We start from the raw sequence: 144,179 nt of genomic DNA, 5'->3' as shown, positions 1-144,179 counted from the left end.
TGCAATAAAGGGACCGTTTTAAAAAAGTGTTTATTATGTTCTTCCACTTCTAGATAACATTATTTACTTCAAGCACTTTTGCAAACTGGGATCAGAAGTCCATCTATGTGGTTTCATATCCCAACTGTGCTCAGCTGGAATGAGCTCCTCTGAATGTGGCAATATGAGCAGTGGCCATGAAGGAATGGACATAATCAGCAACATTGCTCAGCTAGGTTGGGGCCTATGTTTTAAAAGATGCTTTGTCATTACTAAGGTTCAAAGTTTGCCAATTAAACATCCCTCACATCATTACACTGAATTCTGACCCTGCCAATCAAATTTTGCAACAGAAATTGAGACTCATCAGACCAGGGAAAGTTATCCAAATCTTCTTATCCAATATTGTGAAGCTAACATTAATTTTATCCTCAATTTCCTGTTGACACGAGCGGCAGCTGGCGTGGTCATCTGCTGCTACAGCCCATCTGCTTCAAGGTTCAGTCTCTTGAGCATTCAGAGTTGCTATTCTGCACACCTTGGTTGTAACAAGTGTTATTACAGTCTTTGTTGCCTTCCTATTAACTCAAAGAAGTCCTTCCAGTCTTTTCTGACATTTGAAATCAACAAGTCATTTTCTCCAAGACTGCCGCTTACTCGATATCTTCTCTGTAATCTTAAAAAAAGTTTGTGTAGGTTTCTGAAATACTTAACCCAGCCCATCTGATACCAACAACTATGCCACATTCACTTACATCACTTTTCTTCCCCATTTTGATGGGCAAAATACATTGAGTTTCTGCAATGTGACTGTGTGACTACATATTTCCATTAACAAATACTTGTACAGGTGTTTCTAATAAAGTGGCACAGGAGTGTATATGCACGTATATATAACTGCTTAAAGCTTGATGACCCAGCTGCTGTCAAAATGCTACTAGGATGTTTTCTTTTAAACTGTTAATGTAAAACAGCTGTTTCACTGCAGTGGTCCATTTCAGCTTTTACAAAGTCTGTTAGAATTCTCACACTTTTGAATTCTCAGCTTTTTGTTCTCATACTCAGCACGCAGGGAGCAGGAGATCGGAGAGAGACGAAGACATTAATACATTCCATTCAAATAGATATTTACGTAAAATTGACATATTACACAACAGTTCAAATGACTCAGATGTGAAAAATCTTTTAAAGCTCTTACATTGTCTTGTAATTTGACCTGACTGCGCTCCAGGCTCATCCAGATAATTGAGTAAAAAAAAAAAAAAAAAAAGTGTAAATGTGAATCTTTATAAAATACTGACTGGATAGAATTATTGCACTTCTAAATGCCTTCTGCCTGATAAAATGTGTCACAAGGCCAATAATCTGCACAAAATGATCACAATGGGATTTCTGCTAGTCTTCATAGCCACATATGAACATATTGGCAACATTTATTTTGTGAATGTGACACTAGCACGCGGTTGATCCATTTAACTTCAGGCTGCACAAATTTTGTCAACGTTATATTTTGTATGTAGAATACAGAATTGCTGTGCCATGGTGCAAGAATAATGAAACACTGACTCACGTATGTTCATCGTCTAGTCTAAATATGTGAAGAAAAAGGAATACGGTGCCTGAAATAAAATCTCAACTATGACAAATCAGTTTTGTCAGTGTTGATCAAACAGCTTTATAATTATGGCAGTTCTTTCAAGCATTAAGGAACTCCGAACAAGAGGTAAAATCGCTCTAACACATGATCTTATTAAGATAATTACGGAGTGAAAAGCTTGAAAGAATTCAAATGGTTTAACAAAAACTGCCGGATAGAAGAAATGTTCCAGAACAAAAAAAACAAGGTTATAATGCCTTCAATGCCAATTCAAGTGAGGTTCAAGAACAGTGTGTGTGTGGTGGCTGAGTCAGGGGTAAATTAATATGCAGTTTAACTTATTTACATGAAAAGACATTTACAAGCAAAACTATTTAACTGACCTGAATGCCAAAATGAACACTGAGCTTTTAATTGATTCTGCTTCAAACCATTTTTAATGGTTAATGTAATGTTAATGTATTTATATTTTAAATTGCTTTAAAGCGTATAAATTCTATAAACAGTGTGAATGCCTCTGTCATAAATTATTTGGATTTTTGCTACATTTCTGGGGGCTTAAATGTGAAGGTTTTAGCTATGAGCTAGTCGGGGTTCCTCAATCTTCCCACAGTTAGATTTAGCTACTATCCAGCCTGGCATGGCGAGTGGGGTAAATATTAAAAACAAAATGTTCTTTGTCTGATTATTTATTTATTTATTCATTGCCTATTTATGTTTCATCACTAACATTTTTTATATATATAATTTTTTAATATTTAAAACAGGACTTGAATTCATTATAAACTACTTTCCAGGCTGTGTTTACATCAGCAAACTTGATCATATTTGAAATATATAACAAAAACTCCTGACATGAAAACACATACAATTTGGATTGAACGAGGAAATGTTGCTGGAGAAATAGGAGTAACTGTCACCCTGTTTCTAAATGGGCAAAAATCTGAGTAATCTGATGGTGAATCACAAATTAAGCTAGTAAAATAAAAATGAATGTATGATTCCTATGAGGAATCCTCATTGTGCAAATCTGTAGCTGTGGTTGCTACTTTTATATTTCTCTCTGGAAGTTTTGTTTATAAAAAAAAACTTTTCGGGATCATGAACTGTTCTCTTAAATCTTAGCAAATGTACAGAAAATATAAACTGGGTGTGGGTTGCCAGTCTAATCTTTTTGACCAGAACATTGTCAGCAATGAATTTCACTGTTAGAAACTTGCAATCATTGCATGAGCACAGGCAGTCCTGCAAACTGCCTTAAGTCAAATGTAGTTAGTTTGAAGTGTAGAAGGGAGAGATTTCGTCACCTTACTTACATGAGCGAATGTCTTAAGGCATAAAAAGTGTGAAGTGCTGTTTCTAACCATTCAGTGCTTCGGCTAACAGTCAGAATATGCTACCATTAGCCTCACTAGCCACTACTCCACTGGACATTTGAGATATCACAATAACAGCAAGAACGTGGGGTGTACTACATTGGACAATAGTGTGTTTTACTGCTTAACATTAAACTTTTAAATGTGTACGATGGGCGATTGAATGATTGAATGTTGGCAGACTTGCTAAATAAAATCCTATATCGACTGAACTTTTCTTCTTTGCGGAGAGGCTGTGATCAGCTGACCATTGCACCTGGCTCTGAGGTTGAGGTTTACTGGTCTTTGTTGATTTGGCCAACCCTTAGATGAAATAAAGCTAGAATAAAGGTGGAATTTCTATCATCAGTTTAAAATGAAATTGGTGATTGCTACTCTTTGACGTAGCCTATGGTAACCAGTCCACAATACTGCAAACTAAGACCTCACCTATTCTCATCACACTGGAAAAATCTCGAGTTATCATTCAGTTCATTTTAAAAGACAACATGAAATAACAATTTAATGCAGAATGCAGAATCACAATACAACCGTAAATTTTAAAAAAATGAGCGCTGGTCATACCTGTAAACAAACCTTCAAATTAAATACATGCTATCTATTTCTTGTTGAATGTGGAGAAAAATCACACAGCTTGTTGGGGATACCCTGATGGGTGGAATTCCACAGAATTTCCAAATTAAAGGTGAATCAGATGTTCCAAGTCAACAGTTTGAACACGTATTTCATTTGGTGAAAAGCATTTGTTTCCATATGTAACTATCTACCTAGCAGCATATTGCAGCATTAGGTCAGGCACAGTGCTTTTCTGTCTGCTGCAGCCCCCTCAGCAGCCACAGCGCACTGGATAAGCTGAGTCTGATTCCAGTCGCTGTGAATGAGTAGATAGGGAGGTGAGTCTCATATCTCCATCCTGACAGGCACAACCCACCCCCGCCACCCGGGACTCCACACCAATCATCCCTGATAGCGCGCGACTCACATCTCCCCTCATGCACCCGGATACACACTCGCACGCATGCGAGCGCTCGGTGAGACCCGGCACTCGCCTTTTATTTAAATGTGATAAATATTTAATTTGTGAACGTGTTGTGAAAGATCACACGAGCACGCACAAAGGACCCTCAGCTGAATATGCAACGCTCTGATAAATATTTCAGTACTCCATTTCCCCAGTCCCTGGTTGACTCACCAGGAACCTGGAGCTGATCCTGGTGAGAATTAAACATGTTTTCCTTGCAATATTTATTCTGTAAAAACAGCCAAAGCCTTGCTGATTTCAAGAGGTTACTGTGACTGGGCTTGATCTTTTGTGCATTTAAAGATGCCCACTTTAATGACATAATAAATCTTCCCAGTTCGCTCTCTTATAGGTTAGTAGCACAAGACTAATAACACCAATAATCCTCCCACTAGCATAATGTCCCCCCACTGCCTCTCTGCTCCTATAAATAGTATCACACTGTAAACTGTGGCTCTTTCTTTCTTTCTTTCTTTCTGACATAGGCTCCAACACCTACACCACAACGGCACTGAGCCCTGTAATTAATTTGTGCTTCCCACAGAGCCATGTCTGAGGTTGCTTTGATACCAAACAATCTTAAGCCTCTAATGCTAATTCCAAAAAGCTGCCTTTGTTTAATGGTACAGTTTCACATTTATTTCTCCACAGGGGATGGTAATGAAACAATGCAGACCTTGCAAACACCATAAAGCATAATTTCACCTCTCCATCTGAGGATACATTTCATTTTCTTATAGCAGAAAAAAAAAGGTGCAGTAAATAAAAAAGAAGAAGAATGCCAGTAAAAACATTTTCAAGGGCAATCCTCACCTACCCAAATCCCCTCTCCCTCCCTTCACTTATCAGATTTAAATGGGAGGGGGGGAAAGAGCCAGCCATATTCATTTTGGTGTGGTGAAAAGTCTCACGCCAGCCTGGTGCGGTGCTCTTCCTTGTATGAGACAAATTCATCAATAAAGCAATTGTTTAAGCTCCCTCTAGGTTCCAGCGCGGGCTGTAAAATTTATGAGCAGCAGTACAAACAGACAGTGGATGGATCGAAAAGGGTCCCGGAGGCAGCCGGAAGAGAGTCCTTAGCAATAACAACACAATCAATCACATCTAGCACACGTCACATCCAACCCCAGGCTCCCCGGCAGCACATTCAAAACATATTCCCACATTCACATGATCGTAGCCCTGTCATCATATCTTTCTGCGGGAGTGGCTGGTGTTATATGTGCAAGGGTATGCAGGCGTGCAATCCTCATATGCTAATATCTCTCTATCTGCAGTGTCTAGGTGAGCTGTCTGGAGATTATTCAAGAGAAGGCTGTTATGTAATTACACTTATTGTGACAGCCTGGCAGAGCTGTTTGATGATTTTACTGTTCAAATTAGACTCAAACATAGTTGTTCAAGTCCAATAAGCTTGGTAAATACCTAACACAAGCAAATACTGGGTCATTTCAGAAGGAGAAGTCTTGTTTCAGTTCAGTTATGTACTATGCACAAATGCAATTCAATTCAATTCAATTTTATTTATATAGCGCCAAATCACAACATAAGTCGCCTCAAGGCGAATGCAGGAGACAGGTTGTCTTTTCTAGGGTGTCAAATGCTGCCGTTTTGTCAAAGCAGCTGCCATCTGTAAATACGCACAGTTATGATATTGGACGTAGTCTTTGTGAATGTAGGACAAGTAAAAGCTTGTTTTAAAGAGGGAGAAGGTCTACATGCAAAAGCACGAGGCATGGTGGTGGTGTAAATCACACTATAGTAGTTACTGTTACTTTTACTCCTACTTCAACCACTTGTGTTTGTTAAAGGAAGGATCGCATGAATGGTGGACACTTAAGGTTTGAAAACAGTCAAGAGTGTGCTGTTACCTTCTCACCTGTGCATCTGATCTGCTGTGTTCACTGGATAACACACACATTTGTACGTTATATACAATCATGCTTGGATAAATGGGCTTGTACTTATATGCAGATTTCTACACAACATTCAAACATTCAAAGCACTCTCACTGAAAGCCTCATTCACATACATTCATAGAGCCCCTTATCTATGCATAACCACACTCTAACCTTTCCGCACACACTCACACAAATGCATCAGGGTCAACTCGGGGTTCTGTATCTTGCCAAAGGATATTTCGACATGTAAACTTGAGGAATCAAGGTTTGATCCGCAACCTTTTTGGCTGGTAACCAACCTACTCTACTGCCTGAGCCACAGCGTTTCTTGATGGGTCTCTCTGCTAAACCTGAAGACTGCATTGTTTGGCATACAAAAGCTGGACTGAAATATGATTCAAGCACATGAATGAGTGAGTCATAATTAAGTAGGGTATTTAAGTTATACTCAGTATGTCATGTCACGGAGTGTTAAATAAAAACTTTTCAAAAAGCGAAATTGCAATTTTTCTGTATTTGCACAAGATTTGTTTTCTTTTTAAAAGATGTACAGAACTCTTGCTTCAACATGTGGTGCATTATTGGCATGAACTCCATGCTTGTGTGCCTACACATCCCTGATATGAAAGGGACTATATCTTCAAAACCATGTGTCACTATGATAATAATAATTCAGGTCAGCTCTGTCCAAGGCCACTCTATTCTCTTAAACCAACATAGTGTAGGCTGACTAAATGCTAATCAGGGCTGTAACAATATCAGATTTTCTCAGTATGAATCTGGTGGTGGGTGATGCAGTGGTTGGCACAGCTGCCTCACAGCACAGAGGTCCTGGGTTTAAATCCAGTGGCCAGCTCCATCCCGTCAGTGTCAAGGTTGTGTGGGTTCTCTGTGGGAACTCCAGCTTGAGGTTGAGTTAACTGATGAGTCTAAATTTGCTGTAGGTGTGAATGTTTGTCCGCCTCTCACTGTTAGCCAATCGCTGCCTCTTGTTCTGTGGTAGCAGGGATTGGCTCGAGCCTGAGCTGAAGAAGAAAATGGACGAATTACTGTGTCCAAAAGAATCAACTTAAAATTTTAAAAGTCAAAATGTGCTTTCTCTATTTTCTAAAAAAATACATTGAAAATACCAGTGAAGGAAGATAAAGGGAAAGTCTTTATCCATAACAGTCCATAACAATGATAATAATATAGTGAACCCTCTAATGGTAACACTGGTCAACTATGTTTATCTCAGATGACTTTTTAAAACTTTTGACAGTTTCTCAGCACATCCTCGCTGAGATGTACAGTACTGTGCAGAAGTTTTGAGCCAGCCCTGATTTGCTCAGAAGCCTGACTTTCTTTAAACTTATTAAGTGATCTTGAACAACAGTTCTCCAAGTTGTCTAGAGGTCTTTTAAAGTGTTTTTCGTTTTTTCACTAATTTTCTATCAGGTTCTTTTACCTGATACTTTTCAAAAGAGGGTGTTTTTGGTTTTTATGCCACTGAACACTAACCAATGAATCAAGCATAAAAAGGGACCCAACTCAAGCAATAAACCAGTGATGTGTCTACACAAAACAGACAAAAGCACAAACCATTTAAAGTGTATCTGCAGGAACTTATGAGAAGTAGTCGGTTGCAAAAACACGCAATTTGCTTCCATTTCTTCAGCTGAATCTCTGAAAAATGCAAAAAATAACACAGTTTGACAGACATCAAATGTATTCTTCCACCAACAAGGTTCCCAAACAAAAACTTGAGATATATCAGCGAGGTGAGGAAAGTGGACTGGTTGAGGACAAAAGTGGTGAGCCTAAAAACCTATCTGTAGATGCACAGTATCTGAGAGCCACGTCCTAAAGAAAAACGAGAAACAAAGGCACCTGACAGAGGACTCTCACAAAAGATGCATCTGGCCCTCCAGTTGATCCATCTACTGTTAACCGAATTAGCTGATTCAGTTAACAGTAGATGGATCAACTGGAGGGCAGCTCTTAAGAAGCCATTTACTCCCAGAGAAACAGGGAGAAAAGGCTGAGGTAAACCAGATTGCACCAAAGCTGTACTAAAATCAGTGGCAGCAGATCTTATGGAGCAATGAATGCAAATTTGAAATTCTTGGTTCAAATTGTTATCAATATGTAAGTAACTTGTCAGGCGAAGCGGTACAACAGCGAGGGTCAACGGTCATCTGTAAAACCAGTGGAGGCTCTATCGTGGTTTAGGACTGCATTTCAGTCATGATGTTGGGGATCTTGTTGAAACTGATGGAAATATGAATGCAGAAAATGATTATCAGATACCTGCACAGAAAAAACACACATTGGAGCACTATAATGGTGGATTGGCCTAATCAGAGCCTGGACCAACATGTAAACATTATTGAAGCGGTGCGTGATTATCTCGACAGAGAAGAAGAGCTTTGCATGTCCTTCAGGAAGCCTGGAGAACTGTTCCTAAAGACTGCTTGCCTGACAGGGAGTTTATGCTGTGTTAAAGAATAAAGGTGGTCATATCAAATACTGACTTGCACGCTCAGTAGAATTGTACAAACTCTGTTTTGGGATTAAATGTTGCATTCCCATTTATGTTTGTACACATTTTAATAATTTCTGTATCTATTTCTTTTTTTTCTAGAAAAATATGAATAAATGAGGGATGGCTTACACAGTACTGTAACACATAATTTAATTTAATGATATCGGGCACTTAAATGAGGTGCCTGGTACTCCTGCACCGTCCTCTTCCATTTAGCAATGCGACTTCTCCCGACAGGCAGTCCGCCGCTGCTCATTAGGAGACAAAACTTTTGCAATATGGCTCCCACAAGTGTTGTATGAGTTAGTGCCCACTCTTTACATAAATGCTTCACAACTCTTGTATACTTTCTTTAATGCATTAGCGATATCAGCTGCATACTTGGATTCCTACACAATTTAAAACCCATCTTCAAACCTGCATTTATAGTGTGATAAGCAGACAGCATATGTGTCATGGACACAGGGTTTTGTGCCTGAGTTTCGCTATTCTTGTGTTTGTTTTTATTTTATATTTCTTGTAACAGATATTTCCTGGTTGGTTTCTTTATGTTCTACTCTCTGCTCGCAGTCCAGTTACTGCTGATGATTATAGTTTTATCCTGCCTGCCCAGTGCTTCTCATTAAGTCTCCATCTTTTTGTCCAGTGTTCTCGTGTTCCTGTTTTATTTTGGTAGTTTCATCTCTGATTTGTTCCCAGCTCCTTCCTAATATTTCACCTGGTATTCCCGGTGCTCCAGTAGTCATCTGTTGTTTTCAGTTTGATATCGTTACCTATGTACTTGACAGTCTAAATAAATAGCTCACTTTTTATTTGTACTCCACCTCTGCCTCTCTCTGGGTCCTCACTGCACCACACATCCATAATATTCAACGTAACACTGAATACAGCAGTATTTGCTTCCCCGTCAAAGAGTGTAGTGTAGGTTGCATCTCAGTTAAACAGTGTATAGTCTACTGAAGCCATTGTTCTTGCTGTAAAGAAACATTTCTCAAGAACTGTATTTAATCATATTCCCTTGTGTCCGTGTTCCCTCGGTGCGCTTGGTAAACTTTTGGAGTCTCCCTGTTTGCTGTGTTTATGCTTGGAGAGACACATGGAGGACATATTTGCCTCTGGCACGCCCACAGCATCAGCCAAGACTCTGCTCATTATTCCTCCAATACAACAAGGAGCCTGGCCGGGGATGAGCTCGGCAGGCCCGGACAACAATCTTAACCCGCAGAGCTGGGCCCAGATATGCTTCTGATCTTTGCACATGAATTGGCAGTGAAAGCTGAAATAGAGGAAGAGGCTTTCCAATTTAAGCTGGATGGCAGGGAATTAAGTGTAAGGTAGCATAAAGTGGTTTTATTTTCTGTTTATTGTACATTTGTTTTCAAGCTTTCCCCAGAAAATGCGAGGAGATGTACAGAATAAGCAGTAGGGAGAGTAGATATGGATCATTATAAGCACTGAAAGCACCTACCATGCCTAGAACACTTTGTCATTTGTCATATCTTTTTTGAAAGATTTGCGTGGTACAATTCTTTTGTATCTCTCACAGCCACAAAGGAGTATGCTGGATGAATCAGCAGCAGAGATATGAGTTTTATTATCAAGCACAGCTCATGTAAAAATGCAGTCTGCAGGTCTGATACAAAAACCAAACAAACAAACAAAAAACACGTGAATCTCGATATGTTCACGATGGTTGCATGCTGCTTACATACTGTGCGATGATGATCAAGTTTGCATTTGAATATCATCGCCTCTGAAGGGATATGTATTTGAATAAAAATGCGTCCTTGGAAGGAATCGCAAGCCCAACACTAACTCGCTTTCTTTAGTGGGATTTTCAAATATCACACCCACACGAGACTCCAAATACACATTTCCGAGCCTCCACACTTCTGATCAAATGTTGGTACAGTGCAGCATCGTCGGTGTTGTCGCCGCTTTCATCGCAAGATGTTTCTGTGTTATAAATCACAGGCTGCTATAGTGCTGTTGCCATTTGCAAGTGATACAAATCATAGCCCACACAAAGTGGCATTCACAGTCACAGTACAAATTAAAGACTCGTTTTGCTGCAACAACTTGACAGAAACAGATGGTTAAAGTGCAACTTGTAAGTTGAATTCTTTCTTTTGATGTGGAAAAAAAAATTATGCTTTCAAAAATTGTTTCCCTGCTTCTTTTTTTGTTTACTTTGTGTCGGCTCACATAAGGAAGCCAGTTTTTAAAAAGTGTCTTGGAGGTTGTAGTTAGTCTGGGTGGTTGTTACAGAGTATAACAGTTTTTATTATATATATTAAGTGAGAAGATGGAACTTCAGTACTCCATCTTTAACTTGGGCATCTGCACTATTGAGCATCCCTCGAGTAGACCATAATCTAAGCATTATGTCTGTCTTTTTCCCTTATATATAAAGATAATTACTCCCACTTATTCAACCCTATGTTTTTGGAAGTTTGTTTCATTAAAAGTCAGATCATTCTGATTGCTGGTTATAGAGTGAAGTCTATAAGCAGCTAAACTTTATAACTATTGAGCTTTTACTCTATAACTGTTGCGGAGGCAGTCAGTGCACTAGTTTAAGGTAAGTTAAAGGTTCTTGGTGCAGCATGGAAAACAAGTTGGTGGTTACTTCAAGCAAAGACAAGTTTTTTTCTTTGCCAAAAATCTAGCCACACACAGCATTCAGGATGTAACACTCAGCCTATGGTCTTCCACTTTCATCTTGTTCCTGTGTAAATGCCATTTGATTCTTGTGCAGTGCTTAAATGTCGTGCTTCAATCATTTGAAAAATTGTTGCCTAGGAACATACCCAAGGCAGTAATCACACTTATCACCACAAAGGAATAAAAAAAAATAGTAGCAGTTTCCACAGTTTGAGGACAGATAGTCTTTTGTTATTGTCTTTGAATGACAACAACTGGTGATTCTATAGTTCAGCTTACCTTTAACATGCCTTGTTGACATGTCAGTACACTGAGCAGGACACTGAGCAGGTAAGCAGGTAATTTTGCAGCGTAGCCTTGTAAATAATCATCATACAGTTTTGCTCTCTCTTGCTTTCCTAGCTTCATTTAGAAGAAAAACCTCACCTGTGATAACACAAAAAAATTATAATGCTTCAAGGTGGATATGGAAGCATGCATTTAAACATCACCATTAAGCTCAGTGGGTGAGCAGGTGGCCACATGCTGCATGGTAAGAAAGCAGCGGCGGCCAGGGTTCATGTGCCCATTTGTTGCGTGTCTTCTTCACTGTTTAATAAAAGCAAAAAAGCCATACCACCATAATGAAGGGTGGACAAAATTGTCAGCTGATCTTGAGTATGAGAAACAAGATTTCGTTTTATTTTAAAAAATCTAATCTAAATCTGAATCTAATCTTCATCTTTAATCTTTAATTCCAGATGGTTTGTAAAAGTGAACTTAGCATCCAGGCAGAGGCTAAAGTATCTATAATAATCAGCTGTGCCAATTCAACAACCATGAAGGATTTGAATATGGACTGTGGGCTGGATACTTTTAGGTGAATATAAATGTGAATATTTAAATATAAATATGTAAATATCATGCACTTAGTTGTATCACAGTTTAAAATAATTTTATGTGTGGTCAGAGAATTTTAATATATATATTAAGGGAGGAGACAGCAGCATATATAATTGTATCATCTGCATAAAAAAGTGCAAAAATTAAAAATGTTTTGGGTGGCAGAAACAATTTTGTGTATCTACAGAGTGGGTAAAAGAGGTCCAAGAATGACAGGGATCCAATACTTTTTTATGTCCACTTGTCCTAAAAAAAGGATTCAAGGGATTGTTCATCTAAACCAACTATTAAATGCTTTTGATAGATACACGTAAATTGCAACACAAAATTAATTACGAGGAGTTTCAATAATATTATTGAGTACACATACTGCAACTGTTGTTGTGCTATAACATGAACGAAACCAGCGGTTGACAATCCTGGGCACTTGTAGGTTGCCGCGGGTTAACTGATGGCACGACACACAGTAAATTAATCTGAGAAGGTGCATTAAAAAAAAAAATCTACGACCACCGGTGCACATCGCAAATTAGCTCACATAGAAGCATTAGTTGCGCTGCTTCTTAATGACGGTATCTTAGCTAACAACCCCAACTACTGGATTCTACTTGTAACTGGATAATAATTACTTAGTCTACCGGTGAGAGGGACGTTGATAGTTGGCAGTTTTTTCAAGCAATGTTGAAACTTCTACATTCCGACACTTCAAATGCCTCAGGGAGCTGACCGCTCAGCGCAGCATCAGCACCACGGAAAACACGAATACATCCATAGACTCAAGACAGAGTTCACAATGCCTTTTTGGGACTTTCAGGTGTATAGACCAATGTTTTCTTTTCTGATCAAACCAGAAAGCTTTAATGAGCAGCTGGATTTGTCTCTCTTTAACTAGCTGAACACAGAGGACAAAGTTTGCAGAACTACAAACGCAGCTGGATCCAGAGCTGTGCGTGTTCGTGGAGCTTGCACTTTCACCTGCTGGACATCACTACCTGACAAGTTTGACTGTCTTCAGAACATTGCATAGACCTGTGTCTCTGAGTGGGAGACCAGGGATCACATTAAAATGTGTATACCTGTATTAACAAACAATGCAAATGCTATTTATGGTCTCCTCACAACAATGATAAGAAAAAATAAACTGGGCCAATATGGCATGTCTGTTGTATAGTGGTTTTTGTTTGTTTTTGTTTTTTTCAAAATAACTGATCTGTACTTTGCCAACATCTGCAAACAAATATAGTTCTATAAAGTTGTTCTATATAGTGTGTAACTGTTGACATAGAGTGTTATTAAATTTATTGTTAATGCAATGGTTGATATGGCACATTGACTTCTGAGGAAATTTTAGATGGCACTCTCCAAAAGTTGATTCTGTTGATCTGGACGTAGCGTTTTGTGGGAGAAACGTTTCGTCACTCATCCAAGTGACTTCTTCAGTCTCAGCTGACTGCAGGTTAACCTGCTTTTGGAGATTTATTTTCCTGGATGATTGAGAATGCATCAAGACGTTTAGATGGCACTCAGAGAGTTTGCCGACCCCTGGTCTTAACTGTCCTACACACACACACACACACACACACACACACACATATATATATATATATATATATATATATATTACTCTTACACACTGAAACATGGTGACATTTTAACAACACAGATTGTTTATTTGAAATAAACATGTTATGCTACTCGTTACATCAAAAAATCTAAGTATCCGGTAACCTGAGTAAGGTTATTTAGCATCTAAATTTACTTTGCAACCCATTACAACCAACACTGCTCTCCTCACAGAGAAATATTTAATAAAGCTGGTCTCTACCAAGTACCACTTCAATGTTCCACTGCTTCTTCCCACACCTTAAATCAAGTTCTCTCTGATGGCTCTTGTTTCTCATCATTCTTGCTCTCCCTGGATCCTTGGAGGCTTAGAGAGACACTTCTGCTAATTTCACAACACATTAATGAACCTAAAATGACTGAAAGCAATAAGCAATCGTGCCATGTCTTTTCCGTCAAAAGGAGCCAATGTGTGTATCAGATCAGATCAATAAAAAACATTACACGGTGTATTGCACACGCTTTCACAGCTTAGTTTTCTAAACTTGAAGATTATTTGATTTTGTACTTTTGAGTCAGAGCTGGCTCCACGTACAAAGCATCTGTCTCCTAACCTCACAAAGGCCACAAGGCTTTCAGCGTTGGGAGTAGGACTCAATGAAAACCAAGAGTTTTTTTGCTAACATGACTGACGCCTTGGAGACAAGCACAAAGCGCTGCATGGCTTATCATTGCTGTTAGACAGACCAACACCTTCAGGCTGCAGGTGGCGACCTTGGCTGATTTCTACACAATGATGACTTTGGAGGCACTCTGTTTCAGCATGACACTAAGGCTTTGTTCTGTCTGTTGCATGAGCAAAAGAATTGAAAACAAAAACTTGGAATCTTCAAAAGATGGACACGGAGGGCAAACTTACCTCACTGCATGTTGGGGGACAGTGGAACTTTAGCTGTAAGTTCCAATGAAATACATATTGATTTGTGAGGCAGGAAAGAGCTTAACATTCACAGCTAACACTTATCTTCTTATATTTGCTCTGCAAGTAGTCAGCAAATGTTCTTCTTTTGAATTAGAAAAACAAAAGCAACCAGCAGGAAAGCTTTTTGTCCTTTTTTGCTTTTATAAACAATCATCAACAGCCTCCAACTAAAAGCTTCTATGAAAAATTGATTACCTGCTGAGAATAACAACGCTTTAAACAGTAAAATAAATAAATATATAAATAAATAAAAGGTGAAAAATAGCCAATATGTTCAATCTGGCTTATAAATAGACCGTTCACCTTACCAGAGCACAGATGGAAAATTACACCTGAATGCAAACTCCCACTGTTCCCTTTTTTACTATATCATCGAATAGTGCCGTTCAGGGAGCGATAACCTGCCATTACACAGGATATATTGCGGAAGTTACGTCTTACAGAAGAAGGGCAAAACATTGACGATACATTTCATTCTTTTCTCTTTTTTTAAGCTCTGAGTAATGATATAGCTGAAATAAATAATGAGAGGTGGGAATTGGAGCTCTCTTTTGCAATTAGTCATTTCAGTTCTAAATATAATTTGGCTTAGTTGAAATGCCAAGGCTGTGATTTCACAGTGTCTGTCTCCAAAGGTCAATCTAAAGGTTTTTCTGTTCTTTTTCTTTTCTTCAGTTCTTTCTTTTCACAGATTTTCACTATTTCAACCACCTCTCCTCGAGAAACGCTGCAATATTTCCAGTGGATTCTAGCGCTTTATCTGCAACAGTGCTGCTGCTGCATCTTTGAAAACAGCCCACACATCAACAAAATTGTTTTGGCTGAGTAGAAAATGCATACAACAAGGGTACAGTATAGTGACAGCGCCAGGGAGCTGACAGGTAATACTGTCATGATAATTGCCGGGGGGGGGGTGTCTCATGCGACCTGAGTTGTATGATGCAAAAAGAAAAAAACAAAATCACTAGTTTTTTTTATACATTTTCAAGGTAGTATAGCAACAGCAAAAGCTGCCAGTTAAATGTCCCTTCTTCAACAAATGCATCCTTTGGGACTGAAAGGAAGTGCAACTTTTCAAAATGCACCTCATCTTTGTGAAAGTTCACTGTGACTTAAGTATCTGCGGTTCCTATCCACACCTAAACAATTCTGAAAGGCATTTCTTTTCAGCAACAAGCTCACAATGAGACCCAGAGAGTTTCTAGCAGTCTCCTGCTATTGTAGCACCATTAGAGCAGCACTGGGGATTACATGGTTTTGCAGTCTCAAATGGTTGCTCTGAGAAACAATTATCTGATTGCGACTTGAGGCAAAGGGATAAAAGGGTGTTCAGACTCCACAGGGGCCTGTGGTAAAGCAATACTGGGAGCAGGCTCTCTGCCACCGAAGCAATGTACAAACCAGCCTCATTGTTGCAGAATATTTGAGATGAACACTGTGAAAATGATCAGATTTTAAACAGTTGTTTGATTTTGACGAGGTTAGTCCTTTCTCCAGGATATTCATAAAAAATCATTTTCCTTTTGTTTCCATTGTTTGGAGATTGTTTCTCCATCCAAATACAAAACAGTGGTTGAACAGCTGAAGATTAGTGACAAAATTCTTTCAAAGGTCTTTGGGAATTTCTATAGTGTAATGCTATTCAGCAATGATGTAATGAAGTTCCTTGCATAGACAAAGTTTGTTTATGAAACAGAAATAAAAATGAACGAGAGGAATGATGTTTTTATGCTTTTTTGCCAGCGAGTCAGTGTGCTTTGTCTTGTTTTCCTCTACAAAAGCTTTTTATGAATGATGGTTTTCCACATTCATTAAATATGTTTAGAAATAACATGCCAACAATATTATCATCTATGTGTTCACTAAATAAAGATTTTCTATTAAACATTCACATCACAGGTCAAAAAACATGACTAAATCCTTAAAGCTATTAACTTCCTGCAAACAAAAGCCTTTAGATTAGATCCGCCTAACACTGAACAATAGTAATATGTTCATTAAAGTTATCAGATGACACTGATCTTCGGTTTTTATTGTGTCACCCTAACATTACCTTTGGTACAATACTGTAGGTACGATATGTTAGGATCCTCTCTTGCATGTTGTGATGGTTTGTGGAGAACTGAAAGATCTGAAACTCTTCTGCCAGTTCAGCTGGAGACTGAGAATCAAGAACAGATGCATAAAGCAGCTCCAAGCCTTTCACTGTTTGCATGTGCCTTTGGAATTACCCCCACACAGTTCTAATAAAGTAGTTTACGGTGTTTTTAAGTGTTCGACTCTTGACACAGTAAATATAACCCGACATATCCCCCCTTACCTTTAACTTACTGTTGCTTACTTAGGCTTAAATATTTAATGTTACTGAGAAAAGCCAAACTTTAAAACCAAGTTTTCAGTGGATTTGAGATCTATATTGAGGGCATTTTTGGAGGGTTTTCTGCTTAAAGTAACGGCGTTATTATACTCATCTGTTGCACCTGCTCCCTGCCTGAGCTTCACCCACAGTTCGAGCCACTACACATTATTGTATTTCTCGATTCAGCAACTGACAAGATCCTGGCGAGTAGAAACCCAGCTGCAGACTTTAAACATTCCCTCGTGCGCTCATTTTTTCCTGCTTCACATTGATGGTTCATTGGTGTATGGACTAAACAACTGCAAAAATGTCAGAATACAATAGGTTACTGCATTCTAATAAAGCTGATTTATGGTTCACTGGTTCATTCCTATGTTTCTCTTTGCATGATTTTCCAGTGTTACTGGAGGTTATTCTATTAAAATGTAATCAACATTCACTTTTTTGTTGGAAGTGTGGCCACAGGTTCCCATGCGATAGGCACTTTGGCAGGGAACTGATGCAAATGTGCAAAAATTGAGTTCTCAGTGTGCCAATAGACTGAGGCTGGATGCAAAGGGATATGAAGACAGAGCCAGACGTATTGACTTCACAGTGTTGTAGTCCACAGCCCTCTGTCCAAAAAACAGATAAAGTCTCACTCATTGCTGTAACACATGACAGATGATGAGATACTTACGATAATTTACTGGCGTTTTGTTATCAGATCATTCTCCCACTCAGTGTATTACTAATCTCAGTGATGGACGACAACATGCTGCAAAAATGCCTAAAAAACAACAGAGAAAAGATAGAATAGCGCAGGCTGTTTCACAAAAGGTAGGATTATATCTGGTCTTTCATTGTACTTGAAATCGCCTATGTAAGTGTGCATGTAAGTGCTCCATGTTGGACAACAGTGTGTAGGAGGTGCTGTGATCTTGTCTTGAGTCATCACATTTTTGGGACACAATTCAACATTTGCCCACTACCTGCTATTCTTCAATTATTTCTGCAGTCTCTTATATTCATATGCTGGTTGGAGAAGGAACAATTAATTATTATAAAATAAATGCAACAGTCAAGGATGTAACTTAAAACCCCTCTGACAAAAGGCATGAGAGGGAACAAATGGCAATTATCAGGCCCAATGATTTGAACATTTTCAGAACTGAAAAGGAGAGATCAGGCAATATTACAACTCCGAGGTGAAGCAACACTGAAATAATCCCCTCCCCTGTCAGCACAAAGTTTAATTACATCCAAAATTAACATATTTATGTTGTCCTGCTGCTGTCAGTATAAGTCATGTTAAGATGGGTTGAGAGCAACCGAGCAAACCTCATGCTATAAACCACTATAACCTTATCTTATCATCAATGAATGACTATCCTATAATTAATTAATCTAAATTTGAATTCATTGGACTCCCTCCCATTGTATAGTCCTATTAATCATTGCACTCAGTGTACCAATCACTCTCCTGGCCGTGTTAATTGTTGAACAGTAATGAAGCTACAGTAGTCTTATGAGAATAACAGTGAGATGTGATTGATTAACAGTTGAAGGATCATTGATTTACTGGTCTCCGGGTGCTGAATAAGCACCATCGATAAGCACTGTGAGACAGCATTTCCTGTCTCCAGCTCTGAGGCCTTGAACACAGCGGCGCTATAGAATTTAGCCTCCTCCTGGAATTTAAATATATATTTATAGACGTAGAATCCGGCTTCCATGCACTGGCTTTCTAATCTGTGTCTGCGTTTACAGTGTAAGTATGCTATATATTCTATGTACAGTACGTGTGTGTGTGTACATGTGTCTAAATACTGAAAGCTTGAATTCTAATATGCAACAGAAATCTAATCCAATAAACATTTTCCATGGTCAGAAGGAGTTAATCTCATACTAGACAGTTTTTAATAGCTTTAATGGAAGGAGACATTTGCACCCTTACATTTATTTCATTCATTTAGAATCTTCTTTTTGCCAAATCTAAGTGCAATATTAACTCTTATTCAATACAGTGTTTCTTTACATAATAGTCACAGTCACTTAAATGCCCTTTCAACATTACTAACTCGTTATTAATGTTTCCTTTTTTTTCTTTCCCATTACCTGTTTGAATCCATCTCTTACATTATTGCCAACTTTATGCCAAATTTAGCCAGCTGCTTTTGTAACACAACACCGGATTTTTGTTAATTATTTCTGTTAATTAAATTGTATTTTTTGTTATTATATTAATATATTATAATATCCTTTTTAAAATTAAGTTGTAGGCCTTTGTTTGTAACCTCAAAACCTTTTTACTTTGACACATGGACAGGAGAACAAATTCTACCACACACTCTAGCACCTGAGCTACAGCCGGGTTAGTAGTGAGGTGTTTTCATAGTGTGTTGTTCGAAAAACTGGCAATCAGCAACAAAGGAGCGCAGAAAGGCCAAGATGTCCGTGCAGAGTGACGCACATATAAGAGAATAAAAGCACAAAATCACAAAACGGTATGATTTAATAAGGTTCAGTTAATCTTGTTACTTTTTTCTTCTTTTTTGAGTCTCTGCTTGCCTTTCTGTGAAAGTGCCCACACACTGTTATAAATGAATTTGAATGACACCTTCTGTGGCTTGTGTTAAATCATCTTAATTTTTAAATCCAGATGTCTCAGCACTTGACAAATTAATTATTTAGTCACTGGGATTGATCCGCAATCCTGCAGAGTCAACACTGAAAGGAACAGTGCAGGCGATGGAGCAGTCTAAATGCATTATTCCAGCCTCGTGGCGAAAAGATCAAATGAATGCTTCGAGAATACAACAGCTGCTATATTGTCTTTGGCATTTTATGGTGTTTAACTATAAATATGCCACATATTGCCAAAAACAAACGAAATGTTAAAAGGTGACACAGCATGGATTGCTGGATTTAACTGTACTCCCAGAATCGAATCTTCTGGGCTCAACTCCAAGCTTTCACTGGCTGCATGCTGGGAGAGACCCATGCATCACGCAACACTGTAGTGGAAAATGGACTGGAGAGTATACTGGATGTTACACTTGCATTGCTAATAGCAAATTTGTCTCCAAATATGTGAATCGACCAACTGAGGAGGTCATTGACGAGAAAATATGATACAGTGCCGCAGCTCAATAGCTCCATCTGATGCATTTATATAAGCGCTCAGATACACCGCCTTTTCAGAGATGTAAATGGATGTTTGGGTTCAGTTTTGCAAAGCAGTTTATTTTAGAGTTGCTGCAGGTTTGCGTTTGTCGAATTTGTTGTCTCGATGGGTTGCTGTTCTTTTGACAGAAGAAGCCCTCAACTATTCAGCCCTATGGCATACTGTCAGGTGAACACAACCACAGTATCAATCAATATCATATTTCACTTTGAGACATAAAGTGTTTTGTTGTACACTGTCACGCAATGCTTCTGTGGAACTTTTTGTATAATACATTAGCCTTGCCTGACAGCAGAAACCGAGTGCAAAACCAGCAAAATAAATATTTTACCTGTTATATGACAGTGTGCAATGCAACAAATTCTCCTATGCACCCAAAGGATAATAAGTCAGGAGAGAATTCTTAACAAGCGATGGGGTGGAGGAAGCAAGAGGGGGCTGGGAGTGCTGGGTAATGTTCATCTGGCATCACAGTCAGTGGCCACATGAGTTGGGGCACTAGCCAAATCTCCAAGCACAAACGTGGGATGTCTGGAACATTAAGCTCTCTGCATGTGCAAACCTAATTGATGAGCATAATAGGCTTTTCTCACAGCAGACATTTTGACTTGTCAAAGGAAAAGCACAGGTAATGTTATAAAATATTACCCACCTCCTTTAAGTGTCCCAGTAAGCCAAAGTAGCCAGAATGAACGACACAGTGCATCTGAAGTCAGGTCCCTTGTTCACTGATTTCTAGTCTATGAATGCTCCACACAGGTTGTACATAAAAGATGGGCATAGCCTGTTGGTTAGTGAAGACTCTCCATATCTTGGTGTTTTGAAATTGGATGTCACAAGTGAGTGGGGACACTACGAAGGAACCGAGAGACTCGGCTTGCTGTCAATCCCAAGCTTGGACCTCGTTTTACTCACTTTTTTATTCTAATGGATGTTATACTCAAAAGGACTTGGAAGATACGATTAAGACCATAAAGTCATCAAACAAGTGCTAAGTGAACAAGTGGATCAAAAAAGATGGTGCTGTTTTTCGAAGACTTACTTCGATACTTTTGTGCAGTTAGATGAATTGCAGCCTGATGGCCCTTACAATTTATGTACATTTCAGGTTCCTCCCGTCTCATTGCTATGTGGGATTGCTAGAAGAAAGTAGTGTCCATGCCACTGACATGGACCTTTTATAGCTCCACTGTGACATCTGTGAATACTAAATGTGGTTAGTTTGCACAGATGCAGTATTTATCTACCCTTCCCTCCACCCTTGTCAACAAACAAATAAAAGGAAAAAATTCCAGTTGATCAAAACTCACTTACCTTTCAAAATAATCCGCAATCTTCCTCTTCTGTTCTCCCTTTCTTAAATCTGAATTTTATCACAATCTTTTTTGAACCTGCAAAAAGTAAGCTGGTGTAACTTTGTGTCAAAAACTGTACAAAACCTGCTCGTTGAGATCTTTGAAATGTTACATTCAGAATGACTTTTTATTATTACATAACACTGTTCACAGATTTAAAACACGGACAAATCTGACACTTAAAAATTGTACATTTTCCTGTATTGTACCTTTTCGCACTGTACTTTTAAAAAATATCATCTGCCTAAAATTTAGCAGACCGTTAAAAAAAATAACTAGTATTAGCTATTTAAGTTTCTTAGCTAGTTCCAGCTTAATGAAATGATTAGGTTTTAATTCTGAGAACATTTAAAATTAGAAGTCTGCAAAATAAATTATTGTGCACTCGATTGCTGCTTCCATCCATCCACACTTCGTACTTACCCAGGTCAGGGTTGCAGGGGGCTTGAGCCTTTCCCAGCTACCACAGGGTGAAAGGCTGATGACTACTTCTGCGATATTTCCCACCCAGCTACTGAAAGAAAGCAGCTGTCACATTCTTTCCAGACAAGCAAGGCAAGCAGTGTTTGACCAGTGAAATCTAAAAGTAGATATCAGTTAAACGGAAACAGCATTTGTCACAAAACTTGTAAACCATCTGCATCCATACTTTACATTATTGCCATCTTGTTGTCACAGTTAGCCACAGGAACCAGGCTGCCCAAAGTTTAACCTGCTGCTTTGCTAATATGTCATTTTTTATTCATATTTTTTAATCCCCCTGTAGATCAATACAGTTCAAAGCTTTAATTTCAGGTGTAATTTATTTATTTATTATTATTATTATTATCATTAAAAATGTAATTATTAAATGATCAATTAGTTGGTGCTGACAGGACAGCCACAGTACAAACACATGATTTGACAGAATATGATGCATTACCGAGGACTGAGCGAATATAAAGTAAAAGAGATCAAGCTTAACCATTATACAGTAATGACATTTCTATTTTTTCAGCAGAATAAGTACTTTTACTTTTGTTACTTTGCATGCAATTTTCCAGTTGTATATGCAGTGAGGTGTTTTCATAGTTTTTATTGTTTGAAAATGTTTTGAAAATGACTCCACCACCCCTCAATTTCAGGAAGAAAATGGAAGGATGGCATTATAGTAAATATTTATTTAACTACTGAAGTAATAATATGTTACAATTTTTCAGGAAGGAAGGAGCGCAGAATGGTGAAGGCATCCAGAAAGTCTGCTGCAAGCTGCAGGGGGCTGTCAGCATATATAAAAGGAATGAAAGACAGGCAGCGTAAAATAGTATGTTTTTGATCTGATCCAATTTATCTTGGTAAACAGTGGACAAAGTGGAGGTGTGGGACTGGGGAGTGTCATCATCTGCTTGTCTTTCTGTGAACATCACCACACACCACAGCAGCAGTATACTACTAGCTAGCAGTGTTATTTTAAAAAAGCTGTATGTACACTGTTAGTTAATAATGCTCCCTTTAGCAAATCAGTCTGTCACTCTTGTAGGCTTGGCGTTAATTGGGGAGTGTAGTATTTTGAGCATACATTAGAGTTGATAAATACACTGTTTAATCAATTTCTTACCTTGATTCTTGCATATGTTAAAAAAAATGAATTATATAACCTGAAATAAACCTGTGTTATGAATGTTATGAAGGTTTTTAATTAAAACTGGGACTGATGTTAACCTTACTGATAAAGGGCGAGTTGAAACTCCAACAGAACTGCCTTTAAAATGCAAATGTAAATTTTTGTTTTGTGTCTTTGCTCCTTCTATCACACATATTTCACAAGTCCTGAGGCCCAGAGTCTATGTATAAATGGTATCATTTATCACAGTCTGTAATTGTGTGTGTATGTGTGTGCAGGTTGGGAGGGTGGGGGTTAATTAAGGAGAACTCCGTGTGTTGCAATCTGTGCATTGAGATGACCTGCTGCTCATTTTCACATCACACCCTGAATCAAGCTGTCACTAATCTTGATTTAGCCTCCAGGCACAGGTGCAGTTCCACGTAACATAATACACGTTGCTGTAAGAGCTGGGAGCGTGTGGTTATTAACGCACAAAATCTCGCACAGTCTCACCTTATAAAAGTTGTGAAGTTCATGCATACTCATTTATTTATTCACACCCAGTTGCCCAGATGGTTTGCCTCAGATTTCAATTGCATCAAAGTTAAAGGATTGTTACTAACAACAACAAAAAAAACCTTAATCATGACTTAATGGTGTTCTCTGATGAAGGAATGAGGCGCTCTCAAAATATTACACTTCACCTTCTGCACAGCTTATTGAGCAGAAGGTTATTTATGAATCATATTTGCACATACACATTTGTCAGAGAATGTGGGGGTGGTTTCAAAAACACAAGATCAAAATGGCGTGCAAACAAAAATATATTTTATTGAGAAAGGAAGTTTCATATATTTCAATCAAAACTGCAAACTTGGGTTGGGGGGCTTAACAACTGCAGCCATGTTTTAGACAGTAAGGCCAGCTTTGCACAGTAAGTTTACCAGTTTTTCAAATTTTACTGCAGAAACAAACCTTATGTTAGCAAACTAATTACCTTATTAACTAATCTTGTTATAACTGACAAGTTTGCCTAGTAAAATACACTGCTCAAAAAAAAAATCAGAAACACTTTTTAATCAGAGAATAAATCAAAGTCAAATTAAACTTCTAAAATATTTGATCAGTTAACTAGCTGAAGGGGTTTTTAATCAGTTTTAGCTGCTTTTGGTGTTAATGACATCAACAATAGGTCTACTAGCAACAGTGTTGGGAAGGTTACTTTTAAAATGTATTCCATTACAGAATACAGAATACATGCCCCAAAATGTATTCTGTATCGTATTCCGTTACGTTACTCAATGACAGTAACGTATTCTGAATACTTTGGATTACTTAATATATTATCATGCTTTTTACAACAACGTGAATGTACTATTGCTGTGTGATTTATTACTATTACTGAAGGTCCGCAACTCCGAACTGTAGTAAAGGGACCTCTGACTAATACGTCGGGGTCCCTGTCGGCTTGTAGCCGAAAAATAGCTTTACTTTGTTGTGTGGGTCAACTTTTCTTGACAGAGAGAGGCGTTGAAAGACTGCTCCAACGGAACTTATTGTTTTCGGAGGAAAACACGAACACGGTGTACAGTCGAGTCTTAATAGCTTACTTACAACTGGGCTCGTCAGGCACTCTTCTTGGCTGCAGTGGTTATTATTATATTTACATGCTTCCAGCTCCCGTTTTTCCTCGATGACAACTCGTACCTTTCCACTCCCCTTTTTCTCCCTCCTCGCGCTCACAGACCCATAACGTGTATGGCAGTCCATTCTCCCTGCAACACGGACTACACTGCCCATGATGCTACATTCTTTAGAGCTATGCTTGTAGCATTCTGCCTGTTAGCTTAGCACAACAACAACAACAACAACGAAAAGGCGCTCTCTCACCCAGGAAACACACGGTCGCAGAGAGAGAGAGAGAGAGAGCGTGTCGCCCTGTAACCATGGCAACCATAACGCTGCCGCCTGGAACAACAGAACGTAGCTGTCAAACAAAACCCAAACAGTCCTGACCCGCGACAATATGAAACAGGAAAGTACCGCAGTGTAATCCATTTATTTCAACAAAGTAACTGTATTCTGAATACCACCTTTTTAAACGGTAACTGTAACGGAATACAGTTACTCATATTTTGTATTTTAAATACGTAACGGCGGTACATGTATTCCGTTACTCCCCAACACTGACTAGCAACCATAGCAACAATGAGACAACCCCCAAAACGGGAACAGGTAGACATTTTTTTTCCTTCTCATCTTTTCTGACTTATTTGGCTGGAGTCAGTGTCACTACTGGTACTCTGAGGTGATACCTGGACCCTACAGAGGTTTCACAAGTATTCTTTTTCTGTCTCCCAGCAAAGTCTCGAGAGCATGTAAGAGAGGAGACAAACAGCTGTTCTATGACAGCTGGACCAGGATGTAGAATATCCTTAACCTATCAGCAGGACCGGTATCTGCTCCTTTGTGTAAGGAGGAACAGGATGAGCACTGCCAGAGTTACAAAATGACCTCCAGCATGCAACTAGTCTGAATGTCTCTGACCAAGCAATCAGAAACAGACTTCATGAGGGCCTGATTGGCATTTGGCATAGAATACTAGAACTGGCTCCCTGTGCTTTTCACAGATTAAAGCAGGTTCACCCTGAGCAAAAACAACAGATATGAGAGAGTCTAGAGAAGCCGTGGAGAACATGATGCTACCTGTATCATTCAGCATGATTGGTTTGGTTGTGAGCCAGTAATGGTCTATGTAAGTAAATCCATAGAGGGATGCCCAGACCTCTAAAGGCAACGGCACCTTGATTGTTGTTGGGTATCAGGATGAAACTCTTGGATCTACTGTTTGATAATCAACCCAAAGCAAATGACTTTGGGTTGATTATCATTTGTCCATAATGGAGAAAAACACTATTAGAAATATGTTCAGGACCAAAAACAAGAACTTCAGTTTTATGTATTAAGGTCATGAAGTTATCCATTACCTCTTTGAGTGACAGGTAGGCAATTAGCTGAGTATTTAGCACTTACCCGTCTTGGCTGATTACTATGATTCCTGGCTGCAGATAGCACCAATTCTGAGGCCATTAAGCTAAAATAAAGGCCTCAGAATGGGACTTCACAAACAACACATTTGCTACCTATATTTTGAATATACAGACTATGCTACACACCTGTAACAACATTATAGTGTTGATAAAATCTCCCTAAAGACATCCGGGCTGACAGCCAGACAGTTGTTCCTGCTATGGTAGGTGAGTCCCTCCAGGACCCCATTTTGTCATTAAGACATGTGCACACACTCACAAGGTGAAAACAATATATGTGTCTGCTTTAATCATTGCAGTATTTTCACTGTTTCTTTGCTAGGAGCTGAGACTTCCTTCTGGAACAAACATTATTGATGCACTTGCTCGCACAAGCCACACAGCATGCTCGCAGTCTGCATCTACACACAGCCTGACACTAACCAACGCCACCCACCTGATGCTTCACCATGACAAGTCATTCTCAAGAAGGTTTCATGACTCCTGTAGAGGTGTTTTTTGTTGATACAGTAGGACTTTAATTAACACACCCTTCTGTGTTATTTACTGCTTGAACAATGAAGATGTTGGTTTAAAATACATGTGATATAGATCATACATTATGCAGTAGTAACTAGATCCCTACAGCTGTTTGACTTCACCCTGGACACTGACACTGTCACCAAATTAATATGAAATCTTCCCTCCATTATGAATGAGGGCCAGGTGTGCCTCATTAAATCTGGGCCCTCTGTTGCCAACACACACACACCGAGCATGTTGGACACAGTGTGAAGTGTGTTCTGCCCTTGACTGGTTGGTGACAGGTACTGAGAGAGCAGCAGAGAGAGGACTCGATGGAATTCCTAACATCAGGACTGTCACTCTACTCTCTCACTATTAAAACGTCAAGATGAAGTTTCATTTAAGGACATTAATTATTGCTGTTCTCTAACTGCACACTTTAAGAGGCCAGTTTGGTCCCGGCGAGGCTGCAGTGAGGAAACATTGTCAAATAAATTATGCTGTTCAGCTGACACCTTACAGTAAAGTAATTACAGTGCATTAGATGCCAAGAAAGTTAAGGGACAACGCTCACCACACCACACCACACTCCTCCTGCATCATTTTATGGCAGGCTCCAGTCTGTCACGTGGAGTGCAATGGGACATATTGTGCATTGTCTGTCGCTCCATCTGGAAGAGCAAGTTTTGATTTCACTGGTGGGACCGGCAGCGACAGAAGCCAGATGATTTGGGATGAATCAAAGCCCAGTTGGTTGATTCCACTGGAGCGACTGACTGAGTCGGGGGAACACGGCTGCCGCCTGCATAGCCCTCCATCTGCCGTCCTGGAGGGACCACTTCAGAGAGCTGGCTTAGGCCCAGTGCCCTGCCCGGTCCGTCCCTCGCGCCCCAGGGCCTCATCTGAAGTTGTAAGGCCGACCTCTCCGTGGCATGACGCCAGCCCTGCTTCTGGGATCAGAGCTGAAAATAGCCCACCAATTCATCACAGTTGCTTGCCAGCAGTGCTTTTGCTGCATAGGCACTTCTCTTAATTTTGAAATCTGTTTCAGAGTGACCCAAAGAGACCACTGACAGCTTCAGTAATGCCGTTATTCGAGGCCACGCTTAAAAGCAGCAGCATCAGTAGATGCTGGTGGTTGTAATTAACAGATAAATCACTGCAGCCTCGGTGATGGGTTGTACCTGAGCGGGGTCAGAGCTTAAGTTCAAGGTCTGGCTCTAAGAATTGCTCAGCCAGAAACAAAACAGCCCAACTTTTCAGACCTCTCAGACTGCAGCTTGACCCCAGTCTGCAGCTGTTGCTCCTTCTGCTCCACTTAGTCTGAGACTGCCTGCATCATCAGTAACTCATCAGGATTTTTTGGTACTCTGATTAGGGCCCTTCCGAGACCTCACTTCACAAAGCTCCCATTGTAGCACAGAGGTAATCAGGCTCACAGAGACGGTGCCTGTTGTTCTGTTTCTTTTTTCACCCTGAGAATAAATAAGTCAGGAGTTGTGACAAACAACAGTAATACAGAAAAAAGACAGAAATAACTTTTTTTTATGTCATTCAAGTTGATGATTCACATAGCCTAAAACGATGTTTGTCATACAGCCAGCTGTTGCGAATAAAAAAAGTAGTTCTAAGGAAGCTCTGGAGAAACAGGTCAATAATTTCAAATTTTCAAGAAATAAAGTTCTGATTAAAGCGATTTAATGAGAGACAAACTCATGGATGTAATCTTTTAGCGCTCAATCACTCTACTCAGAACAGATTGGAACGGGGGGCGGGGTGGTTGACCTCTGCTTTTTCACCCATTTCCCAATCCTTTCCCAATACGGTCACAACACTGGCACATCTTGTCCAGTAATCTTATTGGTAGCAAAGTGCTTGTTAATCCTTTTTCCCTGGAAATAACTAAAGCAATTGAGTCATTTAAGAGATAATTTTGTAAAGATAAACATGTCAAATCTAGTAACTGACATGTAATGGTATAGCTGCTTCTTTTATTTATGCATGTACTTGTCATGGATTTCTATACATATTTAAGTATATGTTATTAATTGACTACTCTATTACACATGATTAACACTGAGTAAGATATTGTATTTTTCTTGCAATAGATATGGATTATTTTTTTAGTACCATTCATTTTTCAGTACATGGGTTTGTATATATTCAAGTGAACTGTTTTTCCCCCTCAGCCATAAAAGCCTGATGGGCTATTGTTGGTGATCCGTCAAGCTGCTGAGCGGGCAGTGTAGACACCCAGGATTGTGTATATGATAACTCGCCAATGAGGCGACGTAGTTTTCAAATTTATACCATAGGTGCATCTACTAGGACGCTCAGGGGTAGCACTGGCATCCATCAGTATTTTTGATTCTGATATGATATTTCACTGGTGCTGATTACCAGTGAAAGTCATACCTAACCTGATTAATTAATGATTGCCATCATTACATCCACATTTACATTAGAATAATGCTGAGGGAAGCCTCAGGCAGCAACATGTTCTTTCTGCCGCAGTGTAATATTTGATACGTAAGGATTATATACATAACTTTCAGTACTGACAGTCTCTGTTACACCTTCTCGCGGGCAGGACAGGGTAACACAACAACTCCAGGCAGCCTGCAGACACGTAACAGTCGCCTTAATACATTTTGGAGTTTCCAGTGTGTCTATACCCATTAGATCGTTGAAGCCTTTTTGAGTGAAGCATGACTGCTATTTTGTTTAAATGGCAAATAGAAAACAGAGAAATATCAGAGACAAATGACCCCTGATGTTGCAGCTGAATGTAGCACAATTTGTAACGGTTACGTTTCATTAATATGTGCTTATTTGTATAAACACATATTCAATTATGTATTTAAGAAGCTGTTGCAGTTAAACATTTTCCAGAGCTTCCACAAAACCCAAGTTAGCCATTATCACAGTTCTGTCAAGTGCATTCAGTTTTAATAAAGGTCGAGTACAAAGCAAGCATGGACAGTTTGTTGGAATTTGATGGTTACTGAAAAATTACTACTTGCAAAAAACAGCAAAAGGTTCATAGCCTTCATAAAGTTCATATGTACACACACACATTTTTTTTTTTTTCAAAAATAGCGGGTTTGATTTTGTTTGACGAGACACTCTTACGACTCATCGAGTAATGCCATTCACCAGCCAAACGTGTGTGCAGTCTGATAACGTCACATTTTAGTACTTGCTCGGGTTGCTTGGAACCCCAGCCAAGCAGGTACTATGGCACCAGGTACTATGACCTAATGGAAAACTCTGAAAACCATGGTGAACCGTGGCAAACCATGGCGACTCGATCCAAGCAGGTACTAATGGAAAAGGGGCTTTAGGTCCAGTGAAAGTAGTTCTTAATGCTACTGCATACCAAGAGAGTTTGGACAATTTTTTTCTGTTAACTTTGTGAGAACAGTTTGCAGATGACCTCTTCCAGTTTCTGCATGACTTTACCAGTGCACAACGCAAGATGTGTAAAGATGTGTATGAGCGAGTTTGGTGTGGAAGAAGCTGACTGGCCTGCACAGAGTCCTGGATTCCACCTGAGAGACCACCTGTCTAGCCTCACAAATGCACTTTTGGAAGAATGATCAAAATTCCCGTAAACACTCTCCTAAACCTTGTGGAAAGTCTTCCCAGCTGTTATAGCTGCAAAGGGTGGGCCGACATAGTAAACCCTAGGGATTAAGAATGGGATGCCAATCAAGTTCATATCCGTGTGAATATTTTTTGTAATATAGTGTATGTTGACTGATATTTGTTGTGTCACATTAATTCTGTGCTGGCTATAAATATGCAAAGATAGTCTGATGAAAAGCTGAAAGACTTCAAAACAAGTCAGTTATTTTTAATGAAGGTCTGTTATTTTTATTTATTTGTTTGTTTCAGTGGAATAGAAGAAGTCCTGCAACCTGTCCTGGGTCTTACCCTGTTTTTCACCGTAGGACAGCTGTGATAGGCTACAGCCACACACATCCCTGAATAGTGATTAAGGAAACGGATCGACAAATGGATCAATCGATGGTTGTGTTGATAGGTTGATCGTCAGAGGGATCAAGGGGTATTAAATAACGAAAACTTAATAAAGACATTGAAAAAAGTTTCAGCTATCAACCCTTTTTTTAAAGACATAAGCACTCACCAAGAATTCTGCAATCAGTACATTTTTACTCTATACATTGCATTTCCTGATACTAGCACTACTACAGTACCTTTTATTTGAGACAGGTGTTGTGCTGTTATCCTCCCTCAGTCCTGTGAACAGACAGGATCCTGCCCCGACACTTCACTCATCTTGATGAGCTGTCTCTCTTGAAACAGCAGCTGTTCTACTGAGGTAACCTGTATCTGCAAAGGGGAAGCAGATGATAGAGAACAGCTCCTTGCTCTCTCAGTCCGGTGCTGTATTCCTGTGTTCGTGCACTTGTGTTGAGGCAGCTTTAAAACTGCACTATTCATAATATTCATAAGTGACAATCCTAGCAAATGATACACAGAAAAATGTTCCCAAATTCAGTGAAAAGCCTGAGACTGATGCACAGAGTGTCTTCATTATTTGTACTGCAGTTTGATGTTACATGACTTTTAAAATCTTTATTTTAAATTAGATCCTTATGCTTAATTAGATCAATTTAGATTGTGATTAAAGGCAACATGCTCATAAATTCTTACTTAAAAGATGAGCATGATGGAAAATTAAGGCGTGGGAATAAAAAGAAATCCTGCATTATGTGAATCATATGATAAAAATCAGTGTGTGCCCATCCTTTCATTTTACTTGTGCATGCAGGCAAAATGATTATTTAAAACAATAAAAATTCTGGTAGCCAGCATTTCTGCTTCATTATACAGCTGACATTGTACTAAGACACTGAGTTAAACGCAGTAAAAGATAAGAATAGTAGTTGCAGTCACAAAGAAAATCCATTCATTTAATGAGAACAAAGCATAATTCTCCACTTTCTGTTTGCAAAATAAAATAATCACAATTATTGTTCTTGTTTTCTGATAAGAATTAGTTAGAATGTATATTTTTGATTTGTTTTAACTTAACAAGCCACATTGCTACAATCGACCTTGCAGTTCTCATAAATCCCATTTGCCCCGTGTTTTGCCTGCTCGTACACATAACTACTGCTAATTACATAATATTAGCAAATCAGTGCAATGCATGCACAAGTGTTATGGTCATCGTTTTTTTATATGTGCTGTTGCCATTAAATGTAGAATAAGGAGTGCAGTAACTCTCAAAGAAATTATGCTTGTTCCTGTTTGATAAATACATCGGGTCTTAGGTATTGGAGAGTATTTTATATGCATGTGTCTAAGGAAATCTGGCCCAGAGTGCATTAATGATGCATAGAATGGCCTAAAGCTTTTGGTTATGACTGAATGTTGTTTGATGTGTTAATACATCCTACACATTTTAATTAAGCAGTGCATGACTATTTCACTACACATTAATGTTGCCTGCACTTGCTAATTGGTTAAAACTATTATTTGCATTTTATTAATGTGCACTAGGAGTTACTGATTCAAAGATGTTACAATACCACTGGCCACTAACTTTGGTTGCACCATTAACAGAGCTGTGCCCTCATCCTCTCGTCCTCTGTGAATGGAAATTGTAAACGAGTGGGGAGTAAACAGCTGACAGCCGAGCAAACTAGCACTGTTGTGCAGCACTTCTACATTTAAACAAGACAGATAGAGAATGAGAGCAGCTGAATCTTGACTTTGTCAGAAAAGGCTGGATTATAATGGAGCAACCAAAGCTAGCTGTAGTGTTCCGCACTAGCGTGTGGATGCTAGCATGGAAACAATGCTACTGCTGCTGTCACTGCTAAGGTTAGCCAAATTCTGCTAAACTAAGCTAATCCCACATTGTTTGTGTTTGCAATGTTTTATGCAGTCTAAATTTCACTGACATTTAAAATGTCAAAGTGAGGACATGTGTTCTACACGTTTCACACCTAATGCTCCGGGTTTAATATCGGCCGTATGGCAAATAAGCGCTTCGCTCACCCATTTAAACAGGACAGGCACAACAGTATGCTGAACATTTTTAGTTTAGAGATTTTAAGGCTGCTTCTATTTCAATGGCAAAAGAGTCACCAACAGATGTCCGATTTTAATTGCAACACAAGGCCATGCAGTGTTGATTGTCCAACATATCCACAGACTAAATTGAAATATGGAGCCAGTCAGGGGCAATTCTAGGATCAGAGCTTTGGGGGTGCTGAGCACCCAGAGAGCTGCCCAGCCAGGCAAGATAAACTTTACTCGTCACGATGAGACTTCTTCCCTGTCTCTGTCAATCCAGGCATCCTTAAATGTCTCCAGTTGTCCTGAGTGCTCTCTGACTGTCTCCTTGGTGCATTTAAACCCCTGTTCCTCTCTGTCCTCGTCTTCTGTTGTCTTCATCTCCGTTATCAGTCATCATAATTTTACCATCTCTGTGCAAGTCTGTAAATTTCTTTATTAAATCATAAGATTCTTAAATTCATCAAGTCTCTCTGTGCCTGGGTCCTCGTCACAAAACATGACATCACTGTTTTCTACATTTTAACACAATTGAATCCCCACATTTGTAAAAGAAAAGCAAAACGTTTTTTTAAAGTCTTTAACAAAACCATCAAATCAGATTAAGGTTATTTAAATGCTGAAAATGAAGAATGGATTGGAATAAAAAAAAAAAATACATACCCTAACCTTAATTACTGGGGGAAAATGATGCTTGTAGTAAATGAGAAGTAAACTGAATGCATTTTTTGGACAGAGGTTGTTCACTTTTAATGTGTATGTATAATACAATACAGATATATAAAAATACACTCCAAAAATAGAGTCCTTGAAATGTACAAATGTACAAAATATTGATAAAAAAATTATAAAAATGGAGGCAACTTTGCCTATGGTACAATGTATACAATGTATGAAAAGATCTTTACTGCAGATACTACTATGGCTCTGCAGATTTTTTTCTTTTATTTTAACTTATGTGGCCTCACCTTGAGGTTGGCAAATCTGTCTATCACTTTTGGTGGTCAACTCTCTCAAGCAGTTTAACAGTTTCTGTTTTGCCTGTCACTGTTCCCTGTCTGTTTTCTTACCTGGTTCTTCCGGACCTTGTACTTTCTCCTCACGTTCCCCTCTTTCCTCTCTCGCCCTCTTTGGACTGACAATCATACACAAATAGATTGTATTCAATTAGATAAAAAAAATTACATTACTATAAAAAAAATATATTATTAAGATCACTAATAAAAAAAATGTCCTCTCTCAGTGTACTTTCAACCAAAAGGCAAATAACCAAACCACATGTACATCTAATAAAATATATAAATACTGAAACACTGATCCAACATTATTCTTGATTGACGGATCATTTGTTCTTACACTTTTACCTGAATGTGGCTCCGGGGTTTAATATCGGCACATATGACAAAATAAGCAGCTTCTCTCATTCCATTTCAAACAGGACAGGCAACAACAGTAGGCTAAAACAATTTTAAGTTTTAGATTTTAAATAGGCTGTATAAATTTCAATGGGAGCAACAGGCCGGTCAGATGTCGCTGATTTTACTACAGAGCAGGATGGATTGTAGGGTAGCAAAGATCATCGGAAAACACATGCTTAACACTGCAGGTTACCTGGTGTAATGCTTTTCAGTTAAATAGAAACATGGTCTGACTCCTACCTAACTATATAAAGAGTAACTGAAGGTTAAATGCAGCTAATATGTCCTGTTTTAAGCAGAGCACTTACACCTCCACTCGGCTGAGCCACCATCGCTCTGGCAGCAAGAGCGCTAGAGCCAGAGTAGGGGAGAGCCGAGCTGGAACAAACCATTTTGGGAGGGGGGGATATCTATACTTTTGTTGTTACAATGTTACGTCTCAACCAAGTACTGTGTGCTTTTTATATTTTTAGTAGTGTGTCACACAAACAGCAAATATTGTCAGAAAAGTTAGAAATCTTTGGGGGTGCTTTGATTCATTTTGGGGGTGCTGAAGCAAAATGAATCAAAACGCCCCTGGAGCCAGTGTAGTCAACTGAGAACTCCAAGAAAGTTTTTTTCAGAGAAGACAGTTAGCTCTGCTAATCAGGAAGCTCTGTGAAAGATGATATTTCCTTGTTACCCTGTAGCAAACATTTTTATACACATAACTGAAAATTTGAGTTATGGATAGCTCACCTTTGCCTCACCTTTGCTCCTCCAACATAACTGTGTTTAGTGTAACCAAGAAACAAAATGTTTGTCTCGTCTGACATGCGCATTTTTTGAAGAGGTCAACTGCCAATTTTAGTCAAGCTCAAAGACTTCTTAGCAAACTTATCTTTCTCATGTTGGCCACCTTTTGAGAGTAGTCAGTGACACCAATGTTACAGCAGCTTCCATTCATAGCAGGTCTGTGTCTGGGTGGTTTCTTTGTTGTTTTTGGCCATCTGAACATCATCTGTCTTTCATCTGCTGGTGACAGCTTGGGTATTTTTGAAAAGGCGACTTCACTCTGCAATAACTTACACAGTTGTTTGAGCTGATTATATTGAAATATGCATTTCTCTAGAAATACTCCGAGATTGAGTCTTGTGTAAATCTGTGATCTCATTCTCAAATCTCTCCTGAGCCCTCTGGACACTTTTCATTTTACTGTGTGCTGGTCATGTTGGCTCAGAGAAGCTATCAGCTGTAGTCATTCATGATCACTAAATGAAGGTGAAGAGGTCCTACAGTACCTTAAATGTGAAATTCCAACATTCAGCTGCACCAGATTATTAATCTATTAGTCTACATTAATATTAATTTATATAGTCAGGGGTAAAAACACAGTACACCCTGTTTGAGTTTTAAAGTTTTACATATGAGGACATCATAAAAATTCACCAGCTTTAAAATGACTTAAATAGAATCACAAATGAGTGTGCAAAAGAAGATGTTTCAAAGGTTCGTAAAACCACGTTTAGCAGCAATAACTTAAAGTAATTGTTTTTTGTATGACTCAGGAAAAATCTGGTCTACTCTTCTTTACAACATTGCTTCAATTCATTGAGGTTTGCAGCCATACATTTATTCACAGACCTCTTTAAGGTCCTGCCACAGCATTTCAATCAGGTTGAGGTCCGGACTTTGATTGAGCTATTTCAGATTTGCTGCTGTACTTTGGATCAGTAGCTTGTTGCATGATGGTAGAGCTTCAGCTGTCTGACAGATGGCCTCACAATTTACTCTAGAATACCTTAGTATACAAAGGATTTCATGGTCAAGTCAACAACAGCAAGATGCCTAAATCCTATGGCTGAGAGACAAGTTCCACACAGTGCTTGGTGATTTTTATGAGGTGTTTGGCTCCACCTTTGACAAAAACCAAAGACACCATATCATCAAGATATGTCCACTTTGGTCTCATCTATCCAAAGGATATTATTACAGAAATCTCGTATGTTGTTCAGCTCCAACTTTGCAAACTAAAGTCAGGCTACCATGTTCTTCTTCAAGAGAAGATACTTTCTTCCTGGGAATCATTCCAAACAAGCTATTTATTATTCAGTTTTTCTTTTCTAATAACATGAACTTTAATATTTAACATGCTAACAAAGGCCTGTAGAGTCATGTTTACACTTTCTCTGAGCATTGCACGGTCGGACTTTGAGGTGAATTTGTCATGCTCCTGGGCCATGTTGGCCCAGCATTCTTAGTTTTCTTGTATTTTTGTATTTTGTTCCTTATTTATGCCGTGGTTCCTAGGTTCTGTTAGGGATGTTCCTTATTTGGTTACCCTCTGTGTGCCCCTCTGTATCTGTGAACCCTCGTCTCCCCTCCTTGTGTTTTATTCCATCTTTCCCCAGCCCGCTATGCCTGTGCTCTCCCCGTGCTCTCCCCGTGCTCTCCCCGTGCTCTCCTGTCTCTCTCTCTCCTCCTGTCTGCACCTCTGTACTTCCTGTTTTACTTTGACAGTCTCCCGTCAGTGTCGTGCTTTCTCCTGCCGTGTCTCGTTACAATTATCTGTGTCAGCTGTGTTCCCCGTGTGCTCCCACTTCCCTCGTTAACCCTCTGTGTATTTATGTGCATGTCTCCCTCAGTTCAGTGTCACGTCGTCAATGTCTCCTCCCCGAACCTGTGTGCCTTTCTGTGTTCCCGCGGTCTTCTGTTAGCATTCCCAGTTTAGTTCTGTTTCGTTGTAAGGCCTGCAATAAAGCAGTGATTTTGAGTTCAGTTCCTGTCTGCGTGAGTTTTGCGTTTGGGTCCTCATCTGCCTCCACACAGCCAGTTCATGACAGAATTTGTTTCCACTTCTGGCTACCGTCTTCAGTGTTTTCCACTTACGAATAGTCATTCTCACTGCAGAATGAAGGACTTCAGAATGTTTAAAAATTGCTTTAAAATGCTCCCCACATTGATGATTAGCAGCAGTTGTGCTACTTTTAGGAATTTCTTTCAGCTACTAACTTATTTACAAGAGCCACTTCACCATAGAACCACTTTTTAGTTATTTAATAAAATAAATATTGTGCATTCAGTCCATGAAAAAAGACTGACTGTATGTAAACTTTTAACCGAACTATTTTTTTTCAAGCAAAGATTTCTGGAATTGAAACTTTGGAGAAATGCTTAGTCTGGAAAAAAATAATCAACTACAATCTCCACAAACACTTTCAAATATAATAATTATTGCCATTTATGCATGTTTGGCGTGACTGGTGTTGATCCTGCAGATGCTATACTGGTAGGGGAGCGAATCATTTTAAACCTGACCAGTTTGGTTAATTGCCTGGCCTTTGTTCATCTGAAAAAGGCGAGACAGTGATGCTGTTGTTCACTTGTACATAAAAACGGGAAATTAATAAATCGTTTTAGAAATGATAAGCAGGGATGTTTTGTTACTGCGCTTTGTCAGACAACAATAATATCGGGCTGTATATTGCCTGATTGCGCTGGACCTTTCAACATGAATTTTCATGACAAAAGAAATAAAGTAACAGCTCCAATAATAAAAGCAAGAATAGTTTTTGTCCTTTTAATTACGGTGGATAATATACAAACAACAAATGAGGCAGTGGTACGAATTCAACAATTCCATCACTGAAACTTTAACATTAACCTCACGCCAGTCTGAATCTGAACTTGATTTTACAAATGTTTAATCATGTGTGAATGTAACTAAATGGTAGTTATCCATTACAATTAGATCTTCTACATCATATGGCTTTTCTTTGCATTCAAAACTTGGGTTTTTAGTGATTCAAAAGGTGAATATTTACCATGTTACTTTATTAAGTCTATTTGTCATGATGTAAAAAAAAAAAAAAGAAAGAAAATAAGAAAAAACAGCAGAACAGATTCAAAACAGTATGCACTGAGTGTTAAATAGCTTTTGCTTTTCATGATTTGTATAAAGATGTGGCACATTCACTGTCTGGTTGTTTTGCATTGACTTCTAGCTGCTGTGTTGACCTCAGAAAGTACTGATTGTAACTTTTATTTGAGAAAAAAATTGACAATGTCACAGCAAAGAACATTTGCTTTAAAAATTAGACATCAAAAATGTAAAGCAAATGTCAAGCCATTTGTTGACTAATAAAGAGACATTTAAAATGTAAATTTGCTCCAAGGTCCATTAAGTGTATGGCCAGAAGAGTTCAAAATTAAGTGTAAAAGCTTGTAGCTTTTTTTTCTTTCCAAGGTTAAGAATGAGCTTTCAACTTTACTCCAGTGATAAAAGCACACAGAAGAAAACGAATTCTGTTATGAAATTACTAACAAAAACAAATATTTTAGACTAAACTAAATGTTCCAAGTCTTTAAATTAACAGTTTTAAAATTTTGGTTTCTACTTGCACATTTCAGCAGCAGCATTTCGCTTTTTGAAATAGACATAACAGCAAAACACTGCTCATCCTTTTTCCCTCTAATTGGGACCCTTATTTTTTTTAAATGATCATGAAAGGTTAGATTAGTTAAGACTTGAAACCAATAATAAGATTAAAAAAATGTCAGGGAATTTTTTCTGTGGTCCTAGATCAGGTAAGCTAAAGGGTTGTTTCATCATGGACTTCTATGCACTCAGGGTGTCTCTCTACAACGAGAAAATTGTCCACCAATAGGCATTAGACTGGTTGCAGGAAGTTGTTGATTGTTGCTGAGTAATATTGGAATTAGTGAAAGTTTGCCTTCTAAATAAGTTGTGTTGATGGTGAATAGTGTTTGTTTCTGGTTTGCATCAAACTCTTTCATGATCACTCAGTTGCCAAGTGTTTGCAGACAAGTCTCTAGTTTCCATAGAAGATTATGGGCAACCATCACAATCTGCTAGGAAGCAAACATTTAAAACAAGGTTTTTGGTGCAGCAATCTGTTTGTGACCGATTTTACCTAGTGACACTCACCAACACATTTTTGCCTAGCAACCAGTGGTTACCATGGAGTCGCTGACTGCTCTCAAGGCCTTCAAGACTGGGTATTAGGACTGGATTTCACCTCCACTGGATCCACTCACAACTGGTTGGGGTATACCCATTTTCCTAATGGGGCTTCACTCTTGAGATCTACAAATACAAAGTGTATGAATAAACCACATCCATATTTTAACAGAAGCTTCACATTTAAACACAGACAGACATATGCACCTAACCAGATTACAGAAAGCTCCCTTTGATCTTGGGCGTGGCAGATACTAATCATAGAAGGAATTGTAATTTTATATATCTATTCGTTCTGTATGCCTATGTCAAAACAGTCCAATTGTTTTCCTGCCTAATTAGAGACAGAAACACCTTGCACATTATGACATAGGCACTGGACCAAAGCATTGTGTGGTCAGGTGTGTGGAGCCCAGATGATACATTCTGCACTGCCAGGGAAAGGTCATCCAGCCTTTATTAAGATGTCATCCAGACTTTATCAGGATAGAGAGCACTGAAGGCAGGCACATAGAAAAGATTGAGTTCATTGGTGGGGAGGCCATCAGTGGGCAAGCTGAGTGAAAAATTGCACAATAGATTCATCTTGTGAAAAGAATAGGTCTAGGGAAGCCTGTTCTAAGGACCTTCCATTTGATGTTGGTAATAAAAATGAGACAATAATCAGGGCTAGATTATGACATAACATTCATTTATGGAACATTTGCCTGACTTCACAGCATACATGGTAGCCTTACATAGGACATTTAATGCATCTCAGTATCCTTGGAGCCTCGATCTAGGACAGACACTGTCTCAAGATGCGGAGCTGAAATAGTTCTGCTGAAAAGGATGGCAGCTGTTATTATTCTCTGTAAACGTGACACATTACAAGAGTTAATAGGTAGCAGAGATTTTATCATCTATAATATGAAGCCTTGATTTGAGAATAAATAGGGAGAAAGTGACAGAACTGTTTGTTCTGGCAGTAAAACAAACAAAAGCAAAACTTAACAACCTCTCATGAGCTTTGCCAGAAACTTACGTATTTCATTACATCATAGTAAGTCAGCATGAGAGCCTAATTACAGTAGCTTTAGTTGTGGAGCCAACAGGATTCATATCAGTGCACTATGACTGTGGATGCCTCTTTGTTGTTCCTTAGGAATGGCTCAAGCCCCTACGGTGACCACAGATTTATTAATCTTCTAGGACACTTTGTAATGCAATGTTTAAAACTCTGTAGATGTAAACACAGAATATGCCTTTTGTGATAACAGAAGACACAGCAGTGACACTCCCTTTTAATCCCTGTCATTTTCTTCTAAAAGATATTGTCATAAAACCTCAAAAAAAAAAAGAAGAAGAAGGAAATCTTTTCAGATCAGGATCTTTCCCCTAATCATGAAAAAGAGAGTACAGTACTTTCATGTTATTGTATTCTCATTGCTAAGACAAAAGTATTTCATCATCAAAGAAATATGTCGTGTTTAAAAATCACAACTTTTGATGGCTTTCTCTTGATAACAGCACGTTGTTGTCAAAGCAAGAAAGTTAAATATATGTTTTATGCATAAAGGTGACAGTAAAGTTGTCATTTGAAATATAAACTCTGGGTTTAAACTTTGGTGTAGGTTGTAGAAATGTTTAAATATCAATTTTTCAACCATTTCTGATATGTGTAAAAATGATATTTAATACTTTTTTGAGTACTTTTGCTCTTTAAACCACCAACCTGCATGTCAGATAGATAGATAGATAGATAGATAGATAGATAGATAGGTAGATAGACGAAAATAAAAAGAATAGTTAAAAAGAACTAAATTAATGGCCTAATGACAAATAAAGTTGCCAGTTTTAATAAAATGTATATTGTTATTGTTTTTAATGTTTTTTGATTTAAAAAAAAGATAATTTTTGTCATAATAAATGGATATTCCACTGCTGTAGTCTACAATGTGATCACAGGGCTCAAACAGGAGAAACCTTTTTATATCACATATGTAACACATGCTCTCTGGAGCTTTCACGCTTTAAAATCAAGCATGTGCTCAGACATGAGGGAAATATAGCAATCAGACATGTTCCTTTTTATTTAAAAAGTGCACTACTTACTCGTAATGGAGCCTAGTACACATTCTTAATGATAGAAAACAGGGTCTGAGCTTTTATTCTGTGCATTAAAGTTGTAATATTTAGCGTGAATCACATTAAATCTGTAAGCTCTTAGCCCAAATCTTGAAGCAGCTGTGGCTGCGGCACCAGAACACCGAGGATACATGATAGATAATGTCTTTTGCAACCTTTACATGATTACAGTATGCATTACCCATAACAGCCTGTTAACCCTCATAAACCACAGTTTCTACAAACGCTGGTTTTATAAATGCCATTTACTGATAGTGTGTAGGCTGTACGCTGAAACGCTATGTATTCAAGCTTAGTTAGGGAGGCACTAAGCTACCAAGCACAAAGCTCTAAAAGAGAAATGATGTGACCTTATGGCTCGGCATTGATCTGCGGTAAAAGGATTTTTATGGTGATCTCAAATTTGACTGAGTCAGGCATCAGCGCTGTCAGGATCATATTTTCAAAATGACATTGCTGTGCTTCGTGTTAATACATATTCTGTTGCTGGTTTATTTCATTATTTCAACACTATATTGACTGGCTGATATTTAAAGCTTGTGAGTAGCTGAGCCATCGGCATATCCCAAGAAAGGACTCAATCACAGATTTCAGGGGAATATCAGGTTTGTCTCCAGTCGTTTTCCTTCTCGTCTATAATGTCATCAGACTGTCTGTGTCAAAATGTCCCCTTTTACTTGTTTTCAGTTTGAACAATGGCAGAAGGTTGCAATAATTCACTGAATCGACTAAAAAAAGGATAAGACAAGTATTTTTTTTTCACTGCTGGATTTTCTCATATCAAGCCAGAAATTCATTGCACCACAAAGTAAACATGTGACATGTTGATGCTCTCTGTATCACACTCAGGCAGGTCTTGGGAGTATTTTATAACCATGCTAAAGGAATGTAGCTTTACCATAAATCAAATGTGCTGGCCCGTAATTATTGCCTCTGCTCTCTCTCAGGGATCGAGGGATTTCACTTGTGCACTTCCTTTCATTGCACATTGGAGCACTAGCCCTTGTGTGTTGTGAAAGACAAGTGAGCAGAAAAGCGAATGTCAGTATAATTGGTGCGTTTGCAGCTCCCGCCGCACACCCCTCACCAGCTGCAAATTACTTCCATGTTGCAACTCAAGGACAAAGGGCTTGACACATAGATATGTGCATACAACCATGATAAGTTGCTGTGTGAGCAAAGTCTGAGGAACGTTGAGCGCTGCTGTTAAAGGGAATCGCTGGCTGATGATATTCTGTTGGGATAATACACTTCTAATGATCCTGAGGTGCATGTGTTTTCCATTTCAGTGTGACTTTGCTATATGTGCATTGTTCATTATAGCTCTCCTTTTACCCTGTGGGTTTGTAACATAGGAGGCTAATAATTCTGTTTACATCAAAAGGAAATTAGGAGACCCACGCCAAGGGCACGGTGAGATGCTTATATTGCTCCAGAGCAACATCTCTGCAGTAAGTCTCATACCTCAGTCTCTTTGTTCATGCCAGTGCCATGATGTAGGTGCACTTTCACACTCAAAACTTTCCTTCTACAGAAATGGCTGAAAAACTTGGTTCAAACATCAATGGGCAGCATCAAGTCTCCAGGAACCCTCCTATCTTTGCCTATTCTCTTTGTTTTTCCTGGACCGGTGAAACACAGGAAGGGGCTGCCGGACAAGGACAGACTGTGAAACCAAGAGCACACTTCCACTAGACTTCTAAAAGAAATCCTCTTTCACCAAATGTGTCAGGATCCATTGTGATTCTGCAGACACAAATCTTTCTTCTTCTTCTTTTTTTAACTTCTTTTCTCATTAATTTATGGTTATTCCTATTACAAGTGCATATATATTCTTTAACTGCTGTACCAGCATAAAGTAGGAACACACCAGAGGTTCAAGTGTTGTGGCTTTCAAGAATATGTGAGACGTGCCAGAATATCAGCTAACATGGCAACGAGAAGGACTGCAGCGAGTACCTAAGGTTTCAACGAGGGTCAGTTTCCTGATGTACAGTAAATGTTTTTTCCAACACTGGATGGGAAGTCCTCTCTCTCACATGACTTTAAATCCCTCACATGCTCAGTGTGTATGGTTTTCATATGTTAAAATACAACTGGTGTGTTAATTTGATTTGTCTAGGAACTTGAACCTGAAAGCTAGATGCCCTTATCATATCAGTCATATCATATATCCTAACATGTTTTCTATTAAATTAGCACAAAGAAATGTGGTAAATCTAATAGAAGATGGTAATCTAGCTTTGATACAGCCCATGTCACAATTTCCTGTACCTCTGACTTTCAGTGTACAGTATTAGCCAAAACATGCTTCACAGGTAAGTGGGGCACCTCCACACGCTAAATCAAATTTTCTAACCCTTAAACATGCTTCACAATAAATAAATATTTATATATATTACAGACTTCCACATGGCCACCAAGGTAGTCATCACTGGGCTCGGGTTGTTTGTTTTGTTTTTATTATTATTATTATGAACAAAACAAGACAGCAGCTGAATGAGATATATTCAGGTCAAGGACATGGAAGACTTAAATAACAATGCAGACAGGAAAACAGTCATTAGAATAGGGGGATAGTAGGGATATAAGAATTAATGTAGTGAGCATAATGTGCAAAGAACTGCCACATAAGTAGTTTCAAGCATATTCCCTCAATGATCCAATAAAGGATGGGACAAAATAAATGCTAATAGTAACGATAGTCAATAAACTTGATGCAATAATTCTGAGTAAAATGCAGTTGAAATGTACAACTTCAAACTAGTGCTGTCAGCGTTAATCTCGTTAAAATTAGGTTAGCGCCATAACCACATTAACGCAGCAAATCTCCGTTAGCAAGGTAACGCAGATCGGCCCGTGCGAGGGCTGCACGGTTAAACGCGGTTATCTCGTTAACGTGTTAACGCCATCCAGCCCCACACACAGGGCAATCCGCGTTAACTTGCTATTGGAGATTAATGTGGTTATGGCGCTAACCTAATTTTAACGAGATTAACGCTGACAGCACTACTTCAAACATTTTATTTAAACAAGTAATCATAAAGGTAATTTGATTAGTATAAATTTAATGTATAGTAACCAAGTAAAATTAATTTGAACAGGTTTCATTAAATGTAACATTTCAAATTGTTCTATGTAACAAAGGTACACTGAAGTTTACATTGTGGGCAGATTTATTTTGAGTGCATGTATTCAGGTTTCTTTTGATATAGTCTGCTTTACTTTTGTTGTTTGGAATCGGTGATTCCCCAGAGTCTGTCCAGTCGCACCCAGGGAAACGTTGCTCTGTTTTCTCTGGATATCAGAAATGAAGTCTGGACTAATATGCATTTTATGGCAATGCTGATGAATCACATGTTGTGGAATCAAAAGTAGTTCTCATAGATTACCTCACATTACTGACATAAGTTTTAATCAAGTGTTTGAAATTTTGTCTCAGTGCCAACTGAAGAGTAAATTACTGAAAGTCACAGTCAATACTTAAAGACGTGGAAGTGGAACCGAAAGGCTAAACAGTATAGACGTTCATAAAACTTTACCATAGTACATTTACTTATATTCCACGTCTTAAAGCCTGCAGAAAGCTCCTACTTTGATTTAAATGACAGTGAAATGACAATATCACTTCAGATATATTTAATCCATTGCTTTATGCTGTCAAAGAGGCCACTTTCAGGAGTAAATTGCAGAGTGGGACTAATACGTTTTCAAAGACAGACAGTTCATATGTAGCAAACATTTACTATCCATTTGATTTCAATAAAAGCAAAAGTTGCTGCAAATTTAGACGATGAATTTCTGTTGGCTTTTATTTTTTAGTAGAAGCGACTGCTTTCACATTACATAGCCATTTCATCCATTTTAAATGAAAAGAAATATTGATTAGCACCGCTTTACAGATATTTATATGTTCTGACAAATTTAGCTGTCCGCAGCTCTAATACATTAGCACAAAGACCCATAACTCAAAGTCTATTACATGAACCACTTAGCCGAAAACACACCACACATCGCCCCCTTCCTATTTCCATCTTCATTCATGGGGAACTTGATCCATATAAATATGCCTTTTTACTGTTTCTTGAATATCTTTTTTATTTCATAAGCCTGGTTTACATGGCGTTATGGACAACACAACGACAGCATTCATCAAGTAAGCCGCGGAGCCTCTGCGAGGTTTATAGTCATGTTTATGCTGTGCTATACTTCATCTGGAGTTTTGTGAACACCACTACATCACTGCCTGTGGAGCTGCGAGGAGGCCGTGGAAAGCAGTTTGCAGTAACTGCCACGCTGCCTGCGCCTGTTGCCCTGTGCTGATAATTGCACTTTGCATTGCATTTACTTTGGCCCCAGTTCCCATCGGCAAGTGACACGAGCTGTTTTTCAGGCTGCTTCTCGGGACCGAGCAGGGCTGTAAATAGTGCAATGTTTCTTTCTCCAGGGACTGCTGAAGCATTGTAGTATTCACTCTTACAATCTGGGAGCATCACAACACTATTTGTCACATGTAGTATTAAAAAAAAAGGAAAAAGAAAATCCTGGTTTTTGTTGCTTCACAGTGCTTTTATCCTGCAACAGGTTATTCACTGGCGATGTGTCTTCTCTCAGGTAGAGCTGCATTCATTTGTTTTCCTGCAGTTAAACTGAGGATATTAGGAAGGCATGGCTGATTCCAACCCATTTTATTGCGATAAATAAGTACCCAGGTGCTGCTTTCACCACCCCGTCTGCTCCTCTGGATATGCCCTACTCCCATCGCAGCCGTTCGGGGACAGCCGAAATGTTATTGCTCTGTCAGTTTTATTTGACATTACCTGAGTTGCAGGATGTCACCAGTGGTGCAGATTCTCAACCCAGTTCAGGGACACTGGAACCAGGCCAGAGTGTTACAGAACAGATGCTAACTGCTCCTTTGTTCAGACACATTCACTTCTTTCTTTTTTTCTTTTCGTTTGTTTCAGTCTGCATTGCAGAACGAATAAATACTTGCGGGATCTGCACTATGCAGTGGAAAAGACACGCTTTGACGAATATAAAAAAGTGTTCTTCGAGCCAAAGACAGAGGGGTGTTTGAGCAATAAAAAAAAAAGAGGTTAGGATGTGAAAATTTTATATGGACACAAATGCTAATGCATGTGAATCTGTGCCAAAGAGCGTTTTAAGACTAACATCAGAAATTAGACACCACTACAGAGCGAGTTCTCGATGGCCGGACCATGAGCTCCAGCCTGCAGGCTGTGGGAGGATAATTAATGTCAAAACAGTGCAGTGGTACAAACATACTCTCGGCCTGACATGGCTACAACGCACCAGCAGGCTTCAGAGCCCTTCCAGTGTTTTGGTGGAAGCACATTCCAGCAGACTGCACTGCAACACGCCGCCTCTGACTAGTCCTCTAATGAGGTTGGGGACTGTCAACAGCCTTCCTTGGTGCTTCTTCAGCCTGCCGGGGTGCTTGCTCCCAACCCACGGCCCTGCTCCCTGTGGGTCTGCCACACACTTTACACTTGCTGCACCGATTAATCTAATAAGACCTTCTGCTGCTCACTTTTGCATTTTTTTTTTTAAAGATTGCGGCCCTTGAGAAGTGCGCTTGACACAGTAATAATTGGGAACTCTGCCGACTTTATTAGCAAGGCTAAACTAGGATGGTGATTGTGTTTCCGCGCTGTAATTAAATATTTGCAGCAGCAGCAGTGCTCGTGCACGCTTTTTAATGATTTATTGAACTATCTGCAGCATCTATGAGTGCTCCACGCTGCCTTTTTTAAGTTTTTTTTTTTTATTGGATTTTAATGTTTGCTCCAATATGAAGAGAGCACCCAAAAACAACTTCTACTTTAGGCATGCTGAGTAAATAGATTTGAATAGATTCCTACAAAGCAGTCCTTTGACTTAAAATGATCCCTAAAGACTAAAATAAGTTCGTATTTAGTCGACTTCTCTGGGAGGATGCATTAAATCGCTTCCATGTGTGCCTAAAGCACTAAGCGAGTAACAAACTGTTCAGTTTTTCAAATAATTTCGAGAATGCGGTTACAGCAGAAGCAGCGTTTTAGCTGCCAATCACCACAGATTTTACAAGTAACCTTCCAGCCAAACAACCTGTTTTCAATTAGTCCAAACAAGCAGATGCTCTATTTCACACACCGCCTGGGCAGCAAGTTAAGTCACTCTTGTAAAGATTAAATATCACAGGCCTGCATTTTTTTCTTTTTTTTTTCTTTGGTCCACAAATAATGACTGATTTCACACAATTATGCTTCAGTCTAGTTCATTAAAAAAGTTCTCCATGTGCCTTTTCTAACACCTGGAGTGTTTGTGGTTTTCTTTGCAGTTTATTTGTAACTGGCACCGTGGAAAAAACACAAATTAAAAAAGGAAGACATTACAGCACAAACTGCATTTCCATCCTTTATTATCAAATGAGCGATAATTGCTCTGTACCTGCAGGATGGGTTTTTTAAAGACGATGATAATATGTCACCTCTGGAGCTCTTTCTACGTAATCCACAACCTAATCTCTTTCCTTCAGAAAGGATTAAAATAAATGTCCTTGTTTGTAGATATATCTTCAAGTATTCACTAGCCATTCAATCCCAGAAACTGTGAGCTAGTTTACTGGAAAAACCATTATATTATCAATATTATTATTATTTGGAGCCTGTTCCATTTCATTTCTAGCCAATTCAGCTTTTATAATACTTTGAAGACAGGATCATTTTTTAAACATTATATTTTGGCAGTGGTATATGTTTTACTGAGCATTCCTCTGACAGCCAATAGCCGTAGCCATTATCTGTCTAGCATGTTGTTTCGTTTGCTGTTTTTGTATATCAATAAAACATCCTGCATGATGTCTGAGCCCCAAGAATTAAAGAAAGCTTCAAATTTAATTTCTGCACATATTGTACATTTTTTATGTTATACTGTGTATATGGTGATTACTGCTGGCCTTTCTTTTAGCGTCGATGTGGAGCGGTACTCCAATTACATTGTGCTTTTGTACAAATTAGGACTGTGCAGTGGCAATAAAAAGTTAATGAGTTAAAAGCCATCATATTTATTATTCAAAACAAACAAACAAAAACAAAGTTGTAGGATCAAGCTTCTGGCTGCAATGATCCAAAGAAAGGCAGCACGGCCAAGCAAACTGGACATCACAGTCATCTGCACTCCAGAGATATTTACGCCCAAAATGCTGACTTTGAGTCATTTGATTACATGTTCATTTTTCAGGTCATTTTGTTACATGAGCACAGTTTAAAATATTCAATTTAATTGAATCTGGTCAAATAAAACTTTCCTCGTGCTCACTCGTTGCATATATAAGACAAACCTAGCCACTACGACTACATGAATCGTTCTGTGGACTCTAGATTTGGAGCCTTTTGGAATTGAGCATGTTGAGCATTGAGATGTGACAAGGAAGGGGTGCATCTGACCAACAAGGACTATACAACTCATGCGATATGAAATTGTCAGTTACAAATTAATCACTCCCTAAATCGCACCCTGCTTTATTGTCTTCTTCTTCATCTTTTGGCTGCTCTTTTAAAGAGTGTCCATAGAAGATCAGCCCATCCTTAGTAACCACGTCTATCACACCAGCGCTCAGCATGTTCTTCATAAAAAAATCTGAGGTCTTCCTTTCTCTCTTTTTTCTGTCTCCAAACATGCCTTTCCCTCTCCTCCTGTTCCGTCTTAAGCCAACATTAGCACAGTTTCCACAAGAGCCCTGCTAGTCAACAGTGCCAGTGGCAGTCAATCTAATATGGAAATCTTCTTGATGATCCGCAAAAGTTTTACGATGCCCTTCCTCACATTGCAACCCAAAGAGTCGCCCCCTGGTGGTCTCTGAATAGAATGCAGATTCACTTCCATGTTGGCTTGACTTTTTAGGCCCGGGGGCTCTAAGAACTCAGATCATTAAAGCAGCAGCTCATAGGGCATTGTATGGCTTCTTTTTTATTTGGAGGCCATACTTTCAAAAATATATCAGGCTGACAGTTGGACTGGGTTTAAAAAACTAGAAAATACCAGCGAGGCAAAGTATAACATTCACACTAAAAGCGCAGTACCAATGACTATTCAAGCAAGTGTTAGATAGTTCACAAACACAGTGCGAGAGCGAGGACAGCATGGTCTGGTAGACTGTTCAAAGCACTTTTGCAACAAGGGGTGTAAAGAGTGACACAGTCTGTGGAGCTGATAGTGAAGCCAGTGTGATTCTTCATTTTGAGGAGGCACAAAGAGGGGGGAGAAAAAAAAAGGAGCAAAGAAATCTGCAAAAAGCTGCTTAAAAAGGCAAGCACTACAAGCATTACAACCGCCATCCTACACAGTCAAAATGGACACACACGGGGTTTTATGAAATGTTTATCAGTGGAGCGCCAGTTTTGAGTTCGACTGGAAGCAGAGCTGTCTGTGTCTTGGTTGAAAAGCTCCGTGCTCCAGCCAGCATCTGTAAAAGTGGTCAATATGTGCAGAGGCGTGAATTGCATGTTCGCCCTCTCCCCGCTGAGCAGCGGATGCCAAATTGGGGGGCTGGCGGCAGATGGTGTGGGGTGTGAGATTAGACTAGGCATTGACACATGGCAGGAGGTTGCGCTGGTGTGAAGCTGCTGTGGGTGAGAGTGGAAGTCAGAGATCTTCTCCGTGGGAATTGGCTCTGGTGTTGAGGAGGAGTAGATTTACATACGTGTGTGCATCTCCAGCTCGGCTTCAGACGGAGAGTTCCTCCAGCACCTCGGGGGAAGAATCTTAAATGCAACATTTTTTTTCCCTCTTAAAATAATCCAAACAGTCAGCAGAGAGCTGTGTGTGCTTTTTATGCTCCGTTTTTTCCCTCTGGACTATGTGCCAGAAGTTTATATATAACAGGATGAATTACTAAGTAATCACTGACCAGCCCTACTTTGCATATGGCTGTGCTGGGAAAAATAGACTTCTTTATGTTATTGCTACCATAAAGTGGGATGTTAATGCTGCTGGAGTTCATTAATAACAATTCAAGCCCATAACTCTTTAATAATATGATGCATTTTACACATACTGGAGCACATTGGAACAAGTGTATTTTTGTAATTAAGGACAAGAACCTTGCTCAAGGGCATAAATACAAGTGGCTCTTTGGATTCATCGCCGCGGTGTTAAATCACCAGGCTATTGACCCTGTGTAATACCCACTGCTGACACAGTAGAAAAAAGGGCTTTAATTATATATTCAAGAGAAAATGGTGGGCGAAATAATGGGATACCCCAGTGGCAAGGGGAGCTCAAAGTCAAGAGGAGCTTGAAAAGAATATTGAATTATAGAAAATAAAAAAATCACATCTCTTTGATGGGTCCCCTGATTTCCCTCTGCGGCAGGTGTTAATAAATCATGATGCTTGATCATTTTCAGCCGTTTGACCACGCCGACACAAGGAAGCACCATGTCGCTCCAGGAGGTCTGTGTGTTAAAGGAGTACTGTAACAAAAAAAAGTCTGTTCAACACTGTAACACTGTGAGCACATGTGAAATAAAATGTGCCAAAACACACTTAAAGGTCGCTGCATATAGAGGGGGGGCAGAAGTGAAGTGTGCAGGAGCAAACACAGCCAGAAGAGGGCGACAGAGACAACAAGCGTTTATGCAAAACTAGTACTTTTCTTCTCCCAACAGAGGGAGCCAGAGGACTGTTTTTAAAAGCAGGCTTATGGACTTGGGGGAGAAATGAGAATGCATTCTGAGTATTAATTTGGTCATTAACGATATAAGAAGACATCCCTCAAACCATCAGTATCTTTTAAGGATTAAGATGCTGCCACCTAACAATATTCCCATACTACTTATCAATGTCATAAGGTGTGACACAAATATTAACTTCTGGCAAATGTGAATGCACTGACTAAGACAGCTAAGCAGTCCTTCAACCTACAAAGTAAAGGCTGTAAGATGATCAAAGTGTCTTTTCAGTGACACCTGCAAAGGAAGCCGGAAGTTTATTTTGAAGAAAATAAGTGTGTGTGTCAATGAGTTGTCTAAAATGTATTAAATAATAAGTAGTCACAAGAATTCTGCACCTGCCCTTTTGTTTGATTTACTGTTAGTGCTTAATTTTTTTTAATTACTTCCCCACCTCACCCACTGTCTGTTGAGCATGTCCAGAGTTTTATAATGTAACGCTTCATAACAGTAATTCTAAAGCTTCCCCCATTAAGACATATGACGACCTCCCCTCTACTCATTAATGATGAGTTTTGACACCTAGTATTATGTCAATAAAGATGTGGTTTGATAGCCGTTAGTTTCTTGGTTTTTCCAAGAGTCGATGCAGAGACCACCCCCAGAAAGTCCTGATGCACATCCAGTCATTTTGTTCTATAAGCAGGCCTGAAATATGAGGGACAGTTACTTGGGTTACCTAGTAGACTTTCAAGAGGTGACAATGACTACAGATCACCTCACCAACCCTTAAAGTTTTGTTTTGTTTTTCTTTATCAGTATGAAAACATTTTTTTGTATCCTGAAGTCCCAACTTTAAGGAAAAAAAGAAAAAAAGGGAAGAAAAAAAAGAAAGCGCTGAGTGTAAATGTCTGCTATGCCGAGAAGAATACGTGTCTGTTAATAATTGGCTGTTAGCATCAACAAACACACGGTGGATTTTATGAAAGCTGTGGGCAGTTATGAAATCAATATATAAACATCAGATTTAAGGTCAGGCAGCTTGCACTGATACTGCACATGAATGGCTGTTTAATGACTGAATGTTTGACAAGCTCTGTGTTTACAAGTGCTTTGAGTTTCAGTGTGGGGCTCAGTCTTCTATCTGACAGCGCTTATGGTAGCTGCTAATATTACACTCGCTCACCTGACATTTTGGACTGTTTCCATTTAAAAGGATGAACATAACTGACACTCAGGGGCTGATGGGGTGTAAGGTGGAGGCAGCACAAACACACAACTTTGAAGTGGGTAACTATGTAAATGCTTAATACTTTGGTTTAGACTCAAACTCTGGTTAGCTTATGCAACTGCTTAGCTAATGCTAGGAAACAGCATGATTAGGGGTTTTACTACATTACAGAAACACTTCCATGTATCAGTCTAGGTTTACTGCACACACTCTACTTACAATTTACTTACAGGTTACAGAAAAATTTACCTGGACATTTTCTGAGGAAGGACTGTCTCTTCCTTTAGCACACTGCTAAGCTAAATATCCCAGTGTGCACCACAGACATCGAGCTCAGGGTTAGCATAATAAAACTATGTAGAAATATCTCAAATTTTAAATTTAGCTGACCAAGATGTGGACAGCTCTATAATAGCTTATAATTTATAATGTGTTTGTCTTTACTGATAGAAAAAATTATATTCAGTAAAGACTTGGAAAGCTTTTTGAATTATCAAAAAGCTTTCCATTATTATCAAACTCTCACTAAAACGTCTCTGCCACAGCTGTAACAGAGCCATCCTTGAAGGCTGATGTTAGATCAAATTATAAATTGTTACACTGGGGGACATTAAAGAATAGATTTATTTTCTGTAAATCTCAAAATAAATTTGTGACAGCCCATCAGTACATTAAATGTTCACCGATCAAATATTGAAACAATTAAATGGTCATAAACTGTGGCAAAAAAAGTTGTTGTTTTTTTTTATTTGAGGACAGAGCTCTCTCTTGATATCTTGGTAAACAATCAATATGACAGCTCCATCAGTGAACTGCGTCTTGTCTGCTTCTGCATATTTTTATCTCTAGATTCTGTCACTTACATGTTGGTGCTGTCAGGTTACAGCTGAATGATTAGATGTATCAAATCAAATGTAAAATTAGGGTTCCAGCTTCATCTAATGAAAGTTCAGGTTGGGTACATGATAACGCCCATTAATTAAAACAACCCTTTTCTCTTAACCAGCTAGGTCCCAAAGGGCTTTCTGAGCTTCCTGCTCGAAAATGACATGTCCAAAATAAATGGAGTATTTCTCTGCAATTACAAACTCTGTGTAAACAATCTTGGTATCAAAATAAAGCAAACACCTGTGAGATTTCATCAGAGGTGTAAATATTGCAGCAGATGTTACTGTGACTAAGTTACTGAGGCTGGGACACAGAAAAAGTAAGTAGATTTCTTCCTCGCCTAATTTTTTTATTTTTTAGCATATAACCCTTTTAAAAATATGCTTTAGTTCACCTTTTAATCCAGAAATTCAGTAATCAACATATAAACATAATCGATGCTGAGATTTATGCTTCTAAAGTAAAACAGTGAGAAAATACAGCACTTTTAATAAATAAATATTCAGGCGTTTCTAGCTTTGTCCAGTTTTGGCACACATTGAACACCATATGTAAGTTGAATTTTTAGGTATTAAACAGCAGAAATGATTTAAGGACATGGTGGCCCTGGGGCTTAACTGGGTACCTGCTTTTGACGATAAACATCATGGTCCTAGATCCACTGGATTAAAAGGAAGGTTCTGCTCTTTATTTGCATGTTTCCATGGTGAATCCTGGTATCAGAGCTCCATTAATGATGGCTTTCTTTCTCCAGGTGAACATATTTAGAGTTTTTGGAGCAAACTTGGATCAGCTGTTCTGGAAAGCTCAGAGTGGCCGATCTCAGACTTCAGCAAAGAGTTTATTGTTAATGTTTGTTGAACATGCTGGGGCTGACTGGCTTTACCAGCTGTGGGATCTGAATGCTCATGAGGGAGGAGATGATGTGCTGATATAAAGAGGCCATGCACTGAAACCAACAGTGAATGAAATAAGTATATTCTCAATTCATTTCAAAAAATAAAAAACAATCATGCTATTAGAGTGAAAACCGTTCCGCTGACTGCTAAGTTTGGGGATAAATATTCATTATGTCTAGTGAAGAGGGAAATAAGTAGACTCAAACATGGTTAGGGGAGGCGGTATTCTATAAGGGGAAGGGGACGGGGTTTTGCGGAGGGGTGACTTCATCAAAGCTTCATCTGAACACAAAGAGGCGAGACAGAAACTCGATTACTAGGAAATGGAAGTCTGCTGTCGTGTGACTGTGACAGTACAGTGGGGGTGGTGGGTGTTGCGGGGCGGGGTTACGACTCAGACACGATACCATCAAAGTCCTCCTTTATTTTGCTTGATGAGGAAGAGATGCCACATCCCCAGAGCTGCCTGAGGGCACGCTGATGTCATCTGCCTGTCACACACGATGACAGGAAGCCTGCTGCTGCCGGTGCACGTAAATGAGTGAGTGAGTGAATGAATGAATAGAGTCTACTAGCAGATTCATCAGGTCCTGGAATGAAGCTGGTCAAGCCAGTGATAATGGACAGAGACTGCATTAGCATTTTTTCCCGGATGCTAGTGATCTGATATGTGCTACATATGATCCTGCTGATGATGAGCTGTCTTTAATGAATTCTGCTTTTTATTCGTGCTGCGTGATGATTCTTGGGATTCACTGCAACCGGGAGCTGCTCGGTACATCCATGGGAAGGTGGTGCTGTTTGCCGCTCGCGCTCCGCCTTTGATCCTCAGAGGCACAATTGAGCTGCAAAACACAGAAAAGCAAGATATTTCTTCAGAGTATTTTTAGAGGCTCATGCAAATCATTGCAGGCTAACTGCGCTACTATGTGTGTGTGCGTGTGCGTCTTTTAGGACTTGCACAGGCGGATTTATCAGCAGGGCCTCTTCTGTGACCGTCCCCAGCCTCTTACACCTTTGCCTCCAGCACAGGGAGCTTAGACAAACACATGTTGTCTTTCCAGATTATACCTCATTCAAGACCTACAATGGACCGCATTAGAGCATTTAAATGGAGCCCTGACTCTTCAACCGTCACAGCGGTGACAGGCCACATATGCACGGATTGTTACTGACCACTGGCTGTCGAGGCAGGAGGGGGGATAAGACACCCATGAATGTTTATAAGACTAAACGTCCCAGATAAAACATAAATCCTCAACCACTCGCTGCTGCCAGAACCCATTTAATGAGATGCAGCCAGATTGCTAATTGACTTCCTGAATTCCACGTAGCCCCTTTCTCCATGGCAACTAAACCAGTCACCTCCTTCCACGTTGGTAGTAAAAAGAACAAAGTTTTTTAAAGCCTCCATTCACTTCTGTTCTGTTGTCTTTTATGAATAATACATCGGTGATTACATTTCAACTCTGCTCTCAAACTGTTAACTGCTAATGTTATTAAAGGAATAATGAGGTCTAATCAAGGGCAACACATGATTACACAGATTATATCTGTTAGGAGGAGCATAAATATTAATGAGTCAGATGTACTAGGCAGGATTGGGGAGGAAAGGCAGTGTGAGGAGAGGCCATTAAAAGAGACACTGTAGTGGGGGGGGGAAGGAGGAGGGGCTGGGCTTGTCGGAGTGTCTGACTCCCCACTGACACCAACATGGCCCTCACTGTTCTCTGTCAAAGTGACATAAACCAGTCCTGAATCACTACCACCGGCCTCCTCTGTGAATCCGTTTCCCTTCCTGACACACTGACCCCTCCCGCACATAGATCAGATCGTGTGTCCAAAATCAGACGGGTAACGAGATCCAGAATGTCTCATCCTGCTGCAGGGACACAGGAAGTGAGCCACACAGAAACATGCAGCAAATTGTGCAAGAACGTGCAACGGACACCGGCTCCTCCAAACAAACTCTTGATTTTGTTTGGATCTCTCTAAGCTCGGTAGTGTAGATGTGCACCTTATTTCCTCTGCTCACGTCCGTGTTGTCGACATCAACATAATTATATTTCATACAGAGTTTCGGTTCCTAAGCCCGACCTCACTCAGAGTGGACGAGGAAGCAGCTGGACTTGTTGCAGATCCATATGTTAATCGTTTTTATATTAACCAGACCCACTGGCAGTTTACTGCTTTACTCTGATGTTGTTGTGACAGATAAAATCAAGAACACATGACATTAAAGAAGGAGTCAAGTCCTGTCTTAACTCCAACTGGTCACAGCAGATGCTGCTCCTCTCTGAGCCTGGTTCTGCTGGAGGTTTCTCCCTGTTAAAAGGGAGTTTTTCCTTCCCACTGTCGCCAAGTGCTGTTGTAATTTGGTGCTATATAAGTAAAATTGAATTGAAATATATTTAAATTCAGTCTTCTTTTTTCCTTTCCTGTGAATTTTTAACTTGAAGATGTCAAACTACAGTATGTTTGTACATTTGGTTAAAAACCTCACCAGGTTTATAAGAAACAGCTAACTGCTGCATTTTCCCTTCACAGCGGAGAGGTTTGCCAGACTAGAATTTGGGGCAAAATGGAGCATTATTTGCAGCACCAGCACCAGTAAACTCTATTTATTTAACATAGTTTTGAGAGATATTGCAGACAGTGATGTTAAGATAGCAAACATTAGAAACTTGGAAATTCAGATTGCTGATTTCATCATTTGTTGACACAGCTTGAATTCCCGGTCTGTTGCCTTTAGCTGCTTTTTTATGTGCTGCACAGTTGGCCAATTAATACGATTAAGTGTCAACAACAAATAATTAGAAAATATAAAAAGATCACGATAGAAAAATATTATTATTAAAAGTTGTATTTAGCAGTCTCTACTGTTAGAGAATGCCACATTATATGCCCATGTTGGAAAAGAACATGACTCAGAATTATATTACTTAACATTAGATAACAGTGACAACAGTGATATAAAAGCTGGAACATAGGCATGTGTGATTCTGCCAATAAAGAACCATCCTAATGAGAACTATGAATGAAGAGCTTACTTAGATGACTATCTGCTAATATGATTACAGTGATAGTGGAAATGAGAAGAAAACAAATATGGCTGACAGCTACATAAATAGATGTATGGTAAGGGTAAAAGTCTAAGGTGTCACTACGATATATGTAAGCAAAAAGGAAAATGACTATTTCATAATACTCAGCTGACATGGAACTGTAATGCACAAATGATAAAGAACAGCACTTGCAACCACACTAGCTGTACACATACTCAAAGCACTGAGGCTTGTCGTGAAAGTGATACGTGCATATATTAGACTCAAATGTAGCAGTTCGAAACTAAACTGAAATGTCTCTAAAACTAATAGTTATGTGACTAAAATGATGAAAGAGCAAAACAAAAACATAATAAAGTGACAAAATGAACAGCCGGGGGCCTCTCCTGAGAGCGCAGGCGATCATTAAGCAGGTTCACCATCACCATTTAAATAAAAAAGAAAGTACTGGCACGCTGTGCTCTTTGTTTTTTTGCTGTTTTGTTTTTTACAAACCTGAGAAAGCCTAATAGCGTGTCATCTAACTGCTAAATTCAGCTGCTGAAAATGTCACGTTAAAATGTAATTGCAACACAGGGAACGCTATGTTGTGAATGTCTCATACATGCAGCTGCTTCTGACTAAAATTAAAAATACTTTAGCAGACATTAAGTGTATCATTATATACTTTTTCAAACTTTTTTGTTATTACATTAACAGATAATAGGAGAGCGCATGATTGTTTATCTGGTGATGTGCTTTGGATATTAAGGGAAAAGTGTGAAGATCGATTTCCATTGTTTCTTCTTAATTAGCCCCAGGGCTTAAGACTTGATTAGATGAGGTTCTGGATCTAAAGTTATTGATTTTTTTTTCTTTTCTTTCTTTCTCTTTTTTTTTTGCTAGATTCCTTTAAAGCCTCTCTGCTGGTTATTACCAATTCCTCCTGCTCCCATGTGTATAGGCTTTGCCCTGCTACCAAACATGTAGTTGCCCCCTTGGATGGCTCCCCGAGACATTTAATTGAAACAGACAAAATAACACCCCTGTTATCCCAGAGGCCCAATTCTATTAGCTTCTTAGGCACCTCCCCTGAGGGAGTTGTGCGGCCACAAAGCGAATGTACAACCGGCACATCATCCACACCTTCAAATCTCATCCCAGAACGATCACGCTGCCTGCAGAGCTGGTCAGGAGCCCGAGATGTTTACCAAATAAAGCTGCTGTATGACATCTTCCTTATCAGAGTGCAGACGATGTTTATCCACAGCATCCATTCATGCAATAATGAATTAATATACAAACATCAAATGTGAAAATGTGAGCTCCCGCTTTCCTGGAGATCAGATATGGCCGTGCCTGTTGATCCGTCTGCCTGAGTACAAGAGGAAAGGCAATTATTTGCATGGTCACACAGGCATTGTGTTGCATCCAACCACAGTGAAATTTAATTATCTAATGATAAATACTTTCACAGGAGAAGAGTAGCGATTGGGCCCGTCTTTGCTGGCTGTAGCGATTCACCTTTCTTCACTGCACAGCATAGTCTCGTGAATAATCACTTCCACACACGCAACTTGGGCTGAAAAATCACCTTTTAAGTTAATATGTGCTAAGTGTGCTGACTTGCCTTTTGATTGATTTTTTTTTTAAAGATAATCCATTTGATTAAAAAAAAAATCCAGTTTGGATCCTTGACTATAGTGGAATCAATTGCATCACCTAAGTGGCCACTAAATTGCTGAGCTGCAAAACACCGCCACAGTCATGCATGCTCTTAAAAAACCCCACACGTGCTCACATCTAATGATAACACTCCATCTTTATCTGGGGACCCATCAGTTATATTACTGTAGGGAGAGAGGGGAAACTCATTCCCCATTTCCTCCTTTGTTAAATGATTGACGGCTGTTTGGCACCAGCCTCCCATTTTAGTTCAGATTTCATAGGAGCAATATTTGGATTGCTATGGTAACAGCTTTTATACTGCGAGCACAACACCTCACCCTCCCCTCCCGTTTTCATCCAGACACCACGGTATCTCCCAGCCGTTATTGGGGTGAGAGGATGCTCCTTGTCGCTCTCATAAAGAGCAAAAGATTCCACGAAGGCAGATGAAGCAGGTCTACTAGCAGAGCAACGCGTAGTCTCTGGGGAAAGCGCCTATGTGCAAAGCAATCTGCCACAGGAAAACACCCTCTCCCAACATGCTGCTGATATTAATTACGAACCGCAAGCTACGACTGTGCCTCCAGCGCTTCCTGTGCAGAGATGGGAGGGGCTACGAGGAGCCGTGGGGGGAAACTACAGATGTTATTCATGCATTCTTATAGTAAAAACTGGGAGAGGCTCCTGCTTTATTCACATCTCTTTGCTGCAGGTGCTTTGGTAAGAGCCGGGTGTCTGAGCAGGAGCAGAAAATTCTCACAGAATAGCAGCTGCCCTTGATGGTAATACAGCATGTGCTCAGCCAGAGATACTTGTGTGCTGACTCCCTTGATGTATCCCTCCAATATTGCCTGTAGCATATAGTAAACAATAATTTTTTCCTTTTTTTTCCCTTTTTTACTAGAAACCTTGTCGATTGCCTGTCCAGTTCTTGTAGGAAGCTCTTTATATTTGCAACAGCACTATTTTATGCAACAGTCAAATTCATACAAGGTTGGAAATGATACACTCATACATTCATAAATAAAACACTATGTTTGCAAGATTATTCGCCAAGTCTCTGCAGTCTGTATTCTGAAACAGCTCCTGTGCTCTGAGCCACACGAAGACAGAAATGAACATCTTGGAAAATGTCGACATAAGTTTTACGGCATTCGCACTTAGCCTATCTTAGCATAAAGAGAGAAAGACTTTACAATCTTTAACAGCTCAGCAACCTTTTTTAAAAGTGAGCAATTAACGAAATTACACATGAAACATCAGCTTGTGGTCTGGTCCAGATTATTCCAGCATGGTTTTGCCAGAGGCAGTCATGGATATGATGCAGAACCTGCTAACCTCACTGTGACTGTGAAGCCACCGCACACAGCAGTGTGGGATATAAACACATTTCCAGGCATGACTGTCATGAAGTCATTTTTTTTTGTTTTGTTTTATGCAACTCAATTTATTTTTTTTATTAAAAATCTACTATAGAGAAATGGTTCTTCAGAGATATTCCACTAATAAATAGCAGGTCTGTGGCAATACAGATAGCCTTCTAACAGGCTTTGGTTTTGTGTAAATGACTGTAAACAAGAATGTAACATGTTATGTAACACGTAACATGAAAAACTGCAGTTGACAGAATGGCCCCTTGAAGCTTAAGGTTCCAAATGTAAGCCAGTGCCAAACACTTCCAGGTTAAACACCCACGAAACATGTTTATCTTTAACTGCTGTAGCAAAAAGCTGTCTGCTCCATCTCATCCCTGTCAATATGAGACTAAACTGGACCGCTCTGCCATGTTTGTGCTGTTGTCCCTTTGGAGGAAGTGTGATACAAAAGTTTGTATTTCACGTGTGGTGAGTAAAATTCTAGAATTCTGCTTCTCTCCACAATTTTGTTGTTTTGTTGGACAATTACAGTAAAGGACTATTCTATTCTATTCTATTCTATTCTATTCTATTTGAATCTGTTCTATTCTATTCCTTACCACTAATAAGGAGGTATGTGTGTCTTTGTATTTAAAAGTTTGCAGAAGCAGTTTGCTGATCAAGCTAGTTAGCATTAACTGATATCTTACTGTAGCGCTCCACCTACTCATCCAGATGTGGTTTGACACTGACTCCAAAAATCCAGCAGACAGGTGGCCAAAACACTGATGTTGAGGCTTCAAAATGCTGAGTTCAGAACCAACCAAACTATGGTTATTATAGTTCATTAAAACTAAAGAGAAATATTTAAAATAAAATGGCCTGTATTTATATAGCGCTTTTCTAGTCCCTATGGACCCCAAAGCGCTTTACACAACCAGTCATCCACCCATTCACACACTGGTGATGGCAGCTACATTGTAGCCACAGCCGCCCTGGGGCGCACTGACAGAGGCGAGGCTGCCGGACACTGGCGCCACCGGGCCCTCTGACCACCACCAGTAGGCAACGGGTGAAGTGTCTTGCCCAAGGACACAACGACCGAGACTGTCCAAGCCGGGGCTCGAACTCCCAACTCTTGAGCCACGATCGCCCGAAAATAAAAATATAAGTAAAGTAAATATCTGGTTTTAATAGTTTTCTATTTAACAGGTAATGTCATCACAATTAATACTTTGACATGTATGTTTATTGAGACTGTGAGTATGTCTAGAAAAATTGTGAGACAAAATCAAATAAATATAACAAATAATTACCCCCCCCCCCCCAAAAAAAAAAAAAAAAAAAAATTTAAAAATTCATAATAACTCTGCCAATAGCTGCATGGATGCTATCCATGTCCATCTTTTATATACAGTCTATGGGTGTGATACCATTTTCGCTAGTGTGACAATGGGAAGCATAAACTTGGTGTTTAGACATGGTAAGATGTCTTATTATTAGGAAAAGTGACAGCTGTCATCCACTATAACACACTATACGAGATAAAATCACTCACTGCTGAAGTGATGCCTTACAGCATCCAATTTGTAGCATATTCAGACTTACAGATATTATATAATTTAATATTTTTACATTTAAACACATTGAGGATAGTTCTGACTTTAGTTCGTAAGAGTAAAATGAATATTCTCATCCGTACAAAAGAGTCACAGCAGACATTTTGACTGAGAAATGACTACTGCTAATAACATTAACAATAGCTCTATTATATTCAAGTCCTTGACAGTGTGACAGAGTGACAGTGAGTCAGCATGCATGAGGATCCTTAAACAGAAGCAGCTAGATGGTATTCAGCATGGATTATTCAGGTTTTGTATTTGAAACACAAAAGCCTAGGCATGAGGCACCTTTTCCTTCCTAAAAATAACAAATTTCCATCCAATGAAGTAAAAGAAAGCAAAAAGACCAACCTGAATGAATCTCTGTAAACCTGACAGAGGCTGAGCAAAATCACATCTTCTAATTAACCTTTTTGAAAACCTTAATCTTTGTGTGGTTTGCTTGTGGATTGAAGAGTTGAATTTGCTGCAGTGATAGGTTAGTATTTGTGGAAGCAGCGGCTGAGGCTGAACAACTTGCAGCTCCCAGAACATGCATTTGATAACACGCTCGTTCAAAAGGAGATTTTCTCTCTGGTCGCTTCGCAGCTGACACTTTAATCCATCCCGACAACAAACTGTTTGTCAACATATTCAGTGTGTGAGTTTTACCCTGGACCATATTGTTCCGTTTTTCATTTTTATGGAAGAAGCAAAGAATTTATTGCATGTTTAAGTGAGATGAACTCACAGAGCGTCTTAACTCTTGATGATATTCATGAGTATTCCAAGTCTGGACTCTTGAGTTACATTTACTGCATATTTACCCGGCATGCCCTACAATATAAGAAGAAACTGTAGATCTAACTGACTTGAAACATGAGGGAGGGAGAAGGAGGGAGTGAGGGAGAGGGAGGAGCAGCTAAAGGGGTTGGGGGACCACCATTGCTACACAATGTTCAGTCCCCTTCTTCCCCCACTGTGGTAAAACACACATGTTAACTATTTATTTATCTAAGTGTGAAATGAAATTTAGCATTTTGAAACACCGCCATCATATTCACTTAAAATAAATGTCCTCAAAAAGGATAAAGCATGCAAAGAAAATATCCCAAATTGGATTGAAGGACCGTGTTAAATCCTGTAAAATGGCCTTTGAATTCCACGTTAGATAAATAAAACACTGCACAGCATTGTTATGGGTTTTTGGCAACACAATCCATCTTCATTTTTGATGAAAGCCTATGGGCTGTCTGGTATAGAGCAGCAAAGCAGCACACAGCCTGCATATTTACTTCCAGCTCATTTATTCTCATTATGCAGTCCTGCAGACGTCAATGAGGGGATTTCTGCCCCACAGTGATGCTCTGTGATACAGAAGCAGAGAGAGAGAGAGAGAGAGAGAGATGGGGGGACACATCAGGAAAAACAAGGCGGAAGCAAGGCGATGGGGGGGTGCATTCATTCCCGCTCTGAACTTTGACACCTTTGACAGAGGTACCCTCTGTTTTCAGAGCCTACGTTGACGGCACCAGCTCATTCTTTTGGCCTCGCTCAGTCTCCATTGGAAATTTCACATTCGCTGTCACATAATGAGGCCCAGCCCTGTCTAGCTGGGGAGGAGCTATAATTTTATATCTTGGGTTTGCTTCCCTTTAGTAATTATGGTTAATAATGCCAGCCAAATGCCACTTGAGAAATGGTGCAGTCTCAACACATTATTTCTGAGTGTAGGAGCATATTCTGAGTGATAATCATTACCGTGGTTACAACGATCAGATCTTTGTCTGGGTTGAAAAAATAATTGATGTTTTGATTAAATTATTTTGCTTTTCTGAGAATTTCTTTTCACATTTTTAATTGTCCTTAATGTTTAAATCCTGACTAATTTGTAGCTAGAGTGGGTACTTTTGTCAAAAGATTATTAATTCCATCTGCAGCAATTTACATGTCTGCATGGCTCTATGTGAGACCTCCCCGTTCTTCCATATGCATACATGAACAAGAGCAAGCCCCTCTTAAAGAGCGCAATGACAACAGAGGTTGATTGATACTGATAATACAGCATCGAGAAGGAGCTGGGAGGTGGGTTCCAAAGGCGCTTGGATGTATGCAAAACATGTGGCAGGCTGAAACAGCCTAAATAGTGTGCCCCAGATGTGATATGTGAAAGGCATCAGCTGACCCACCCACTAATGTTGGTTAGCATGAAGATTGCCGGATCTGCTAGGATTATAGCTAGCTACTAGGTAGCTGCCACAAGGCACTAACACCATGAAATGTAGTTGAATGTAGTAGTATGAAATTAATATTACAGTAAACGCTCTTAACAGCTACATTACATGACCAAAAGCACTGAGCCACCACACCTACAGAATATGCTTGACCACAGTGTGAAGCTCCCTGCACACAGTTTTTATGCTGATGTTAATATCAGAACAGGTTTTTGGTGGCATCCTATTACAGCACCACACATGATTTCAGTGAGCTCTTTCAAACAACCCATTCTTTCACAGATGTTTCTATGGTGCTATATTTTATTCACTTGTGGCAATGGGACTGAAAACACCTGAATTTAAAGACTAAGGCTACGGTCACACTGCAGGTCTTAATACTAAATTCGGATTTTTTGATTAAATCCGATTTTTTTTGTCTAGTTGTTCACACTAAAAATAAAATGTGACAGCAAACACGCTTTAGTGTGAACAGTTCACAGCCCTCAAAGCGGCCCGCATGCACAAAAGAAGACGTCACACAAAACGCGCTCTGTTTACGGAATTAAAAATGCCGGCTACAGAGCTAGTAGGTGTTGCTGCAGCAGTCTATCAATTTCTCCCCATATGCTAATCAAGTCCAAAACCTCAGTTTCTGTCCACTGACTCGCTCCGTCTCCATATTCCGTCGCCATCCTTTCTTGTTTGTCTTCTCCGGCGCTGATAATGGCATCTGTCTTGTGTCAGTGACATAAAAGATTTCATTTAATGACCATTCAAACAGTAGTCCCTTTCTAAAACATCAGATATGTATCGGATTCAGTACCACATACGAAAGTGACCTAGATCGGATTTGAAAATATGGGATTTGTGCTGTTCACACTGTCATAGCATGATCGGATATGGGTCGCAGAGGGTCAAAAAAGTCAGATTTGATGCGCTTTCGCCTGCAGTGTGAACATAGCCTAAGAGATGTTGACCAATATATTTGTCTATATACTCTTCTTTATGAATGACTGGTGCATCTTGTTACAGTGTCAGATAAAGTCAATTAAGAACTCTTTAAGAAGTTCAGTCTTTTGACTCTAACTTTTAACATGTCCTTTTCCACATAGACATGTTCATTTTTACTCTAGCGTGAGTTAAACAATCCCCTAACAAAATACTGGTAAAATGCATTTAAGATAAATACCTACAGTCACTGCTAACCGCTGTGAGAAATACCTTGTGTTTCCTGTGACTGCTTCAGAAAAAAATCCACTCTTTGTTTCCAGATGAATGGTTTTAATATGAAACAGTTGACCATAGGTTGTTTTAGCTATATTACACTTCTAGACTGGGTGTAGAGACTTAATGCTAAACAGTGAGACCAAATAACACCAGACTGCCTGCATTCCTGGCTTCCTGTTAATCTCACATGTGATGGAAGCAATTTAAAACCACTGCGGGAATGGCAGACTGCACAGTTTATACTGGTCCTTATTATATACAGAGTTAATTGCAGGATGTAAATATATTTTAATGTTATTGGTGAAAATGTCAAACATAAATAGTGTGTGTTCTAAAGTGCTTTTTCTGTTTTCTGTCATATATCTTCATGCTGTTACAGTGATGCATGTTCATTCTAAACATGGCCAAAGTTTCAAATAATGAGGTCAGGCTGTGTACAAATAATTGCTGTGAGCCAAAAACTCAGGCTTCAGACTGCTGTAAACATCAGTGAGTGTGGATATCTTCCTTAATATGGTCATCAAAGCGACATTGCTCAACCTTTGAGGCAACCAATCAGGAAAAAAGGGAGGGGAAGGAGGCTAAAACTTGTTTCAGGCAGAAAACTGAAAGGTAGGCAACAAGGGACAGCAAAACTTAAACAGAGGATAAATAGACATTAATAGAAGTATAGAGATGAAAAAAGCACAATAGGTCCACGTATAACTTCATAGTTTTTCACTGTATTTGATCAAACAACACAAACAAATGTAAATTTAGGTGAGCATCTGTTTATAGGAGCTCGTGAAGTCAGTGTTTGGAGTCCAGTTACAGACAGAAATCACTCATGTGACAGAACTAAAACCACATGGTTCATAATGAGAAGGTGAAAATAGATGTTTTAGGGAGAAAAAAGTAGGATCTGAAAACATAGAAGCACATTCATAACATAATACAGCACAATTCCAGCTTTTAAACTGGACCTCCTATAGGTCAGGTGAGAACTAGGCCTCTACTACTGTAAGAGATTTACCACTTATAGATGTCTCGGCAACTCTTGCTGAAAAATAGGAAGCAGATGTTCCCACCAAATCTAATTTGATTTAATAAGAGCACTCACTGTAACACGGAGCACCTCACAAAAGGTATCTTGTTACATTTATTGCTCAGTCAAGCCATTGTGTAATCCATTCACTGCGATTGTGATACCCTAAATCAGGTTATTTGGATTCAAGTCAATCTGTTCATTTCCCTCCTTTGTGTAACAGAGAGGTCTCAGTCCTGCTTCTTTAGTGCCAGTTGGATGAAGATGAATGCATTGTGAAAAAGGATATTGAGATGACCTGGCTTGGATGACTGCAATCACCTGTAGCCCTATTGTGACCATTCCCTGTTCAAGTGTTGCCATATGTGAAGTAGTTTTCCACAGAAAAGTCCCTGCTCCAGTGTTCACTTTCACTTTATACCCTGTAATAACTCCATGGAAAACCGGTCCACATTTTAATGCTTTTCAGCATACTTTTATTCACTACGGTTGCTGTTACACACTCAACTCGGCTAAAGCTCTGCAGCTCACTGCTGGACACATACCACCACCACCAACAACACAGACAAATCTCTCTATTTTGTCTCCTTGTCTCCTTTTCTGTCTTCAGCTATTCATTTGTACTATTTGTATTTATATGTTCTATTTCTATTGTATATATTAATCGGCATCTGTGGGTGGACAGCAAAGAAAGAATTTCATTGCACAAAGAAATGCCTTTTCTCTTGTGACACGTGACAATAAACACATGCTGGTGAGGCGTGATTGCCGATGCCGTGCAGGTGCGTCCACCTCCCCTGCAGCGGCACCGCAGACCACGCCCCGCTACATAACCCGAGAGTCCAGCGTCACTGCAGAAGTCTTTAGTGCAGGGGTGTCAAACATAAGGGCTGGGGTTCAAAACCATCCTGGGAAAGACTCAAAACTGGCCCAATGGACATCTTTGAAAAATACAAAAGAGAGCATAAATGTTGGGCTATTAACTGTATTTTTTACACATTTTACAGTTTGTCCTGTTTATAAAGATCTTCCACATACCCATTCATACTACAGTAGTGAAGTAATAGATAAACAATTAAATGACAGCACAGTTCCTGTTTTTTCACTATTTCACCCCTATAAAAATGTCAAGTTTTTAAGGTAAATGTGGAATATATGCGGCTATGATGTAAAATAACTTTCCTGCTTTAAAGTATCCTGAAAATGCTTTTTTGGATTTCAATGTGATCAGAATAATTGTGACAACTTTACTGAAATAGAGCTTGAGTATCGATGTGGACCTGCCAAAAGTCCCAGTGACAGAAAAGAGTAAAACAGACCATAATAGCCAAATAAACCTGCCAGCCATATGGCCCGTAACCTACATCTGTTGTTTGCTTCTACCATGTGAAACAAGTATTTTCACACAAAATGACATGTAGTGACTGTTTATTCCCAGGAGGTTGAAGGTGCCACATGCACATACAGCTTTTAGAGACTGGACTTCAGCTTTCACATTGGGCCACTTCTAAGTTCTGTTTTCACTTACTGTTTTTCGTTTTCACTGGCAGTTAAGCATTTAAGGAAGAAAACAGCTTGATGCTTATGGTAGGAAAAGGTTACAGTTTAAGGGCTCCATTTTTTAAGAGTTTCACTCCAAACGATGGTGATGAAACCAGCTCAAATTTGACATGCACATTTTCACACAGCCACCAGGTGTTGCTTAACTTTAAATTGTAATTATAGGTTTTTATACCAGCTTGTGCAAACACCAACATGCGGGTGCTTGCTATGAGACAAGTCCCACAAACCACAGCGTACTCTGGAGACTCTGAACAGCAGGAAAAATCTGGACAGGGTTTGTATGTTTGCTATATACAACAATTCATCACAGAGCACGTGACAGGCTGACATTCATAGGAGTGCAGAAGATGGATGTGAAGAAGGAGAAAGGAGACACTCCCTAGAGGTCAATGAAACAATATAGGCTGGTTCTATTTGAGTCCCACTTCCTTGTTTCTGTCATTAAAAGGGGGGGGGGAAAAATCCTTTTTTCTTTTTTTTAAACAACTCATACCATCTGGAAACGAACTGGTCTACATTACTGACCAACCCAGATGGTCAGATGTGACCAAAAGTGAGCTCCGACATATTACCAGCAATGGAATGAGGCTCCTCCCACTTTGTCATTTACAGGTTAGGAATCTGCTCCATTTCTGTCTGCGGGTCTGAGGTTATTGGATAAATTGATTTCTAGCTGACCTTTGCTAGCTGCTCCGCTGATGCAAAGAGTTCTTAATGATCTTGTGCTGTCAAAGGTGCTGAAATCCCAGATCCCTGCAGACACCATTAGTCTCCAGTACACGGGCTGACATTATGATGAAAGCAGTGAAGGCAGTTGATATGCACCAGGTTGACACAACAATATGAACACCTGTTACTGCAATGCAATCCGATACAAAAGCCATGCTCTGAATACTCCATTTGTGAAGCATGAAATGAGACTTCACAGGAGTGCTGATTCAACCTTGTGCTAGCTTTTGATATTTTTGTAATTATTTAGATTTTTTTGGACTGTAATTTTTGGAATTGCTTTTGTGTGTGTGTGTGCGTGTGTGTGTGTGTGTGTGTGTATTTGTGTGTGTTTGTGTGAAGTTTTGAATTCTGATAAACCTTTGCAGGGGTGTAGAGTGGGGTCATGTTAATGATCCATAAACATTTGCCTTACATCCACAAAGGTCTTCAAGGTCGACTTAATGATTTATTGATTGAAAATTGACAAAAAGCCTTATAACATAAAAACTATGATCCTTACAAGTGTGGTATGTATCGTCAACATACAGAAAATACCATAGGATTTAAAATATCATGTAGCATTTGACCTCTAACCTCTTCTTTAAGGTTAATAAATTGATCTGAAAGTCAAAGTGATATTAATTGTCAGGGCTCTGTGCGCGGGCAGGCGGAGAGGAGGATCCAAACGCAGGACTCAGACACAAACGTGAAACTCAAAACCTCAGCTTTATTGCTGGTACGAAAACAAAACCTGAAGTGAACACGGAATATGGAGAACAGGAACACACAGGCATAATCTGAGGGTACGACACGACACCGAGCATGGGAAAACACAGGGCTTATATACACAGGGTAGTAACGGGGGAAATCGGCAACAGGAGGGAGACACAGCTGGGAGAGATCAGGGCTAACAAGACATGGGGAACAAAGCTGCACACACTAACATAAGACAAAGACTTTCACAATAAAACAGGAAACATGAATCACAACTCAGAGACATGGACTCAACACAGAGACAGAAAATGACACATGGAACTGAACTATACATGAAACCACAATTCCTAAAACATGGATAATAGAAACATGAAACTATGATAATAATAATAATCCCCACAACCACAAGAGAACAAGAAAACAATCCATGATGCAAAATAAAACCAAAACATAATAAACTCAAAATACTGGGTCCAACGGACCCAGAACCATGACAGTAATGCTACATAGAGCTATTTGAAATAACAGAAGGTTTTCAGACTGACGAGTACATGTTGCCATGTACATGCTGGACACATTTTGAGTATAGTTGATTTCTTTTATTGTGACTTTTTCATGCACATTACAGTAACACACTATAACTATTTAAATAAATAACAAATTCTATACATGCACAATGTTACTGAAGAAGGTTTTTCTTTTGGAAAACAAGATAAACTTGTGATCAAAAACTTTTTAAACTTACTAAACATTTAAACTGTTTTTCTAAATAATTGAATGAATGTTACACATGTACTACATATACATAAACAATAAATAAATGATACTCAATTATACTCAAGTATATAAAAATGGGCTTTAATAAGGTAAATAACTAAAGCCTGCACTTGTTTTTACTGCCCTGCAAACTTCTGAAAGTATGTTTAAAAAGAACAAAGATACCAAAATCACTAAAATAGAAAATGCAATACTAAGTAAGCTTTCTTGTTTGGGGGTTTGCAACCGCAGTGTTTCGTGAGCCTACGTTGAAACAGCAGCACCCTGAAATATCAGATATTTTTACACTAAAAACAACAAAAAAAGATTCTTCACCCTCAATAAACATGAAGCCATAACTTTGAGTAAAATGCAACTGAATATATAACACTGAAGGTTTATTTATTGACAAATAAACCTTCAGTGGGGCGATCGTGGCTCAAGAGTTGGGAGTTCGCCTTGTAATCGGAAGGTTGCCGGTTCGAGCAAACAGTGTCGGTCGTTGTGTCCTTGGGCAAGACACTTCACCTACCGCCTACTGGTGTTGGCCAGAAGGGCCGATGGTGCGATATGGCAGCCTCGCTTCTCTCAGTCTGCCCCAGGGCAGCTGTGGCTACAACTGTAGCTTGCCTCCACCAGTGTGTGTATGGGTGGATGACTGGGTGTGTAAAGCGCTTTGGGGTCCCTAGGGGGGACTAGTAAAAAGCGCTATACAAATACAGGCCATTTACCATTTCAATTAAGTACATTTCATTTGACCAGATTCCCTTAGATGGAGTTAAAATATTTTACATTATATTTATGTAATAAAATTACATTTTGGGAAAATCTACATGTTAAAATAAGTTAAACTCCATAATATGAGTAGAATTGTCATTATTAAAATATTTTTTTCTGTTTTTGTCACACTTGATTTGATTCTTCTGTTGCATTTGTTTTGTTTTTATTGATATTAACACCACTAGGATAGGATAAAAATATACTTTAAGTGCAAAAACACAAAAAAATTAAACTGAAATAAACAAACTGACAAAATTTACATCTCAGGGATTCTTTAACTATTCGGATACTGTTGACAGCCTCGGTACTCAAGTATTCTTCAGACTATAATTGAATCGATGCATAGACCCAGACCCCTGCCTGGATGGCTCAATGAAGTCACGAATAATACACAACAGGGCTCTAGCCAAGACTGAACCTGGCTGGGGAGAATTTGTGGGAAATAAGAATGAATGAGAAATGAGAACTATACCCCCTGTTATTGCTGTATTATTTAGGTGCCCTTGAGTGAGGCGGTGAACATCTAACTGGAAACAGAAAATGGTTGAATGGCTAAAGGGCTGCTTCAAGAAGCCAGCGGCCATACTCGTGCATTTCTTTTTCTAATTAGTGAAGCGTAAAAAACAGCAGGTAATGAAACTGGAATAACCATGACACTGAATGTTCCTCTCACTCAAACAGAGAGAGAGAAGGGCCGACATTGTGTTTCTCACAGTGTGGGTAATTAGAATGGATACACATTCACTGTAATTTCTCTCTGCGTGTTACTGTTATAGTATTGTAAGTGTGTACTGTTCTGCTGATGCAGGGTTATGTTATGCTAATTATTCAGGCTGCTAGTTAAATGGAGTAACTGCATCATAGCTAACAGTATCGTCTGCTGTTAGAATTTTACCTGCATGTTTACATTTTATAGGCCTTATTCATTTAAGGTATGTTGATGAGTAAAGAAATGAAAGTTATCAATAAACATAGTGGAAAAAATGCATTACGCCTTAATTTAAATAAGATGGCTTGACATTCTCCACATGTGCTTTATTTTTAAAGCTGAGCAAAAAAACACTCCTCTTTTACTTATCTGTGCTAACATGGAAATAACCAGCTATGCTGTTTCACTAATCTGACATGAAGCTACATAAAACACAATATGAGAAAACTGTAAACACAGTAGAACAAATATAACTCAGATCTTCTGCACGTCACTGTGAGCTGTTCCAACAAATATAAACTTTGGGGCTGCAAACCCAGAACTTCTTTGACATGCCCCCTTGGAGTCATGCAAGACAATATGAATCATGTACACTGCTCAAGAAAATGAAAGGAACACTTGTTAATCAGAGTATTGCATCAAGTCAGTGAAACAGCTCAGGTATTGATTTGGTCAGTTAAGTAGCAAAGGGGGGGTTGTTAATCAGTTTCAGCTGCTTTGGTGTTAATAAAATGAACAACAACCTTTAATTAATTTTGTTCTTTTGTAAGGTGACCTTGGGTTTTTGAAAAGGCACCCTCAAAGAAAATTTATTATTATTATTATTATTATTATTATTATTAACAGGTGCATTACAAGGGCAACCCCCAAAACCTCTGACATTTTCCCTGATTGACATCTTTTCTGATTGTGTTTTCACTGGATTTGAATTTGGCTAGGATCAGTGTCAGTACTAACACGAGGTGATGTCTGGACCCCACAGTGGTTGTGGAGGTACTCCAGCTCCTCCCGGATGGCACATCAATACATGTCATAGCCAGAAGGTTTGCTGTGTCTCCCGGCACAGTTTCAAGGGCGTGGGGGAGATTTCAGAAGGCAGGCAGTTACTCTAGGAGAGCTGGCCGTAGAAGGTCCTTAACCCATCAACAGGACCAGTATCTGCTCCTTTGTGCAAGGAGGAACAGGATGAGCACTGCCAGAGCTACAAAAAGACCTCCAGCAGGAGACTGGTGTGAATGTCTCTGACCAAACAATTAGAAACAGGCTTCATGAGAATGAGCCCATCGTCCATTAGTGGGCACTGTGCTCACTGCCTAGCACTGTGGAGACTGAGGTCCATCACTGGCACCCTTTGCTTTTTACAAATGAGAGCAGGTTCACCCTGAGCACATGTAACAGATGTGAAAAGGTCTGGAGAAGCCATGGAGATCCTTGGAGGGACACACAGACCTCCATGTATAGGCAATGGCACCATGACTGCCATTATTTATTAGGAGGAAATCCTTGGACCCATTGTCAGACCCTTCTCTGGTGCAGTGGGTCCTGGGTTCTTCCTGGTGCATGGTAATGCCTGGCCTCATGTGATGAGAGTATGCTGGCAGTTCCTGGAGGATGAAGGAATTGAAACCATTGACTGAACCCCATGCACACCTCACAAAGTCCAATAGGATGTACATACAAGCATATGGAGGCCATACAAACTACTCTGTTGCTGCAATAAAATTTTGACAAAATAAATCGCATCATTGTTCCACTTTTTCTTTCAATTCCACCCTGATAGTTTTTATTTTCATCAAACAGTGTGGTATCCTTTTGTTCCTAACACATTAGCCTGTCCTTATCAGTATATGTATATCAGTATATCTGTCTCTCCTGTGCTGGGTCTGGAAGACAGGTTTTTGATAGATAGTGGTGGGGATGGGCTCTAGTCTCAGTAGTATTAGGATGACCAGGTGTCCCACTATATATGGGACTACAGAGCATTTCAATTCCTCATTTCTTCTTCCACATACTGAGGAAATGTAATCAATTTTTTAATTTTTTTTACCTGTGGCTATGCAGGTTAACTGATCACCACTTTGTGCTGTCCCAAATATTGCAAGGCACCACAAAATCATAAAGTATGCAGATTTTAGCAGAACTGCACAGATGCGACTACGAGGAAAATGAAACCAAGCTACAACAAAGATGACTTATGACCGGGCGAAGTCAGTGGAAGATGATTTTCAGACCTTTTCCCTTTTTACCCAGAGTTATTTTTCAATTTCACACAGGCACAGTATAACAGAGCACAGCTGAGTCTCACATATTACGTTATAGGTATTAAAATTTCAGACTTCCTCTTAGCATAGGTGATGTATCATATAGTCAGAACTCAGTTTGATGGTATTTTTTCCAGGGAAAAAATTTCTATTTTTATAGTAATTACTATTATTTTCAGTATTTGATATCATAAAAATGATAATGTTATTAAACGCGATGTACTTTTTTCAAATAAATTAAAATAAAAACAATTCAAATCAATGCAATTTTGTAAATCTCGTGTGTTTAGACCATTCAGGCTCAGCAAGACAAACAGAATTCCTGTGAAATTACAAAAATACATTTTCAAATAAATAACACCTGCAAGGAACTCCATAAACAGGACAGGCACAAACAGGGATTTACATCCAATGAAGGACAATTTAAATGTTTCCCTCTCATTCATATTTGAACAGCATCCCCACCAGAAGAGTTCAGTGTCCCTCTCTCCTCCTCCTCCTTCTCCCATTATAAAACCTGCTCACTCCGAGTCTTGGGAATAATGTCTGTCACCGTTTGGGGGGCTGGGGAGAGCTTTAACCCGGTCACAACGTGGGGAAGTTGCGCACGGGTTCTTCTGCGTTGCCATGGGTTTTTTGTGAAACCTATTGACTACGATAGGGTCCCTTCTTTTCTTTGAGTCTGTCATTGTGGAGGTGGAGGAGAAGGAGGAGGAAACCGCTATTACTTTCCCCCCCTTTTTACAGAGGCGCAGAGAGGAGGAGGAGGAAGAAGAGGAGAGGGGAGCAATAGTAGCATCCAAGGGAGGAGGACGAGGAAGAGGAGAAGAGGAGGAGGAGGGGTGGTACTCCGCTACACACCAACTGCGAGGCACGGCGGCAGCGTTACGTTGACAGTTAACACTCCCTCTGCCTTCTTCCTCCAGCGGTGGACACAATTCAACTTTGTGAGCGGCTGTCTGGACATGAGTAGCACCTGAAGGTGAGTTCTTTTTAAAATTTTATTTTCTTCTTTTTTCACTTTGCTTCGAAAAGCAAGTCGCGCTTTTCCCCTCCTTTGACTTTTTAGTTGTGACACTTGTTAGAAATGTTTGCTAGCTTGCGCACGCGGAGCTCCCCGGTTGTTATAGTGATATACAGCAGATACCTGCACGGGCTCTATATGGCAGGTGCTTGGAAATGCCAGTTTAAAGAAGAAGAAGAAGTAGAGGAAGGAAATAAAGAAAGAAGGCAAATGTAGGAAAAGATGGATTTGGGATGGAATTGGGAAGTGTTGTCACGACTGCTTTGGGAGAATGTTTCATGAGTGGAATAATAACTACAGGTGCAGTTTAGAGTAATAGAAATGATGTTGCTAGCTACCTTTGCTTCAGCCCCTTTTTAAATCACGTCCGTTGTATGCCGAGAGAGAGAGTTACTGCTTGTGAATTAATGCCTTTCTTATTTGTATGACAGCCTGAGGTAAAAAAAAAAAATACTCACTGGAGATCACACACACACACACACACCATCCTTCTTATTTACCACTACACTGGCCATAACACAGGGCTGATCTGAGCCTGCATATCACTGGCTTGCATGCTGAGTGCTGAACTGCAGAAGGGAATCACACCTTGTCACCCAGCATGGTGAATCTCATTCTTAGAGGGCAAAAAAGTGCTTTTGCATGTGATATGAGAGTCATTTGCCAGGTATGTGGAGTAGGAATAAAGGTGCGTGTGTTCTGAAGTGTAGACTTGAATGCAGAGGACCTGTACAGAAGGTTAACTGGTGTCACATTGGACATTCGAACTCTGTAAAAGGCTGTAGAAAACGAAATAAAATAAAAAACCCTAGGTTTCTCTAATCTCGTTCTGCTCTTACGGGAAGTGGCTCCTCATTACGTGCGTTAGATATGTGATGCGTGATTGGCATAACTGATTAGACTTTAATCTGTGCGATTAAAATCACATTACAGTCACATTTTAAACCAAGGGCAGTCGTTGCTTGTGTGCCTCATTGTGTTTGCTGCACGTATGAACCGACTGTGTCTCACGTGGCGGGTATGAGGATTCCCTCAGTGTGAATATTTACGAGGTATGCAAATGTACTAAACTCCTGTGTGGAAGTGCAGCGATTTCAAATGTAGTGTTGTTTTCTGGGTCCCCCCCACCCTTGTAGATGGTGCCTTTGAGGGAATCCCAGGAAACAGAACTGTTCCGTAGCTTACCCATAATTTGATATTTTTAATTCCTTTTGATCGTTGTCTTGTATTGTTCTCAGAACAGTCGATGCAACCCATATTGTCTGCACATTTGTAATGAAAAAGGGAAAAAAACAACAACCATGCACACACTAAACACTGCCACTTTTGTTTGTTTTCGGGGTGCTGCTACTTCTTATCCTGGTCCCGTTGCTTAGTGTTCAACGCAAAGACCTTGTGAAGGTCAAACTGCCATTAGTGAGTTTAATCAAATCCAGCTGCAGATCCTATTCATGCTGCCCACCCCCCTTCATCCCAGCACATAGCTTCTCCGGTGTTCTCACACATCAGGTAAGTTGTCTAAATTTCATTTCTAGGCCAAAGACAAGAGGCTCTAATGGCACTTGTCATCACACGTGGTTTCCCCCCTCAGCTTCTCTGTATTCAGGGCAGTGGTGCTTTGTGTCCAGAAGTAGGTCGAATGCTTCTCACCAAACAATTTGAACGATCGCCAGTAATTGGACAAGCAAAGTGTCGACCATCTCCCAGCCGGTCCATGTCAGCCAGCGCCCCCCACCAGCCCCCGCCATCCTGTCTCCGCACCACTTAATATTCAGCTCCAACCTGGCACATTTCATGGAGCTTTTTCATCCTTTTAATCATTTTGATTGCTAAATGCAGCAAACAGAACATCCTTTGTGGCCGCAGACGGGCTCATTCTTAAAACGGCCTTGCAAGCTCAGCTGACTGAGTGTTTACAATGCAGTTTCCGCAAAACTGTTTAAATAAAACTTCCACCTGCACATCAGTGCTTGGTATTGCACAGGAACACCTGAGCTTCCAACTTTGTTGTGTTTGTCATCGGATTTTGCTCAAACTGGCAGTGCCATTAAAGGCAGGAAGTGCATTGAAAACATGAAAGACAAGAGACAAGCTATGATTTTTGTCTTTACCTGTTCATACAGGTGTGTGTTTGCCTTGGAGCTGAAATGTTTGCACTGATGGCATGTGTGTGTCTGTGTGTATGCATGTTGTATCGTCCTGTGTACAGCGGGAGGGAAATGAGGGGGCTGAGAGTTAAAAGGGGAAAGAAACAGAGAGCCCTTTCTTTTGTACCCAGGCTGTATTCACCTGGCCTTTATAGAGCAGACTGAAACAAGCCGAGATGCTGTGTGTGACTGAGGCGAATCAGCCTTTATTTCAAATATTTGATCCAAAAAGAGTTTTGACTCTGACACATTCTTTCACATAATCTTTGCTTTTTAAGCACTCTGAAGTGTTTACCTGTGTCTCATCCATGCAGTCTGCAGTAGATTCATTTCACCAGCTGTAATTTTGGGCTGTAATTCAGTCCTGTCGGATGGAATCTGGAGTATGAGATGGCTGTAAGAGATTAGCGAAAGCAGCCTGACAGCAGCGAGCAGGAGTGAATAGCTGTATCAGACTAATTGTCCATTTTAGCTGCCCTTTTATCACCCTATCTAGAATGTGTTGCTAGTCGAGATGCAAAAAAAAAAAAGTGCCTGTTGGAACAAGTACGATGCAAAGGGAAAACCCAAAGTCTGATAACAACAAGCATTACAGTGATATACCTGGCGGCGTTAAGCTGTTCAAATATGTTTTCCCGGAAGAGGCTGGCAGACGTGTAGAGAAGGTGTGGAGCCTAGCAAGTACCCAGGCCCTAATTGAGGTTCAGCTCAGGCTCCACCACTACAAGCAATTACACTGACGACTTGTGCTCCCTGTGCTTCAGGCAGAGTTGAGAGTGCTGCGGCATAGCCGTACCTGAGCCCTGCTCTTTCATGTTTGTCACCGATGACAGCCAGAAAGGCACATTCCAGCCAGTAAGTTCTGGAAATGTGTCTGGTTACATGAAATATTCATTTCCTTTTCCTGCTCTCCAGCAATGTGCGTATTTATTTACCAGATTTTCTTTTTCTATGATTCCCATGATTGGCTCAGAGAGGAGATGTAGGGAGGAGGAGGGTTTGAATTCTTATTATTTTTCCCCCTCCATGCAGCCTCCGATGGGGGATGAAGGTGTAAAGATAAGAGGTGCTGATCATCAGAATCAAGGTTTATTTCTTATTTAACAGGCCACTGCATCATCAGGACCAGTGGGCGAACATGATCAATGGCTTCTCGCACTGCACGGACAATTAATCAGGAAACACTGAAGGACAAACCTGTAGAGAGGTCAATGTTATCTTGAATGTTCAGTTCTACTTTTTTCTTTTTTTTGCAAAAGAAGCGAATAAGAGGGCGGGAGCAGGCGATGTGCTTCAGGCTCATCCCTGTCTGGAGGTTCAGTTTGGCCCGTCATTGCTCCTTTTTTCTGTGCTGCCGAGGCTGTTTTCTCACAAATGGAACATTTTACCCAGACATTGTTATTTGCTGCCAGCCCCAGAGCTTGCAGTGCTTTCATATCTTTCATAGTGTTTTCTGTTTACATGCCATAATTCAGAAAAAATGTCCCATCATTGTTATGTACAAGCGTTTACACGCATCTTTCGTTTGTATTGTTATTATCCTCACCTCCAGGCTGTTTGTCAGTGTGCTTTTCATGGGAATTTCTTTTCCTTCTCTGCTGGAATCAGAGCAAAGACAGCGTCATGTAGTGTTCTTCTGTGTCGTCTGGCTTCACAATTGTAATTTTTATGTTGAATTAATCAACTTAGATTAGGCTCACATGAAAACCATGGCCAGTAATGAGAACCAGTAAAGAGGATGTTTTACGAGAGGAATTCTAATCCTAATTTGCATTGCTGTCAGCTCTAAACTAATTTTTCCAATCTCATTGTCCTTTTTTTTTTTGCATGCCTGCTCAGAATTTTAGTGTCGCCTCTGGATCACGGGGTACATATCCATCCAAATTCAATGTTTATGTTAAAAACCTTGGCGAAAAGGGCAACACAACCATAAGATTCTCCAAGGAACAACGAACATGACAGATATGCCTCAAATAGCAAGAAGTTATTGCCCTTAAGTCAGTGAGAGTCAGGGATGATTTCCATTTCAATTGCAGTCTCAATTTGGGATAAGTCATGCATACAGAGGTAAGACGAACAAAGAGCTTAGGAATAAAAGTGACAAATGAAGAGAATGGAACAGAAGAGCCTGGTATCATTGGCTTTGTGTCCCATGAAGGGTATTGTGTGGATAAGGTTACAAGGGGACCCTTGGGACATGAAAGTGAAGGGCACCAACGATGAGGAAGGACACGTTTGACAAGCAGGGGACACAGAGGGCATACTGGGCTCGATATGAAACACACCTCAGACTATGATTCTGTGACTCGTGTCAGTAAATTTGTTGGGGTTATCTCTCAAAATGGCTTGTGTTGTCTAAAGAAAAGTCCCCAGAACTTTATTCGGTTTATAGTCATATAAAACAAAGCAACAGATCCTCACGTTTTGATACGCTGACAGTAAAAATCCATAATAAATCTATGATGAAGGATTATGAAAACAAAAACCCTACAGTATTATATGAATCATGCAATTAAGACGAATATTACTTTCATATTTTTCTCCATCGCAATACTGAAGCATCCTCCCCATGTAATCCTTCGATAACACCTATGTTCTATTTAGTGAGATTTCGATTTTTTCTACTTCCTTTGTGTTGTATCCAATGTTTTGTCTACTGTTGCAGCTTTTCTCTATTCGCCTGTGTTTTCTTCAGTACATTTGACCTTTCAAGGTCACCATATGCTAATACATCTGGGGTTAGGGTAGGTTGAGGATTTGGCTAATGCCCACACATTTTTATGGAATTTTCACCTATTTGGAAAATATTTTAGAGAAAAATATGAATGGCAATCAAAGTCATTCAGCACAGCCTAGTTTGCTTTGTTTAATTAAGCTGTATCTTTAAACAAATAGAGGGTCAGTTTCTTTTGCAGTGCCCCAAATTCTGTCTGCATATTCAGGAAAAAAAACAATATTTCATGTAGTACTGTAGAAATTGTAAAGGAGGTCTCTCTAAAAGTATGTGTTTGTTTGACAGGGTGTACTGTGAGGGCAGCAGTGCTGTATTTCCAGATGCTTCCCCTGGGACCTCATTACATTGTGTGGGGCTCTGTTGGGTACTGTAAGTGGACTGTTGGGAGTCCCAAGCCGGTGCAGCCCCATGTATGATGATTTGGTGTGAACATACAACTCAGTGTCTGCTCTGCATATTAAGAGCCTATTTACTGGCCCATTGGGGCCTGGAGTCAAGCACAGTAGTATCATCCAAATGGAAGATTAGAGAGCAGATCAGGCACGATTAGAATCATGGAATAAAGAGGCAGGGCTGCGTGGTCAATTTTCTAAGTGGGCTAACACACGAGCAAAGACTTTAATCCTTTTCTGTTTTCTGTTGCACCATTTAATTTGGTCTATTTTTCCAAATTGCCATTTGGGTCGGTTCAAAGGTGGGGAATGTCCCAGCTGTTTCATACTGACATGGATACAATATTTCATATATATTTTCACATGTTTTAAAAATCTGATGAGGCATATGCTGAGGTGGTTCTTTTTGTGTTGACTTCTTAATACTAATTCATGTTTTCTGCAGTTTTTGAAGGTTGTGATATTTCTAAAAGTCTTTGCAGTTGCCCTTCAGGGTGTTCCACAGAGAGCCAAAACTCAGCATGTCTATTTCTTAATGCACTCTCCCCACAGATAGAGCAAATGATGAGTGAAAGAATCTTGCCAAGCTGGTACGGGTCCAAATTAATTCATCAGCTTGGGGGAGCTCCGAACTCCATTTTTACAAGTGTGACCCACAGACCTCAAGCTACGAACTGCAGACCTCCTTGACCTCATTATTTTTAAAGCTCCAGATTGTTGAGGGTAGAAACCAAATGTGCTTCTTACAGAGCACATTTTTATGGCCGCGTATTGGATTGCAAACGATCTCACTTTATAACGTTTTCTGTAGCTTACAGTGGAGTTCTAATGAGTATCAAGGGGAGGTTTTTTGCTGATAAAGTAAGACCAGTCACTGGGACTCATTCTGTTTAGGTGTAGCTATTAGAATGTTTAGACATAAAGAAAATAGCTTGGTGCTAAATTACTAAACATTTTAGTCACAAATTGACTCATTTGGAGACATAAGAGGGCAGTGGTAGGGGTAAGTACAGTTTAATTGCATTAGCTAATCAGTGTTATGCAGACTTTCCTAAACACAGCTACAAGAGTGTAGCGCTCATTATGAAATGCCAACCAGATTAGCAGCCACTATAATTGGAAGTGTTTTCTTTTTAGAAAATGGTATGCAAACACTTTAATGTTGAAGTTGGGATCTCTTTGTAGACAGTAGAGGAGGTAGATAAGACTATTGGGTAACTTTAGGATCAGAGTTAATTTTTAGGGAATGTTGGACATTGTTTATTTGAACCTTTATTTCTTATTTGCGCCATAGTTGAAAATATTCACAAATATTACATTTTCCACAGTTAGTTGTATCCAAAACGCTCCATACAAGGCTTTTAGGTCTTCTTCTTCAAATAGCATCCATGGTTCATAGAAATGCAGCTGCAGGATCTTTCTATTGGCCATGATCCCATAAGGGAGAAAATATTTTACTTGTGTGCACTGGCTGTTGTGCGAACTGCACTTTTTCAAACACAGAAAGGCAAACATAAAATATCGGTATGGAACTTTTACATTAAAAGCAAAATGCACAATAGAAGAAGGAAAATTCGAATTACATCCTTCTGTCACAGAGGAAATACATGATTAACAGCCACATGGTAATTCACAGTGATGAACTGCAGATGTATTTGAAAAGGAAGCAGATGTTTGCCTCTGATTAATGCTGATGTTGAGAGGAACAAATACTTTACAGATAAAAACGTTGCCCTGCAGTCTAGTAATTAGCTCTTATTGCTTGCCTGCCTACATTCATCAATGCAGAATCCCTTATCTAGGGTTGCACTTGTATCACTCTACCTACCAAATAGTTATAGGTAGACTTTAATCCTAACCTTGATTAGAAGAGATTGAAAAGAGGTGACAAAAATGTCAGTGCAACACCAGCAATCTGGGCAAAATCTGCTTAGTTTTTATTGCCTTCTGTCAGGTTTTTCAGCTCTATCAAAATTCTGTGTATGAGCAAACCGCATGTCTTTTCACTGTGAGTGCTTTGCCAATTTGAAATGGCTTAAAGGCTTGAAAGATTGGCTTAGAGAAACAAAAACAGATCAATAGAGGTGATCCTCGAGAAACCTTGCTTTGATATCCTTGGCTTCAGCCTGGAAATGCTCCCATCAGTCTTCATGCGACATGCAACACAGGTTTTTCTTTTTTTGTCTTTCCTCCGGCTTTCAGCTGACCCTTTTGCTTTGTAGCCGCAGGCAGCATGTCAGCTGTGCCGGTGAGAACATCTGGGTGGTCTTCAGTTGTAAGATTCACCACCACCACCACAACTCCTTAAGGCACACTACTGCTGGCACTTTGTTGTCTTAAACATTGACATTTGCATTTAAATTGACTTCATGCCGCCGTGATTTATTTCCTTGAGAGAGTGACAGAGTTTTGTCGACGGCTTTGCCTCTAATTCTCTCGCATCTGCCAAAAGCATGATAACCGAGGTGGGATTATTATTGAAAGGAATTGCGGTCATAACTTTGTTTCGTAGTGTAGCATAGCCACACACCAGCCACAGACCACTTGCATCTCACAAATTCTTTTAAAACTGCAGATTAAATTCTAGCCAGCCATGCTTGACGGTTTTTCTCATGAATTAATTGTAGTGAAGAAAAAAACATTTCTTCACATTGCTGTGAAAATTGAACTTGGAACGTTCCTATGAATTTGTTAGATCTCTAAAAGTAATGTAAAACTCTGTTGGATAGAGCTTTGCAACTATACAGGTCTTGCTTGGCTCAACTTAGCAGAGTGACTGGATGTTCGTGCCGATATTTTGCATGCGTGTCTGTGCTAAAATGTTTTTTTTATCCCCTGTTATTACCGCTGTCACTAAAGGGGAATAACACCTGTTTAGCACGTCCCACCTTTAAAAATACATTTTATGACTCTCAAGCTCTTTCAAAGCATGTTGTCACCTCTATGATTTATCCACCTTGTAAAAATACTCCAACAAAAAATTGCCAGCTCTGCAGGGGTCATGATAATTCACAGGCCCACGTTGCTCACAGAGTGACAGCTTGACACAAGAAAGCGAGTATAATTGACACTATTAGCCTTGAGGTCTGTCAGTTTTTTGACAGTTGATGAGTCCACGTGCGTCTTTCCTTCCACTATCCAGAGCAAATTAATAGCTCCTGTTCTTAAACCATTTTACACCTCAGTAATCCCTTTCTAAAAGCTGCTTTGCCCAGCTGAGCCACAGTTTGTGCCCCGTGTCACGGATTTGCGATTATCCTTTTCCAAAGTGTGAATCATAGGTGCAAACACACCCTTGTGAAAGAGGATCCACGAGTCAGATTCTCCCAAGGTGCGTGTTCATGTCTTCTTGTTGAACCAGTGCTATATAAGCCCCCTGGGTTCTCCTGCGTGGTGTTACTCACCTGCCGTTGGAACATTTGGATCATGTCCCTGGGCAATGAGCAGCCCTCAGTTTCCCATTTGCAGCCAAACCAAAGTTACAGATGGCTGCGCTGCTTCCTGTGGTTCGCCAGTGGCTGAGGTGTGGAGAATTTGAAGGTTGCAGTCAGGTCTTTCTCTGCTGTTCAAATGTCATTACTGACACACTGAGGTCTCTTTAAAACTTGAGCCACTCTTTTCCTCCACCACCTGCAGTGAGATGGGGTTTTAGCAGGGGTCCAAAGTGTGCCAGAAGCACTGCTATTAACCCTGTGTATTGTGTCTTTCTATGAAGGGCAGTCTACTGGCAGACTCTTCCCCTCATCATAATAGAACAGACTTCACTCCTTCTGGTGAGGACGGACATAGTTTGCTGGCTTTCAAAGAACCTTCAGGCAGATTTTCGAACAGTGGACGCTCTTTTCTTCCCATTTGCACGATATTTGTTTTTGGACAATGTTTAGGCTGACGCTGCTCCTCCTTGAGATTGGTTCAGCTATCTCCATCATGAAGTAAACAAGCTCTCTCCCCTCATTCACTAGACAACCAGACTGTAAAGAGCTATTCAAGAAAAGAGAGAAAAAAAAACAATGAGTCTTCCCCAGTGTGTGTGGGAGTGTGTCTTAACATCACAAAGAAAGAGTGAGTCTCTAACTTCAGAGGCGTGTTAACATAAAAGCGAAGAGAAGAGGATTTTTTAGTAATCACAGTGGTGCTGTTTTGTTCCTAGAGATGTGAAGTAGCAGTATGGTGAATCTGATGATGATATCAACATGTTTTGAGGAATTCACCATTATTCAAACCTATTTTTTTTCTTATTTTCTCTTAGATATAAAATGGTACAGTGGTGGATGTTTAAAGCTCGGGCTTCAGACTGATGTAAAAGTTTGGTTTCAGACAGCTTTTATACGCTCTCTGGCTCTGTGTGGCCGTCTCAGGCACATAGCTCTGATCACAGGAACCCCACCCACCTTTTGTTCATATCTTTTGTTTCCGGGGGGCAGCCAGTCAGAAGAGGCCCAAAGGCAGTGGGGTAATTTACCAAAATTGCATGCTTCACACAGTGTATGAACTGAGATTCGGTGTGAAGTAAACAAGCATTATTTTGAAGTGTGAATCATGCAAAGCTACTCTTGTCCAAAAATAAAATATTGAATTTGAAGTGAACATAAAATGTCCCCTTTAAAAATGTTACAAATGTATCTTCTTCTTCACTTGTGCTTAATTACTTATTACAATATTTGTCTGCACATTGTACACACTTAATGTTGCTGGCATTGGAGGTAATTTAAATTCTCAATGTGGTACTGTAACACAGATGGCAGAACAGCTGCGATTGAATGAATTAGTTAAAAAAAGTAGATAAAATAATTGCCCGGGCCTGGACTGCATCATTTTGTGACTGCATGCTTAGTACCCCAGAGAGGAAAAACTCTGAATATGTGGTGTGAGTAATGGATATGCATCTAGTGTGTGGTGATTCATATTATATGTAGGTGGAGGAGCATACATTACTGGAAGTGTGACTGTTGCCAGTAATATCGTGTCTTTCTGTCTTCTTGTTTTTCCTTTTTTCTTGTAAATTGTTAAATGGTGTCCAGTCCAGCTGTAGGTGGGGGGGATTCCATTACTGTGCTCTGACCCCACACTGGCTTTGAAAGAAAGCCGAGAGGGGAGGGGGGTTGTTTGTGGTGAAAATGGTTCAAAATGCTTTTCCCCTGCACAGTAGTTGATTTATAAGACTGCATGTCTCCAGTTTCCTGCTGCTGTGTTAAAGCAGAACGTCGGACTATTAAACTGATGGTCTAACATTGCTTCTTTGTCACTGTCAATATTAAGGATGAGGCCTGGGGTTGGTCATGGAGACCCTTCTTTGGGTTTCTTCATTTCTACATGTGTGTTTACCTTTATAAAAGGAGCTCTTTGCATTTGAATGAAGAGAAAGATGGACAATAAAAATGGTTTGATCAAAGGTGTATGTACTTCAGCGGACCAAAAAGGTTTTGTCCTGAGCCATGTCCTGTCTTGATCCACCTACTACATACACAAGAGCATGTTGGGGGTATTCCTTTCCATTCTGATCAGAGGTAGGAGCTCTGGTGCCCAGAATGCAGAGCACAGCAAGTCCACAGCCATCATCATTAGAGCTACACTGCTGCGGACACTAATGGCTGTCTCCATTCTGCTGCCTCTGCACATTCACGGGGCTCTTCTGAGACTTGAGGGTGTGAACACATGAATTATTTTCCCAGGGAGGAATTCACCATTCCTGTTCCCACTTTAAAGTCTAAGATGTAGAAACCTTAATATAGCCAAGAGCCACCATGAGTGCATTAGTGGTGACGTCCTCTTTCTGCCACCCTTGAATCATCAAAGGGGGCTAATTGGGGAGTTTGTCCTCATTTATATTCATCCAAAGGCTGGAAAAGATGGTGCTGTTTACTTGTTTCAATATTGAGAAGAGGGGGAGCGGAGAGGAGGGACAAACAGTGTTGGCAGTGTTAAACTGGGGGATGGGGCTGGTAAAACTGATGTGCTGTGAATTTCTTGTCCCTGGACTCGTGATTGAGGTTTAAGATTTAAATGAACAAAATCTGCATCTTTAAATGGAAAGTGAAGGTGACGTATGCATGTTTCAGTGGAATGAAGATTTATTACCTTTATTTCTCAAGAAAGCGTTAAATGCAATATTTGAGAATCAATACAGGGTCATGACAAGGCACATTCATCAGTTTTGTTTATTTCTTCAGTCAAAAGCTTCACGTGGGTATCTTTTTCCAATTACATGCAAAGGCGGGCGGAGGCAGCCGAACCCCCTCTTTCTGCTGCGACCGTATAGATCGCGACCTGTATAGATTTTCAGCCATCTGAATGGACTCTTTAGTGCCTGCGGTCATTGTGTTGAGCCAGTTTCCTGATTTTTGGCACAATTGTTCCCTCCTCCTGATCTACACTTTACAAATCAATAGGCTTTCATAGTAATTTACCTTTGTGAGGCCCTGAGAGCTTGTGGTAAATTCACTGTAAACCATAGAATTGGTGCAGTTCTCTGATGTCCTCACCACTTAAAGCTTTGTGAATCCATGGGTGTGCTTAGTTAGAGACTTACATACTTATTTGTTTTCTCTTCAGCTAAATAAACTGCAGATTGATGGTGTGGGATTGATCACTATTCCCCTGCAAATAGTTCATGATTTATGCTTTGAACTCTAAATCCAATGTGATTCTGGAAAATAGGGCATTACTGATTCTGATTAGCTCATTGGCTACACTCTGTCCCTACCTGATGGTAATCAATACTCATAGTGTGGGAGATCAATTCCCTTATATGGTGCACAGGCTGGGGACCCCATTGCTGCTATGGAACCTATCCACAAACCACTGAGGCCAATTTTCATAATGAGTTTCAGGATAAAACTATATCAGCTGAATCATCAGTTGTCAGAGTAGTCACAGTGGCAGAATGAGTGTGTTTTACAGCTGAACAATAATCTTAGTGTTCTTTTCTGTAATATGCTGATCTGCCATCTAACACACTTTGATATCAATCTGTCTTTGTTACAAAATCCGCCACTAATGTCAGCCTGTCTCTATTTTTTTTTAAATGATATTATTTTGATTACTGACCAAGAACGGAAGTCTAATTAGTCTTATCCAGATATATCTGGGCTTTGAATTGGAAAAACAAAAACACACGATTGAGCCTGATTGATTGGCTGCAGTCAGTTGTCCGATATGTAATTTTACAAATCCTGTACTCCTTAGTTTTTCACTCATATTTTTAAGGTACTGTAAGAAAGACTAAAGGAGCCCAAGCCTAGACAGCTAGCAAGTTGTTAGACATATATCAGTTTTAAATCTTTTTCTTAAATGTAATAAAATGTCACAGGTTCAGTCCAATGCAGCAGGGAAACTCCAAAGCTAAATGCATCAATAGTATTACTGCTGCCTCTTTCAGAGGTTTACTGTATCTAGTTCACTTGCATTTTGATCAATCATGTTTTTCAATAACCTCATTCTGGATTAGCAGCTGAGCGCTCAGGCACAGCAGACAACAGGCGATAGAGAATCAAAGCTGTCGACCGAGAAGTGCGCTCATGTTGCTAAGATGCAGTGTACCGACCATTGTTCATCATCAGACACAGCTGAGGAATATGCATTATGGATGAGATAGTCATTCCACATGTAACATATCAACAGTTGAAGGTTTGAAGATGAAAGCTTGAATGCCAGACAGTGAAAAGTCTGCCTGACACTGACCAGAGATCCTGCTGTGACCACAGCATGAGGTTGAATCAGAGATCAATCAAAGCCTTTCGTTAATGTGGAGACGAATTCTGCTCAGCCTATTACCAGCTTCCTTAAACGCAACATGGTGGAAGCCATTAAGCACTCTTAAAGACATCTTACATCTATAGGCATGTGGAAAAAATGGAGTGCCAGCTGAGGTATAAATATTAACTTTTTGGCATCTGTTGAAGATGTGCATGGGGGTTGTTTTATCCTCAAGGTTCATAAATGAACCACATTTTATCCATTTTAAGTTTTTCTGTTTCGCCTAAAGCCCCTTCAGTCACTGGTAGTAGGACAAACAAAAGAGCAGCAGTGATTCATCAAACTTTGGTAGATTTAAAAGACAAGTGTGAAAATGTTTATTATGCAATTTAGTTTTCAGTTGTTATACACAAATAATTACAAAGGAGAAATACTAACAAACAAAACGTTTTCTAGGAAATCTACTGTCAAATGTTCCCTCCATGCTGTCCCAACTTCAGTACCAAAACACAGCAATTCCTAAACCTCCTTTTAATAGAGTCTTTCAGGGAGGCACAGGAAGAGGAACAAATGCCTCTATTCAGTGGTGTCCAAAATGCTAATGCCTCCAGCTCTTAACACGTTTATAAGGGTTCCCATGTCACGACATGGCATGGTCCATCCCTAATGGTGGCTGTGGCTGGGGACTGCATGAAAAAGACAGACGCACTGCAGAATCGCGAGAAATATGACAACAAGACTGCTGGTTTCCTGGGAAACGGGAGGCTTGAACCCCATGTTTTGCTCATGAACAAAAATGCACACCAGCATGTTATGTCACACTGAGCTTTCTCTTGTCCACACAGTCACTGAAACCTCTGTGTGAAGCACAGACCATGACATTTAATGTATCTATAAAAAGCAACTATGTTTTTGTTATGTAACAACTTTGCTGGCTGTTTTAAAGGAGAAAACGAGGGGGGAAAAGGCACTCGATTGATAGTGCAGGTGCTTTCATTGAACAGTTGGCTTTTTCACTGGATTATATCGAATTATGGTAACTATGTCCTTTTGTGTGCAAATGATGGCAGCTCAAGTTTCTCAATAGGGGAAACTTTCTGCAAGCAAATAAATGAGGGGTAGGCAGGGTTTAGTGATTGCTTGAGAAAGTAATTACCTCTTATCAGTATGGCTTCTGGAAAGAAGTCTGAAGAGCCTTGCACCAGCCTACAGGTTTTTTCAATTGATATTATGTCATCTGCTCAAACCGTGTTTCTCGAGCGACATTCCTGTCAACCTGTCGAGCAGGTCCAATGCCGTATCGACAGGTTGAAACGATCGGACAACTCAGTGCATCAAACTACTCTCTCGCTTCCTAATTCCATTTTCAGTATGCCGTTTTACAAACCGAAGAAAACACCTGTTTCAAACAGACAACATAAGCAGCAGACTGAAATAATTGAACTGAAATCTCGTAAGACTTCACTCCAAGTGGTGCTATTGATGTTTAGATAGCACGGACATGATATACTCTTGTGTACACTGCTAGTGAGGTGGTAGACTGAGCAGTGCTCAGATTAATAACCTGCCATTAATTTCAAACAGGACTCAATTACTCCTTGTGGGGGAGCCGGTCTTCTTACTTTGCTGTAGTGTGATTTTTGTTAAGCCCTTATTAACATCGTTTGAGGTTTTTCCTGTGTAAAAATCTGATTTTAAAATGGATTGCACTTCACTGTTTAATGTTTGTTCTTATTTAATTTAGCCCTCTATGGTCAGAGTGTTTTGGTGATGAAAGTAAAAAGAAAAATAGTGAACGAAAATGCTTCCTTATTGTTTTGGATCATTTTACCTGCTAAATAGATATTGATTAGGGATGTGATGATTCTCTTAATTCGTACTGCCCCGATGTTGGTTCTTATGTTTTTTTTTCAGACCTGATCACTTGATCAGCAGTAGATCACACACAGAAAATAAACTACATTCATTTGTTGTTTTTTCAATATATGCAATCTTTAAATATCAGACCTTTCACCAGACTGCCTTGCTTTTCTTTAACTTCATTATAGTAATGTAATGAGAGCTCACTGGCATGAGACAGAGAATGTATCTATATAATGTCTATATTTTATAAAATTAAGAATGAAGTGCTTCAAGTTGTGAATATAAGTCAGCACCCTGAATGGCTCTCACCCAGTCTAAAGGCAGCCAATCAGATTACCTTTGGTCAGTCAAATATTTGCTCACTCTACTGGGAGCACTGAGACTGTGTACACCGTGACAAAAAAGTCACGTTTACCTTTCTATTATTTAGTCAGTGATGCATCCTTTCCAGATGAACTACCTCTGTTTTCATTGGCTCTCTTTTCTCTCTCTGCTGCCATTCCATCATTGATGCTGCTTTTAATTTGTTGACATTACTAAAGGCATCAAAGGAAATACTGAGCCTGAGTTCACTGGTACCTTTCAATCAACAAGAGCGCTCTTATGTTGTTTGTCTTTGGATGGTGTGTCACGGAGCTCACAATGCTTTGTGTTCAATCACCTGATTATCCAGCCACCACATGGAGCTACTGTGAGATCAGCTCAGTGCCCAGCTCTCCGTCGGTCAACCTGTTACTGGGAAGTTTTCCAAGCCACCAAACAAATCTATAATGCGCCAGTGTTTGCAGCAGCTTGTGTGATTATAATACACCTCTTGTTTCTATGACTGAGTCTATGGATACAGATGGCATGCCAGCACTAATGATTTTTATCTTCATTTCCTTCCCTTCCCTTGCCTTGTTGTTGGTTCGATTTTATGATTAAGCAAATTGGATTTTATCCCCCTCAGTGCAGACCGCAGCATAGCAGCTAAATGATGCTGCTCCTTCAGCTTTTGGACATACATTAACAGTCTGAGAAAGCCAGGCTCCTTTTGCTCTAACCACTTGATGCCTCTTGAGACCTCAATGAACTCTCTGTTTGCTCATTTGAAATGTAGAGGTTTTTTACTGCCTTACCTCTCAGCCTCCCACTCTTTAAACCCTTTACATGTGTCAATGAAAACTAAATGCATATTTTGAGTTGTGTAAATGGTTAATAATTTCCTCCTATACATGTATAAAAGGAAATTATTGTTATTTCCTTCATATACATGTATAAATAAAAAAATATTTAGAAGATCTCTCAATAGATATATATATAAGTAATTTTTTTTACTCCCTAGAAATCTATATCAGAACTTGTCCCAAATAATCAGCAGCAGCAATTAATTAGAGAAGAACAATTCCACATGAAGTCATAGTAAAAATAAAATGCAACCTCTGCAAAAGCAGTATAAGAAACACTATAAGATGATCAATCTCTGACATTGTTCTGGAGGACTTTAAGCCCACTTGTCTTTATAATGTTCTTTACAGGCTCACATTTGACTCTAGAATACTTTTGTATGCAGAAGAGTTCACTGTTGACTCAGTGAGTGCAGTTGTCCAGTTCCTGTGGTTGCAACTAGAGATTGCACAATACCACTTTTTTATGTCTGATACCGATACCGATATCATAAATTTGGATATCTGCTGATACCGATATGAATCCGATATAGTGAGTTTTTTAATCAATAAAACTGTTTTTTTTTAATATCGTGCTGCTTTTTGTATAAGTTCATACTCAAGTTAAAAAAAACAACAAAAAACACTAAAGCTATTCTGTTATACCTGTATGCAAAAAATACACTGCACCTAAAATATTTCATAGTTCAGCAATACTGATCAATCTAATAAACTTAAACCTACTCCATCCTCCCTGTTCTGGTATTTTAAAGAGTACGCAACCTAACTAAGAGGGTTCTAAAACTCCCAGCAAAATAAAAAAAAAAAAAAAAATAGGGAACCACCCACCCTCCACCTCGTGATGCTTAATTGACGTAATCAACTTTAATTTGATGCAGTGTGAAAAAAATGCACAGAAATCAATTATTTTTCAAGAATAATTAAATAGATTCAACATCTTTCTTCAACAGAATTGCAGACTGCACACATCGTCCCTTCCCAAAGGAAAAAGTACTATCCGGTCTTAAGTCTGACGTCACTAACCGTGTCTGGGCCTAAATTCCGCTGCAGGTCCATATATCAAACGATCACTATGGCATTACTGAGAGTTGAAAAACTGTCTAAAGTCTTTCATCTTTAATAAAATGATCAGCGTTCTGCTCTACCAGGTGTAACAATTGAGTTTAACATCCAGGCATCCATGAAAACGGAATTTATGACATTTAACAGAGTTAGAAGTTAGCAGGGAGTTAGCTCGCTAGCTTCTATCTAAATACAATATAGCATGTCCTGACTGCGGGGTTTTGGAAACAAATTAAAACGTACAGCTCTGTTATCACTTCCAACATAAATGAAGACAGAAAACTAAACAGCAGTGACGTTTGTAGGGTTACTGAAGTTGGGCTAGCTGGTATATAATGATGTGCTACGTGACCGCTAGCAACACAGCTATGTTAGCATAATATAAACAAGCTAACTTTTTTTCCACTCGATAAAAGTTAACGTGAGTGTTCTCGGTGGTCAGGAACAAATGTAATCGCATGGCAGGATGCTGTAAAAGGACCAAACTTCAGCCAGGAGAACAACTGAGATAATCCATCCACAATACGAGGTTAGTCATTCATATACTGCTGCATGGGCTGGGCTGTAGTTACAGCCTAAGGTTTTAAAAACTGAGCTTAAATAAATGATTAGCGGTAATAAAAGCAGAGGGAGGTCAACAGTGATCACTGACTGTTTTAGGAGCTTTTTGAGATTAAATAGAAGAAAATACAAAACATTAAACATGTTAACAACACAAAAGCCATATTAAACGCAGACTACTTTAGGCCCGGAAGTAGGATTCGTCGTGTCATCACTTAACGACTGGATAGCTTACTAGGGTATATTAGACTTAATAGTTACTATATACAGTAATGGACTTCTATACATTTTACATCAGATTAAAACTTTGGGTGTAAGATTCAGATAATTATTTATTAAAAGCTAGACATTTTAAATGAGAATAAGAAAGAAAAGTTGTGCCCCCTTTTCCCTGTTAATGCCCTATCGGCCCCCCTGGCTAAACTTGCTAGATCCGCCCCTGCACAGTTACCAGCCGTCAGCTACGTAGAAAAGGATCCTGGTGTAGAATGTAAATAAATTCTAACAAGAGCTTATCAAGCTTAAACGTGCTGCTGTTGTTCAGCCGCTGGTTTCCTCTTTCTGGTGCGAAGTGGGCGATAAACAAACAAAAGAGACGGACTGGTGACAGAAAAGCCGATCAGCTGATCATTGATCAGTTTCATGATTGAAGTAGCAGCAGGAGAGGGCGGGAGAGAGGCAGTCGCTCCATATATCGGTTGTTAAGCTTAACGCGGGAATGCTTTACAAACATTCAGAGATGAACTTACACACTTGCTTTACTTCTCTCTGGGATCACTTCCTCGGAGATGAAATGCTGGTTTGGTAGCGAGGCTACAAATACACACAGCCGCTCTATCACGTGATGCATACTGCTCCGACATGCCACGATTATGAGCCGAGTTACGCCGTGTTGCAAGTTTTGTGAGGTGCTTTTTTTGATATTTAATGGATCGGATTCCATTTTTTATTTCTCTCCGATATCCGATCCAGTAATTTACGTCAGTATCGGACCGATACCGATACGTAATATCGGATCGGTCCATCTCTAGTTGCAACACAAGCCCAAATCATCATCCCACCACCACCATGCATGACAGTTTGTATGAGGTGTTTGTGCTAATATGCTGTGTGTGGGTTTCATGGTCCTGCTCATTATGGCTGGAGCTTATCCCAGCTAACATAGAGGGACAGGCAGGGTACACCCTGGGCAGTTGCCAGTGATTGACAATCACTTTCACACATTTGGGCAATATAGAGTCACTAATTTACCTAACCGCACTAACTACACACAGAAAAGGCCAGTTGGTGGCCAGGACCTTCTTGCTGTGACACAGCAGTGCTAACCATGTACTTGTCCATACTTTTTCAGTCTTTTTCTAACTGTTGTGTGATGAACTTTAACTTGAAGATGCTAACTGAAGCCCGTAGAGTCCACATGGTCTGACCTTGACGTGAATTTGCTGGGATGTCCACTCCTGGTCAGGCTGGCAACTGTGTTGACATTATTTTTACATTTGTGAATAATCTTTCTAACTGTAGAGCGAGGAACTTCACATTGGTTGGACATCAGCTTATAACCCTTCCCAAATTGAGAGGCAGCCACAGTTGTTTCTTTAAGATCTTGGCCTGTGTCATTCATGCTTAGCATTTTGCTAACACACACTTGAATGCTCCAGACCAGCAAACTATGAAAACCTCAACTTTTATAGAAACTTATAGAGCTTGTTTTGTAGTTGATCCGAAGTTGTATTTAAGCTACCTTTTAAAGATTTAATGAAGGTTTTGATTGACCTGCGGATGGTGCTCCCACAAAGTTCAGCATCACTCTGTAAAAAAACAGCAAAAAATAAACGAAACCAAAACACTGAGAAAATGGATGTGTCCTTATTTTCTATTGGCTAAACAGTTTAAAAAAATCAGTATCAGTGTTTTAGAATACATACAGGTTTTTGCCTTTATATGACATACAGTAAAAAAAGTTATATTACAGTTTAACTTAAGAAAACGTAATTACATGGACAATTCTGTGTAATAGTGAGTAAACAGTGGTTTTTTTAATTCAGCAAAAATAAAGTTTTTTTTATTAATTACATAAAAAAAACAGGTGGCACCATCTGATTTACTTACAGATGTGCGAGTAAATCAAACCAGCAAACTTTATTTTGCCATTCTAGTGGAAAATTTCAATTTTTATAACTGTAGAGTTAAAAATTGGCCTAATATTACAACACGTTAAAGGCCTGTGCAGAAAAAAACAAAACAAAAAACAGCACAGTCTCCTCTGTATGACTTTTAATACAACAAACAGAAGACCTCCACCCACATGCGCAAAAACACAAAAGGATATTCTATCTTCAGGCATAGCTTTTGATGTTAGCCTGACAAAGGCACCAATTCCAAAAGCGCCTTTCACTGGATTTTTTAAATGCCCCGTGTGTCCTTTCAAGTTGTGAAAAGATAACTTTCTGGGTGTGCCTCATGTTTCAGTTTGAAACAGGCATTTGTTTCATTTGTTCAAGCATCCTTTTCATGTGGCAGCAGCTCTTAGAACCACTGAGAGCTTTAAGCTCTTGATTTGGAGACACACTCTATATCTGTCATGGCTGTTTGATGTCTGGTAGATATTGCTGCGTACACACATTGTGCTATGGTTACAGTTCCTATTCTATGGGTTTCTCCACAGTGATGTCATTCCACTTCCACACAAGGACCCAAACCTGATATTTTTATTGGCCGTGGATTTATTTATTGTGCTGTGCTCGATATGCCTGGAACACATAAAGCATAAAAAAGTATAACTAGACACTGATAAGAACAATTTATCAAATGGAGCCAGCAGGGATATTTGCATGGTAATACTGTTTCTGGTGTACTTTGTAGAATTGTGCCCGTGGGCTACTACACCTGACGTTGGCTAATTGGCTATCAGGAGAGGCTCTGAGAAGAATGGGCATGCTAGTTTCCCACCACTGTAGGCTTCCTGTGGTCTAAAACGTTTGAAAAAAGAAAGAAAAAGCTAAGAAATATGTGGTCTTTTGGGTGACATATCTCGAATAAATATCCAAGGATTTCCTGCTGTTGCTAAGGCAAGTAACATCTAGACAATACTGTCAGCCCACACACACACTGAAGTGGTGCTCCTTATTCTCCTCTGTGAATGGCCGCGAGGATGAGGCTTGAAATGTTGTGCAGACGGCCTATTGACGAGCATGTCTGTCCAACAACACACACGGATGAGGCCTCGCCCTTTAAACCCCATCAGCCCTCCACAGACACATCTTTAATTCGTCTCAAATATTGGTCCTGCCTCCTCGTCTCTCTCTCGCTGCGCGTCCATGCGAGACGGAGCCCACCGACATTTTCCACTGCGGGATTAGCTGTGTAGCGTGACGGGTCGCTCTGCCTCAGCAGTCCTGAAGGGCTGACCCCGAGGTGTGTGTATGAAGAGGAGACCAGCAGGACACTCCTTAAAGGGCTATTAGATCCTTGCTGCTTATTATGAAGGGGCATGTGACTAAGTTATCTGCCCCCCTTTCTCTTGTCATAGGACTATAGGCGGAAAAAAGCCTGTTTTCTGGAAATAATTAATCCTACTTGTTGGCATAATAATTTTGAGGAGTAGACATTGCCGGTGCTTTGAGTGTTTCTGCTGACAGGTGGGCTGCTGGTGATGGAGATGATCATCTTCTCATTTAACTTCCTGGCTGCAGGATCTTTCCATTAAATTACAGCTTATCCACCCTCTCTTGGGAAGAGGATTTGATTCAGGCTAGTCTGTGCACTTGTGTAATTTTGTGCACGGTGTGTGTGTGTGTGTGCTGATACCTTCAAGTGTTTGGAAGGCTCTATGTCCAGGGTGTATCTCAAAGCAGATCCAAGCCTGGTTACCATGCCTACACATTTCACTGAGAGACACCGCGTTTATCTTAATGAATTTATTTTCAAGCTTCTGTTTGCCGCTGCATTCTCTGTCAGCTGTGTACACACTCTACATAGTTGTGGCACAGAGGCCTTCTCCATTGCTAAATGTGACCTGGGGAGGAAATAGCTTATTGATTCTGTGGGGGGGGGAAACATGATTAAATTGAGTTCCAAGTGGGCGCTTCATCTAGAATCTAGAAGAGACTGGCTGCTTTTGTCCAGAGTTTGGTCTGCTTTTGTTGTGCTTGAATTAATTATAGGTTTCACTTTACAAATGTGTCTTTTTACAGGCAATTTCCTCAACATTTTCATATAGACTATTTAAAATAACAGATGGATGGGTGGATAATTTCATGGACTATTGAAAAATCCATAAATAAATGTGGATAAAAAAAGATTTGGATGTAAGGGACATGGGGTCATGTAGTAGGACGATAGGCCCAGACTTTTGGGTGTTTTTGACCATAAAGCTTGTCATACCGTGTAACTGCTCACTGCCTCAGCTGCAGGATGTCTGCGGGTGCAGACAGAGCAATGAGAGGTACACACAACAGCAAGCTTGACTTGGATGATATCTGCAGGGTAAGCGATGGGGAGCCTACAGCAAACAAACATTTTGGTTTCCAACACCTTGGTTGCACATCACTGAAGAGAAGCGCAGAGCCAGAGCTGTTAACGATCTCTCACTCAGTCACTTACTGAAACTTTTGACTTCTTTTAGATAGATCTTGTTGAATAAAGGTTCTCCTTTCATCATCGTGGCTCCAGCTGAATTATATTTTGGGCTTTTTGGGAAGAGCAAAAGTGCACTGCTGTAAAGAAGGGCGTACCAAACAAGTGCTTTGCAACAGAAAAGAATGAATCATTTTATGTCTGTTATCTTGTTTTCATAATTGCTGGAAGCCAAATTTGTAACTGAAATTAAAATGCAATTAACCACCCAGCCCCAATATAATAAGCTCAACAGTTAATTTGGGGCTACCTACTGTATTATTAGTTAAACATGTTGATTGTTATGACTTTGAAATACACACTGTTGGTATCAACATTGGCTGATAACAGACAAATGTTTTCTTTGCATAGTTACTTTTAGTCTTCTGGTGAATCAAATAAATCTTTCTTATCAAAAACTGACATAACACAATAGATAAATATCAGCCTCTGGCATCAGGAATGTTTTTATTTGCTATAATGCCAATATTGGATTGATACTACAGATACAGTAGATAATAATCTACCTGTGCAACTCCAATAAATATTTATGGTTATTTCCAGGTACTGTCAAAAGGCGTGGGTTCACCGGAATGAAGTTGTTCTGCAAATACTAATGACTGTTTAATTAATTATTTGAATTAATTGAAACTGTTCGATATTCTTGAAACATAATGTTCAAGAATATCGAACATTATGTTTTGCACTGTTTGTTGTGCTTCCTTCCTTACTGTCTCATGCAGCTAGAGATGGAACAGACGTTGTGCACATTGTGTTCAGTAGGTGTGCTAATCAGGAATAGAGATCCCCTGATCACTGCCACAATCGCAGAGCGCACCATCTGTGATGCTCTGATGGCCGGCAGTCTGGCTGAGAGAGCTGGATAACAGTCTGGTACTGCCCCTCTCTCTCCTGTCCTCTCTGCTCTGCCTTAAATCTCCTGCTGTATGACTTTTCTGTTTTACTTAACTGGAATGACCTGGAACCACTTATCACTGGCTTGCAGACACTTTTTAAGCTGTTACAATATAAAAAAATGTAGCGCAATTAAAAAAACAACAAAAGTCACAGTATAAGTGAGGCCCCACCTCTGCTATTTAAAAAAGAAAAAAAAAAAAAAGATATTTCTTGATCAGTGTTTCTGTAGTGCACCGCTCCAAATAAATCTGCTGTCACCACAGATCTGGAAATAATTGAGTGGGGCCTATTAAAGTGCCACAGATAATGGGGAATAATAAATAAATGTGGGTAATTTCATTGCTGGAATTTTGTCTGTTTTCCATTTGCAGTCACAGGTCGTAAACAGTACCAGTCACATCTTTGGCAATAATGCACGGCGTCTTGCTGAGTTCAAATAGAGTCGCAACTTGTTTGTGACGCCATTCCCAGACTGTGACCTGAGATAAGCACAGAGGCATGTAGCCTGCTGCAGTAAGCCGCTACACAATGCATCAACCCAGGAAAACTTTCAATGCATAAGTGATCAGTATGAAGATAGGGGCACCCGTTGCCATGACAACCTATACGAAAACCCATACAAAAAGATGCGCTGGCTGTCACATTGATTCAGAGAATCTGCCGAGAATACAGAAGTTGGTATCAGCCAAAGGCAGGCTGGCCTGCGTCTATCTGGGAGTGCCAGGTTAGAGGCTTATTGACCGTTTTTGACAGACTGACTAACAGACGAGTTTTTGGTAAAATGGGCTGTGGGCCCAAAGTTCAATTAAAAGTCCCGCTCCGTGTGACGCAAGCACATTTGCCAAATGGTGAGAAAAGTGCAAATCGGTCTTCGTGCTTTCTCAGCAATCTGCTTGTCCTTCAGTGATATTGATGTCTCTGCCTTAACTCATTTTTTTCAAAACTCCATTTAGCGCTTCAGCATTTATCATATCCAGTCAGTTCGAAGGTAATTTCTAGGTACCAATAAGCACCTGCTTTGCAAACCCATAGCTACATTTTGAGGTTTTAGCGGGGCTATGAACGGTAAGTGTAACCACCTGCATTTTTCTCCTGCTCTCGGAGCAGCTGATGGCAGAGCGATGTGGTTCTGGTTTTAAATGTTCCTGCTTTCCTCTCTTTCAACCTTGCTCATCAGGCAGCATGTAAAGAGAGATGCATTTTAAATCTGGAGACATGACACGGCTGTAGTCTTCCATCATGTACTGGTCAGATAGCATTTAGCGATTGCTGTTTGAAGCAGATAAGAGATGAGTCATAGATTAAAGCAGTGGTAAACGCTAACTGCTAGAAAACAGCGGATTATCTAATTTTAAATTCAATTTGTGAATGAGTCTCTCTCTTGTGAAGTGAGAGCGACTGACAAGCGACACACCAGCACGGTGAAGGCAGAAAATAAGGCAGCTATATTTATGAGAGTTTACTGAGTGACTGATGTGCTTACACTTTCTCCTCGGCTTGGTTCACAATGTGAATAAATGTTTGCCTTCTTGCCTCCGTCCAAATCAGTGAATCAACTGAGCTCAAAGTGTGAATGAGCGGCAGAGAGAAAGGGGAAGAGGCTTTCCCCGGGGCAGTGCCCGGGACAATGTCAGGTTTGTCTGGCCCGAGTGCATGAACACTAAGCTTTTCGGAACTGGCAGCTCGCCCCGGTACCTACCCATCTCACACAGCTTCCAGAGCTGCCCAGCCCCGGAGCACTAAGCATTTGTGCAAAGTTCATAAGGCTTCCCTCTGTTTGTGTGGCCATAATGGAAGCTCCATCCTGTTGTAGCTCAAAGAGTGTTAAGGGGCTCTGAGGGCCTGGAGCTGGCGTTGCAAAGACGTGTGAGTGTTCTCAGTTACTGACTTTGGCTGGCTGCACTCATTATGAAAAGACTAGTGTCCCCCTGTAACCCCCCCTCCAAGTGGTAGTTCTGAATCTCAAGCTCCAGCATAAGCATTTCCTTCATCAGGTTTGCATTTTAAAAGCAGTTTGCTGAATAAAGACCTCAAACTAGTTTTAAAAAAACCAAACAACCAAACAAAAAATACCTCTGCCACCTCTGCCACAAAGCAAAGAATGCTCTGGACTAAAATATTCAGTAACTAATGGATGTAAGTGAATGGTAAATGGACTGGTTCTATTCTATTCACTCTACACAACATGTCTCATTCACCCATGCATTTCTTTCTGTGTCCAAGTACTTTATGTATAACATTCATTTAACATGTGCGTAATTTATTTCTTATTTATTTATGTCTTTTTTTAATTGCAACAGGCCAATAAGATACATTAGCTAGTTTCTAGCTTTCATGTACAAAAAAAAATCCCCTGGCCTTAAAGCCTGGTGGGGGGTCAGCTTAGCCCAGGCAGGCCACTGGACTAGTAATACACATGCACAAACCCCTGCTGTATCTGCTCCACCTTATATTTGTATACAATCCTCACGAGTGATAACAACCTTGTCATTAGCGTCATCAAGTTCTGTCAAGCAGCAATGCCTTTACCGTGGTTACGACCTGCATCAGCATAATTCAAGCATGACCCTCCTCCCCCCTTTCATTTTCAAGTCTTTGACTAAGGTCCACACCATACATCATCCAGACTGGGAGTCCTCCCTTCCCCCTTCATGTGTTATGAGAGAGAGAGAGAATGGTTTGGTGGAGGACTCTTATCAACAGTCTCAGCACTCTCTGCACACTATGATTTCCCCAGACGTGTCACCCACCCTCCACTCAAGTCTATCTGTATGGTCGTGAAGTTCCTGTTCACCAGTGTGAAACAATCAGGTCCACTTGAATTAAAGACAAATTAAAAAAAAAAAGAAACCAGTGGCTTTTCCACTCCTTACTGTGGGGAGATAAGCCATGGGAGCGTGCTTTAAAAGCTCCAACAATGGCTAATGCTGGGCGACAATCTTCAGCGGCATTAACAATTAAGTAGATTGTCGTTGGCTGACAGAAGAAGATTGGAGCAAGAGCAAAGCTCAACAGATTTTCACACAGCGGGTGATCGGCACTCCCACCCTGCTTACTGTTCATATTTTGTTCTTCAGCTGGCCATTGCAAATTAACACATTTTATCGAGCCTTCAGGTGCACACGTCTCTGCTCATGCTGAAGGGAGGTGGAGGGGCGAGATGGAACTTGCATTCCTCAACTCTCCTCTGAATAGCCTTTAGATCAGGCTTTGTGGGAATGATTGTCAGTGGCTTAATGAGTGCATTTGCCAAGCTGGAGGCTTTGGCAACATGTATGACTGCGGCAGCTCTGTGCGTGTTCACCACCGGCTTCTGTGACACAACAGTGGACTGGGCTCAGCACCCTCTGTGTTTTCGTTCTTCTTTTTCTGCCAGACTCAGAGTTTTCCTGTCATGCTTTCTTTTTATTGGGAATGTTATTACCTATAACGGAATTGTTACCCTTCCCATGGGCTCCGGTGCCGAAAATCAAGTGAAAGCTTGTAAGTACCCTAGATAATATAAGGATGTCAGTAAAGCTGTTGCAGCACTTTCAGGTTCATATTCTGGCCTTTCAGTGTGCAGGCTTCTACAAAAGCAAAGGCCATAAAGAAAAAACAACTGCTTTTTAATTCACGTTTTAAAATATTTAAAGGATAAAACAGACGCTGGTGCCTTTGGTTGCCTTCTTGCGTTTTCTAAATATAATACACTTTAGATAAAGAGCAGGCGATGTATCGTATGGAGGAAAACCAATTATTACAGTTACTTTTCATTTCAATTCAGTTCTATTTATATAGCACCAATTCACCAAACAGTCGCCTAAAGGTGCTTTATATTGTATAGTAAAATCCCTGCAATAATAAGTCACAATCATTTACTTCCAAAAGATTTTCTAATGTTTTTTATGCAATAGATTTTGAAATACTAAACCAATGCCAAATCTTCTCTGTGACTAATTACGTTGTGCTACAACTATCACAAGAAAAATGAAATGTTAAAGAGTAAGTAATTGTTCCTTCTGGTCTCATTTAGTCAGATGTCTAATACATTAATGATTATTATCATAATTATTATGGAACTAAGTGCCCATAGTTTAAGTAATTGGAGACATATTACGTGACAAATTAAAAGTATTGTCTAGATATGTGTGAATTTGGCACTTTATGTCTTTGTAAGGATTGTGTAACAATGTTTCTGTGTAGTTTTTACTATAAATCTAACTTGACCTTATGTTGACTAAATGAAACAACAAAATAGGACTATGAGACTCGACATAAAAAGTAAAAATAAAAATAATGTGGAATAAAACAGTCATTTTACCCCACTGAATGAATCAAGGCGATAAGGATGACTTTCCTTAAAGGTCATGTTTTTCTGGTGTTCACAGTTCATAGAAGAATGCTCAGGATTTACTCTGCTGACTGGAACAACAAAGATATTGATATATTTGATTGTGTTAAATAGAAGATGTAAGAAATAACCATATCCGTATTTACTCAATGTTTGGATGCTTAAATTGACTTTAGAAGAGTACATCTCCCTCTTTCTCTCTCACACACACTCACAAATTAGTGTGCAAACACATACTGTCTTTCCAGATCCTCGCTAAGTGTGTTTAGTCTGACTCACAGTTGGAAACTAGATTGCATTTTGACAGTCTGGATCTACTCTGCAGTGATGAGAAGAGGCAGAGAGACATCATCATGATTTGGCATGAACTGGGACTTTATTTTGTCTCTTGGAGCAGCGTGGATGTGGATGGTACATTTGGATCACCGTTAAACTGAATCCTGGGCCGGTCTCAGTGTTTGACTGATTTCAATAAATTAACTGTCACTCCTTGTTGTGGTCATGAAGACCACAGTGGCTAACAAGTCCATGTTCTTAAGGTGGAAGGCTCACCTACATATAGGTGTTTTCACAGTGGTAGCGGCTTAATATGTTTACAACAGACGATCCTTCTGTCAGTGCTCATCTATCCCTGTTTTTAAGCAGCCGTTTTATGACTTGTTATAATTAATGTTTTCACAGTGGCTTTGAAATAAACTCCAAATGGGCATTTACATCATTCTTGAACTTATAACAGGTGTATGGGGTACATACACTGCACAGCACCACTGACAGCGTAATTAGGCTATTGCCATTTTTCTTTGACATTTCTCTCCGACGTATGGATTATTAAAGCAGCAGCATGCAGTACACTCTGTCAGGATAATTTCCAAGGAACTCGCTAAACAAATCCAGACTCTATCCACATTCGTTCTTCTTCCTGTCCTTTGCTTCTTGCCAAGATAAATTTACATTAAACTTGCACGAAGCAATTAAGGTGTTGACTTTTCAGCTGACCTCAAGGTGCATCACTGCAGACCTCACATTAGTTTTATGTACTCATCCACTCATCTACTCAAAGATAGCGTTCTTGGAAGCATCTCGATTTCATCGGTTAAGTGGTTTAAAAGAAGTGTGCCAAAAGCAGGCTGTAATGAAACTGCACTGAATGCTTGGAACTGTTCCCTTTAAAGAAGAAGCTTCCTGTGTCTTGCTTCATGTCTAGATGTTTTGAGGTTGTTGAATTTGTACATTGAGTAAAAAAAAAACCTGGAAGCATTTCTTTAAACAACTGGAAACATGTTTTAGCCAATCCCTCATGTAGCTGTTTGAAAGTTGCTGTTGATAGCTGACAGATTAGATTACTTTTTGATTTGCATTTATAGCTGGAGAGCAGCTAATATAAACACTGAGATTTTGCCTTGTTGTGTTTAAACACTGTAAATCTTTAGACTGTAGTTTTCACCGTTCCATTTGTCACAAGATAAACTCTGTTCGACCCTAATAAACGACAAAGGGGCGAGGGAGTGGGGCCACACATCCGACAGATGTGTCAAAAAGCTTAGCCAGGGTAACACTGTCCAGATGCTCAGCTCTAGCATGAAACAGGAAATTCAAATGAGGAATTTCAGCAAGCAGAGAGCCTCTCATTTCACAGGCTGAAATGATCACTTGGACTGCATGTGTATGAGAAACCTGAAGGGATTAAAAATGGACCGAGTGCGAAAAGATATTTCTGGAAAAAACAGGTTTTCCCAACACCTGTAGGGACATCCGAATTTCTTGGTTGTTGGCAGAAATAAATTGCGCACAGGGTCTGATGGAGGTAAGGATTTGGGATATGAGAGCCATCGATCATGTCCTGCTGTGGCACAGTTTCATCTGGGGAAATTGCCAGCATCAGTCAGACTACATGAATGAATGTGGAGTGGAGCACAAAATAATACTCCAGTGCCCGCAGTCCAACTTGCGAATTTCATCTCTTTGCCGGGCTACTCAGCGAGGATCACACGCTAATGTGATTATTGTCCTGGGCAAGGGCCACTCCTGTGGGACTTCAAAGAGAGCAGATCAGAGAGAAAATGAAAAAAGCTGTAAGCTGTGATGCAGACAGGTGCAGTGCAAACCTTCCTTTAGCTTTAAACATATTAACAGGTTCAGAGTGAGGACTCTGAAAGCATGGCACATACATCCTGGATGATTTATTACCATGTCATGTGACATGCTTTGGCGATCCATCCAAGTGTTTTCATTAGGCATATGAATTATGCAACAGACGATAATTAAAACTCATAATTCAGAGCAGAAATAAGAGTTAGTGGCTACCATATATGACGAGGGTTTGTCTGTACACGTTTCAGTCCTGTTTCTTAATATTACACGTAGACTTGACTGAGACACACTGCTGAAGGGAAAGATGTTGTGTGCTTGTATTTATAAAGAATAGAGCAGAGACATTACTGACAAGATGACAACTTCTAGTGATTGAAGAGCTCTTCAGTTGTTTATGCTCTCTTTTGTTTAATGAACTACAACATACATGCTCATACTTCCAGCTGGTCTCATGATCGTCTTGCTGCAGTTGCAGATTCACTGCAGTGTGTAGTATATCTGCCTCTCTCAGGTAGTGAGAGTTCATGCAGGGTTACGAAGGCCTTTCCTCATTAGTTCATATACAACACAGAGGTCACAAACCCCTCAGCTCATCCGTACACCCACTCTATTTCCTTTACACCTGAGGATCTCATTTCTCATCCACAGCCTCTTCCATCCTCATCCTGTCACCACAGCGCTCCCAGTGCTCGCAGCATCCGAAGGCTAGAGATCCCTGAAATATTAATGGTGTGGTAATTGAACAGTCTTGCTTTCTGAAGTGCTGTAAAGCCAGATCTCAATTAGTCAGGCATGTTATCGCTTATTGCTTCCTATACCCATTTATCATCTTGTTTCTGTTTTCTTTTTTCTAATATTTTAATATCAGATGAATTGCATGGTCAAGCTTGTAGAAAACTACTGATAAGGATTATAATTGCCAAAAGGTTAGAATCCTATCTAAATTCAGAGGAGTAAATGGGAAAGACAAAATGTCTAAACACAGGAAAATTAATTTTGACATAAAAAAAAAAAACAGTTTTGTTTTTCCACCCTGATCCAGGCAGCGTGTGTGAATCGGATGCCAAATGAGCAACTGATTGGAGAAAAGAGGAACAAAATGGCTGAAAAACAACTCATTAAACACATCAGAAGCAAAGCAAGTCAATTGCAGCTTAGTGTTAATCAGCTGGTCCATTGTTTTAATTGTTCTTGAATGATCAAATGGGAATCAGAGTGGAGGCATTATCAAGACCATGAGAGGGGCGTGCGGAGCTGCTGTCTTCCCATCGCAGGTCTTTAGCACGCAGGATATTTTAATCCAGTCTGACAAGACGAGGATCTGCTTAATCCTATTACAGGCTTGCACATTAGACTACAGTAGACCCACACTTCTCTGCCTGTTGTCTTTGTGTGTGAAAGGAGCAGATGGTGCCAGCTCAAGGGCCTACTGTAGTGAACTTTGTATGGCCCTGCTTGGACCCCACCCTGTTACCAAACAACGTGTTCGCAAGTGTGAAGAATGCTCCCGAAACAACTTGCTAGTGTGGTATTTTTCCTTGAAATACTTCCTTACATTGTCTGATCCTTTTATATGATCTGTTAGTACATGTTTATGGCTTAAAGTTTGGGTGTTAAGCTAGAGCAGATGGCTAAACTATAGGAGTCAAGAAACCGATAGACAGATCCTGCCAGTTGTACTGTGAAGGCGTGCCAGAATTGTTTCCTTAAGTAAAAAGGCTGCGTAGTGATACAGTAAACAGTACTAGAGTGTGAAGAAAAGCAGTAAAGCTCTTGGAATCAACGCCAAGAAGTTAAAAGGCACTGAATTTATTCATGTAAAAATAAGGCCTTAATTTGAACTGACAGTTAATTTGTAAGTCAGTCTTTCAAATGTCTTAAAAATGCTAAAACGTGGGCAGTAGGATTTTAGGATTTTATTAGACGTAGCGATTCAGAATTGTAAAATCTTTTTTCATTATGATTTCTTCAGTAATGATGGCAAATAGCAGTTAAATCCCTGCCTGCTCCACTCTGCATCTTGAAGGTACTTAGCCTTAAACTGCTGCTTAAGAGCCTGTTGGTATCTTTGAATATGATGAAAATGATGTGCATTTATTTTAACTGAGAACACGTGCTGTGGGTGCACTCACAATGACGTGAAGAAGCACAAATTCAATCAAGGTGTTTATGAAGTATGCTGTATTTTGTGTGAAGTGTAAATTTGGGTACAGTGGAAAATATCGCAGTCCCCACATGTGAACACATTTTTACATGAAAGCCTATATCAGCAAAATTAAATTAGCTCACGAACAAGGATACATGTGTTGTTAGAGTATGTAAAATCTCCCCACTAGATGTCAATAGTCAACTGCATAATCCTGTAGGACAAATAACTCTGGCTGCCGTTCATCTGTAGTGAGTGCAGTCAGCTGTTACCTCAGTTTGTGTTCACACCTATTTACTCTGGACAAGGCTGTAAAACCTTTTGAAAGGAGCCTGATACAAACCAGTGAAGCTCACTGTCGTGTGATGAAAGCTATACTGAGGTGAGTCGTTGAGGAACATTTCTGTCAGTAAGCGCTGCTTCTGTTAGCTGCTGTTAACTGGCGTTAGTGTAAGTGTGTTTGATCTAACATTGTTGTACTGACACTTAGTTAATAGTGTCAGTTAATATATTCCATTACAATGTGATGGTGTAATCAAGCTTTTTATCAGAGAGAATATATGATTTTTAGGACACTCAAGCCTACAATTAGCTGGCACGATGTTAATATTAGCACATGTCTAATCTGCATACAATAACCGCCGTATTATTTGGAATAAATAAGCACATTTATGCATGTGTGTTAGAGCCTTTACTTTAATCTGGGAGGTGACGCTTGAGGTGAGGAAGATGAATATTTTTTTCTATTAAATAACCGCAAAAGTGACTGACAACACCTTTAAAACACAAGCATCAGCTAGCTCAACAAATGCAAATGGGTGAACCTAACACAGAATAAATGATGGAGTTTTTGTTTTCTGTTTTTGTTGTTGTGAAGTTGGTCTTACATTTAATTCTGAGAGGCATTAAAAAAGAAGGAACACAGCACATTAGAGCATATAACAGAAAAGCACATCTCTAAAAAAATCTATTTCTCTTTTCACAGTATGAGCTGATAGAACACTCAAAACAACAAAGGTTTAATCAACCGACAGAACACACGTCCTTGTAGTCAAAGAGAAAGGAGAGACGAGAGCTTTTTGCAGAGTCTCTCAGGTTCACGGTTACCTTAAGTGTAAAGGACTGTCTGGGAGAAATAAGGTAAATAAGGTGTCTGGGATAAAACGGATGAAGCTACTGTGGCTATTTATGGCCCGGTTTGCATGCTCAGTGAATCAGACTGTTTAAAAATGGGGCTTACAAAGACAGGAACCTAAATTTATAACCTGGAACATTACCACCAAGCACTGCACAGAGAGACAAAGCACAGTCCCAGGCACCAGCAATTAGACTCGCAGGGTTTGGCTGTGGACAGTTGTTCAGGAATTTGTAGACTTTATTTTAGACTCTTACAAGTTGATGGTTGATTGCTGTGTTGTACATCACAATATAAATCAAGAATATAATTAGTAGATCACTTCGAAGTCACAGGCCTTATCCCCACTTTTCTTTGCTAATAAAAAAGGCTGATTTATTTTTAATTGATTAATGTTCCAGTTATACTTTGATTTATTCTTGTAGTCGATGTAATGTCAACAGATAGTTGAAAATTCTCTCTCTCCACTGCCCAAGTTAATTTCTCTACGTTCTCCATTAACTAAATCACTAAGCCCAAAGATTATTAACTTGTGTTATTATGAAAACACAGTGGTTTCCTTTTTTTTTTTGAGAATGTGAAAACAGGACACCCTCCGCCCCCTTTTTTAGCCCTAATACATCAATGGCATAATTTGAGAAAGTAAGGGAATGGCAAGACATTAATGATGCTATCACAAGTGCCTTTGTATTAAATGGATAAGTAATCAAAAATGATTTGGTCTTGTTGACAGCGAGGAAGACTATCGAACAGTGCACTGAATCTGTCACTCGGAGAGAGCCTTAAAGTTTCACAGGCAGATTCCACTTGGCCCATTTCCCTCCATTTGCCCCCCCCCCCCTCCACAGCGGAGCTTCTGTCTCGTCTGAGCCTTGGCCGAGGAAAGTTAGGGTTCATACTGGCCTTCCCACAGCGAGCAGCTTTTAACCTTCTGCCAGCTTCATCAATCTCTGGCTGGTGTGATTGCTCTTGAAAGAGGCGGGGATTAAGAGCAGCCCACGGTCTGTAAATCAGGCGAGCATGAGAGAGAGTGGTGCCCTCTCTCCTGTGCATCATATAGTTCCAATAGGCACCATACCCTGTGAGTTCAATGCAGACTTCATCACTCGCAGCAGTTAAGCTCTTAGCAGACCTCCCTCAGCCAGATGGCCAAGTGAGTTCTCAATAAATGTTTAACGAGGGGGGAACAAATTAAATCAGAAGGCAAATGATCAGGCACAGTTTGAACCAAGTGTAATCCAATGAAGGTGTTGTTAGGTTGGTAAAGGATTTTGGCCGGCACAATAAGACAATGAAAGCACATTTTCTTCTGGGGATTGCAACCTTGGCCCTCGCTCCTTAACCAGGTGGGGCTTACCAACAATGCACAAGGTAATTAGCAAAAAACCCCTAGCTTCTAATTTGGATCTGTTTGATTATCATAAAACACCATGTGTGGGAAGGCTAAAATAAAGAAAAGCCTGAGGCAGTTTCCTAGATGAGTTTGACACACAAATCTTCAGTTGGAAATATAGCCAATAGACATAAATTGTGATCGAGTGGGTTGATGTATGTGACATACAGCACCTAGCACCTTGTTGGTGATGCTGTTTGTGGGTGGGGCATAGGTCACACATTGGTTCAGGCAGACTTAATACCATTACCATGAGGTATGGTTGAAGAGTTCAGAGTGCACATCCATCTGACAGCACGCCTGCATCCAATGAATGAAATCGACTCTTTTTTTCCCCTCCTCTGGTCAATTATTCAATTACACTCCTTGAACAGGAGTTTGACCTCAGTGTTGCCTATTGAACTGGAGAAAGCAGCCAGAAGATTAAGAAAAGAGTGAGCTGGATTTGAGCGCTGTTGTAAAGAGGAAGCTCTTTTAAAGATACTGCTCAGTTGGTTGAGTGGTAGTTACTGTGCCGCTCATATACTCAGATACTTTCCTTGACATTAATTGGTTTGCTTAGCAACATTAATAATACAGTAATTGCAATTACTGGATTTTATCCTTTGTGATGCTCTTTACTACATTTCAGTTTTACACGAATGTCACGAGTTCCCTGTAGGCCAGCAGCTTTAAGATTTCTCTAAAACTCGAATGTTTCTGTATTAGTCTTCTGTTTTGTTGTTAGCTGCTGAGCTAATTACTCCAGCATGACCTGCTGAGCTGGGTCACAGCCAACATGGGGACGACTAATGAAGTGACACCCCAGAGGTTTCTTATAGTACTGCTCCAAGACATTAGAATTCCCATACATTGCTCTGGACCGATCATGCGCTCATTATGGTCCAGACTCTCGTCTATTGGATGGAAAATTATCCAGCACTCTGTCCTCTTGCAGCTCTGTCGGTGTGCAAGTGCAGACAGCTTACTCAGTCTGACTGTTAACTATGTATGCTTTTTATGTCTCCCACCCCTCAGGCAACAGTATTTGCTGCAATAAAAGATAAAATGGTCCGCATTCGTAATCTCTTTGAGTCATTGTTATCAGAAACATGCAGGCACAGATCAAAACAGCACGATGATTAAATCGGCCAAACTTTGATGGTAATTTTGATGTTGATTTCAATCTTGGCTTTTTCCAAAAGTAATGCTGAACATCTGCCACGCATTAATAAATCCACAGGCTCCCTCATTTGTTTATTTCTTTCCATTGTCGCTTGAGAAATATGCTTTGTGCCGCACACTTCCGCAGACTACAAAACAATGTGAGCCCCATGGGGAAATGGGATGATAGGAGGCTTTAATGTGAATATTTCTTCTCTTTGTCACACCAAAATATGAACTAGTTCAGAACTGAGTCCCCGTTGATGGGAATGAAAATGTGTACCTGGTTATGCCTGGCTGAGCAGAGAGCAGTCGGGCTTGGAGTCACGGGGGATTTGTTTTGTTTGGAGTTTTTTGCATTTCTGTCTGCCAGCGCGTGGGTGGATTCATGGGGTCTTCTACATCTGTGCTACCTTACAGGTACTGCATCTTCACCATAGTCATGAACTGAAAACAAAGTGGAGAGCGTTAATTTCCTGTGACTGTCCGAGATCTCGACACTATGAGGTTGCTGAGGAGCCCCAGACTGGCCACCGTGCTGTTGGTGGTTATCTGTATTTGTGCCTTTCATACGACCTCAGCCATTGACATCCCGCTGGAAGGTAAGTCATGACTCTTTCACAAGTCACACATTCACAACAAAGGATGCAGGATGATTTAGGAGGGGCTTCAGTGGGATGACAAAAGAAATAGAAAAGAGTTTTCTTAGAGCCTTTTCTTTTGTATCAAAGAAAACCTGCTCTACTGAAAAAACCATGACATCATGTGGATTATCCAGATAAAAAGATACATTATGTCTAACAACATAACTCTGCTTTCAAGTTGGAATGTAATTTTTGTATTCTGTTAACACCACAAAAGAAGAAGACAAAATCCCCTAAAAACCTCATTTCCACTGTGGTTTTTTTTGGGAATTACAGGAATTATCAGAGAAATGCATACCGGAAATTTGGCAAATAAAACCAAACGTCTAAGAATAAAAGACTCTATTAAAGCAGCTATGCTCTTGTCAAAATAATAATGTGAAAACAAATGCTTTAACTAAATTCTTAGCTGCCCAGGTATGCATCACTGTTTTTCTCTTCATTTGCAGGAAGTAGCTGTTTTCAGAAAGCTTTAAAATCTAACAATACAACACATGCTCAGTGCAAGCATAGTGAAGGATTAGCAGCTAAAGAAGACAGAGTCCATATGCATCAACCAGACATTTTATTAGGTATATCTTGCTCGCACTGGGTTGGATCCACTTTTGGTCCATATTCACATATCCCTCAATTGCTGCAGATTTGTCTGCTGCACATCCATGTAGTGATTCTCATTCCACCACATTGCAAAGGTGCTCTATTAGACTGACATGTGGTGACTGTGGAGGCCATTTGAGTACAGTGAATTCAGTGTCATGTTCAAGGGACCAGTTTGAGAAGATTTGAGCTTTGTGACAAGGTGTGTTATCCTGCTGGAAGCAGCCATCTGAAAATGGGTACATTCTGGTCATAAAGGGATGAACGTGGTGGGCAACAACACTCAGGTGGGCTGTGTTGTTTAAATGATGCTCAGTTGCCTCAAGTTGTGCCAAGAAAACCGCATTATTACACCAGCAGCAGAAGCCTGAACTGTGTCTGATCCTCCACATCCACATGTTGTAGCAGAAATAGGGATATTTTCTCTCTTTTGGACCATTCTCTTTAAACCCTAGAGATAGTAGTGCAGAAAAATCCCAGTAGATCAGCAGTTTCTGAAGTACTCAGACCACTCCATCTGGCAGCTACCCTACCTTCAAAGTAACTTAAATCACCTTTCTCCTCCATCCTGATGCTCAGGCTGATCTTCAGCAGGTCGACTTGACCATGACTACATGCCTAAATGCACGGAGTGGCTGCCATCTGACTGTAGCAGCTGACAAAGTGGCTGATGAGTGTTTAAAGATGAATGCAGCCTCCAGGTCTGAAAAGGGAAACTAGGGCTGAAGTGTCTTAAACCTGCCCTCTGTCTGATGGCCTGCAGGGGGTGAACCCTGTAGTTGCAAGTAGAAGTTAGAGTGTACTTCCTCAAAGTACAGTCTAACTTCTGATTTAATGCTTAGGTGAAATCTTTCCTGATGACTTTATTGTCTCAGTCACTAGTTTCAAGCTCAAAACATCTGGTTTAATAAAAACAATGTAGTTTCCAAACTCCAGCTTTAGTTCAGGCACACCACAAAAGTGAGCTCAGCTCTAATTCCAGTAGATCAGATAACCTCTGCCAGTCTACATCAGATGATTGCTCTGCTGATTCATTTCTTCACAATCATTTGGCGTCTGCAAGCCACTTAACAACCCATGCCCACCCCTTTTATGTTATGTCTGGCTTAATCAGTGTCACATTGATATCTGCTCTGTTCTGTCTGGGGGTCTTGCTGCTGCTCTCTGCTCCACCACTCGCTTGCTTTCGAAGTATCTGAGTGGAAGCGCAGGACAGTCCCAGAAGAGATGATGACTGAAATAACAATCTTCTTTTAATGATAAAAAAAATCTGCAAGAGGTAATTCACGTGTAAATTCATCTGTAAACAAATAAATCATAAAAGTTATGGTGGGGTTTCCAAATTTCTCTGTGATGAGTTACAGTTCTGCACAAATTGGTTGAATTCTGACAACAGACTGACAGACTGGTACATAAACACACATTCAGAGCTACTCCAAGAAAACGATTCATAAATGAAAGAAAGGTTAAATGTATAAAGGGCTGTTTTGTTGTTTGTGCTTATCCACAGAGAGCACTTCTCCTTGAAGTGCTTTTTATCAGAAAAAGAAAGGCGCTGAATAATTTAGAGGGGAATACATCACACTGTAGAGAACTGTTACAATCGTCAAGCATTTTGTGAATTGAATATATTTACAGTTATTATCTTGTTTGAATCAGGTTTTTCTTTCCTTTTGTGTTAGCTGTATGCGTGTATCCCAGTTTCCTTGGTAACGCGCATCAACCCTCTTCCTCTAAATTATTCAGTTAAAAAATATCTCTTAAGGGCTTGATAAAGAACAGTTCAAACAGGTTTTGTGAAAAAGGCAGCTGCATTTTGGGGCTCATTGTCAGAGAAGTCTTTTTAATTCTGCCTTGTGTTTTCCATTACACGGGTGTATGTTACAAAGGGCTTGTGTTTAGAGAATACTTGACAAGAAAGGATTATTCCCACACTGCTGACTGTTTCTGGTTTATTTCCCCCTGCTGCCATGGATTATATAGTTTTAGGTCACATAAACAGTAAGTTTACCCTGCCATACTGTAGCTAGTATTAGTGAAGTCTTCTGCTCTTTCCTTTTCATCTCCTGGCTTTCAATTAAGCTTAGCACTAGCTTTACTTACAGCCATATGTGTTGGATCTGAATACCGTGTGTCATCAGTCATGACTCCATAATACTGGTATTTACACTTCTAGGACTCGTGGCATGTGCTTTTCCATCCACACCACATGTCACTGCTTTATCATCAAGGCCATTAGGGACTAAATGAAGAGCTTTTATTGTGATTCATTGCATTAGCACACTGTCATCTTAATAGATACATTTGTTTTCTTTGTTTTTGGACATGTAATTGTCATAGTAGTGCAGTGGTTCCCAACCAAGCAGCAATGAAGCTAAGTTGAAAGTGCCAAAACTGCAGTTCCTCAGTTAGCCATTTGAAGGTTGCTACAGAAATGAGTTAAACCCATACATTTCCATTCTACAGTGCCCAATGTTTGATCATTAACCCTCTGAGGTCTAATTTGTAAGTGGTGAAAACCACAACCTTAACCCGAAATCCCAACCTGAGGCAACTAAAATATGCAATAATGTTTTAAATACATTGTTTGCAATCAGGAAGAGACCTAAATCATTCTTAATAAGGGGTCTTGGGAGCCGCAAGGAGTAAAACTATTGTGGGCCCTACATGAACTAGCCTACATGGGTCCCACGTGGTTTTTTTTGGGCAAGCCAACTATGGGTTTGCTAATAAAACCCATAGAAGGTCCCCAAAGGGAAAACCTGCTGTGGGCTCCGTGTGGGCACACCCGCTTATGACCAGTGTGGGATAAGTTTGTGTTTGCCCACAACCCCCACAGTTCACCCACACACCTTCCCACTGTGGGCACATCTACTGGGTTAGACCGCAGAGGGTTAAAGATCATGTTTGGAGCCTTGTACACAAAAATGGTTTGGGCCTCTACTGATAGCCTCAATCTTTATATTAACAGTTACAGCAGTCACACAACTGATCAGTGTCTGCTTGGCATCCACCAATTAAAGTCATTGAACTGGACCATGTTGTAACATGTTTAAGGTGTTGGTGCCTTTTGCAGCATTTTAATCCCATTATTTGACAAATGTTATGACCTCCTGTGAGGTACAGACCAGCCAATTTTGCTGAGTAGAATTCTAGTATTATATGAATTGATATTATGAATATGTTACATGCACTAATTAGCAAGTATCTGTGACTGTGTATTACATCCATTCAGCTTATGGATGCTAAGTAAACTTGCTAGAATTAGCCTGTAACTGACTGATAGCACTTGTTGAAATATGGTCATTTTTGTCTTCCAAAATACAACAAGATGGCACTTTTCCGTGCCAGACTTCTTAAAACCTCAAAAGCAGACTATATTGAAGATGTGTTGAGCTAAGTCAAAAGCATATTCCTCAGGAAATTGGCATTCACAAATCTGAAATGTTGGGAACCACTGTCCTAGTATCATGATGAGTATGACACATTTCTTAATAGCTTTCTTGAGGCCTGTGTTGTTTCTTTAATTTTCATGCTTGCCTGTCTGTTTGTTGCCCAGTTGAGCAGCTGCCCACCATCACAGCTCAGTCGCCCAGCACTCTCATCGCCTTTCCCTTTGACGAAAGCTTCCCCGTGATTTGTGAAGCCAAAGGGAATCCCGAGCCAGAGTGAGTACTTCAAAGGATGGGAGCTTGTTATTAGCAGTCAAACAGACACTAAATACCAAACAACACTTTAGCATCAACATGTTGCACTTCGATGCTTTGATTTGTAACTTTGGGTACTGAGTGTTCTATGGTCTCAGCTTTAAGACTTGACATTTTAACACTGGCTTTCTTTATGTAGATTCAGATGGACAAAGAGTGACCAGGAATTCGACCCCTTTCTAGACCCCCGCCTGACGAAAGAAGAGAATTCTGGGACCTTTGTGATACCCAATAATGGGAACCTTACAGAGTACCAGGGAACCTATCGCTGTTACGCCTCAAACAAACTAGGCATCGCCATATCGAAGGAGATTGAGTTCATTGTGCCCAGTGAGTAACCTGCATCTTTGAGTGTGCGTGCAGATGTGTGTGTGTGAGGTGCTCTGTTACAGAGCTTTCAAAGTGATTCAGGGCCAGCAGCTCCCTGTAATGACTGCACCTCTCTGTTGTGAGCTTTTCATTGTATTGGACGTGGCAGAAAGTCATTGAGGTTCCCGAGCGCTCCACCCCTCGCAGCGTCTCATCTATAGGTCTGCACCAGAAAAAACATCGGGTGTGATCTAGCCTCTCCATCATTTCCTTTGCCTCATTTTTCATTTTGTTCCCAAGAACACTACATAAATTCTCCAAGAAAATCCACTCCACAGGGGACTTTGACTAAATTTGGCTGGGCTTCAACCGCTCAGCACTGGTGACAGGGCCATGAACAATAGCGGTAGGGATGTCTGTTTTGTTTCTGAGGGCCAGAACTGAAGATAATAAATAAATAAATAAATAAACAGAGCACACTAGGATTCAATCTATTGAATGATTCGCAGCACAGGTAAAACTGACACGTGCTACACGTAGAATTCAAGAATGATATTACTGCCACCTTCTGTTGAAAAGAAAAACTGCACCACACTATTTATTATTTTTTTCAACTCTAGTTTATCTTGTTTTCAGATGTTCCTAAATTCCCTAAAGAGACACTCGATCCTGTCGTGGTAGAAGAAGGCCAGCCATTTACTTTAAAATGTGACCCACCTAACGGTATACCTCCACTGCAGATCTACTGGATGACTATTAGTAAGTAATATCTCATGTTGTGATGTGTGCACAGTTTGGTGTTGACTTTCTTTTTTTTTTTTCTTTCTTTTGTGTCCCGTTTGGATCTTTAGCCATCAGAATTGTTGTCTTAAGGCCAAGAAAGATGCCAAGCAGATTTATTTTACCAAGTGGATCATCATGGCCTTGCCATATTGGTCCATTTGATTGACCTTTATTATAATTATGAATTTATTTTATTTTCGGTTGTGTTGACTTTCTAACTTGGTTAATTAAAAATAGTTTAGACGGTAAATTTCATAAGATATATTAGGCTTATAAAAATGTGTTTTGAATCACATGCTAATCAGAAGGAAAGTCACTGCAGACTCTCTTTTCAAAGCCACAGAACTTCTTTATATTCACGTTCCCACATACATGAAATATATCAGGTAAAATGTTTGTTATGTTTAGCTTTACTGAAGAGTTGGAAGAAGCCAGTAGTAAAATTATGGTATGGAGTGTTTTTGAACAGTTTAAAAGATTTTTTTTCCATGTATAAAGACACTTCACAGCCGTGGTGGCAGAAGTGTTATAGAAGTGTTATCCATTATATCAGTGCAGAAATGACTGCTTCAGCTGGTGGGGTTATTAGAGTGATGAGCTTTCTCTGCTTCGTAGGCAGTTTGGAAGTTTATACCAGAGATAAATAAGGTACAGAAGACCAAAATAAAGACTATTCTTCTAGGTCTTTGTAAAACAGTGAAACATTCATTCTCGTTGTGCCACAGTTATTTAAAAATGAAAGGGGAATTCATTATTGTGTGCAGCTGTGTTTATGAAACATATAACAAGTGATCCAAATTAGATGATGGTAGTTGATTTTTACTATTCCCAAGCCATAAAATTTCAATCAATGTCAATCTGTAAACAGATATTTTTTTGTGAAGGTCTTAGTAACTGTCTCAGTGAAGTATTAGGAAAATTACTTCATTATGTTCCAATGTCATTTAGCTGGGTTAAGCTGAAGTACATGGATTTAAATCAGCAGTTGTTCAATTAAAGATTGTTTACATCTACATGGAATCATTGCCACCGTCTTCCTGTGCTCAGATCTCCAGCACATTGAGCAGGATCAGAGGGTGTCCGTGGGCCTGAACGGAGACCTTTACTTCTCCCACGCAGTGGAGAAGGACAGCAGGAGAGACTACTGCTGCTTCGCCTCCTTCCCCAGAATACGAACGATCGTTCAGAAGACCGCCATGTCTGTCATTGTCAAGACAAGTAGGTGTCTCGTTGTTTTCTTTGTCTCCACTCGATTATTGTTTGCCTCTCAAACCAGCGTGACGTGTACTTTGATTTTGGAGCACTGTTCATTTACCAGCACATTCGCCGATACCGTTGTTGAAAGGAAACACTTCAAAAGCCATCCCAGTGTCACACTGTTTTGTTTGTGCGCGTCTTTTTGTTTCTATGATTTTATGATGTGACTCAGATGTTGGTGATGTGCATCATCCACATTTTTCACATGTTCATTGTGTGTGTGTTTTTTTTTTTCTTGTTTGTTTGTGTGTTTGTTTTTTTGGTCTCATCCGTCATGATTTTAGGAAAAAGTGACAGTTCTGAAAATGGTAAGTTATATTAGTGCATTTCTGCATGTGTATGAACTGCTTTATGCACAAGAAAGGTGTGTGAATACGCTGTTCTGTCTTACTGTGTATTCTGTTCTTTTCAGCTAATGCAATTCTGGAGAGAAAACCCTCTCTTCTGACGCCCCCTGGTGGCAAATCAGAGATACAGCTGGTCAAAGGAGAGGACCTGAACCTGGAGTGTATTGCTGAAGGATTGTGAGTAATAATTTACCTTAATGTTTTAGAGTTACTATATTAGCAGTTATATAATGGCCTGGTAAATGGCCTGTATTTATATAGCGCTTTACTAGTCCCTAAGGACCCCAAAGCGCTTTAAAGAATGTTAGAGTAGCATGGTGGTGTGGATGTGTTTGCATGGATTCTCTTCAGGTATTCTGGCTTCCTCGCACAGTCCAAAGACACTTAATTAGTTTGGTTGGTTGTAGGTGTGAATGGTTGTCTGTGTTTTCCCTGTGACAGACAGGTGACCAGTCCAGGGTGTAGCTATCTTTCTTGCCCTATGACTGCTGGGATAAGCTCTAGCCCTTCCAGGACCTTTAATTTTAGCCATGTAAAGGCAGTAGGCTCACCATTTGTTCCCATTTTCTGTCAGTCCAACTCCACAGGTTGAATGGATGAAAATGGGCCACAAATTTCCTAGTAAAGTGAGATTTGAGAATCATGGAAAATTGGTGATTGTGCCAAGAGCTGAGCTGGAAGACAGTGGGAAGTACATGTGCAAGGCAAAGAATCCACTGGGAGAAGTTCAACATACCTTCACCGTGACAGTCGAAGGTAAAAACAGTGTACAGTGCAACACACTGCAATGTTGTCACATCTGGTTTGTCTACATTGATTTCATTATTTCTGTTTGACAAATTAGTCTAATCATTGATAAAAAGGGGTTTAAAGACCAGCTGCTGTGATGATACATTATGTTAAAATCCTCACAAGTAAATCATAAGAAAAAGTATGATTCTTCTGTTATTGTATATCAAATTATCACCTAACTCTAATGCTTTAATCTGTAAGTAAGATTCTATGATTAGTGGAAATGGAGCTAGTTTTTATTTAGTTATTATACTCTGTTCCCACTTTACGGATTGTGGATCTGCCAAATGGTTATCAGGTACAGGAAAGCTTAAGAAAAGGCTCTGATGGCTGATACATTTTTATTCTTATTTTCCTCAAATAAGCCTCAAATGGAAAAAAAAAAGCTTTAAATATCATTGAAAGATGAAGATCTGATTGCATAAACATCTGAAATCCAACTACATACTGGTTTTAACGCAAAAGCTCACTAAATGAATGATAGCTATTGATGCATGCCCATTGTTTACTGACAGATTACACCTTAAAACAGCAGCTTTGTTATTTTTTTTCACTGTCAGCTTCCTTTCTTTTGATTGCTATGTTAAACATGGTTGTGTGTGTGAAAGACGGTGTTAAGAATAATTCCAAGTAATGCATAATAGTATAATCTCTATATCATGGTGGCAGGTGGTGAGGCTGAAGGCAGCTGAAGAGCCTTTTGTGGGTCCATTTCTGTGTGTAATGGGTAGTAAATGTAGCATTCATTTTTACTGAATAATACATATTGCGTAACTATTCCTGTGATTGTGTTCTCCTCTGTAAGTGCTCAGTGTCTTCTTTATACTGATAACATCACGCTGACTGTGTGTTCTCAGAGCCTCCAGAGTGGGTGTTTGAGCCTGAGAGTCAGCTCAGTATGATCGGCTCAGACGTGCACATCAAGTGCTCTGCCAGTGGGATTCCTCAGCCGACGACTACATGGAGGGTGAACGGTGGACCTCTGCAGGGTCAGTCCCACAGCAGTCTCACTTAAAGCTCACTTCACTTCTTTGTACTGCGAGCTCCTTGTGATTGCTAGACATGTTGAACCCCACAGAAAGGCTAAAGGTTGATGCTGTTTTGTTCAGTGTTACAACGTAGAACATGAGGAGGAAGTATCCAGAAGTGCGAAAGTACTCCAAGGATGATGAATGTGAACATAATTGTGTAGTATCTGTTGAGACACAACCATAGAATCTAAGAAAAGGCAAACAGAGACAAGTAAAACACTGACGTGAATGCTATTAATTAAGTTTGTACATTAAAGGTAATGTGCACTGCATGTTTGAGAATATGAGGGATATAAGACCTTCTATGGCTTCAAAAACCAAAATATGAAGTCACTTAAATCCCTGACAGCTGGGGAAAGTTTATTATAACAAATCTAGTTAGAGGCTTAGGGCTACGTTAGCTGCAGTGTTAACTGTTAGTGTGAAGCCTCTAGTCTCTGTTCAAATTGTGCACAGGTACTTTAAACATTGCAATACAACCCCCCTAAAAACCATCCAAAAAAGCAAACAACCAATAACACCAATTGTAGTACCCAGTTAGTTCACTGGGATTTGGTGTAAAAGGCCCCTGGTGGGGGCGTCAAGGTACTGCATGGATGCGTAACAAAGTATTTTTCAATGAAATTATAAAATGATTTAAGTTTGTCATTTAAAATTGAAAATAGAGAGAACATATATTTATGATTAAATATTTATATATACTACAAGGATGATGAATGTGATCTGTTGAGATCTGTTTTGATTAAAGATTTTAGTGATTAATTAGCTTAAGAACCCAAAAAATTCCTGTTTTTTCTCACTTTTTCTGTAACGCACTAAAGATACCACACCTCAACTCCAACATCTGAGTTTGTATGATTGCATGTGCTGGATTTCCAGGTTAAAACTGGTTGAAACAGAAGTTTACGTTGGTTTGCTGCTCCATCTTTTGGTACAGATTGGTAGTACACCAAAGTGTGGCCAGGTCCTAGGTCAACTTCAGCCGACATCACTTTAACACAACAAACACATAGATGTTTTAGACTTAAAATCAAAGTGATTGTTGCTTCACATTCTTTTGATGTTAGTTAATTTGGGAATTTCAGCTTAGCATATAGATTTTTTTTTAAATTGTGCTGGTTTAAAACTTTGTGTTCACTGAGTGTACCTTTGTATTCCAGAGTCCCCAGCACGAAACAGGAGGGTAATTGGTGACACCATAGTTATACATAATGCCCAAGTTTCTGACAGTGCTGTCTATCAGTGTGAGGCCTCCAATAGACACGGAACCATTCTGTCCAATGCAAACATCATGATCATGAGTAAGTATATCAGCGAGCCACAGTTTTATTAAATTCTGCTTCACCATCCGAGGTCTATGAAAATACCATCCATACAAAGTATTTGTGTCGCAGCGTACATGAATAAGGTTCAGACTTCCCTGTGAGACACAGAGAGATCGCTGACTGATGTGTCAAGCTCGAGAGCCGCCGCTGATGCTGGCATATGCCCATAAAACAGTGAGGAGCCCAGGGAAGGAGAGCTGTCTGCAAGCTGTATTCCTTCATTCAGGATGGCCGTTCTCCCTGTGGAGCAACAAGCCCTGTTCCCTACCATTTATATGCTAACAAGTCCCTTCTCAATTCCATACCAATTCGAGTGCCACAAGACAAACATGTGCTGCTTTACAAGAGCAGATTAAAAAAAAAAAATCTGTTGTGCAGCTCAAATGTGGGGAGTTGCTTCTTGGTGACACAGGAGTTAATAAAGCTGGACAGTCTCTGAATGCTGAGTCCCAGTTGCTGCCTTTGTAAACAATTAGTAGAGACAGAGCGTTTTAATGGGAGGCTTTGGCTACAACTGATAAGGTGCACACACACAGCGAACTCATTATTCCATTGTTTTCAGCTTTGATTTCTTTCTCACATTTGCTCATTTCTGACAACCTGACAGCTCAATCGTTTTTTTTTTTTATTTTATTCTTTTTTTTCCTTTTTAAAAACACAACAAGCTCACAGTTAATGCACAGGTAAAGCAACACTGTTGTCACCTCATTTAACCTGCAGTTATCTGCCTATTTCCATTCCTGTTTTATCAGCTTTTAAAACCTAATCTAGCTGTGTTTTTTTTTTTTTCTTTTCTTTTTGTCGAAGCCATTTCCTCCACGGTGAAAAAAATATATTGTGCTTTTCTAACAGCACTGTTACGATGTTATGATGAGAGTCTCCTGCTGGTTTTTGCAGATCTGCAGCCCATGATTTTAACAAGTGAGGGGGAGGAATACTCTGTTGTGGAGAGGAAGGGAGTGACGATGCACTGCAAGGTCTTCAGCTCTCCTCCTTCTACAATCACTTGGTAAGTGTAGCTTTTTTCACCAGCAGAGGGCAGTAGATCTCAGCTGGTCGATGCGTGCACTCCCTCAGTATACTGGCTGTTTCAGTACCCACGACCTGCTATTTCTTCAAATCAAGCTGAAGTAGCCCTGTCACTCAGCTCTGATGTCCTGCTTTTATCGCTTCACTGCTGCCATAGTGTAGTAGTGTAGGCCACCTGTATTTGTATTTATTTTTCTCCCCTCTGACAACTTTTGCATGTTCTCCAGGAGCAAAGACGACTCCCCTGAATCTGTTCATGGACCCAGGTTTACTGTTCATGAAAATGGGTCACTGAAGATCTACAATGTGGAGAGGGGTGACACAGGACAGTACACGTGTTTGGCCAAAAACACAGAGGGATCATCTGCTATCAATGCCATGCTTTATGTAAAAGGTAAACAGTTTTAGTCATTTAAAAGAATTGTATTCAGCCTCACACGGGCCTCAAAATGTAAGTAACTTGGTCCTTCCTTTGGAAGATCCCACTCGAATAGTAGTGGCCCCGGAGGACCAGCGGATCCTAATAGGTACCACGGCCCAGCTCTCATGCCTGGCGGAGTACGACAAGTCTTTCAGCAATGACTTTGAGTTCCTGTGGGAAAAAGATGATATGGAGATAGCCCTCAACTACACTGAGAATTCAAGGTAGAATTTTTTTTTATTTATTTGGTGAAACAGCACTGCAGACCTAATCCCAGCTGAAAAGCCCTTTTCCTTTGGTAAATCAATACCCCGTCTCCATGTTTCTACCGACAGATACTTTGTGGAGAACGGTGTTTTTCACATCATGAATGTGAGCCACAGCGACCAGGGTGTGTACACATGTGTGGCAAAAACTCCAGCGGACCAAGACGTGGCCTCAGCCCTCCTCATGGTGTTAGGTGAGCTTATGTGTGAGCGCTGCTTCGGGGGTCAAAAGTTCAGAGCACCCTGGTGCTACATTAATGCGCAGCAAATTCGAGAAGGCCACAAAATGTCAGGAAGCCAAGCGCAGAGCATGAAGGTGCAGACCGTGGCTTTATTAGCACAGCTTCTTTGAAGATGTTGTCAACATGTTAAAGTCTAAAGAAAACAGTGACGGGCAGCACAGCGATGCAGCTGGTTCCACATCCTCTGACTCCCGGGAACGATTGAACGTTTGCTCCCCGGGTCTTTTTCTTGCTGCAGAGATCTTGTGTCCCTGTGATTTTCTTTTTCTTTTTCTAAAAGCCGTGCCGTTACAATGATTTCCAGATGTCCCCGATGCGCCGGAGAACTTGGTACTGTCTGACCGCAAGGGCAGAAATGTGACGCTGAAATGGGTCCCCGGGGACGACCACAACAGCTCAACCACAGGTAAAAAGGAGCATCCATGTGTGCAGGTGTCAGGACATACAGCGCAGAGAGGATCAGTGCATCTCGCAGCGAATGCCATTAATATGACAGACACATTCCTGAGCAGCATCCTGCATGTAAATAGATTTGTTTGATACCATCTTGTACAATATGAATCCATTATTGGTTCATCCAAGCATGAATCATGATTAGTCTCCCTGAGGAATGTACAAGCCCAGAGCAGGGTTTGAGGCGTTTTCTGCACAGCTGGTGGTTAGATAAGTAATCCTTTGGCAGGATTCATAGCGGTGAGGGAGACCTCTGATTGTCTCTATGCCTGTCAACAGAGTTTATTATCGAGTACGAGGAGAGCCACTGGGAACCAAGCAACTGGAAGGAGCTGCTCCGAGTACCTGGGAACCGCAACTCTGCTGAGCTCAAGCTCAACGGCAATGTCGACTATTGCTTCCGAGTGTCCGCCGTGAACGCTGTGGGAACCGGGCGTCCTAGCGAGGCCACAGAGAGATACAAAACTCCTCCAGAAGGTCTGAGTTTCCTCCTTTCATCGCTCAGTATTTACCAGTAGTACCTTTTGTTAGGGTCTTCCAGCCCACTTGATACGCTGCTGCTCTGTGAACTTTAAAACACTCAGACCTGCTACATAATTGATTCCATTCTTGTTGAAACTCTGCTTTCTCGTGTGCCTCGTTCACTGGAGATTTCTTCCACTAACAATGCTGACAAAATCTATACTCCTTTTCCTCCACAGCCCCTGACAGGAACCCTGAAAATATCAGAATCGAAGGTCATTTGCCACATGAAATGGATATCAAATGGGAGGTAAGAAATAGACTTTGGTCTTTTTTATTATCTTCTTTCTGCAAGTTCTGCGACGTGGCCTACCTTTACGTAGCACATTATTCCCATCGTTATAGTTTTGAGCAGTCAAAGAATTTCTGAGAACAGAGATAAAGTTTTATCAATGTTTCATAGGCTATTACCAATAGGAATTAAAGAAACAGAAATGGCCCATTTATGATATTTCACTCTAGAGATCTTTAAAGAAGCCCTTTTCTGGAATGTCCATGAATGAGTTCCTCATTCAAGGCTGCTCTCTGTCTTTGATTAGAAAGAGAAAGGAAAGCTATGAAGATAAAAAATTTCTTTTTAACACTCACAGTCATATATTGGCCTTTATTGTAGAAAGATGAATCTCTCCTTCACTTATTATCCAGTTGCCTCGTCATGGTAATGTAGCCCCTGAATCCTGGATTCATGAGCTCTCCTACTGTTAATGATTTGCTTTTGTGGATAATGGTATCTCATTCTATTTCTCACGGTCTGACTTCTGTGACGAGATGAATCTTTTCATCTATAAAGTCTCAGCAAGCACTATATCAAAGAAAAGCCTTGCTGCTAGACCAGGTCAATTGTTCCATTGTTTTATTAGATGGTGGGATAAAGCATTGTTCCAAGCAATGTTCACCGGACAAGTCATTTTTTTCCCCCTATGGAAGGAGTGACATAGCGTGGTGAAATATAACAAGTATCTTACGCAACTGTGAAAGTCTCAGTGAAACCCACTCCATTCTTTCTTTTCCTGCTACAATACAGCCCCTGTTACCCATTGAGCACAATGGTCCCGGCTTGGAGTACAAGGTGAGTTACAGACGACAAGATGTGGAAGAAGACTGGAAGGAGAACACAGTGAAGAGACACTCATTCGTGGTGAGGAACACCCCAACTTATGTTCCCTACGAAATAAAGATCCAAGCCAAGAATCGTCAGGGCTTTGGACCTGAGCCCAAGTTAGTGACTGGCTATTCAGGAGAGGACTGTGAGTATAAGTTAATTTTTTTTTCAGTATTCACAATAAAATGAGAATATGTTATGGGAAAGGGGAGTTTGAAGTTACTTCCTAGCAAATAAATATTACTGCAGCCGTCCTCCTCTCTGTGGAGCAGTTTTTTTTTAAGTTATTGTTTTGGTAAATACAAAACACATGGCATGGCTAAAAATGCCCTTCTAAAAAGAAAAGTTGGGAAAAATAAGCTGGCTTTTGCTGCAGTTTGTTCAAAGCTAAACAGAAAAGAAAAAATGAACATGTTTAAATGTTCTAAACCTCAGAACATTTAAACATTTTTTCATTTTGCTTGTGCCCACATGACCTTTGGCAAAAACTTTCACTTTTTTGGCCTTTGTTAGCTTTATGCTAAACATGGAAAGAATTTTTGCTAGGTTTTCTAGCCACCTAACCAGGCCGAGGGTCAGACCCAGGCTTGCCACTCTCAGCCATGCAGCATGTGAGCGCATGCTGAACGCATTGAGCTAAACTGGCATCTTTAAATGCGTAAAATTGAAAAGTTGTTTTGAGTGCCCTTACTCTTGAAATAAGCGAAAAATAATCTTATTCTCTTTCTGGAATTTCAGCCAAACCATTGTCATATCCTGTAACTGAAAGCTCAAGATGAGCTGAAATATCTTAAGAAAACGTTGGACATATTTTCCTAGAATGAGTTTAATTTTGTGCAGTTGTGCAAAACTTGCTTGTTAAGAATGTTTTCTTTTTAGACAAAAAATAAGAAAACATGTTCATAAACAAGGTTTTTTTATTTTCTTGAAAATCCTTTTTTGCAGTGTGCTAGAAGAAGAAAGCACCGTGTACTGTACTTTTTACTCTTTTTCTTTTGTTTAGCTTTCTTTTGGATTTGTCCTCAGGAGGTCACCTCAGGTCATGACACTTTCTCACTGCTGTGTCCTGAGTAAAATGGGATTTTAGGAAATGTAGCACGTGTTTTTGTTTTTTGTTTGTTTTTTTCATTTTTTTGTGACTCCAAGTAGAGTTCCCTCCTCGTAGGTGTTCCAGTAAATCAGTGATCCCTAAATGTAAGCAAGCCGAGTAGTACTTTGTATTTTTGTGTTGTTTGGGTTTGTTTTTCCTTCTCTCACTTGCAGCCTATTGTAGATTATAATGTGTGTTTGCCTTTGCAGTTCCCTCTGCTGCACCTGATGATGTAGCTGTGGAGGTGATGAACAGCTCCGTGGTCAAGGTTAGCTGGACACGAGTACACAAGGACAAGTTACATGGACATCTGGGAGGCTACAGGGTAATACCTCAAAACCAGACCTTTGCTTTTAGACACAGTTTAAAAGGAATGGCACTGACCTTGCTCTAAACATTTGCTTCTCTCACCTCACTCTGTCTCCTTTACTGGTGTCCAGCTCAATGTTTTCTTGCTTACAGCACCAGAAAAAAAATCACACTAACTCAGTCAGCATTCCTTCACACATGTACATATGTATGATGTTCAAAGTTTGATATCTTGTAGGCACTGCTGAGGATGTCTCTGTGTGCCTCCTTCCTGATGTAGATAAGTTGGTGGCGTCTGCGCAGTCTGGTGGACTCAAAGAAAAGTCCCGGAGATAAACACACGCTGGCAGTCCCCGGGGATAAGAACCACGCCACGGTACCAATTCTGACGCCCTTCTCCGAGTACAGCCTCATCGTCATGACCTTCAACGGGCGGGGCAACGGCCCAGGCAGTCATCCCGTCAACTTCAAAACCCCAGAGGGAGGTAAGATTGTGGAAAAACAGCATGGAGTGTATTGATTCACAACTACTGAAGGGAAAATCTAATAATAGCCAAGTAAACTGGGTTGCAGAATTTGACTGCTTGCTGTGTGTGTGTGTGTGTGTGTGTGTGTGTGTGTGTGTGTGTGTGTGTGTGTGTGTGTGTGTGTGTGTGTGTGTGGTGTGTGTGTTTGTGCACGCCTTTGCAGTCCCAGAGAAAAATCATGATTTCAGGGTCACAGATGTACAGAGGCACACTGTCTCTCTGGCCTGGAAGCCGCCGTTGGAGCCTAATGGGATTCTCATTGGCTACCTCCTTAAGTACCATCTCAGTACGTATTCCTATCCCTCATCCTTACACTTAATCAACACACATATAATGGTGATGTTTCTGTATTGCTGTGAGAAGATGATGTGTTTTTCAGCTTGTGTTTAATAGAGTTTACCCTCAGCTTGTACTCTGTAAAGAAAACAAACAGGCCATCTATTTCACTGACTGCATATCGGCTTAACTGTTTCAAACCTTATCCTCTACACAATACTGCACTGCAGACAAGTATGTGCAGTACCTGAACAGTTTCTTGGGAAAAGAAGAAAGTGGTGATTGTCTAACCCATGATCCTTTACACAGAAAGAAGAATCGCTGCTCTGCTCTAATAAGGCTGGGGTCAAAGTGTGTGTATAGGAACCATGTCAGGGTGGTGTCTACTGGCCTGTGTCATGATCGCGGCTCGGCTAGTGCTGAACAAGGCCTCTGAGTCACAGTCTGTTAAGGTCCGGTTTTACTGACCCCATCCTGTCTGCAGGAAACGTCCTCAGCATAGCTCTGTCCCAGGGGACATCATCCCTGAACACATCCCACGTGTGCACACACTGTGCTGTCCTTAAATAAAAGTCATAACGAAGCTAATGACTAACTTCCAACAACGTCTTAGTGCTGCATTTCCCGGCTAATTGAGTTTGATTTGGCGGCAGCACAAAAAAAGGACCCGGCGTCACGCAGTATTTCAGGAGAGGACGTTTTCATTGTGCCACAGCAATAAAGCTGATGGACTCTTTGAAGTGTGACTTTTTTCTTTTTTTGAAGTCCCCTTGAAGGAAGTCATGTGCGAAACGTTGAGGATAATGCAGCCAGCTGTCAGTGTATCATCAGTGACACAAGTCATCTCAAGCTACGGCGCAGCTGTTTAAGACTATGCTCGTCTTCACAGCAGCCTTTAATAGCTTCACATTTCACCGGTTTCACAAGAGGCCCCGTTGTAACACACTGTTTAACGCAAGCCGGATCGACGCTGGGTTTAAAACACTTAAACTAACCTGCTTTGAAGTAACACGTTTTTAGGATAAAGCCTTTCGATGGTGATAACAGCTCGTGACTTTATCTTTAACTAGTGCAGTTCCCCTTTAGAGGGAGAGTAACCCAAATTTACAGATGTCCCTTAAATCTTTCACGCGTACGTAATCATGAACCTGCTGATTTGAAAAGAGGAGAGCCTGAAGGATACACTCACTGAATGTGTCCGTGTGTGTGTACCTGTTCACTACGTGGCCGCAGGTGTGTCTATGTGTGTGCGTGATCCCCTCCTCCCCCCCTCACAGATTGGACAGCTGCCACTCTAGGGGAAACACTGATAACAATTTTTTTTTAAAATACCCAATCTGAAAACTGCACAGCCAAACAACCTCAAACTCTGCTCTGCACTTTCTTGGATCCACTGCAGTACCACTGGCAAATTTGAAATGGAAAAAATAAACTGTCGGCAGGGGAAAAACATAAGATCTAGTTGTGTGGGACACACACCAGGAGATGTGGAAATCATAAACATTTTCCCTCTACCTGCAGTCAGTAACAAGTTTTTATCAAGTTCTTTTCTGAATCACTTAAAGCTTGTATGAATGTAAAGACTGAGTAAAGTCACCCTCATAACTTGAGTGGGTGGCATATAGTCACATTGCCTTAAAGAGCTGTTAACCCGCTCTAAAGCCCGGGGCATCATATGTCAGTACAGGCTAAACACCCGTCTGACTGTCTCTCAGGGAGCTTGACAAGGCAAAGATAAGATTGTCATAAAAGTACAGATGGGGGCTCATACTCAACCTGTTTTGTCATATTGAAGTCTTTAATCCTGAGTACACAGATCATTTCACTGTTATGCACTGAAAATCCACTCAAGGCTTCATAAAATATCCACTTTATTTCCAATTATATGTGATGCAGATTGAGATAGGCACATATTTTTGAGCACTTAAGACCGTTCCAGTGAAGTTTGTACTGCGTTGAACTACTATATCGACACGAGTGGGAGTTAAAAATGACCTTGGCTATAACACAGTCTGTTTTTCTCCCATTTGAGCTAAACTCACACTTGCTGTCAGGTCACATTTCAGTGCTGGAGAGTCTTGGTTTGCTTTACGCTCCTCAAAGCCAACTGCGTTTGGCCCGCTAGGCTGAAGAATATTTGGAAATATTGTTGTTTGTCATTAGTGGAAGCGCCAAAGTCTGAAGCCTTCCGCCAGTTCACTCCATAAGATCATACGGACCAGCTGTCAGGTCCGAGTTTTGCCGTAAAAGTGAGAAAGTAATGCCACCGCAAGGTGGAAACATGATGCTTGTGGCCTCTTTTTTTGTACCAGAGTTGATTGCATAATATACTAAAATTCGAGTGGTTTTGTCCCTGGAAATAAAACTGAGCAAAAAAAACAAAAAACTAAAGCAAATCAGGATGTCTGATAACAGCGGGTGGCATCCAGGCAAATAAGAGAAGCAGACCAATACATTCTTGTCATTGTTTCTGTTGCCTTCTACCTGAGAGACGTGGCACCTCTTTCACAGCAAAGGTCACCTCAACACCTGCTGTGTTTGTTTTTGTCACAAAGAACATGAATGCCACCTCCCTACCTACTGGGCTGCTTTACGTAGTGAAAAATGAGATCCCATCACAATGTAGGCAGAGAGCACACACCCAAAACTCAAACAAATTGCAACCATAAATTAGTGGAGCACAATTTTCTTTTTTGTTTTGTTTCAGGTTTTTTTTTTTGTTAATGGAGACATTATAGAGGGATTAATCCTGAAAAAGCAAAGGACAAGTTGCCTCTTTTTTTAAAGCCCAAACAGGAAATGTACAAGCCAAAATGACAAGTGACATTTGCTTTTTCTTTTCTTTTTTTGGCAGAGCTGAAATGTCCCGTGATTGTCAGTTGGAAGTATTTTGAAAGGCCACTAGAGAGTTCTCCAAAAACAAGGCACAGTCAAACATTTCACTGTGTGTCAAAATACTGGAGTCATTCAGTCAAAAGTTAAAAAAAAAAAAATAGAAGAACAAAAAGACACTGGGTACAAGGAAGGAAGAGCAGAGTATGGGATAAGAGGGTAACGACAGTATGATATCAATCATGTCAAAATTAAAGAAATCAAAATTCTATATGTATGGATAAACTATCATGACCAGAATTATTTTGGTATAGACATTATATTTTAAGAAAAGCTGGAAAGAATGGTTTTCTAATGTGGAGGCTTAGATGCATGTTCATGTGTGGTCACATCAGTAGATCAGAAAAGTAAAGCAGTTAAACAAATATGTTGTCACTAAGACACAAACTTCTTTGAGTTTCATCAGGCTGTATACAGCGTGCACAAGTACTTCCAGCAGAACTAATTGCTGACACCTTTTGGAGATGGGAAAAAACAATGTGGGAGTGTAGTACTAATATAAAGTATGCTGCCTGTCAGGCAAAAACACCTCTTCAAATGTAAAAACAAACTAGGTAAGGAAGCTGTGTTTTCAAGGGACTGAAATCTGTGAAACAAGTGTTCTTACTATGGTACATGTATCAAATATGAAGATTCTGCATAGTTACATTGTATGATACTTGCTGTGTATGAATTTAAAATGAGTGAGAAAATTCCTCTTGCGACCACAAGCTGTATATTAAAGGTGGATGAACCAGATGCAATGAGCAGCATACAGGAAGAACGTGCTGTGTTTTGGACTATTGGAGAACATGGAGAATTTACGTTTCTGTCACGACTAGTTGCTAGCCTGTACTGACCTTTGTACATCTGTGCTGCATTTCTGAATATAAAGTGTGGATAGCTACGGCAAGTTTTTTACCTTGAACCTGCAATGTACTCCTGGTAATTGGGTCGGATTGAGGTCAGATCACAGTCACGTCATAAACAAACTGCTCTGGACCAACCCGTCCAAAGTGTCTTGATTACTGTGTTCACGTCTGCACAAATGAACCACACCAAGGTGTAAAACGAACCAGAATCCAAGTTAAATGAACTTGAACACCACAGGTGTGAAAATACCCTAAAATAACTACCACAGGAGCGGTTTCTCGTTGAGAATATCCACATGATCATCAGCAGCAAGACACAGCAATGTGAGGCTTCACAACAGGACTTCTCTAGCCAGTGGGTGAAGTCACAGTGGCTAAGTCTGTATTTTATATAGATGCTATGCTTAATACACTGTAGGTGCAGACAATCCTGATATTTTACAGTGTACGTAATGCAGTGTAAGTATAAGAGTTTTTCCCTTGTTGTTCCTTTGCCTTCTGTTAGGTGACTGTGACAAAATACTTACATTTACGTATTTTTTTTCCTTGCCTTACTTCTAGTCAATGACACAGAAGAAGTGGGACCACTGCAGACAGTAGATATTAGCAAACCTGAGACCACCACGTGGATCCTGCGTGACTTGGAGCCTTTGAGTAAATACAAGTTCTACCTGTGCTCCTGTACCACGGTGGGCTGCGGGCCTGACGTCAGCGACGAGTGCACCACCACCCTGGAAACAAGTGAGTGATTGAAGGTCCAGAAAGCCGAGTCGATCGGGCTTTATGTGTCCGGATAAGCTTGCGTGGGCGTGGGACTGGTTGAGCGTGGCGCTTTCTCAGTGGGGGAACATTGGGAATGCGGACGAGCTCTGAGGAGCGCAATTTGCTCTGGTGAACCGAGGCTAAGCAAAGCAGGTGACAGAGTCATTTTACCATTTCGATGTGGCATTGAACTAGTGCAATATGATATAAGCCTGAGCAGCCAAGCTTTTCATATCTCCATGTAAGTAATTTTTGTGGATAAACAATTTCATATGGCTGCAGTGGAGGTTTTCATTTGTCACTGTCATGAGAGAGCAAGTGCTTATTGATTGGACAGAGAGCGTGAGCTATGAAACAATCAGCTGAGAAAGAAAATTGCTTTGAGCAGAAAGGAAACTCAAGCTTTTATTACTGAATTGTGCAATCATGAAAGAGTTGCCGGGTAAGTCATCATAATAAGCCAGCTTGTAACATGTAATCTTTGCCTTTTAATTACATATCATTAGTCGAGGTCCACACACCATACTTCATCTGGCTCAAACTCAAGCCAAGCTCCTGTGATTGTGGTCGGTGGTACGAGTGATTGAAGCAGGAAGCTTTTTGCAAGTATCACTAAATGCGCTGTAGTCATAAGAAATAAGCAGGTGGCTCTTTCAATACAAATGGACAAGAAAATGAATGTAGTATGTCACTCAGGCTGTGTTATGTAAAAGCAGAACTCTCAACTTTGAAGTGCAGCACAGGTGCTTAATATGCAAGCGATTACTTATTGTTTACTGTAAGAATCCTCACAATCACAGAAAGACACTTAATTGGCTCTTAGGGGTTGTTTATTTGCATGGTGGGAAAAAAAAACGCCGGAGAGATGATTACAGGAAGAATGGCTCATTTTATATGTATTGAGTTGCAATTTTGTCAGACTATTACATGTGCGGGGGAGAGGTTCAAGGTCTGCGCATGAAAGCTATTTGTGGTAACACTTCCATCACTGTGTGCATACGTGTGTGTGTGAGGATTTGTCTTAATGGTCCTCTGCTTGCTTTCACATATGCCACTAAAATAGTGCATTGCTTTGAGATGTAGCTTTGATCATGCAGTGTGTATTATAAATGTGCCTGTGAATGTGGACGTCTGCTTAGCCATGCAATGCTTGTCCCTTCTGTCTTTTTTCTTTTTTTTCTTTTCTGCAGCTTCCATTTTGGCTCCTGCTGTTGGCCTCAGTATGTAGATCTGTTTATGCAGCAACTGTGGCATGTCATATGTACACATATAGAGAGCGTCAAACTGCTCTGAAATAGTGATAGAATAACTTTCATGTTAGTATGACATGCTCACCATTTTGTTTATTAGTAGTGCTTGCATGCTTTTAGGTTTAGAAATATGGATGTGTGTAGCTGCTGTAGGGCTGGATAAATCATTGGGACTTGACTGTCAAACATTTGGACACTTTTTATTTGTCCTATGCAGAAGTTAGCAGCCCTAAACACTCAGCCTCTCTGCACATAATTGACCTTGTCTGCTGTTTGCCCTTGCCATCAGCAGAGAGCACTCTGATGCCTCCTTTCATTAGAAAAACGTCAACTTCTTCTTAGATAAAGTTTTGCAGCTTCCTCTCTAATAACAATTGGTAATGAGTAACCTAATTATAAATTCATATTAATCTTGGCTCATTAGCAGCTGTAAACGAATATTGACTTTTCTCCTAGCAACGGCAGGCTCGGTGCAACAAGCTGGGGTAATAAATGATGCCTTAAGAGCCAACCGCAGTAAGAGCATCAGACACGCCACGAGCTCGTCCCTTTTTCTTTCTTTTTTTGGACTGGAGTAAAAATTAAAAGGCACATCTCAGAAGTGTGAAATACAGTTTTGAAACTCTAGATCGTGTTTCAGATTGCATAGTCACTAATTTTAGAGTGTACTTAACAACAGCATGCATGCTAACAGTAGACGATAGCACCTCAAGCCCTTGCCCCAATTGATAACCACAAGGTCTGTCTTTTCTTTTCAGGCAAGTCAGCTTCCCCCTCACCTCCAAGCACTCCAAAGTCCCCTGTGACCAAACCCACTCGTTCCACCATAGGTAGAGCCACAGCACTTTCTGACACAGCAAAGCCTTAACTGTACAGCATCGACAGCAAAGGCTGAGGAATAAATGCAGAGGAGCATTGACTATTATAATGTGATAGCATCTTCAGGAATTTTTTTTCAACTAGTTTGTAATGTAAAATGTCAGCCATATTGTACTGTAAGCTTTCATTTCTCTGCTACACCACCGGGAAATCTAGCATACTAGATCTATATCCCGATCCCACAGTGTGGCAGTGGAGTGCAGTCACTTGAACAGGACAGATATGTCTAATTGTAAGTGATTGATTTGTTGGGCCCCATTCAGCCCTCTGTGTGGCAGTGTATTGACCCAGCAGTCACCTGACATTTCCATGTAATCTTCAACTGGGTAAACAGCAACACAGCTCTGGGACAAGAAGAGGTCCGGGGACAGAGAGAAAACAGCAAGGAGAAACATCCTCCTGAGCCATGCAGAGAAGTATGAGCTCATACTGGGAGGGTGATATTTACAGGACACTGAGATAAGTGGAAGCTGTTGAAAGCTCCTGTATCAGAATATTTTCTGGTCTCTCCTTATTAAAAAAAAAGATTTCTGACTTTGAAGGGGTATCTTCCAGGGCATTCGTTCCCTGCTGGGTGAGCAGCTGCTTTCTGCAGAAGGTAATAGCAAGCTGAGGAACATGGTGACAAAACACGGCAGCAAGCCTCTGGATATTTTTAACTCAGATTGTCTATGTCAGTCGAAGTCATCACACACTTGCAATGACTAGAATTGCTATAGCTGGTGACTAATCCATCAACATTAGTCAGAGAGTGTCATTTGCAGTTGTTGGGATGGACAGCCCAGACACAGGTGTTCTTGTGAACTGAATTATCACCTGAGCAAATAAAGCACCTGAGCTTGAGGCACAGATGAAGATTTGCATGTTTGCTGTGGTGAAATGAAGTGGATTGTGCTTTGTTGACTAGCTTAGACAGCTGCTGTCAAAGCACACGTTTCCCATACTAATCATGCTCATCAATTACTGTTTTTCCCTCTTTCTCTGTTTGAGGATAAGAAGGATAAAATCACCTTGATAGGTATGTCTGAGGTAGATGAAGCTAGAACACACAAAATATTTTCACGGACCAGCCTTTAAGGTGTCGCGGATAATTACAACAAAATAAAATGATACGACCAAGACAAAAACTGTGATATTTTGTAAATATAATAATAAACGCAAATCCACTGTGTAATTGTGTAACTTTATTAGCAGCGTCCTCCTGAAATGTGCCAACAACACTGAGAGATGGCACATTTCAGGAGGAGCATTTCCTCTCTGCGCCTTAATGCTCTCTGGTCACTATGGTAATGCGTAAACATTTCTTTCAAAATAAGACACACAACTACAACGCGGGAAAAGACCCAGACTCGGAAACCGAGTTAATGATAAAAACCCTGAAAATTTCACACCCGAGCCTCAACTTTCGGCCCGGTACCAAACGACTCACGGACCGGGCGTTGGGGACCGCTGCTCTATGTGCACGCACTTGGCGACTGTGGAGAGGAAGAACTCCCCTTTAACAGGAAGAGAGCAATAAAAACTGGATTTGTTTAAGCTAATTATTAATCTGAAAACTTTGTGAATTGATTAATTCACTAAATTAAATTAAACACTGAAATATTTTTTTCATTCAACATTAAAGCTGAAAAAGCTTATCTGCTTGTTGAGTTTCTAATAATTTGCACTTTACCTTGAGTTACCTAGAAAAATGCCCAACATTGTCTGGCTTCAGCTGCTGGGATTACTTTTTTTGTGTTTGTTCATTTTCCCATTTGATGAAATACAGAAAGGCAGTGACACCGGTTTGGCTAAAAACTGTTTTTAACACTTTAAAACTTCCAGGACTGTGAAATAACCATAATAAATCTCAGGGGAAAAAGTGTCTTATTAACATGTTATAGGGGTAACTTGACTTCATTCCCATGTTTCATTCATTTCTGCTTGTGTGAAATGTCCATCATGCAGCAGTCTTTGGTGTTAAATCGCTCTTCAGGTTTTAGTAGATTGCCATTCAGCTTTGCAGGCTCCACCTGTGGTTCCATTTCCCTATCCACATTACTCTTGTCCTGTTGTGAGAGTGACCCAACGTCCCCTTCTGTCAGACGTAATTGATGCCTAGTGTTAGGAAGGAGCACGCTTGCCTCTTCCTTAGAAAGCATCCTTTATCCTGTAAACACACACGATTGCTAACACTTTGATCTGCTTTGTCCTCTACTAACCCTTCTCTGCCATTTCTCCATTTCTTTTCCTCATCTCGTCTTATCCCCCCGTCAGTCCCGACCCTGTTTAATGTTAGCTCTGCTGTTAGCGACAGCTCTGCAAATATCAGCTGGAGATCTGGAGGAGAGCATGCTGAGTTTTATATCACATATATGAACAACCGTAAGCTCAATCTCTGTTGGTTTATGAGTAGAGTAGAATGAAACAGTAGGTGACACATCTGCATCTTTGTGTCTTTTCAACCATTTCTACATTAGATAAAGGTGGTTGTGTGTTTTCATGTGTACTGACACACTGTTGATTATTCACCCCTCTGCACAGGTGAGGGTCACTGGAAGATAACAGAGGCCTTAAACACCTCTAAGACTTTCCACATCATTGACGGCCTTGAACCTGAGACTGAGTACACTGTGCGCCTTATTCCTAACAGCCGGGTTTATAATTCTAGTATATTTGAAGATGTTATCACTACAGGTCCAACAGGTGAGGAAGGGGACAAAAAAATGGCTTAAAGTATGAAAAAAGCAGAACTAATTTACCTCCCTTTTAAAGAAAAAAAGAACAGGTGCAACTCGCGTGTCCTTGAACGGTGACTCAGGCTGCGATGTGTGGTCGTTTACGGTGTCACGAGGATTTAATTTGGCTCACTAAGAAGGAATTACATTTGTACAGCGTTCCTTACTTGATTAATTAGACAAGCAGGATTAGCTGTTTAATATTAATATTGGAGCGTTTCCATCAGCGGCGCGCCCTGCTGCCTGCTGCCTTTGCATCAGATAGGCTCCGTCGATGTAAACATTCAATCAAGTGTCCTGATGAAAAGGCCAAGGCAAGTCAAAGTCACCCAATATTGTTCTCCTCAGGTCTGGCCAGCATTCACGGAGGAATATCTACCAAGGGCTGGTTTATCGGGCTGATGTGCGCCATTGCTCTCCTCACACTCATTGTGTTGATCGCCTGCTTTGTCAACAGAAATAAAGGAGGGAAGTATTCCGGTAGGTCCTCACTTTACAAGCACACACGCTCATCACCTTGCTTGAATACTAATTGCTGCTCAGAGCATCATTATAGTTCCATTTTGTTGTTTGTTGACATGAAAAAAATGATCAATCATCCCAGAAGCCATTACCAGAATATGTATGATGATAGTTTTCCCCCTTTTTTTTTGTTTCCCCGGCCATTATAATGCAAATTTATACATAAAATAGGCTGCTGAATTGAAAGGAAAATAAGCATTTGTACTGTATGACCAGCATTTGAATTTTGCATTATTTTTCCAGCCAACAATCTAAACAAAGTGCAGAGCCCACAGCGAGACAAAATGCAAATGCTGCACATGAGCAGGCTGCATAGTGAATAGTGACAGAAGCTCTGTGGTATCTCAGCACTAGTCCTCCTACTGGGGACACGAGAGTCCTTATCAGCTTTATTATTCACGGCTAATGGCCTTCAGGTTTGTCGTCTGGCCAGCGATCGTTTCACTCGTCAGCAGAAATAAAGAGCGAGATGCAGCTCTGTCCTTTGTTTCCTCATTAAGTTCTCATTAGCGACAACCTTTTCTTTCATTTGCCTGAGCCATGTGTTTTTTTTCGCCTTCTCCCTTCCTTCGCAAAAGGAAAACATTTAGATTTAAAAACATAAACCAATGCTTAATTTTTTCCTCTTTAAGGAAAAAAAGACCCCCAATAAATACATATATATACATATAAAAGCAAAATTTTGTAAGCTTATCTAAAGCTTGCATTGATCATTGGTGAGTAAGTGTGGGGAATTAGGGACTGACGCTCAAACTTATTCAGATAGTGTTAACAGTCGGGGGACGCAGTGATCTTCACTGGCAGTCATCTCTTGAGGAAATGGCTGATATCTCCTCTTTATTTTGTGAGCAGTAAAAGAAAAAGAAGACCTTCACCCAGACGTGGAGTCGCAGGGCATGAATGACGACACATTCTGTGAATACAGGTAAGTGTCACCCTCAGAGCGCCGTTTCATCACCTCGCTGCAATTCACGCGTAACTGCCAACGAATTTCTCCTGTATTAGCGGTCTTATCCATCTTCTCCTCTCAGTAATGTTTTTTTTGCGCTTTTCCTCTCACTGAAAAGACACCCCAGCACGCATGAGGTTACCATGGAGCCTCACACTTCTTCAGCTGAAGAAATTTGATGGACTGAGTAACTGGAAAGTATGTGATAAACAGCAGTAAGCTGTTTACACGTCAATGTTGTCAGACTAGTAGCATCCCTTCATAGGAGGTTGTGATCATAGATACGGTGTTGTGTTGGTGTGTTGTGACAGATTGCATCATAAAGGGAGCCACGGCACCGTTCACAAGTTGCCATTTTCTGTCCGGATGGAGTTAAACGCGAGCTGCCCGGCACACAGCAGGACACTAAAACCAATCAGTGTAATTGAAAGCAGCTCATCTCCAGGGCAGTAATATCGGGGCACGTTTCATTAATCCTTTAGTGGTCCAATTCATAACAGTCTAACGCAGTATGAGTCCCAGTGTAATTCTCCAATCAGTGGGATCTGCACAGCACAACAAATGCTGATATGATGAAGTCAAAAGTGGCTCAGTGTGACAGCATTTAGACTTTGTCATGTTCGCTTCAGGAGCTAGGTGGTAGCCAATCAGGTTTTCACTGATTGGCTGCGTTTACTTAACTAGTCCAAAGAATAAACTAGAAATGTGCTAGTTTACTTTCTTGCAGGGACTTAGATGAGAAGATTAATACAACAGTTTGGAGTGAAAAATAAAGAAACTGTTAGCTTAGCACACAGTTTGAGTCAAAGCTGAAGCTGGTACTGCTCAGCTAAATTAAGTGCTAGTTAACCTTCAACCTCACAGTGACCACAAGACTACAGAAAGGCACTGGCCTCAGGCAGGAAATAATGAGGTCAGTAACCACAATATATAATCTCAGATGTGGGTGAGTGTTAATAATGAGATATTAATTTATTTCATTATGGAAAGATTGGTGCCGAACAGCAGTACAAATGGAACGGGTACAAATGATTAAAAAAAAAAAAAACCCAACAAAACAAAACTCTATGAGTGAAGGAAACAAAGACACGAATGATACAGGTGCAAACATTTGGTGGTTTGTGATTATTAATTTGTGATTTGTGATAAATTCATTTTTAGAGTGCAGTGTGGCCCAGTGCGCTGGTTTAGCACAGAAGCAGTGAGAATCTTACAGATAAACAGTAACACGTCCGTACCATCTTTGATTACCCAACGTTTTCATGGAAGATGCAATGATGAAGACTATAAATAATAAAGGATAAAGAGGGACTCAAGTTGAGCATGTCTATAAGCAACGCTCCTGTAAAAGCATGTATTGGCAATGCCTGTTATGTGGACAGTTATTTTGGAGGTCCATCTAAATAAATGGAGAAAGAGCCCAAACTTGATTGATGAAGTAAACCTAACCTGGATCTGTTCAATGATAAAAAACAAACTTGGATGATAAAGATTAAATCTCCCTGGCACCACTGAACTGTACTTCAGCTGAGCGTATGCAACAGTGCAGCAGCATGACTCTAATGTTTCCCAGTTTGGCTGGTGATTGGCTCTTTGATGGCAGAGGCATTTTAGAATACTCCCATTGATTTCTACTCAAGTCACTGAGTGCCAAGTCTGCTCTCTGCTGTAAATCACGTCACTGTAATCTAGGACAGACAGAAAATGGCCCCAACCAAAGTTTCAAGTGTTTAATAAGGTGGCTGCTATTCACTTTACTGAGCTAAAAGTCATCAGTTTTTGTCTCGACATCTATATTTATCGAGCATATCTATCATTTTCTGCTCTCAGAAACTATTCACATCCTCTGCTAAATCTAATGCTCTGTCGTGTCCCAAAAACGTAATGGCTTCTTCATTTGGCCAATCACGTTTCATGAAGTTTGGTTAAGGAGTTGCTTCCATAATCTCCTTAGAATCAGCCTATGGTTGAATTCATGAAAAGCTAGCTGGTCCACCGTGCTCCTGTAGTTGATGTCAAAAGCTCTGTCAGCAGAATTCCCTTGACAATATTACACAGTACATCCTTTGTAATCGTTTCACTGTTGTCTTGCATTACAAGACCACAGCATGTGTGTAGCCTCACCAGCACCAGTTTAATGCACCTCCTAATATCTCATTTGCTCTCCAGTTGGCACTTGATCAAATGAGGCGCGTATGCTCATGTTTTAATTTTGTTTCAACACGTGCATCTTTGTGATTATAACCCATTGGTCAACCAGAGGTAAAGGATAATGTCAATCACAGAGGCTCACTGTAGAGGCAGCAGCACCTCTCCAACAAGCTACAGAGTGAAGCCATGGGTGAAATGAGGTGCTTCTAAATCCACTGTGCTTCTCTCGCAGCGACAACGACGAGAAGCCACTGAAGGGCAGCCAACACTCGCTGAGCAGGGAGATCAAAGCGGTGGAAAGCGGGGACAGCATGGTGGACTACGGCGATGAGGACGCGCAGTTCAACGAAGACGGCTCCTTTATTGGCGAGTACGCCGGGCGGAAGGAGAAGAGGGCGTCCGCTGAGATCAAAGCCACCATTCAGACCCCGGCATGAGGAGCAGAACGGGCCATCCAGTTTCCACGAAAGCTGTCGGAACAAAAAAAGAAAAACAGGAAACAGACATTATTCATGCGGAGCGCAAGTTCTGTGTCAAACGTAATGTGTCGTTGCCAAGTGCACACTGCCATTCTCATTTTATACAGCTCTGTTTTGTTAAGTTGCAACAGAATGACCATTACTAAATACGGTGTATATATAGTGTATATTGTATGTGTGGAGTGTCTTTTTTATAATTATTATTACTCAAAATTTTAGAGGGCTTTGTTTTTATTTCCTTTCCTTCAGCTGCAGTACTCTTTGTACTCCCCTCTCCGCTGTGCATCGTTATATGCAGCTTTGCCTCTGGTGTCACCTTGTAGCAGGCCACAGACAAAGTGGGGATATCAAGTTGATATTTTTTCAATTGGAACGTATATTACTGACCTTTTATATTTGAAATGGATTCATTGAATATGATGTAAGATGTGTATAAAGGTTTGCTTATTAACTTATTTTTTTCCAGTGGTTTTATACCTGACAGAATAATAAGACAGTTCACATATCATTGCATATTATAAAGACCACTTCCTGCTCCTGAATCTCCTTGTGATGTTAGGATATATTATTTAGTTGTACCTTGTTTAGAAACATTTGAGCTGTTAGTTTAAATCACACATTTACTGTAACAGCCAAGCGGTGCTTCAGCAGATTTGGGGTAAAAAGTTTCAGAAATGTAATCTATTACAGGTTGATATCATTAAATAACTATACGCATAACCCAGTCTTGATTAAATTGGATTTAACCACCAGTGTGTTGAGTTTTACAAACCAAGAATGAGCAGATCAATACAATTTATTGTCAGTTTGTTAAAAATAAAGCTGAGATAGGGGAAAGAAGTAGCCCTAGCATACAAAGAAAAACTTAGGAATGCAATATGGTACAAACATGAAGGATGTGTTGATCTTTTCATTAGTGAGGGCCTGTTCCTTTTTACATTGCTACTTTATTAAATTAGTAATACAATGTCAATTATTTTTTAGAGATGATGAAAAAATATCAACAAAAGCTAAGGTTTTTTTTATTTTTTATATGTATCCTGCAAATGGAAGCTGTGGCATCGCTATGTCACTGTCAGAAGTACCTGCAATGGATTACAGGCTTCTTTTTGTCAATCAGATTACTCAGTCTGGTTTTAATATTTGCCATCCACCTGCACCGCTAATTCAGTGTGCTATAGTGAAGTGTTATATTGGTTTTGTTAAGCCCTACTTTGAGTATGCTGCCACTCCAAAACAGAATCACTTCTGTTGTTCATTAACATTAGCAACCTGATCGGGAAAACTGCAGTGTTTTGTAAAAGTTCACTCATTGCATTGCATGTTATAAATGTTAATTGGTGTTTTTCAATGTTATTAAATTGCTTTACTTTCCTACATCTGGGTAATAGTCTGACTGTCTGTCTGGTCGCAGCCATCACTGGCAGGAGATTGTTAATGTTTTCGCTACCCGCGGTACTATTTGTAGGTCCCTGCAGACGAATTCCTGACTGAAGTCTCTGCCTTTACCTCCAGCCATCAGTAAAATATGAGCTGAGAGAAGGCACTACCTTGTGAAATGTCCTCATTCAATCTGAATAAAGTAAAAGATGTCTGACAAATTGTTCCCATTTGTAGCATGACTTTAACAAATACCACACCAGGGTCAAGTCTCTGTCTGAGTCGAGCATCTTGTTAGATTACTTCGGCTGTAGGAGAGAATCTCGAGAAATCAAAGCAGTGGACTCAGCCAGGCACTGGATCAAGAAGCGGGAGCTGTAATCATGTCTGATGGTTGATAGCAGGGAGTGGAGAGTGTCAGTGTGAGGACTCTCACTGTGTGGCTCGCATCTGCCTCAAATACTCTGTCATCACTCAGCCAGGTTTGCTTTAACTGCGGCGCTGAGCGGCTGCGGTTTTCACACGTGCAACCTTCAGGTGTTGGTAATGGACCCTTTGGTAGCCATCCCGAAGGTCCTCGACTCTGGAAACAATATGAACAGCTGGATGTGTCTGTACACATGCAATCAATGTTGGGTGAGCTATTTACAGAGCTTAATTGTGCAACAGAAGAACATTGCTCTCTGGAGAGAAAGGCGAATTGCATCACAACTAGTGAAAAACAGAAATTCCTATTAGAGACATTGCTTACCAAAACACTGTAGGCTACAAACACTTGGAATCTATCAGCTTGGTGCAACATTGAAGGTTTTACACAAGTTTATGTGACACACAAATGCTAATTTACTCATTCACTGGTGGGGACTTGACTAAAAGAATTCAATTTCAATTCAGTGCAGTTCCATTATAGTTACATGGCACCAATTTACAACAACCACCTCCAGGAGGCTTTATATTCTAAGGTAACTTGCACAAGCTGCAATATTAGAATGAAACCCCAACAATCATGCAACCCTCCAATGGTTGGTTGGTTCTTGGCAACAGTGGGAAAGAAAAACTCCCTCTTAACATAGAGAAACCTCCAGCAGAACCAGTCTGCCACAACAGGTTGCAGCATAACTATGGGATGTTTCAGGATTGCCTGATCCAACTATAAGCTTAATCTAAAAGTAAAGTTTGAGTCTAGAGAGGGTTTCTATCTCCTGAATCCAGCATCTCAGCCACACAGCTATTACGACAGGTTCCACACCAGACCTCCCAGTCCACTGAAAACTAAGTTTGCAGTCTGAGAGCAAAACTCTCTGTTTGGATAATTAAGTACTTCAAGATACGACACGCCCATATTAATTAAGATTTTGCATGTGAGAAGGCAGATTTTAAATGTAGTTCTGGATTTAACAAGGAGACAATAAAGCAATGCTAAATCTGGTCTCTTTTTGCACGCCAGTTAATGCTCTCACTGCACCATTTTGGATCAAATGAAAGCTTTTCAAAGAGCTTTGAGAACAACCTCTTAATTATGAATCGATGGAGCTCCTAGTGAGGTGGCGATTAGAGGAGGTGGGTTGCATGAGTGAGAGTCTAAAAAGGAGAATGACAACAAAGATGCAGAGTGGAGTGGAGGCTGGTTGGCTCAAAGAAGGCAGGCAAGAAGATGATTGGACTAAAGTAAAGATGTCTGTACTGACATTGACAGCATGGGAAAGTGGTGGTGATGTAATGAATAACCTAGCAGGCACATGAGTGATTCCTTATTAAACTAACACATAAGCTTTATTACAATAGTCCAGGCTATAAGTAATAAATACAGGAAGTAGTTTTTCAGCATCAGTCTGAGACCAGATGTTTCTAATTTTAGTGATATTGGCACAAATGAATGAAGGCATTTCTGCACACAGATTCCACAGATTAATAAGGGTGTTTGTCATCTGCATAGCAATGATCATGTATGCAGTGTTTTCAATTGATATATTGAAAACACTGCCTAAGGGAAGCATGTACAATGTAAAGAGTAATGGAGCCAGCACAGAACCATCTGGAACTCCGTGACTAGCGTTTGCATTACTGAATTATTTCCTGTAGTTATTAGAAATTTGCAATCGCAACATAACCTGAGATGCTTGCACATAATTGCTAGGCAACAGTATATGCGCACATACCAGCACAAATATGGTCAACTTTATTTTTGTACTATTTATACTGTGTGGGAAACTGTAATTTTACATTACAATTTGTAGACACTTCTCACTTTCACCTGATTGGTCTGAATAAGTCTGCTCCGCCGTGTCCATGTGTGCTACAAGTGCTGATGATATCAGTTAGGAATTTGTTTTCCATTGCATGAGGAAATGGACATGTGCTAGGAGAGCATGTGAAAAATGTCAATTTCATCAGTCTCACAATCACTGCATGATAGATAGCAGACACCTGTTTTTAAATGTTAGTAGTGCATTTGCATGATGATATCTCTGCCCCAGCCCCATACACATTATGAATCCCCTTTATAGATGTGAA

The 144,179-nt window shown here is 40.2% G+C and overlaps 1 protein-coding gene across 10 annotated transcripts; it reads left to right on the top strand.

The window, feature by feature from the left end:
* Positions 1–73,945: 73,945 nt before the first annotated feature.
* On the top strand, positions 73,946–141,662 carry chl1b (cell adhesion molecule L1-like b). 10 transcript variants are annotated; one of them, XM_040003020.1, is made up of 31 exons: positions 73,946–74,369; positions 110,225–110,406; positions 110,898–111,020; positions 114,605–114,713; positions 114,892–115,082; positions 115,698–115,820; positions 116,892–117,062; positions 117,386–117,409; positions 117,514–117,625; positions 118,023–118,204; positions 119,098–119,229; positions 120,432–120,572; positions 121,494–121,605; positions 121,853–122,019; positions 122,105–122,270; positions 122,382–122,506; positions 122,859–122,960; positions 123,287–123,484; positions 123,709–123,779; positions 124,554–124,776; positions 125,931–126,046; positions 126,311–126,515; positions 126,721–126,843; positions 131,138–131,317; positions 132,529–132,558; positions 133,347–133,418; positions 135,724–135,831; positions 135,991–136,152; positions 136,533–136,664; positions 137,559–137,631; positions 140,039–141,662. In XM_040003020.1, exons 2-31 carry the CDS (start codon positions 110,307–110,309, stop codon positions 140,241–140,243), a joined length of 3,978 nt encoding a protein of 1,325 aa, XP_039858954.1. In that variant the 5' UTR covers positions 73,946–74,369; positions 110,225–110,306; the 3' UTR covers positions 140,244–141,662. The 10 variants fall into 10 exon arrangements, with proteins under 10 accessions (XP_039858954.1, XP_039858955.1, XP_039858956.1 ...); XM_040003023.1 differs by lacking the exon at positions 110,898–111,020 and adding an exon at positions 113,029–113,046 and having other exon boundaries at positions 73,949–74,369; XM_040003021.1 differs by lacking the exon at positions 117,386–117,409.
* Positions 141,663–144,179: the final 2,517 nt, after the last annotated feature.

Source organism: Simochromis diagramma, unplaced genomic scaffold, assembly GCF_900408965.1.
Source record: "Simochromis diagramma unplaced genomic scaffold, fSimDia1.1 OVJJ01000646.1, whole genome shotgun sequence".
Classification (NCBI taxonomy): domain Eukaryota; kingdom Metazoa; phylum Chordata; class Actinopteri; order Cichliformes; family Cichlidae; genus Simochromis; species Simochromis diagramma.
This window is presented reverse-complemented; position numbering and strand designations above follow the sequence as displayed.

Excerpts from the sequence above, each read along its gene's own strand:
- chl1b (XM_040003020.1), top strand. The coding sequence starts at position 110,307 with ATGAGGTTGCTGAGGAGCCCCAGACTGGCCACCGTGCTGTTGGTGGTT. Across the intron at positions 126,047-126,310 it reads GACATCTGGGAGGCTACAGG|ATAAGTTGGTGGCGTCTGCG; the intron begins GTAATACCTCAA and ends TTCCTGATGTAG. Across the intron at positions 135,832-135,990 it reads TATCACATATATGAACAACC|GTGAGGGTCACTGGAAGATA; the intron begins GTAAGCTCAATC and ends CCCTCTGCACAG.